General features: G+C 53.4%; 4 protein-coding genes across 10 annotated transcripts; 1 reads left to right on the top strand and 3 right to left on the bottom strand.

The window, feature by feature from the left end:
* Window positions 1-4,043: 4,043 nt before the first annotated feature.
* Window positions 4,044-9,314, bottom strand: LOC118929943 (brain-specific serine protease 4-like). The gene is made up of 7 exons (XM_036920591.2): window positions 9,256-9,314; window positions 8,536-9,044; window positions 7,977-8,003; window positions 7,542-7,713; window positions 7,026-7,303; window positions 5,792-5,949; window positions 4,044-5,178 (listed from the first exon to the last, which is right to left on the bottom strand). Exons 1-7 carry the CDS (start codon window positions 9,312-9,314, stop codon window positions 4,936-4,938), a joined length of 1,446 nt encoding a protein of 481 aa, XP_036776486.2. The 3' UTR covers window positions 4,044-4,935.
* A 21,534-nt stretch (window positions 9,315-30,848) lies between these two features.
* PRSS27 (serine protease 27) lies at window positions 30,849-37,876 on the top strand. 2 transcript variants are annotated; one of them, XM_036920589.2, is made up of 6 exons: window positions 30,861-31,625; window positions 34,700-34,726; window positions 35,206-35,368; window positions 36,327-36,598; window positions 36,945-37,114; window positions 37,457-37,876. In XM_036920589.2, the coding sequence occupies exons 1-6, from the start codon at window positions 31,580-31,582 to the stop codon at window positions 37,745-37,747; spliced, it is 969 nt and encodes a 322-aa protein (XP_036776484.1). In that variant the 5' UTR covers window positions 30,861-31,579; the 3' UTR covers window positions 37,748-37,876. The 2 variants fall into 2 exon arrangements, with proteins under 2 accessions (XP_036776485.2, XP_036776484.1); XM_036920590.2 differs by lacking the exon at window positions 36,945-37,114 and having other exon boundaries at window positions 30,849-31,625.
* A 4,291-nt stretch (window positions 37,877-42,167) lies between these two features.
* KCTD5 (potassium channel tetramerization domain containing 5) lies at window positions 42,168-64,425 on the bottom strand. The gene is made up of 6 exons (XM_036920587.2): window positions 64,096-64,425; window positions 53,954-54,062; window positions 52,620-52,711; window positions 51,028-51,123; window positions 49,422-49,547; window positions 42,168-43,822 (listed from the first exon to the last, which is right to left on the bottom strand). The coding sequence occupies exons 1-6, from the start codon at window positions 64,345-64,347 to the stop codon at window positions 43,793-43,795; spliced, it is 705 nt and encodes a 234-aa protein (XP_036776482.1). The 5' UTR covers window positions 64,348-64,425; the 3' UTR covers window positions 42,168-43,792.
* A 221-nt stretch (window positions 64,426-64,646) lies between these two features.
* On the bottom strand, window positions 64,647-130,750 carry PDPK1 (3-phosphoinositide dependent protein kinase 1). 6 transcript variants are annotated; one of them, XR_008992301.1, is made up of 15 exons: window positions 117,184-117,695; window positions 106,117-106,383; window positions 100,811-100,853; window positions 100,411-100,548; window positions 95,426-95,570; window positions 94,744-94,841; window positions 87,321-87,396; window positions 84,059-84,127; window positions 83,773-83,869; window positions 82,672-82,845; window positions 79,121-79,338; window positions 71,486-71,543; window positions 70,488-70,640; window positions 66,753-70,126; window positions 64,647-66,699 (listed from the first exon to the last, which is right to left on the bottom strand). XR_008992301.1 is itself a non-coding variant. In XM_057487645.1 (15 exons), exons 3-15 carry the CDS (start codon window positions 106,324-106,326, stop codon window positions 70,010-70,012), a joined length of 1,596 nt encoding a protein of 531 aa, XP_057343628.1. In that variant the 5' UTR covers window positions 106,327-106,383; window positions 123,834-123,983; window positions 130,575-130,710; the 3' UTR covers window positions 64,647-70,009. The 6 variants fall into 6 exon arrangements, 5 of the variants coding, with proteins under 5 accessions (XP_057343628.1, XP_036776479.1, XP_036776478.1 ...); XM_057487645.1 differs by lacking the exon at window positions 117,184-117,695 and adding exons at window positions 123,834-123,983; window positions 130,575-130,710 and having other exon boundaries at window positions 64,647-70,126; XM_036920584.2 differs by lacking the exon at window positions 117,184-117,695 and adding an exon at window positions 130,575-130,750 and having other exon boundaries at window positions 64,647-70,126.
* Window positions 130,751-141,015: the final 10,265 nt, after the last annotated feature.

Below are 141,015 nucleotides of genomic sequence, written 5' to 3'. Positions count from 1 at the left end.
TTCTTTATTGTTGCTCGGAAGGTCGGGAGGAAGTGAGTGAGAAGAAGCAACAGCCCGAGAGAGCCGGTAAGAGGAAGAATGAGAGGAGAGAGAGCATCGCTTTCCTGCTTGTGCCTTATATAAAGGAAGCTGGCCTATGGTGATCAAGATCATGCGTGACCTTTAAGCTGATTGGTAGCATGCCTTCTGCATGAGTTGAGCACGAGCGCGGAAGCACGGGGCCAGCCTATAGGAGCAACTTCCTTATGCTAATGCCACCAAACCAGGAAGGGTGGCGCCCAGGAAGCGGGCACCATCTTAGGGCGTTGGTCAGCTACAGTGGAAGGGCGGTGTTCAGCCATAGTGGGACTCGGCCTCGGCCGTTAAGCCGGCCCCTACAAAGGGACACATGGGGGACGTGGGGGACAACCAAAATCCCTGCTTTTGACTGTGGTGGTGGGCACATGGACTATAAATTTGTTAAGAGGCATCATCATGTGCCCTTAGAATGGGTGCCATTTATTGCGTGTAAATTATACTTCAACAAATCTGACTTTAAAATTACTTGTGGGATGACTCCCAATGTTTTTAAACGCTTCTCAGTCTGTATTCTGAGCTTGTTGCTAACCAGTCGCAAACAATTGACCCCAGTCTGGCTCCTGCATGGGTCGAGGACCTTGGGCTCACCCCACTCAGGTGATGAGCGCCTGGCCCTGGCGATGGCCTGGGCTGAGTTGCTGGATCCCTGTGGCAGGTGGCAAGGTAGGTGACATTTCCTGCTGGCTAAGGGTGCGGGCTCTGTCCTAGCTGATCTTGTTTTGGATCCTGGCTCCCACTCCACGGCTGTGACCTTGTGTGAGTCACTTCCCTCTCTGCCCCGCTGACCCTTGTGTGCTGGTACATTTGTGGCCTGCCTGAAGGTGATGCAGATCAGTCTGGGGGGAGAAGCTGCATGTCAGGTGAGGCCTGAGTGAGGGCGCGGCAGGTCCAGGACTGGTCAGGCAGCGCTGCTCTGCCTCCCCGGGTCCTCAGCGCAGCTCCCGGGCTGTGACCTTCAAACCTCCATCGGGGCTTGTTTTCATGTGTCACCTCCAAGCCTCCTGCACTGCAGATCCCGCCAGAAGGTGGGCCTGGAAGTCACAGGTCACAGGGCCCCAAGCAAGAGTAAGGCCGACCATACAAACAGCCAGCTGTGTGGGACCCAGAAGTACTTGACGGAGACTCACCCAGGGTTCCCTGGGTCCAGTCTGTGTAGGCTGGCCTGTGGGTGCGGACGCCGGGCCTGTTTGGCTGAGCGCAGCCTGACCCCCTGGCTTAAGACCCTGACCCAGGCCCAGGATGTTGACAGGGCGCGGGCCAGCAGGGGCCCCCACCCTGTCACCACGAGGAGAGGGAGGGAGGGAACCGCGGGCAAGGACTCCTCCGTCCCTCTGCCTGGGTGCATCCTCTGCTGAGGCCACGGGGGTTGAGCAAGTCCCTGAGTTGTGGGCTGTGGGGGACAGAGCCGGGTCACTGTGAACCTGTCCACAGGTGGAAGGTGGCTGAAAGTTGCCGCCACCCGCTGGGGTCTTTCCTGCTTCCACACACAGGCACAGGGCGTGCCCCCTGGGTGAGGTACTTCTGGTGAGGCTGGCTGTCCTCGAGGCGTCCTGCTGTTTGAGCTAGTTGGCACATTAATCGTAGGTGGCTGATAGTCCTGCGGGCCTAAATTACTCTGAATTCTCCTTTGAACCACTTATAGCGTCTTGTAGTTCCCTCATTCATTAATAAATGAAATAAAAACATCAACACATGTTTATTTTATATCTGCGTGAGTCACAATTTTAGGGTTTTAAAAAATCACGCTTCAACAATTTATATATAGAATTATCTGGGAAATGTGAACACTAATTCTATTTGCTACCAGTGAATTATTGTCTGTTTTCTTCAATGTTATAATGGTATTGCAGGTCATTTTTAATGCCCCTATCTTTTGGAACTATACACTGAAAAGTTAAAATGAAAAAAAAAAATTTTTTGTCTTAAAAAATCAAGAGTGGAAATAGGCTCTGAGTCACCCAGTTAGGGTTAGCTATAAATCAGTGTACATCAAAATGCCAGACGTCTGTTTTGTAACTGGAATGAGATATGAGTCACCTGCAGGCTGATTCTGGGCTCCTCTAGGTTCGTGGGTGGAGATGTGTGTCACTGGATAACCCTGCTTATTATCTGGGGAGGAATCGTGTGAGGAGCCCCTCTTGGTTGTGCTAAAATTAGGCTAGTGGGCACCATTGTCTGGGAAAAGAGGAGAGAGGGCCTTTTGTTTGTGGGGCTAAACTTCTAGAGACCCTGGAATATGCAAATCTAAGCCACTGGAAGAGTTAATTTGCACAGGGCCAAGGATTCAGTCTGTCATTCTGACTTTAAGGGGTCCCCAGGGGAATGGGGTCCCCCAGGGAATGGCCTCAGTTCCAGGCATATGGATTAAACCCAGTCCCTCTTGGCTCACAGCAGACGGCAGACCAGGCCCCACACAGCAGGTGCAGCGCAGCACTAAATTCGGACGACGTCACCATACGTGGGAAACGTGAAGCAACTGAAAGGACTCAGCGCAAAATTACCAACAGGAGAAAACAGAAGAAATGGGAGAAAACTAAATGGTAGGTGAAGCATAAAATGGCTGAATTAATACAGTTAGGAGACCAGTCATGAAAGTTGAATTTAGGGAGGCTTGAATTTAGAAAAACTGTTAGAATTTTTCTGATGAATTGGGAGGGTCCCAACTGGGTCCTTCAGCAGAAAGTAACCCTAAAGCCCCAAAGGCGATTCTCCCTGCGTGATCTGGCTCAGCACCAAGGGTTGCTGAGGCTGGACGCCCCTTTCCACATGGCCTCTCAGGCTCTCTGCTCTGGGAAATGATGTCGGGGCCTAGGGGTGTGACCTTCAAGACCTGCCACCTTCGACCCCACATGTAGGTCACCGGGGTCAGGCAGCCATGAGCACCAGGGGGACGGGGTCAGTGGACAGTGGGGACCCATATTCATCAGCATCCTGACCCAAGACCATTTAAGTCTTGACCTTAACCTTGATCTAAGCAATGGGACTGAATTGAAGGAATCATGGGATGTTTTTAGTTCTCATACGACAGTCCCTGTGGATGAGTAAACTCCCAGCATTCTTGGATAATTTCTGGAGAGTCAGACACTCTCAGAGGAGAGCACACTTCTGCTAATGAGAGATATGGTGCTTCAGCGATTAACTGGAAAACCAAGGAGACTCCACAGTGTCCACCAGACCCATGAAATAGCTCTTACTCATGCCATTAACTCCCCAAACATATGCTAACACCTGCTGTTGCGCCAGACTTTTCTGGACACTGACTATACCAAGGTTGATAAGCTAAATGTCTGCCCCTAATAAACTCAAAATAGCTCTTGGGGAAGACAGTCAAGTAAACAGATGGTAATAACAATATGACAAATGCAGGGGCACAGGATTACCTTCTACCTGTGTGTGTTTGGGAGGAACAATAAACAAGGAACAAGTGAAACATATTGCACATTAAATAGTAATAAATGCCCTGGAAAAGCAGACGGTGAGGAAAGAAGCACGCAAACAAGGAGGGAGGGGAGACTGCTTCTGTGAACAGGGTGGCTGCTGATGACATTTGAGCAGGGGCCTGTAGGAAGCGAGGGAGCCGGCCAGGCGGCAGCGCAGGGTAGAGAGAGGACACTGCTAGCGCAGAGGCCCCGAGGCAGGAGCCTGTTGGGGCGCAGAGCCACAGGGCGGAGAGGGGGCGGGCCACAAAGGTGACATCCTTCCCTTGAGGAAACCGGGACCCAGGGAGGGTTTGAACAGAGGAGTGAAGGTATGCGACAGGCTTCCAGAGAACCGGGCGGCGGCTGCACTGAGAACAGACAGCAGGGACAATAGCAGAACCAGGGAGCCCCTGGGCATCCAGGGTAAAGAGGGGCTGGTGTGGTAAGAGGAGGTCAGATTCGCACATATTTTGAAGACAGGCTAGAACCAAAAGGATTTTTGGAAGGCTTGAATTTAGAGAAAGAGAGGGAGCGAGGAGGCAAGGTGGGCTCCATGTTTTCGTGTTGTTGTTTCTAGTGAGTTACTGGTAATAGCTACGGTTCGCACAAAGGAAAATTCACTGTTTTTGGTGCAGAGTCTCAGGAGTTTTGGTAAATATATCCAGTCATGGAATCACCACCACAGTCAAGATCGAGAGCTAGTTCCATTCTACAAAAAAACATCCCTGGCAACACCTGACACTCCCTGGGGATCCTCTGGAGGCCCGACCCTCTGGCGGGCAGGCGTGAGATCCGAGCTTTCATGACTTGAATAATGCACATGTGATCTGATTGTACTGATTTAATCTGGCTTATTGCTTCCGTGATAACAAAATGAGTTTTCTCTAAATCCAGAACTATTCTAAAAATGAGGGTTTGAAGCAGGTATATCCGTTAGGAATACATTTAGCTGCACGGAAAAGAGGCTCCAACCACAGCCCAGTTTTGGAGACCCAGCAGGCAGGTCGGGAGCCTGGACGGGCCCTACAGCCCCCGCCCCATCTTTCACCAGAAAGAGCGGGGTTCCCAGGCGCTGAGCCTCCTGGTGGGAGGGGGGAACTGAAGGGAAGTGCAAAGGCCAGAGGTCAAGGAGACAGGATACCTGGGTCCCCGGACAGGCCACATCTAAACTCACACCCACCTGCCCTCATTTTAACCTCAAGTGGACCCCTGCTTCCTGGAAAAAAACAGGAACTGTAGAATTTTAAATTTACTGAAATTAGAGGAACAAGTAAGACATTTGGGCGGGGTTACAAATAACTACAAATCCTAACCTATGCAGACAGAACTTGCTCCCGGCCCGGGGTGGAGCCTGAGCCCCCAGAGGTAGATGTCTTCTTTACAGCCAGGAAAGCACGTGGCGGCGGCGGCGGCGCCGCGGCCGCCCGGCCTCCGGGTCCTAACGCCGGCGCTGCCGGGCGGTCCCCGGAACCCGTCCCGGGCGCGCTGTGGGCCCGCTGCCCTGCGAGTGCCCGCGGAGCTGCACCCCTGGCACGATCCTCTGCACCCAGGAGCGGTGGGCGGCCAGGCTGATGTAGACGCCGGGCCGGTTGCGCTCTGCACAGCCGTCGCCCCAGCTGATGATGCCAGCCAGCAGCCAAGTGCCCCCCACTTGGCACATCAGGGGGCCCCCGGAGTCGCCCTGCGGAGAGGAGGACTGGTTAGAGACCCGCGTGGCCCAGGGCAGCCAAGCCCAGGACCCTAGGCAGCGGGTGGCAGACGGTTCCTTTCGCCGGGAGAGGGGGACATTTCTCAGTCCCGGAGGCCTTGCTGCCTAACTCCACCAGGGCCAGGAGGGCAGGGAAGGCTGGGAAGGACATGCCTCCCAGGTTCCCTCTGGAGAGAAGCACTTTGTGGGAGACCTTCTCCCTCCCAGCCCATCGGTGTGGAGAATTGTTACTTGTTTTACAGAAAAGGAAACCGGAGCCCAGAAAAACAAAATGGCTTGCTTAGGTGGCCATGTGAGCAGCGGAGTAGGAATTGCCACCAGGGCCTGAAAACGTCCCAGCCTGGGTGCTGACCATGGCACCATCCTGCCACCCCCTCAGGAGGTGCCAGCTCCCGAGGGGGGATCTGGCCCACCTGAGATGTTCAGTACACCTTTGATGGGTGAACAAATAGGTGAATGGCCAAGCCAGGCTGAGGCTGCGCTCCGTAGACATCTGGGGTCTTCCAGGTCACAGCTAACCGGGAGGGGCCCAGCAAGCAGAGATGAGCTCAGTGGAACAGGCCTGGGGAGAGGGTACGGTGCTCACCAGACAGGCATCTCGTTCCCCCTCCACGTAGCCAGCACACAGCATGTCCTCGGTGATGACTCCCTGCCCGGCTCCCTGCCAGTACAGGCGGCCGCAGAGTTCCGAGTCGATGATGGGAACCTTCAGCTTCTGTAGGGTCTGCGGTTGGGGCAGGGGCACTGGGAGCAGGGTGAGGAGAGTCAGGCTTGGGAAAGAACCTACTAGTTGCCTCTCCAGTTCCCTCCATTCCCCTCAGTTGCATTTCCGAAAGGCTAATGGATCAACTCTGTCAGGCTCTCTAAAAATGCCTGCAGAAAGCCCAAATTCCAGGCTCCACTCTGGACCTACTGAATCTGCACATGAGCAGCCTGAGATCTTTAACAGAGTCTCTGATGCCCACACAATGGTCAGAACCATGGTCCAGCCTCATCCCATCCTGGGCTTTACCCAGCATAGGGATGCTACGGAGTAAGTGCTCAATAAATGACCACTCAGTGTGGAATGCATCAGGATTTGAGGAAGCCCCCACAGCCCAGAGGATCTGCAGACCCTCCCCAGAGCATAATTCCAGCTCTCACAGGAGCCCTAAGGATGGATGTGGGGAGGCCACCTGTAGTGTTGGAATCAGCGGGGTCCCCAGACACCTGAACTTGGTGTAATCTCCCTGAATTCTTTTGGAAACTGGTTAAAGTCCCATTTTTCTTACACCCTTTACTTAGTCCCTTTTCTTTTGTCTTTTCTTAGTCCCTCCTGCTTGCTCTTCTCCCTCTCTCTGTTCTGCTTCTCTACCTCTTACTTTATCTAATCTTCTTTGTGTTTCTCAATTTTTCCAAACCTCCAGACTTAGTCTGACAATTTTATTTTACGATTATGGAGACTATATCCTCTTGAGGACTTGGTTGCAATTATAGAATGCTGCCGCCAGGGGGTGCCTGATTCCCACTTTGGAGTCTGGGTTGTTTCCATGTTCACTGGATTTGGCTGGACCCCACATCTGTCCTTTCAACTATCCCTAGATTGCTTAAAAGCTTCGTTGCTCTGGCTGTTGCCTCAGAACCTGGCCAAAAATGCCTTTAAACCATAAATTATCCAAAGTTGTCCACCTCGGTTTTGACTTCTAGAATTGCAGCCCATTTTTGTCTCTGCTGTGCTGTGCCTCTGGCCTCTACCCTTTGCTGTCATGGCACCTGCGTCTGAATGTCCACTACCCTCTGTCCCCATCCAGCCCCAACCACCTGGTGGGAAGAAGCCGCACCTCCATCTCGGACACTCCCCCAGCCTGCAATCCAGCAGTCGGTGCTCCGAGGCAGGTGGACGGAGGAATCAGGCAGGCAGACCGGCAGGATGCGCTCAGAGAACTGGACGGAGTGCTCGAGGCGCACCAGGGCGATGTCTGCACGGGAGCCCCCTCTCCAGGAGTACACAGGGTGGGGCTGCACCCAGGCGACACCCACTGTCTGGGACCTCTGGCCAGGGTTCCCCAGTTGCCAGGCCCCCAGCAGCACAGAGAACTGGGAAGGCTTGTTCAGGTTGCTGGAAGAAAGGGGGAGCGTTGGAGTCAGCCAGGGACCTCTGGGTGGCCAGGAGGGCCTGGGAGGCAGTGTGTGGGCACGGGCACCTATATGAAGGCCCCTGGAAAACAGAAGAGGCTCCTGGGAGGAAGCAGGGTCTCTCCTGAGGGGACCGAAGCCTGGAAGCCAGGGCTGTGAAGGGAGCCCAGGATCGGGGCAGGACGCCTGGGAATCAAGGGGCGCAGACGGGCCCTGCCTACCCTTTGAAGCAGTGGGCAGCGGTGACCGCCCAGCGGCTGGTCAGCAGGGAGCCTGCACAGTGGTGGGTCCCGTTCCTCTGGATGCTCACCACCCAGGGCCACTCGGCGTCGGCGCTGTCCTCACCACCCACGACCCGGCTCAGACGCTGGGGCTTCCCGCAGGCTGGGGGCGCTGGCAGAGGACGGTCCCAGTCTCTGTCATCCGCCCAGCACCATCCTCGCCCCTTCCAGCTTCCCCCCACCTCCCTCCGGGGTTCTGACCCGCGCACCTCCTGGCCCGCCCTGCACACACCCGCCCTCACCGGGCCTCCCCGATCCCGGTCTGGGCCCCTCCTCCAGGCCCCTCTGCCCGCCTTCCGCTCCAGCGCCTCCCACAGACGGACTCACAGACACTGTCCTCCCCTCACCGCCCCATACAGGGCGGCTCCTACTCACCAGGTGTCTTGGCAGCATCCAGGGTGGCTGAGGGCAGGAGAGGGCAAGGGTCAGCCCGTGGGGAGGGGCCCCTACCCCAGGGCCCAGCGGCCCAAGAGCTCATCCCCTTGGGCCCTGCTGGGTCCAGGCAGGGCAGACAGAACCCCAGCCTCCAGCCTGGGGCTGAGGGTCTAGTCCTGAGCCCCTCTCTCGCTGAGGGGAGGAGTGGGGAGCACACACCTGACCCTCAGGCTTTCCTCCAGACCCAAGTCAATGGCCTGACACCCCTGTCCCCGCCGGGCCACAGGAGCAACACCGAGGGGCGACGGGGGGGAGGGAGCAGGCAGAAGATGAGTGATAATAACAGGGGAGCCGAGGATGCCAGCCTCTGTGTGCCAGGCCCGCGCTTGAGCCTGCCCGCAGTGCCTCACGGACCCTCACAGCTGCGGGGAACTGAGGCAGTGCAGAGAGCAGGCGGTATGTGGGGGTCACCAAGGGAAAGGAGCTGACAGGGAAAGGTGCAGGAGGAGGGGGACCCTGGAGGGGCAGAGGAGGGAGGGCAGCAGGTCCCCAGACTCACCTGGAGCCGCTAGAAGCAGCAGGGAAGTGAGGATTCTGAACCCGCTCCCACCCAGGGCTGGGGGCATCCTGGAAGCCACCGAGGCGTGGGGCGGGCGGCGGGAGTGTGCACGCCTGCTGCAGCCGCCCCCGGGTTTTATCCCAGCAGGTGGAATGCCGTCGGAGCAGTCCCCTGAGTGAGTGGCTCGGGCCCCGCCCCCTGGACTGTCAGTCACGGGAGTGGGTGGGGCTGTGGGGAGGAAATGCGCCGTAACGGGGACTGGGGGCTCTAGCTGAGATCCCCACCTGCGACCTGGGTCAGTGGAGCCAGAACTCTGACGCTGGGGCTCAGGACCCAGGCTCCGGGTGCGGGCCCGGCCCCAGCGATCCAACCCTGGCCTTGACACTGACTTGGGGGGCGGGCAGAGTGAGGTCCCCACAGCTTGAAAAGATGGGGCTCTGGGTGGGGAAGTGAAGGTGATCAGACCCCAAAGCCTGGGTCTGCACTGGCCGAAGGCTGAGGTCTGGGGTCTTGGGGTGGCGCCAGGGACCTAGGGAGGTGGGCTGGCAAGGGGGCTGCCCAGAGGCTTAGCAGAAGCCTCCTCCTCCAGGGTCCCCGGATGCCGTGCCTCGGCGGGAGACCTGGCCCAGCCCAGGCTCTGGGCACCGTTAGCCCACTTCCCAGAGAGCTGCGAATGAGACCCCCAGTGGCCGCTCATTTGCATGACAGCTCACCCCTCACCTGGACATCCCTGCAGCCCAGGTGGGGCTGACAGGTGGGGAGGACGCCAGGTGCCCCATGGCTGTTGACTGACCAGCTGCCTGGGATGGGCTGGGGTGTCCAGTCCCACACCCACCCCTGCCTTGCACTCCTGGGACACCTCACACATGCACCCCCCTGGGATCAAAGGCCTCTGGGCTGTGCTTAGGAGGCTGGGTGGGGGCCAGACCCACCCCTTCACATCCAGGGTGCTCCCCCAGAAACCTGCCCCTCAGCCCCGCGCTGGCGACAGCCCCACCCCAAGCAGGGACAGGCCCCTCCCTCCCCTTGTTCTTACCCACATTCCTTCTGCAGCTGGGAAACTGAGGCCCCCTAGGGAGGCTAGTGATGTGCCCAGGGTCCCCAGATGGTGAGAGGCAGAGACCAGATGGGAACCCCAGTTCTGGAAAGGGGCCACTGGACTGGACTCGGGACAGCCAGAGGGATTCAGTCCAGTGGGCGGCAGTAACCCCTGGGGTCAGAGGAGCTGTGTGGGTGGGGCGGGGAGCCCAGCGCAGGCTGCTCAGGGGAGAACGACCCCGGCGCGTCCTGCAGGGCAAGTGGAGCTGGCCCTGCAGAGGGTGGGCGTGGGGCCCAGCAGAGGGGGGACCGGGCATGGGCTAGGGAGAGGACTGAGGGCCCGTGAGCCTCTGGCTGGGCCGCCCCAGGCGGGTCCCCGTGCCCGGCCCCTGGGCAGACAGCCACCACCGCCGCACAGCTTGGCCAACGCGTTCTGCCCCCAGAGCCAGCCCTGGGGTGGACTCAGTCCTGCCACCTCCTCAGGCTGTTGGGGTCCCCTGGGATTGTCAGCCCCCCGGAGGATTATGGCTGTGTTCCTGGCCCCTACTTCCTGGGAAGGTGGGGAGCACCTGGGGTTAAACTGCAGGCCAGACCCACCCCTTCACATCCAGGTGAGCCCCTGCCCATCCCCCGCAAAGACAAGCCCAGCACAGGGATTCAGGAGCCCTGAACAGCCCCTAGTAATTATGTGTCCCAGGACCAGAGGGGGGAAACACCCTGGCGGAGAGGCCAAGGTGAGGGGCAGTTTCTATGGGGCCCCAGCAGCAGAAATGCCAGCCACTAGGTGGGGGAAAGCGCCCCTCAACTCACCTGCTCATCATCCTGGGTCTGCCTGTGCACCCACAGTCACGCCCCTCCCTCATGACCCCCGATATCGCGTTCGCTCCTTGTGGCGGTGACGACAGCGATACGTACACAGACCTGGTTCACTTCAGTTCTTTATTGTTGCTCGGAAGGTCGGGAGAAAGTGAGTGAGAAGAAGCAACAGCCGGAGGGAGCAAGTGAGAGTAAGAATGAGAGGAGAGAGAGAGCTTCTCTTTCCTGCTTGTGCCTTATATAAAGGAAGCTGGCCTATGGTGATCAAGATCATGCGTGACCTTTCGGCTGACTGTTAGCATGCCTTCTGCATGAGTTGAGCACGAGCGCGGAAGCACGGGGCCAGCCTATAGGAGCAACTTCCTTATGCTAATGCCACCAAACCAGGAAGGGTGGCGCCCAGGAAGCGGGCACCATCTTAGGGCATTGGTCAGCTACAGTGGAAGGGCGGTGTTCAGCCATAGTGGGACTCGGCCTCGGCCGTAGGCCGGCCCCTACACCCCGACCTCCTCCCTTCCTGAGTCCAAGTTGGTTGGCCTCCCGGCTCACTCAGTAAGCCCTTACTGGGCACCTGCTGTGTGCCAGGCACCAGGACACAAGGATGAATTGGACACAGGTCCTCTCCTCAGGCAGCAGAATCTCCCTGGGAGTGGGAGGCAGATGGGTACCAAGGACAGTGAGGTGTCAGGTGCTGTGCAGGTAGGAGTGGGGTGGCAGGGAGAGTCAGGCAAAGAGGGGTGGTGGGCACAGACCCTGGAGAGCCACCCTGAAGTTGTGTGCTGTGACTTGAGTGTATGGAGGCTCCCTGTGGATGCTCGGAACCTAGGCCAGTGCGTGGTGCATGCTGGGTTTCAATGGATGGTTGTTGAATGAATAAACAAGTGTGGAAGAGGTGAGTCCAGAGGGTTCTGCTGGGGACCTACCACTCCAGGCTTCTGCCTCTCCAGTCCAGCTTTTCTTGCCTTTCATAAGACCTGGATCACTGCCCAGGTGACCCAAGGGACAGGCATGTGCCCCCAGATGCTGCTGTCCCATGATGGGGTGGCCAGGAAGAGGGCCCTAAGGAGAAGGGTCCGATAGGGACCAGAGGGAGTCCTGAGAAGCCAGTGATGACTTCCCAGCACAAGTTCTGGGCAAGGACAGCAGAGACTGACTCTCTAATTGCCAGGGAACAGAGACCCTGGCATGAGTCAACATTCATTCAACAAACGTATCTACTGAGCGCCCACTGAATGCTGGCCCCACACAGCATCCAGGTGGGCCCCTCCTCACCCGGGCATGAGGTGAGTGGGCTGCTTACCCTGCCACCCACCCTGCTGTGTCCCTGCAGGCCATCTCAGGGCCACTGACGCCTCCCAGCGAGGTGTGGATGAGGACAGAGCTGTGGGGGTATTGCCTGCACAGCTGGCGCCGACAATGCTCAAGCCAAGAAGTGACTCACCAAGCGCATTTCAGGCGCAGGCACCTGAGGCAGGCAGGTGGGAACAGAGGCAGCCGCTCGTTACCCAGCCACATCTCTGAGCAGCCGCTGTGAGCCAGGAGCTGCCCTGGGTACTGCAGAGACAGCTTCAGGCCTGAGGGTTCCTCGGCTGGAAATCTAGGGAGAGTAGGGTGTCCCTCTGACTCCCGAGAGAGGCCCTGATGAGGAGCTGCACGGGGCCTTGCCAGTGCGAGCTTGGTGGGCCCCTGCTCTCCCCTGTGCTTCAGGTGCCCTGGCCCTGGCTGGCAGGGGCCCGGTGTTGCTTTCTGCAAGGGGAGGCCGGTCTCTCTGAGCTGGGGAAGGCGAATCTTCCCCCGAGTGCAGCCTGGGTGTGAGCCACCCGCCCTGGGCCCGGCTCCTCTGTCCTGAGGTCACAGCTGCAAACCAAGCATGGGAACCAGCCCTCCAGTACATTTCATTAGACCTGCAGGGGTGTGTGTGTGTGTGTGTGTGTGTGTGTTTAAATTGAGCGAATCCACATTTTTAAAAACCCTGAATTTGACCAAAGCTGCTGTGAGCACACGAGGTACCCATCTGACCTGCTCCAATGGACATGTGCACTGCCCACAGCTGCCGGACTGACCCGTGGGTGAGGGGACAGACAGCACAAGGTCCATCCACCAAGGCACAGCCCTGCCCTGGCGAGGGCGTGGGGCATTCGGGCAGCTCCTGCCATGGGGGCATGGGGAGTGGGAGGTAGGGGCCCCTGAGGTCAGGCTCCTGGGGCGGAGCGAGCAGAGCGCCCCAAAGGAACGGGCTCAGCTTATCTGTGAAGAGGTTGGGCCAGCACCACCAGGCCTGTCCTGACGCCTGACGTGACAGGAGTGAGGGCTGTCCTGTCCGGGTGTGAAGGGCTGGTAGCCTCGCAGGGCTGAGTGCCGACTGGGCAACAGGCCGTGCCGTGCTCCTCTGCAGGCAAGGATTTCCGGGGCACTAATGGTTTCGAGGAACCTGGCCTGGCCGGCCCCGGGAGCACCAGAGGACACTGCTTACCGGCTGTCATTTCATCACTGGGGAAGTTCTTCCAGTCTAACCACACTCCCCAGCTATCCTGGGAACCTGGATGTCACTCGGGACTTCCTGCCTCTTGGAGACTTGAGTCAAATGGCCGCAACCCCATCCCAGGTTGCAGGCCCCACCCCAAGTTCCCGGCACCCCCCTCTCTGAGCCTCACATTTCCCTCTGCCTCTCCCCAGGCTGCTCACGGCCTGCCCTGCACAGCTGTGCCCTCCCCCCTTCCTCACCTGGTGTTTCAGGGTGCTCGGGGGCTCCGCTGAAGTCTCACACTGCACACGCACCAAATCCTTGCCCCGTCTGCCACTGCTGTGGCCCTGGGCTGTGGGGTCCAGGCGTTCCACACATGCACATCCCCCACCAAAATTTGAGGGAGTAAAATTTTCGGCTTCTTATAACAACATTGTCTGTGACCCTGACATTTCCTTCAGATGGAGTTGACGGTCCCCATCGTTGCCTAGTGTTCCTCTCTAGGGATGGATCCCCCTGCCCTGCCCCTTCCTGCACCCTGATTTCTAACTGCAGAGCCCCCACCCCTCACCCTGCTGTCTGAATATTTGATGCTTGGCCTTCTAGGGTCCAGGTGTTAATTGTGTGACTCCAAATACCTTTACTCTGGCTAAACTCTTCCGGGAACAGAGAGCGTTGTTAGCTCTTGTGTTCCTCTGAGACCAGGCATTTTCTTTAGCTGCGTATACACCTGCTCCTTCATCCCTTACTGGCCTCTTCTTTCTCTGTGGCACTTAGAGCAGTCTGTTAGGATTTTCCCACGACGCTTTCCTCCTTCAGAAAATGTGTCTGTATACTAGATTTCTTAGGGAAATTACATTTCCCCATTGACTCCTATTATTCTCATGGCAAAACACCCCATCGGCCTTGGACTGGGCATCTTCAGGGAAGGTGGTGGTCAGTCCTCCTACTGAGCTGTCATTGGCCTGTCCACTCTGGGGGCCAGAACCCCTCAGCTGACTCCTGGTCTGTACGCCGCTCCCTCTGGTCGGCGAGGCACCCTTTCTACTGCTGCCAAACACAACCCCCCAGACACGCACACACAAGAATTCTCTCCTTCCATCTGGCTAATTCAGGGATGACATGTGAGCTTGGAGCCCCTCTTGTTTTGTCTGTTTACCTTTAAAGTAATATGTTTTTTAAAGGGGTGTGTTGACTCAGGTTCCTGCTGGCTAGCAAGAACTGACTGTTTTTTCAGGAATTTTGCAAATGGTTGACATTACACTAGCCCCTTGCATGGTGGGACAGACAGTTCACACCACAGGAACTGCTACAAAACAGGACTTCTTCCCCAGAGAGCCCTCTGTGAAACACTAGCCAGCATGCCCCTCTGCGTCAGCCCCCGTGCCCCATGTGACCAGCATATCCTGCAGCCAGACCCCTCACAGGCAAGCACACTTCTCTCGCTGTCCCCGGGACTACACGCCCTGGAGAAAGCTGTCTGGAAGGGCAGTGCTTCCTCCGTGCGTGGGGAGCCTGGGCCCGAGAAGGCCGGCAGCACCTGGTGGGAGGGCAGAGCGGAGCAGGCCAGCGGGTGAGCCATGGCTGGGCCACACAGCTTCCAGCACCGCTGGTAATGCATCAGTGACTCACAGGCACAGCACAGAGGGCAGGACCTTGGAGGGGAGAGATCAGAAGTCACGGCCCAAGGAGAGGAAGCGACTGACTGCACAGGAGGAGCCGCGTCTGGGGCACAGGTGCAGAATGAGAGCCACGGAGCTGGGTCATGCCCGTCCTCCTGGCCCTGCCTTTGGGGTGCCTCCTGGGCAGTGACCACCCCACAGGGACCTGGCCAGCCACGTCACACAGGAAAGAGAAGCAGGGAGAAACCGGCTCCCGGCTCCCCCGCAGGGTGGAGACCCACCTCCAGCCACGTTCCTCCTGCCCCTCAGCTTCCAGGGCACAGTGACTGTGCAGACTGGCACAGGCTGGCACAGGCTGGCTCCTGCTGAGTCAGAGCGAGGGGCTTTTCCGGCCTGCACAGGCCTGGTGGAGATATGAGGCGCCCCACTGGCTGCGCTCTGGGGGCCGGGGACTTGGAGTCCCAGCAGGCATCCCAGAATAGGGAATGTTGAGATTCCCAAGTCTGGACACTCCCTCAGGCCCCTCCATCTCAGAAAATGGTACCACCTGCCCCCCAGAGGCTCAAACCAGAGGACAGAGTCACCCCTGATTCACCCTTTCCTTCCCACCCCACATCCAAAAAGCAAAAGCTCCTCCTGTACACACACAGCTTCCAACACCAGGCTTGTGGGATTTTCCACACCAAGCAGTTCTCCACTCTGCGCCCACCAGCTGGTGTCCCGTGTCCTCCCATCTGACTCGATTCAGCACTAGTGGGTTCATGCAGACCCCGCAGGTGAAGATCTCAGCCCCACAAGACTGTTCCCCCTAAGATGCCGATCCCAGGGTACCCACACCTCTGATGCCGCTACAGGTCAGGGTTCCCGGGACCCCCTCCTCTTGTCCGATGGTTTGCTACGAGGGCTCACAGAACACAGGAGAACGTTACTTACCTTTCCTGGTTTATTATGTGATAAAGGGTCCAGGTGAGCGGCCAGCTGAAGAGGACACAGAGCAAAGTCCTGAAGGCTCCTGGGTGCAGGAGCTTCTGTCCCTCGGAGTTTTGGGGAGCACACGCTCCCGCACGCAGATGTGCTCACCAACCTGGACGCCCTCCCAGCCCTTCCTTTGGGGATTGTTATGGGCTGTGATACAGTGAGTCATAAGAAGTACATATTTGGTCATTCATACCAACTACGTATTTCCCAGGTGTATTGGTCTCCATCCGCAGTTCCTGGAAACGCCGCTGTCTTATAGGTGGAAGGGGTGTTTGGCCATGTGCATGAGACTTTTGGGCCCCACCCAAGGTCGGGGGCTGGAGGCTGGGTCAGCCAATAATCTAGTCAATCGTGACTATGCAGTGAAGCCCTCGCGAAACCCCTGAGAAGAGCTTTTTGCTCTCAGTCTGCTGTGCTCCCTTGGATCCTGTTTCTCAGTCGGGGAGGGCTTCTGAGCCTGGGGAGCCAGACGCTGCCACGTGCCCCCGAGCCAGGCCCCAGGCTCCACGAGCACAGAAGCTCCTGTATTGGGGGCCTTGCCCTGTGTCTCTCTTCATCTGCCTGTTAACTTGTATCCTTTATTAAACTGGTGAACCTAAGTGTTTTCCTGAGTTCTGTGAGCCGCTCTAGCAAATCAATCAAACCTAAGGGGGAGGTCATGGGAATCTCCAGTCTGCAGCCGGTAGGTCAGAAGCACAGGAAACTGCCTGGAGCTTGCGACTAGCGACCGGCGCCTGGAGTTGGGGGCGGAGGGCAGTCTTGTGGGATGGAGCCCTTAGCCTGGGAATCCGGTGCTGTCTCCGGGCACACAGCGTCAGGGCTGAGTTGAGTTGTCCAACACCCTGCTGGTGCTCGAGAACTGCTTGGTGTTGTACATAGGAAGACCCCCTCCCACATACTTATGCACACTGGAATCGGGTCCGGGTACCCGAATGAAGTCATACTACTATTATATTACTGCTGGGTATAATATTGTGACTGTTGTACATGTATGTAGGGGAGAATATGCCATGGCATTTGGTGTCAGAAATGTTACAGGGACCCACCCCAGAGACACGTCGGACCAGCGGCTCAGTCTCCAGCCCCCATCCCCAGGGGACAAGTGGGGCTGGAAGTTTCGAGCTTCTGATCAGGGCCTGGGCTTTCCGGGGCCAGCCCCATCCAGGAGCCATCCCAAGCCCACCCAGAGCCACCGCATTAGAACAAAAGGCACTCCTGTCACCAGGAAATTCCAGGGGATTCAGGAGCAGGAACAGAGGCGGATCCATTTATTTGCAGTGTAAGGGCTGACATCAAGCTGTTCCTTGCCAAGGCATCCATTTCAAAGACTCCCACCTCTAATAAACACAGCTCGGCTGTGTGACGCAGCTACTAGCTCACAGCTCAGGAGCTGGGCCCCCTGCTCATGAGGGTCCCCCCTAGGAAGTCCTGGGTGGCCTGATAACCTACCGTGAGGACCCTACCGCCCCCTCCCTAACTCCCACTCATAGGTTTTAAATTTGCCAATAAACCCGTGAAACCCTAGCGTCCTGACTTGGCACCTCATAAAGGCAGAGCCCCCTGGGCTGTGCTCCCCGCTCCCTCTCCCAGGCCCGCTGGTGGCCCTAGTGCATGCCCCGTGCCCTCCAGGATTGTGAGTAATAAATCTGTGTGTTGCTGGGGTTTTCTGGCAAAGTTCCCTGATGGTCGTTGCTGAGGTGCATCTTGCAATCATAATAAGAACCACAAGGGCTAGTCCAGCCACATGTGTGGGGGACCTCGTCACAGGTAGGCGGGCCAGGGCCCCAGTCCGCCCTTAGCCAATGGCACTGCCAGTGGTGAGCTGAGCCGAACACATCTCTTGTTATCTCACACCAATCTGTCAGCAGGTCGCTTCCAGCCTGGAACAGCGGAGGGTCCTGGCTCTTCTTCCCACCTCCTCCAGCACCCGGACGCCAGCTCCCCTCCAGCTTCTCCCCCAGCAGCACCAGTGAGACCACGGCCCTTCCCAGGAGGTCCCAGCTCCTCTTCCCCTCCCTCCACGCACCGCACTGTCGCGCCTGCAGCCCCCTCGCCCTGCACCCCGATCCTGCCGGCCACCCTGGCCCCTGTTGCCCCTAAGCCCTGCTCGTCCCAGGGCCTTGGTACGACGTGCTGTTCTGTCTGCCTGGAGGGTCTTAGCCTCATCTTCAGAGCTGACAGCTTCTCTTAGGTCCTGGGTAGGCGATCCCCTCTGTTATTCTTTTCTTCAGCCCAGTATGGAAAAGTGTGGAAAAATCCCATCCCACAGCCTTTGGCTGTCTCTGATTAGGCTGTTTTACAACTCTGTAGAGATAAGTTAATTGACAGAAACTGATAGTAATGCAAATAATCCCTCCTGCTGGGAAGGCCCGCTGCATCCCACCAGGGCACCCGATGTCCCTGTGAGTGCCACAGCTTGGCCAGTTTGCGTCGGCCCGCACATCTCTTTCCACTCCCTTGTCTGACTATAAACGTGTTTGAACAAGTTGTAATATCCTACTGGCTCCCTCCTTCACTGATAAATTAAAACTTTTGAGATAATCTTAGGAAAGTCACAATTTTACCTTTCTGTGAAAATAATCCTTTAATGGCAGTTTGCACACTTCTCTCATTAAAGTTAGTATGTGTTTATTGGTTTATAAAAACTAGCCTAGTAAACTGTATGTTCTGTGAGGATAGAACATTTTTTGCTCCTTGGGAAAAATTGTGGAAGTCTTTGAAGCAGGCCAGGAAGATATACGGGTGTCCCTCCCGCGGCGGAAGCAGGGGCTGCCCCGCAGACCCCCTGGAGGGCCTGATTCTGTCAGGCTCTGTGCCTGTCTTCACCTGGGCTCTTCCTCAGGCACATTTTCTCCTCCATCTTGCAGAAAAGATGATTCCAAACATTACATTTTCTTGCTTTGGAGGATACTGACCAGTTCTGCAGCCATCAGCAAATTGATCTCAGCATTCCTGAGTCTTCATACATGTCTCTTCTTCACATTCTCTTTTAAACCAGTTTTAATATCTTGGTTTCTTCATGATTAATGAGTTAAAATGTTTGACACATGCCCATGTCACATTTTTCTGAAAGTCATAATTTTACCTTTTTAAAAATGACTATTTTTAAATGAAACCAACTTTAAAAAGCTGTTATATCCTAAGTGCTTGGCATGTAAGGTCCCAATTTTGTTGATTAATTAAATGCAACACCTTACAAATTTTTGCTTCATATAACAGACTACAGATTCCATTTTTCCCCCTTTTATATTATTGGACTCATATTACCCCATTATTTTAAACATAACATGCTTTGGTATCTTCCCATGTCACTAAACTCTCCACTGACAACACGATCATTGATGTTATATAATATTATATCGCGTGGTCCCCAGCTGTCGGGTGCCTGGGCCCGGGACTGCCCAGGGAAGCCTCAACAGATTGGAATCTGCCCCTCACCTGTGTCTGCCCTGCACAGGCTGTGCTGCCAACCTCCGCTTGTCCCACACCTGGCACCCCCATGCTCCCCTAAGCAAGGCAGATTTTCAGCCAGGAAGCTGTGATAGAGCCAAACTGAATGTCCACTGCAGGTTCATAAGTAGCCACTTCCCCAAGCCCCTGACTGCCCCTTCATGCCCAGCTGCCCGGCCCTCCCCTAAACTGCCTCACAATCTAGCAAGTAAAGAGTTAATGCCTCCACAAGGCAGCAAGCCTGTTATGATTGCTTTGTACTTATAAAGAACTGATTAAATACTTTTAATATTGCTCCTGCACTGGCCTGGGGGTGGGGGCAGGGCGCAGCGCCGGCACCGACCCGAACAAGTCCCGGGCTCCCTGAGCTCGGATAGCGTTAATATATCACCGTCATGTCTCCTGCTTTCTCCCAACTGGGTCAACCCTCAGTGTCCTTCCCAACTGGCGTCAGATGGGCACTGCTCTGTTTGTGTAGAGCAGCCCTCGCTGGTGAGGGCTGACGCCGCTCCAGCATCATCTGGACCTCAGTTCCAGCAACTGCGGGCTGCCCCCGTCAGCACCGGAGCTCCCGGCATCCTCCGTCCGCCCGAAGCACGGTCCTCCCGCTGTGCAGGAGGCAGTGAGCTCGGAGAGGGGAGGGAGCTGGTCCCGGTCCACTCGGCTGGAAAGTAGGAAGGCGGGGCAGTGCAAGCTCGGTAAGTGGGAGCCTCCGTGCCTTGGCGCCCCCCACCGGTCACCAGGCGTGGGCGTGGCCCCCTCCAAGGAGCCCCTGCAAAGGGCTGGCGCTGTAACTGTCTGCTTTGAGCTTCAGTCGGCTGGTGGGCACAGTTGTTTTGAAAACATGTAATAAACATCTATTCATTTCAGCTGGGCAGCTTCCTCTTCCTATTCGAGAGCAAGAATCACCCTCGGGACGCAGGCGCTCTCGTAAGCCCCGCTCGCCGCGGGCCGGAGCCGTGGCCTCTCGGGGCGCGCCCGGCACCCCGTCGGCCCGGGGGAGGGAAAGCGTCTGCACGGCCCTGGAGCCGAGAAGCGGGGCCCCCCCGCCCCCCGCCCCGGGTCCCCGCAGCCGCGTGAGGGCCACGAGACCCACTCCTCCCCCGGCCCGGAGCTTCCCAGCGCTTGGAAGCCCCGTTCAAGATGTGACTGTGACCCCCAGAAACGGGGCAGACATGGGCTGCTGGAACCGGCTTGCGCTGAGTCGCTCGAGCTCATGGTTAAATGTTCACAATTTTGCGAGCGGGATGTTAAATACGTTCATTACCTTTTAAAAGTCATTATTAAAAACTGAATGATACAAAGCTACGATAAGTAAATTACACCAAAAACAAGGGTGGCAAATACTCAAAATCCATCACTTCCTATTATTTAGCCGTATTTTACTGTTGTCTGTGTTCTTGGGATTTTTGTATCCATATACCTGTATGGTGGAAACACTGTTTAATGGTGCGCCACTGAGCATTTAATTTCCACCTTCACATTCAGAGACCTTGCTGGTAGCACGATCATGCTGGAGCCACGGTGGGGACATTCACACCATAGAAATCGGCAGACCCTGGAAAGCCCTCTCCCTTCCCTTCCCTGTGCCCCCTTCCCCAGCACACCGCTTGGGTCAGACAATGGCCACGATCGACAGACAAGGTAATAAGGACTGTGTCTTTTTTCGGCCGGCCCAGGAACATAATCAGTTGCCTTTTCATTAAGGTCCTGCACAGGTCCTGACTATGGTGCTCAGAGAATGTTTAAAGAAGGGGTCGGAGAAGAAATTATGTGCGAAACTGGTCTCTTGGTCAGTTTACTTAAGGTCAGCTTGCCTACCCCTGACCTTGACTGTGACTCTCAGTGGACCTTTTTCCAACTGTCCTAACAGCCTTCATTGGATAGCGTGCAAGGGCTTGAATGCCAACAGTAGTTTTCCTCCTGAAGGTCAGCCAGGGGAGGATTTTGAACCAGGGGTGTGAACCTTACAAATAAACTGTCAGTTATTTTGCCAGCAAAAATGGTTTATTTTTTTTTGCTGCAGAAGCAGAAGTCTTCCCTCCTCCTACTGGTGGTAAAGTAGCCAAAATGGTTTGAGTTGTAAGGCGTCTGTCTCTCCCGCCTGTGGGGGCTGCTGCCGACCCCGGGAGCGATGGGCCGGGCGCTCCCCCTGCAGGCCCCCTGGGGCCCTGTCCGCGGGGCTTCCCTCCCCATTTTCACAGTGGTAAAATGCAAACTGCTTCAGGCCTGTTATCAGGACAGGCTGAGGAGAGGGTCGGCCCGTTCATTCAGAACTTTGCTCAGCACTCACTGTGTGTGCTCCCTGGGGAGGAATGGGGCCGCTCAGAGGAGTGAACCGCAATCCATGGCCCCAGGGAGTTAACCTTATGGGGCCTAATATAGTAAACAATTAGTATAAATGTGCTGGAAATAGCCGGTCAATGTGCCAAAGGGTGACTCATTCTTTCTGGAAGAGGCCAGGAAGCCTTGTCCCAGCCCAGCCAGGTGGGGCTTGTAGGTAGAGGGAAGCTGTCAAAAGAAGGAAGAAGGGGCACGATCTCCGGAGGAAAGGTTCCAGGCAAAGGCCTGGGTTTGTCAAGGGCCAGTCGGTGAGATTGGGCTGCAGCGGAAGGGCTAAGGGAAGAGCCCATAGGAGGCAGACACGGAAAAGGGCTGGTGTTCCCCCTGCTGGGGCCGGGCAGGAACGGTCAGCTGTGGGGACAAAGGGCGAGTGCAGGTGGTGGGCTCAGGATGTCCTCTGCTACTCCCAGAGATTGAGCCCCACGTCCGCCGTGCAGCCGCACAGCGTCTCAGCTCCATCTCTTACCTTCCTTCTGGGATCCAGCCGGAAAGGAATACTGATTCCCGGGTGAGACGGAAGGCTCCTGCCTCCATACCTGGTCCTTGCTGCTTTCACGCCAAAGCTTTCTTCAGATACATGTGTTCATTCTCTCTCTTTAGCTGATGTCTTGACTCAAACTCAGGTCCCCGAGATTCCTTTTTCAAACTAGTCGATAGGACAAATTAAAATAAAGCCTTTGAGCAGCTTTTGCATTTAAATTTTTTAATCTTTATGATGTTTGCAGTTTGTTTCTGTATCCCAGGCTTATAAACACATTCTATATTCTATGTTATAGTATTATAAAATTATTATTATAGTTTTGGTTTTAAAAGCATTTTTAAAATTCATTCACGTACATCTGTTAGGGTTTGATCAGAGAAGCAGAACCCCCATGAGTGATAAGGAATAAGGAATTAATTGTAGAGATTAAATTGTATGTGGTTGTGGGAGCAAGGCGGGGAGTCTATGGAAGCCTGGTCCCCTCTTCATCTACAACTGCTTAAGTCAAGAGCAGCCAGAATGGCTGAGAATCAGGGAGAACATTACGTATGAAGCAAGAGAGAATGAGGACAGGCTGGAAGTACGTCTGTCTCTCTCTGCCTCCACACTTGATACCACAGGAGACTCGCAGAAGGAGCTGGTGCCCATCGCCTTGAAGCTGCACATGTGCCTGAGGCTCAGGCCACTGAGCAGCTGAGGGAAGAGGCTTGGGGGAGTTTGAGGAGCCAGGGACCTGCCGCCGGCCAAAAGGGCCAGCAGGTCAGTGCCCGCGTGGCTCAGCCGGCGGGGACTCACCCTTCATCGACCCTGAGGGCTTCGTGGCTGCTGCCTCCTCCTGACCACGCACAGATTTCTCTTCAAGCCGGCTGCCCTATCCTAGCGTGGGAGAACATGTTCCGGGGAACACGAGTCCAGCTTACCAGATATATATGATGTATATGGGGGAGGGGGTGGACTTCCATCAAAATCTGTCCCAAGAGATAAGGTCACTATATAATGACAAAGGGATCAATGCATCAAGAAAAGATAACAATCGTACACAGATGTGTATCCAATACTGTAACCTAACTATATAAAGCAAATATTAACACAACTGAAGGGATAAATAGATTAAATAGACAGAGACACAATTATATTAGGGAACTTCAATATCCTACTTGCAATAACGGATAGGTCATCCAGACAGAAAATCAATAAGGACACAGTGGGCTTGGATAACAATATAGACTAACTGGACCTAGGAGACACATACAGAACATTACCTTCAAAAGCAGCAGAGTACACATTCTTTTCAATGCACATGGACAATTCTCCAGCACAGATTATATGTTAGGTCACAAAATAAGTCTCAGTTTAATAAGAGTGAAATCATATTAAATGTATCTTCTCTGACCACAATATTATGAAGCTATAAATCAATAATAGGAATGAAATATATAAATTGGAAACTAAACAATATACTCCTGAACAACAATAACCAATGGGTCAAAGAAGAAATCAAGAGGGAAATCAAAAACTATCTTGAGACACACAAAAATGGAAATACAACACACCAAAACTTACGGGATGCAGCCAAAAGAGCTCCAAGAGGAAAGTTGAGAGTGACAAACACCTACATTAAGAAAAAGTAAAGATCTCAAATAAATGACCTAACTTTACATGTCAAGGAATTAGAAAAAGAAAGAAGAAAAGCCTGAAGTTAGCAGAAGGAAGGAAATAAAGATGAATGTACATAAATGTTGAGTCACTATGTCGTTACACACTTGAAGTTAATATAATATTGTATGCCAACTATACTTCAACTAAAAAAAAGCAAATGAAACAGAGACTAGAAAGACAACAGAAAAAATCAACAAAACAAAGTTTTTTTTAAAAGATAAAATGAACAAACCTTTATCTATAACTAACCAAGAAAAAAAAAGAAGAGGAGTCAAATAAAATTATAATATATGAGGGGACATTACACAGAAAGTAGATCAATGATCGCCTCGGGACGGGCACGGAGGTGGGGATTGACTGTCAGTGAGTAAGAGGGAATCTGTCGGGAGGCTGAAAAATGCTCGGAAACGGATTCATGTTCATGGTTGTGCCACATAGAAAAATTCATTGCATTATTCACTTATGATGACTGAATTTATAATACGTAAAACACCTCAATAAAGCTGATAAAAAATTTAAATGTATTTAAGAAAAGGAGAAGATATTACAACCAATACTACAGAAATACAAAGAATCATAAAGAGACTACTATGCACAACTAAATGCCAACAAATTGTATAAGCTGGAAGAAATGGATAAATTCCTAGAAACATGTAGCCTATCAAGACTGAATCATGAGTAAATAGAAAGTCTGAATGGACTAATAATGAGTAAGGAGACTGGAGCAGTAACCTCAAAATAAAAAACCTCCCAACAAAGAACCTGCCATGATCAGAAGGCATCACACGAGAATTCTACTAAGTGCTTAAAGAATTAACCCCAGTTCTTCTAAAACTCTTCCAAAAAATTGAAGAGGAAGAAACACTTCCAAACTCATTTTACAAGGTCAGTAAATTTGATACACCACTTTAACAGAATTAAGGATAAGAATTATATGATCATTGCAACAGATGCAGAAAAAGCAGAAATCACAAAATTCAACATTTTTTCATGACAAAAACTCTCAACAAATTAGGTATAGAAGGAGTGTACCTCAACATAATAAAGGCCATATATAACAAGCCCACAGCTAACTTAGTTAACAGTGAAAAGCTGAACACTGTACCTCTAAGATCAGGAGCAGGGTAAGGGTGCCCATTACCAGCACTTCTATTCAGTGTAGTGCTGGAAGTCCTAGCTAGACCAATTAGGCAGGAAAAGAAATAAAAGGCATACAAATAATAAAGGAAAAAATTAAATTCTCTCTGTAGAGGACATAATCTTATATAGAAAAAACCCTAGAAACTACACCCACACACACACACCCACACACACACACACACACACAAAACCTGTTAGAACTGAAAAATGAATTCAGGAAATTTTCAGGATACAAAATCAACATACAATCAAATGAAATTGGTTGTCTTTCAAAAAACTAACAATGAATTCTTCAAAAAAGAAATTAAGAAAACATTCCCACTTACAATAGCATCAAAAAGAATAAAATACTTAGAAATAAATTTAACCAAGAAGGTGGAAGGCTATACATTGAAAACTGTAAGACATTATGAAAGAAACTGAAAAATACACAATAAATGGAAAGATACCCCATGTTCATGGATTAGAAGAGCTAATATTGTTAAAACGTCCACACTGTACAAAGTGAATGACATATAGAATGCCATCCCTACCAAAATTCCAATGGCATTTTTCACAGAAATAGAAAAAAAAATCCTAAAATTCAAACAAAACCAGAAAAGACACCAAATACCAAAGCAATCTTGAGAAAGAAGAGCAAAGCTGAAGGCACCACACTACCTGGTTTCAAACTATATCACAAAGCTATAGTAATCAGAACAGTATAGCACTGGGGGTAAAAACAGACACATAGATCAATGGAATAGAGTAGAGAGTCCAGAAATAAACCCACACATGCACAGTCAACTAGTCTTTGACAAGGGTGCCAAGAATACACGATGGGGAAAGCATAGTTTCCTCATCAAATGGTGCTGGGAAAACTAGAGATCCACCCGCAAAAGAATGAAACTGGACTCTTATCTTCACTATACACACAAAAAATATCTTGAAATGGATTAAAACTTACATGTAAGACCTAAAACCATAAAACTTTTAGATGAAAAGATACGGAAAAATCTCCTTGACATTGGGCTTGGCAGTAAGTTTTTGTATTTGACACCAAGTGAACAGGCAACAAAAGCAAAAATAAACAAATGGGGCTGCGTCAGCCTGAAAAGCTTCTGCACAGCAATGGAAACACAGCATTACAACAAAATGAAAAGGCAACCCACGGAATGGGAAAAAATATTTACAAACCATATATGTAATAAAGGGATAAAATCCAAAACATATAAGGAATTCACACAACAGCAAAAAAATTAAAAATTTGAAAAAATAAAGATTTCTTATGGGCAAAGGAACCGAACAGACATTTTCCCAAAGAAGACATGCAATGCCCAACAGGTATATGAGAAGGTACCCAACATCACTAATCATCAGGGAGATGCAAACCAAAGCCACAGTGAGATCCCACCCCCCACCCCCCTTAGGAGGTTAATACCAAGAAGACAAAAGCTAACAGGTGTTGTTGAGCTATGGGGAAAAGTGAGGTCCTGTACAGTGCTGGTAGGAATGTAAATTGGTACGGACATTATGGAAAACATTATAGAGGTTCCTCAAAAAATTACGAACAGAACTACCATATGATCCAGCCCTTCTGGGTATATCCCCAAAGAAAAACAAATCAGCGTCTCAAAGAGATAACTACACTCTCGTGTTCACTGCTGTATTACTCACAATAGTCAAGATACAGAAACAACCTAATTGTCCATCGATGGATGAATGGGTCAAATAAAAAGGTGGTATAGATATATAATGGAATATTATCCAGCGATTAAAAAGAAGGAAATTCTGCCATTTGGGACAACGTGGATGAACTGGAAGACATTATGCTAAGTGAACTAAGCCAGACACAGAAAAACAAATACTGTATGATCTCACTGACATGTGGATTATAAAATACTTGATCTCATAGAAGAAGAAAGTGGAGTGGTGGTTGCCAGAGGCTGGGGGTGGGGAAATGGGGTCAAAGGATACAAACTTCTGGTTATAAGATGAATACATTCTAGAGATCTAAGGTACAGCATGGTAACTATAGTTAATAATACTGTATTGTACACTTGAAATTTGTTAAGAGACTAGATCATAAGTGTTCTCACCACACACAAAAAACACATGGTAACTACAGGAGGTGATGGATGTGTTAATTAACTTGATAGCGGTGATCATTTCACAATGTATACTTATGTCAAGTCATCATGTTGTACACCTTAAACATACACAATTTTTATTTGCCCATGGTACCTCATAACATTTGGATGAATAAGGTAATGAAGTGGGTGAACAAGTGAATACGAGAGAAAGAGAAGGGAGACACAAGCTACATGGCAAAGGTGAACCTATCTTGCACGTTTTGTGAGTTAAACTGATCGGTGGAGAGGTGAGTCTGGTCATTCTGTCCCTGAGTATGTCTCCTAGAATTTATCAAAGAAAACAATTTCCTTTGGTTCTGGATTCTGAGGGACTCCGAGAGGAATATGGTCGAAGCATAGGTGACGGCTGCACCGGGTGATGTCTACCTTGTCCTTCCATCAGCGCCTTCCCAGTTCCCCCAGGCGTGTGCCATTTCCCTCATTAGAATTTCTCAACAAACCCCCACCACACACACCCAAAAACAAACTCCTGAAGTACCACATTGGACCGTGAGGCTTTGGTCTTTCCTTCGACAAGGTGTGATTAGCTGAATGCCAGTTCAGAATAATGGGTCCGCGGCAATAGTCAAGCCCTGAAGTATCAAACAGCGGAGAAGAGCAGAACGGTCTCAGAACAGCCACAAGTATTGTGGGAATAGGTGGAACGTATTCTGTACTCAGTTTTTCAGCCAATCCAGTTTCTAACTAGGAGAATCAATGTCAGGGATAAGATCAGCCAACTTAAATCTATCAAGTGGTTTTTAAAAATGATGGACTGTCGACTGTCTATCTCGTATTTGGGTCAGAAGCAGATATAAATTACAGGTACATAGATTTAAAACAATTTTTAGCAAGGCTGGAAATCTTATAAAAACCAGCAAAATTCAGAGTGTTGGGCATATTCTGAGAAGTGAATGCATCAAGCTCCTAATAAGACATCTGTTACCGAGAGCTTGGTTTAAAAACACTGGATGCTCTAATGGCAAAGGTAAGAAGTGGAAAATATTTTCAGTCTACTTAAAGTGAATAGTGTACCAATTCCATGTAAAATGTACAAAATTCACTATTATTTACCTCATGCCGTTCTTTAAACAATAGTTTTCATATGTATTGCATCTACATATGTTGTAGACCCCACAATACAGTTTTGTTTCAAACGCTCATGTATTTTGAAGAAATAAAGAGGAAAAAACCAGCATTTTATATTTGCCTATATATTTCCATTTCATTTCATTTCCTTCCCAGTGTCCTCATTCCTTTAGAGAGTCTGCAGTCTTACCCAGGACCATTTACTTTCAGCCTGAGACCTTCCTTCATCTTCTCTGGTAGTACAAGCCTACTGACAGTAAATTCTCTCAATTATCATTTATCTGAAATTGTCTATTTCTGCCAATTCTTGAAGAATATTTTCATGGGATATAGAATTATGGGTTGAGAGGTATTATCATCATATCATTGTTTCAGGACTTAAAAATGTTCCATCAGAGAAAATGTGGGATTCACATATAAATCAAGTATAAAAATCAAACGAATAATCATATCTGACTTGATTGTTTATAGTTCATGATACGTGATCAAAACCGAAAGTTTCTGTGCTATGACTGCCCTTGCACTGTTCACCATGTAAGAACTTGTTCGTTATGCTTCAGAAGATTGGAGACTGTTGAGAATTAGGCTTGGGGTTGATTAATGATTGTGCATTGAGTCCCCTGTACAGATTTTTATTGTTGTTAACAACCATTTGAACAATAAATATGAGAGGTACCCTCTCAAAAAAAAAAAAATGTTCCATCAACTTCTGGCCTCCATTATTCCTGACGAGAAGTCGGCACACTGAGCTTGAGCCAAAAGGAACAGCTCTTTATATCCCCAACTTCCTGCAGATAAGAAACAGGTTGGCAGGGAGAGTGACTCAATGACAGACATGGACAACTTCTTATGGAAAAGGACAGATGATTCAGAAGGCAGGGCCAGAGCGCCAGAGGGTGGAGCTAGGAGTCAAGAAGAACCACTCCCGGAGACTCCCAACAACACACACACTCCCTGCTTCCAGGGCCAGGGCAGCAGCAGTGAACGCCTCCCTGGTCGCAGAAATGCTGTGCGTGGGGTTGTCTACTGTGGTTCGTCTGCCCCTGGCCATTGTACGTTGGGTGGGCAGGGTGAACTCTTTACTTCACAGCTCTTCAGGTTGAGAGGAACCACACCCAAAAAGCCTCATCTGCACCTGAATCTGATTTAGTTGATAAGATCCTGGACCTCCAGTTTGGCTGATGCCATAATGAGATGAGACTTTGAGGGTACCTGCCAAGCCTTGTAGTGTATTGTTTGTCTCCTTTCTTAATTTTTCCCCTGAAGTTAATAATTGTGTTGTTGTTAATTTCTTTTGTATCTACCCACACTTTCCAATTCTCCACAGGGTCAGTCCCATTAGGGAATATGTCAGTTCCTTTTCATTCTGCGGCTGCGTCCCTCCTAGAGATCCATTTCCATTCTTTCTGGGACATCCTGCCGGCTGTCATCCTTGCCGTCCTGTTTGCCTTTTTCCTGGTCTGGGTTCCCTGTCCTGGGTCTACATCTTGTTTTGGAGCACATCCTTCAGTGGTTTCATCAGACTGAAAGGACAGCGTAATGGCAGAAGGCACGACGGCAACGTCAGCATTCCTGTCCTTTCCGTCACGGTGTTCCTTCCAGTGAGGGCCGACCGCCTTCTCTGCTCGGGGCATAGCTGTTATTCTGGATCCTCCCTCTACGAGCATCCATTTCCCTTTACTGCTCTTCTGTGTTTGATCTGTTTTCTATAGCCTACATTTTCTACTTTCTTGGTTTATTTCATCTTTAAAAGGAGAACATCTTTGCTCCAATGGCTTCACAAGAATGGTGTGTGAGGAGTACATTTTTTTAGACCTCCCATGTCTGAAAATGTGTTTATTTCACTCTCACAACTTTACTGTGTGGTGGTTATTGCTTCTTACCAGTCAGCGTCTTTCCCTCCTCCTCTCCTCTGCCAGCTCCTGAGTCCTGTGGGTACCTGGTGTCCATGTGTCCGGCCTGGGCCCACAACAGGGCCAGGAGCCAAGCTGGGCCAGTCAGTGTCCTTCCCTGGGATCCTTCACCCTGGGTGCTGCCTTTCCTTGGGGAAGAGACTCCAGCTGGCAGCCATCTTCCCTGCCAGGGGGCCACCTTGGGGACCGCAGAGGGCAGCCACCACCCGAGGGAGGCCGAGTGTCCTGGGGGTGAGAAGCATGGCTGTCAGCCGCACCCCGGGTCCTGTGGCTCTTTCTTTAACTGTAGCATCTCAGGAGGACCCCACGAGCTGGGTCCCGCCAACCAGGGCATCCGTTATGTTCCATGGGCCTCAGGTGGCTCCCTTTCACCTGCCTTTGGAACAAAGCCAGGCGACTGCAGACCCACTCCAGGCTGGTCGCCGCTGAACCTCTGGGAACCCCGTTCCTTTGGGATGTTGCCATTGTTCTGAATGGTAAAAAAATTTTGTAGTTGTTACACTGCATGAGCATTTTCCATATTTACCCAATCTCCATGAAAGTATCATTTTTATTAATTCTATTCAGAGGAAGTTTTGTTTACCATCACTCAAACAGTTCTTGTTTTGGCAAATGTCAATAACCCGGTCAAGAACCTTAATGCTTTTTCTGTATTTAGGATTTTCCTTTTAGAACAGATTCCCATCGGTGAAATCTCTGAGTCGAGGCTGAAGCCACAAACTGACACGCCGGTTCACGAAGGGGTTGTGCCCACCGGCGGGCACCCTTCCCGCCGCCCCGAGCACCCCGCGGCCGCCTCACCGCGTCCCCCTCCCGGGGGCCCGGCATCTCCTGGCCCAGGCTTCGATTTGCATTTATTTAATGCAAATAACGCTCAGCATTTCTCAGTACGCCTATCAGCCGACTTGGTTTCCGTTTCGAAACACTTTGCCCAGCTTAGAAGCCATTGTTTCTAAATCATGTCTGGCCGGTGCTGCCCAGCGTGAGCGGAGGGGTTCCGGTCGCCTCCGCGCGCCGCAGCGCCGGGCCCGCGGGCAGCGGACGTGCCCCCCGCGCCCGGCGCGCCGCTGCAGGAGGAGCGGCGCGGGAAGGGGGCGTAGCCCGCCCGCCGGCCCCGAGCGCGGGGGGGTGAGGGAGGGGGACCCAGGCCGCCGCCCCCGCGCCCGCGGCTCTGACGTCAGCCCCGTGCCCCAAATAATTTCCTTCCGAGCCGCTTCCGCCCCGCCCGCCCGGCCGCCCCGGCCGCGGGTTCCCGGAGGCCCCGCCCGCGGCCCGGGGAGGAGGGCGCGGGGTCGGGGCCGCCTGGCACCCGTCGCTTTTGGGTCGGGGCTTCCGGGACCAGCTCTGGGAGGGGCGCCGGTGAGGAGCGCCGGGGCTGGGGACCCCGTGTCCCACAGTGTCTCCTGCCGGGCTCCGTGGGCACCGGTGACCTGGGCTGCTCCGTGCCCGCGCCCCCAGCCGTGTAAGGCCCAGGCCTGTTTGTTTCGTTCCCTGACGCCCGGCACAGAGTCAGTGCTCAGTAAATACGGTGGATGAAAGAATGAATGACCAGAGCGGGGAGGGTCTCCCGGCAGGGCAGGCTGCAGTCGGGGGACCTGGGGGCAGCTGGGGGCTGCCTGTGCACACAGCGGAGGGCCGAACCCCAGGCCGCAAGCACCCAGATGGGGCAGGTGGACGCTGGCCCCAAGACCCCAGTGTGTCAGGGTTAGGGGTCTGGCCCGTCAGGTTCAGGGCCGGGTCATGGAGGAGCTGGGGTTCTGGGGCACCTCCTTCCTGCCGAGAAGACCTGGACAGGCCGGGCCGACAGGTCTAGTGGCATAGCCAAGCGGACACTCACCTCCAGCATAAAACCCCACTTCATGGAGCTCTGCACCACGCGCTGCTCTCGGACGTCCTGGCTCTGATGCCCCCCTGCCCAGCGCCTCAGTCAGGCTGAGACCATGAGGCGGCTGCCGGCCCTGGCCCTGCTCCTGCTGCTGCGGTTTGGTGAGTTGCAGGAAGTGGGTCCCCTGCCTCCCCAAAGGGTTTCCCCTGCCCTGCCTGGAGCTCCAGCTAAGCCCCCCACCCCCTGGCCAGGCCTGGAGCTGCAGCACATGCCTCCCCTCCCAGCCCAGTGGTCGAGCCTCCCGGGCAGCCTCCCGGGCACACAGAAGTTCCAGATCTGCCACCTGGGCGAAGTGGAGAACGCAGGATGGGGGTGTGGGTGCAGGCCCAAGAGGGTCCCTCAGGCAGTGACAGGCCAGGGGCTTCTCCTACCTGTCATTTCAGCCCCTTGTGGGCCAAGCTCTGGGCTTGTGCTTCTCATCTCTGCCCACCCACATGTCCCAGATGAAGACACAGGGCCAAGTGGGTGCAGGGTCTCAAACTTGGGGCCACTGGGCTCCAAACCCCTGGAGGCCAGTAGCTGGGCCCATGGAGGGGTGACTGAGCTACCACGAGCTTGGGAGCCCTGGAGGCTGGTAGGGGCTCAGCAGGGCGCTGGGGGTGTAGGCTCCTGATTCCACCAGAGTCGGGGATGGGGAGGGATGGGCCCTCTGCCAGCTGGGGGTCAGGGTGCCAGCCAGGAGGCCCCACCTGCCAGGTGCCTCCCCATGGGGTGGGCTGCTCTCTGCCGGGGAAACCCTCCCACATTCCTGGGCTAGCCCGGCCAGCCTGGCCACCATCTCACTTCCCTGTCCTCAAGTCACCTCCCAGGGATTGGCCAGGTCACCCCGGGCTACACCTCCACCTGGGCTCCAGGTTTCCCACCAGGGGTCAGGGCGTACTAGGGCGGCCCCTCGGTGGGCAGGCGCCATCCCCCTGGGGTCTCCCCAGGCCTCACTGCTGGCCCTCCCACCGCTGGCTCCCTGGCACAAGGACTGGTGTTCCCTGGGGGGGGGGGGCGCCCGTCTTGGCTGGGGGTGAGGGCCAAGGTTACTCCCCACGGGTTGAGTAATCAAGGTCATTGCCAAAGTGGATGTGGCTGCCTGCATCGGCTCACAAACAGCTGTGGCCAGAGACCTGGACCTCTCAAGGCCATCTCCCCTCCCCCCCAGCCCCGGGCCCTTGGGCTGTTCCCTCCTGGAGCCTTAGGCCTTGCCCGACCCACCAGCCAAGCCCCCATCATGCGCCCAGATGACGGGCCTGACACCCCTGCCGGCTCCCCCAGCTCCCAGTAGGACCCCACTCTGCAGAGCCCAGGTCTTCACGTCACCCCTTCCTGGTCAGCCCTGCCCCACAGCTGCCCTCCTTCTGTCCCTCTCTCAATCCCTGGGCTCAGGCCCCCTGGATGTGGGCTCTGCCTGGACTGAGCCCCTGGGCCCATAGACGACATGAGATGACATGACTACCTCCAGGGTGAGGTGGACAGGGCGGGTGGGAGGCTGGAGAGCTCAGGAGAGGGGACCAGGCTTCCCAGACGAACAGTGAGAACAAGGAGGGCTTCCTGGAGGAGGCAGCATTCCAGTTAGGCTTTGATAAGGATTAGGACCCATAGATTTGGGTTTGTTTTAGATGGGGAGGAGTAACGCTCAGGCCAGGAGGCCCTGCCTGAATGAGCAGCAGGCACATCAGGCTGGGGTGGGGGGTAAGGAGGCCTGCAAAGCCTTGGCGGTGGCGGAGGGTGGGGGGAGGGAGGGGGGAGGGAGGGCATCCACTGGTCGCCCACTTGATCCTGGGGTGGACCACGGGTCCATCTGCATGCACAGGAAGGGGGCATGGCTGTGGGGAGAAGCAGGATGAGGCTCTGGAAAGTTCCTGTAGGGCGAGAAGGAACCTGCAGGTACATTAGGGCTGGTGAGGCCGGGGCAAGTCAGGCACCCTGGGCAGGCAGCACCATCGGGCCTTCGGGGAGCAGCAGGTCAGTGCTGTCCGTCCAGTTAAGTTGCATCGTACTAAGGTGAGGGGTGCAAGGAACAGGCCTCCCTGTTCACAAATCAGTGAGTGAACACTGTGGCCTGGGCTGACACCACCCCGGACCCCACACTTCAGCTTGGCACCCCCACTCTGAGGAGCGGCCAGTTCTGCTCGGGGTTCTTAGCCCCAGGGCCCAGCCCCTCCTCTTGCCCTATGCACAGCCCCCCACTGTTCCATTGGCCAACTCCACCCTCAGCACTGGGGGGCGCCCCCTCAGACTGGGAGCCTGGCAGGAGGGTGATCCCGTGAAAATCCCAGGGTCCTCAGGCACCCCAGAGATGCAGAGCTCCGCTCAACAGCCTCCTGGCCCCGAGGCCCCCATGGCCCCTCACCTACAAGAGACTGGCCACCCCTTCTGGTCAAAGGATGAACTTGGACAACAGCTGATGCTCCATGCTCAGGCCCCAAAAGGGGTTGGGGGAGGGAAAATGCGAGGGCTGTTGCGGGGAGGGGCTGCCCTGGGCCCCCACCCCAGCTCCAAGCAGCTCCGAGCAGCTGGGCAGGCTCTCAGTAGGCAGGTGTCCCCGGAGCACTGCTGCCCTGGCTGGGGACTGTCATTCCGGCTGGGGTCCCAAAGCTGGTGAGCAGACTGAGCAGGTCCTGTGCCTTGTCCAGAGTCCTGGGGGGGAACCCCAGCGCTGCCCACCCCACCCCCTGCCTGTCCCTCACCGGGATCTTGGGCTCCAGCTGCAGAGATGTTAGAATGCCTGGCGGTGGGGTCAGTTCCTGGCAGCCTGGAGTCTTGGGAAGCCTGACCCGTGGGGGCTGCTGTCTGGGGACCTGAGAGACCTGTGGGCTGGGCTGCAGCCTGGGGATTGGAGGTGGACTGGGTGGGCTGGTGGTGGAAGGAGACCTGCCCACTCTGGAGCAGGCTGTGGGAAGGCCCCAGGCCTCTGAAATGCAGGGGCAGCTCCCAGGCGGGAGAGGGAGCCGTGACGGGGCCCCTCGCTGGCGTCTCCCACTGGCTCCTCATGTGGCAAGGGGTTTGTGCCCTCTTGCAGGTGAGCTCTGGCCCACAGGCCTGTCCTGCCAGGCCCCTAGACCACTGTGAGTCCTCAGGAAGAGGGCATGAGGCAGGAGGGGCTGCCCTGACCAGCAGTGGTTGTGGGGAGCAGACTGGCTTTCAGTGAGGCTGGCCAATCACCTCCTTTTTTCCTCACTTCCAGGGGCTCAGGGGGACGAGGCATCAAGTGGTAAGCATCACAGCCCTTGGGCTGGGGGCAGGAGTAGGTTTGAGAGCTGCAAGAGGCTCACACACGTGGGATGAGTAGGCAGGGCACAGGGACCCCAAAGTGAGGCGACGCAGTGGCTTGGGGTCTGGTACGTGGTGCAGACACAGCAAGGGGGCCACTGAGGCATGAAGCTTGGAGAGGGGCAGGTGTAACTGTGACAGGCCCACTCGGGGCCACCCACCCCACGTGGGACTCTCCCAATGGCCCCTGTCCTCCCAGGAGTCCTGTTTGTCAGGCCCTGGGTTAAGACCTTTATATGTGTCACCGTTTTACAGGTGGGCACAAGGCCTCTGGGGACACGGTGAGGCACAGGCCTCCAACCTGTCTGAGGTCCCCAAGCAGGTCAGGGACAGGAAGTGGAAGCCGGAGCGTGGGGTTAGGGCTGGGGATCAGACGGCACAGGGCCGACCTCACTGAGCACCGCCTGCCGTGTCCCCCAGTCTGCGGGCGCCCAAGGATGCTGAGCCGGATGGTGGGCGGGCAGGATGCCTTGGAGGGCGAATGGCCGTGGCAGGTCAGCATCCAGCACAACGGGAGCCACATCTGTGGCGGCAGCCTGATCACGGAGCGGTGGGTCCTCAGCGCGGCGCACTGCTTTTCCAAGTGAGTCGGCCAAGCCCCGAGTCCTTCCCACCCAGGCCGTGCCGCCTGGGCCCCTCCCCGCTTGGGACAGACCCGGCAGACAGAGCCTGACGCCTGCCAGGTTCCAGCACCGTGGACAGCGCTGAGCCCCGGGGGCGGGGGCGCTCAGCCGGACCACCCACCCCTTGGAGGTCTGGGGGTCCCGACCAGCCGGCCCAGCCAGAGGGCCCGTCAGGGCCACCACGGGGCCACCTTCCAGCTGCAACCGCTCCTTCCCGAAGCCCAGACGGGAGGGTCCACTCCAGGGCCCGTCTTGCCGGGGAGGCACCTTGCCGGGCCTGGGGCGTGCTGGCAGGCCCCCCCAACACCTCGGTCCAGGACGCCCCTTCGCAGCATGGTCTCTGGTTACAGCAGAGTGTCCCCCCGCCCCGCCTCAGCCTGGGGTCACCTGTGCCGTCCTGTGCCTGGCCCAGACCGTCAGGACTTCCCAAACATCTCAGCTCTTGACTTGCCAAAGCTCTTGCAATTCTTTTAAAACCTCACATCTGAAATTCAGAAGTGGGGCGCAGGGAGCAGGGCGCTTGCCCAAAGCTCACGGGCGGGGCCGACCCTCAGCCGCAGCCCCGTGGCTGGCCATCTCCTTCCACCCTCACAGCAAACCCTTCAGGTAGGGACCACCCCCATCCCCGCTTTACAGATGAGGAAAGTGAGTCACAGAGAACTTGCTGGGTGGCTGTCCTGAGGTCACTGGGCTGGCCAGGGCCGGAGCTGGGAATCGAAGCTGCCTCAGCTTCTGCACCCTTTACCACCTCACCTTGCCATCTGGCGATCACTTCTGAAGATCAAGTGTAGAGAGACAGGGCCAGGAGGGGAAGGTCGGGCGGACAAGCAACCCCAACTCCGTTTCCTTCTCACTGAACCCGACGGTCCCCTGAAGCCCGGGACCGCCTCACGCCGGCTCTCTGCTCCTCCCCATCAGCTCCTCTGCAACATCCCTGTACCGGGTCCTGCTCGGGGTGAGGCAGCTGGAGAGGCCGGGGCCGCATGCTGTGTATGCCCGGGTGAAGCGGGTGGAGAGCAACCCCCTGTACCAGGGCGTGGCCTCCAGTGCCGACGTGGCCCTGGTGGAGCTGGAGGCGCCCGTGAAGTTCACCAACTACATCCTCCCTGTGTGCGTGCCTGACCCCTCGGTCATCTTTGAGACGGGCATGAACTGCTGGGTCACAGGCTGGGGCAGCCCCAGTGAGCAAGGTAAGGGGGCAGGGCCAGGAGAGAATGGGGGGCATGCCTAGAGCAGGTCCCGGCAGCTTGAGGGCCGGTCTGCTGACCCTGGTACACATCAGCTCTACTCAGCGGGCGGAGCGTGTGGGGTAGAGGGGCGGCGGACTCAGGAGGGAGCCAGGAGGCGCAGAGGGGTGGACGGGAGAGCCCAGCCGGCAGAGCAGGAGGAGGGGCGCAGGGATCCTGTCCCGCAAAGGCCTGAGCCACAGGCCTAACCCAAGCAGGGCAGTGGGGGACAGAGACGGGGCTCTCAGAACCCAGGGCCACGGGGTCCTTGTAAGACTGCCGAGCCGCCAGCTGTCTCATGGCTGCCCAGACCGCCTGCCCAACCCGCGGACCCTGCAGAAGCTCTCTGTGCCCATCATCGACACGCCCAAGTGCAACCTGCTCTACGGCAAAGACAGCGAGTCCGGCTTCCAGCCGAAAACCATCAAGGCTGACATGCTGTGCGCCGGCTTCGCCGAGGGCAAGAAGGATGCCTGCAAGGTAGGGGCTGGGTGGCGCGGGGTGGCCAGAGGCTGAGGCGCAGACGGGCACGAGGCCCCAGTGAGTGGGTGGGCTCACGGCCCAGGCCGGAGCTGTGCACTGAGCCGGGAAAGCAGACCCTGGATCCTACCAGGGGGCCGGTCAGTGGGTCTGCGGTGGGGCCCAGGAAACTGCATTTTCAAATCACCCCTCAGGGGCATCGGGGCAGGTGGTCTGGGGATGCTAGAGAAATGGGCACATGGGGCCGGTGGGGGGGTCCTGGGCATGAGGGGAAGACAGGTGCGGCCTGCACGGCAGCTCCTCCATCGCTGGGCTCTGACGGTGCCTCTGCTTTCCCCACAGGGCGACTCGGGGGGCCCACTGGTGTGCCTCGTGGGCCAGTCATGGCTGCAGGCTGGGGTGATCAGCTGGGGCGAGGGCTGCGCCCGCCGGAACCGCCCAGGGGTCTACATTCGGGTCACTGCCCACCACAACTGGATCCACAGGGTCATCCCGGAGCTGCAGTTCCAGGCCAGGTCGGGTGGCCAGAGGCGGGACCCCTGGGGCCAGCAGCCCCTCAGTGGGAGCTCTGCGCCCTGCCTGGCGGCCCACGCAGTCCTCCTGGCGCTGATGGCCCTGCTCCCCCTCCTCTGAGCCCCAGCCCACCCCCCATTCCCCGGTGCAAACTTGTAAATAGCTCTCCGATGCTCCCTTTCTCTCAGAGGCCAAGATATTTTTATTTATGTTTATCCTTCAATAAAAAGCTGACTTGAGTGCCAGCCACTGGGTGTGGACCCTGGCAGGAAGGGTCTGCGGAGGAGCTGTGCGCCAGGGCTGAGGCCCCCAGTGGGGAGGGGGCTAGGCACGCACACCTGAGGCTGCGGCCGCGGGAGTGCCGGCCCTGTCTGTGTGACGTGTGTCCGGGGACTGCCCCCAGGGCCTCGCTCCCACCTGCCTCGGTGTCCTTGCCCAGAAGGTCCTCACTAAGACTGTCACCGAGAGGTGCCCCGGGGGCAACAGACACTGGCAGAAAGAGCAGGGGCCCAGGAGGGTCCTGGCAGTGGGCTCTGTGGGGCTTAGGGGGTCGCAGCCCCCATGGCCCACGTCTGAGTCCCCCGACTTCTCTAAGTAAGGTCAGCACCCGGGCAGGGAGGCAGAGACTGCTCCTACTGCCTCGGGGCCCTGTGGCTCTGTCCCCTGAGTCCCTGGTGACCCCTCGCTCCTCCTCCACTCACCCCCCCCTGGCCTCAGTTTCCCCACTGGTCCACAGCTGCAGGGCCTGGAGCAGGGTCCCTGGAGACGTATGGCAAGTTGCTGCCCCTCAGAGCCTGTTTCTCCCCTTTAAGCTGGGATGGCACCCCCACCTGCCTCTCAAGGGTGACCAGGTGGGCAGTGGACTCCCCAGAGCAGGCAGCAGGGAGAGGCAGCAACGGGGGCCTCCCTCTGGGCTAGAGTCCGCCCGCCTCCCTCCTAGACTCCACACCCCTCACAGCAGCCTGGCGACAGGTCCGAACCTCAGGGATGGAGGGGCCAGTGTGGCCCCATCGAGCCCGCACACTGCATCGCAGCGAGGAGCTGTGACAGGTGTCACACAGAGGCAGCCAGGCCCAGGCCACGGGCCCCCCGAGACAGGCTGAGGCTCTGGTGGCTCCCTGGGCCAGCACCCCTTCCCTCCTTCCCCAAAGCTTGGGGTTCAGGCCATACTTGCTGGCATCTTCAATGGTTTGTGCCGGTCCCCAAGAACTCAGGAGTGAGCTGAATCCAGTACGGAGAGCCTTCGCTGGGCCTCTGTGCCCCCCAGACCCCCAATTCCAGGCCGGCTGGCCCCACCCTCACAGTGACCCCACGCAATCCCACCGGGAACCACCCCTCCTTCCCAGCCCGCTCTCTCCTGGCCTGTCACTGCCACAAACAAGCACCAACGGGCCTCTGGAGCCCAGGCCCCCAGGCAGCTTAGCCTTGCCACGCCTGCCTGCCACGGCCTGAGGGTGCGGCGCCATGGAGTCGGCTGTGGTCCGGCCTGGCCTGAGTGTGTCCACAGCAGGCCTCTTCTGCGGCCAGGTGGTCAGCAACGCCCACTGGCCAGCTCCTGGGCTTGCCTGCCACGCTCACAACCCTGACCTGGACAAGGCCCACAGGAGGACAGGGCTGAATCTCCTGCTGCTCTGCACACAAGCACACCCGTGCACACACACTAGCACACAGCACATGCACACGGAGCCACACACACAAGCCCACTCACTCATGTGCACCCATGCACACATCACGCACAAGGGTACAGCTCACTAGCCCAGTGTAGGAAGAAGGCAGGGCTGGGTATTTACGGAATGTATCAGTCACCACTTAGCAAGCACCTGCTGCACGCTGGCCCTGGGGGCAGCAGGGAACAAACACTAAGTCCCCTTGAGGCAGGAAGGCAGTTGGGGGGTGGGGGGTGGGAGTATCTGGGCTGACTGCTGAGCCCCTTTCCAGAGCAGAGACGGGGCAGCAGGTGCACTGAGGCCCAGGCAGGGGCCTGGGGGGTACGACTGAGCTGCGGGTGACCTGGGGACATGAAAAGCCTGAGGCCTGCCATGGTTGGGGGTTAAAGGAGGACAGGTGGTCTCTGAGGGTGGCCCCTCTGCCGCCTCCGTGGTGGGAGGCCAGGATGAAGCCCGACTCTGGGAGACAGACCGGCACCTGGCTCCCCTTGGAGGAACTCTCATCCCATCTCTGCTTCCTGGGTGCCCAGGGGTCCCCAATCACCCCCATCCTCCTGCCTCTGCTATAGGGCAGGGGTCTAGTCAGGGTCCTCGGGGCTAGTGGGAGGAGGGGCAGACACAGGGCAGCCTAGCCCCCCAGTGACACCCCACAGCCAGGCTGGGAGGGGGAGTCTGGGGTTCCAGTGTGGCTGCTGCATGGCTGCAGGCTGTGGGGATGATGTCAGGGCAGCCGCCCAGCCCCAGACCTCCTCAGACATGGGCGCCCCCGACAACCCCAGACGCAGGGCAGGTGCTCAGCAAGAGAGGGAGGGAAATGCCCCACCAGGGCCCAGGGGTTTAAAAGGTAAATGTACCTCACGCCACTCACAGTGCCCAGGAAGCGCAGTGTGTGAAGGCTGAGATGCCCCAGCTGTCACAGGGCCCTGCCCACTGGGCAGGAACACAGTTCACACACAACTCTGTACTCTGCCACCAGCCGCGCCACAGAGCCACTTACCACGAGATATGTGACAGCACCACGGCCTCACCAGCTGCAGGAAGGACACTTCAAGGAGCAGGTTGGCACAGATCCAGAGACTGCTGGCTTACAGTTTCCCTGTCCCGTGGAGCCTGTGCCCTGAGGCCTGTGGGGTGGTGTCCAGGAGCCCCTCTGGGGGGTCAGCCCGGGATGGTGGACAACGGGCCAGCAGCTTGGTGGGGGCCAGAGGGGAGTGGGCTCAGCCCAGGGCAGGAGCCCACAACGAAAGGCCCACCTTGAAGCAGTGGCCTGCAGGTGAAGCCAGAGGGAGATGGGGCTGGCATGCCTGCTGGGGGCCACACCAAGCCCAGGAATCCACACTGGTGTGCACACCCACATAAGCATGATCAGCCCGTGGGAGCCCTATGAAAGGGCACTGCTGGGCCAGGACCCCAGACCCAGTTTGGCCTCAAGGACCCAGCGTCAGCCATGGCCCTGAGGTCACAGAACTGGCTCTGCACCCTGACCTGAGCCCCAGGCCCTGAAGCATCTGTGCAGGGCTGGGGATCTGAGGGCAGAGGCGCCTGGCCTGATGCTGCAGGTACTCAGAAGGCCAGGCAGGTATGAAGAAAGAGGAGGCAGAGGGGGTGCAGCTCAAAGCCCCCAAAGCCACAGGCCCCAGCCTCCTCACGGGGCTGTGCATCAGGGTGTCTCAGAGAAGCACAGCCCAGCCCCAAGGGGCTCACGGACGCCACCCCACAGGCCTCAGGGCACAGGCTCCACGGGACAGGGAAACAGTCACACTGCAGGGTCAGCCCGGGACGGTGGACAACGGGCCAGCAGTTCGGGGGGGATGAAGGTGCCTGGGCACCTGTTGGATGGACACAAGTAAACGCAGGCTGGGGGGCGAGGTGACAAGGGCGGTGCCCGTCCCCGACGGTGCCCCGGAAGGTTCCAGGGCCAGGCTCTGCAGGAAGCCAAGCAGCTGCACAGTGCGAGTGCCCACCTCCCTCCTCGGCTCTGGCTTCCCAGAGCTACCCCGAGGGCCGAGCCCCTCTCCCCAGTCTGCTCCCACAGCAGGCAGGTGATGCCTGGAGCACGAAAGCCAAATGCCACAGCTCCTTCCCTGCCCAGTGCAAAAGCCCTTGGCTCGGCAACTGCACTGGATGGCTGCCCCCTGTTCAGTGCTTGGCTGGGAAGGGAGACAAGCCCAGGGCTTTGGCAGGGACACCCTAGCCTCTCCCAACACCCACCTGGCAGAGGGGCCTGGGGCACACCAGGGAGCTAGAAGACACCAAGGTTAGTCTGTTCTGGAGGCCAGCTCCTTGGAGGAGAATTTGGGGTACCACCCCACAAGCCCCAATCTGTGCACCGAGTGCCTGAGACGAGCCCCTCAGGAAAGGCAGTCCCACGTCCCAACCTGGGCAGGCAGGGTGGCCCCCACAGGGCCCTACTGCCCGTGGGAACAGGACAGATAAGGCCAGGAGGCTGGGCAGCATCTGGAGTCAAAGACATCCCGGCCGCCGCAGGGAGCCAGAGCTCTCCAGGAACCCGGGCCGGGCCTTCCCTGGGCCCCGGAGGGCGTTCCGGAGCCTTCCAAGAGCAGCCGCCAGGGGGAGCCAGAGCTGGGGGGGACGGCGAAGCGCGTGCTCTGGGCCAGGGTTAGAGACAGACACGCAGACGCTAACTCAGCAAGGCTTCAGGGCTTTAAGGCACTTGAAGGACCTCCTTTGTCCCCAGGGATGAGCCGGATGCCCGCAAGAGGGAGGTGGGGCCGGGGGTGGGCTGCTCCAACCTGTCAGACCCCAGGCTGCTGCGGACAGACAGGCAGACAGCCCAGGGCCACCCTGAGCCCAGGGGAGCGGGCTCTGCAGCAGTGGCTTTTCCATGCATTTCAAGACACCAACAATTGTTCTGCTCATTCATAAATACACAATTTTATTTGCTATTTTCAGGGGAAACTTAGGCATTAAACTGTAAGATGATAAAATACGGATACCTAAAAAAGTATAAAAGTATAAATATCCCCTTAGAATAAGTTTTAGTGAATTAAGTCTTAATATCTTTAAATTAAAAAACCACAAGCCTATCTATTATGTCAAGGTCACAAATCAAACCACGCTAAGTGGCCAGGATCGCCCTGCAGGCACACCCCACGGCCTCCCAGGCTCTGCGGGAGAACCGACACCAGGGGCAGGACATGCCCTCAGAGACTTTGCTATCAACCGCTGAAGCCAAACATTCAACAACATACAACAGACCTTACAAAAAGGAGGTTAAGTCCCAGGTGCTGGAGAACTTGGTTAATCCGGTTATTGGCAAAGGAGAAGAGGGATCAGGCAAGAAGCCTCTGGAAGCATCTGAAACTGGATGTGTCGGAGCGTCTGCCAGGCATGTCAGCAGCCCTGGTGGTCAGTGAGCAGGGCTTCCCCGGGGAGCCGGTGGTCAGGGAGCAGAGAGCCGCTCCTCTGAACCAGGATCCCAGACTGAACATCCTCGCGACCAGCTGAGGAAGGTCTGTTCTTGAGGTGCACAGCGGGTTTTAGAGGAATCTGGAGCTCCCGTGTCACGTCAGGCGGGCAGAGCCCATGCAGGCTGTGTGGAAGGCTAAACGTCCCAGAAACATCAGAGAGGGCTGCATAGTTAGACAGGAAAAACAGGAGAGCTGGCAAGGGAGAGATTTGTGATGCGCTGTAAACATCCAATGTTCAGTGTGACGCGGAGCGTCAGCCCCAGAAGCCAGGCGGACAGGCCTCCCCCGACCTCCATCCCAGGCGAGACAAAGGCACTGACGAGGGGCAGTGCCCCAGGAGGGCGGGGAGCTGCAGCGCCCTTTAAATGACTGAGGGGCCAATCCAGAACACAGGAACACTGTCAGGCAATTCTAAAGAGGAAGAACACCGGGCAGTCTATCCACACTGGGGAAGAAGGGACACAGGCCTCACCCGGGAAATACAAACGGAGAAGCCTCAACGGCTCCAGGCTGGGTCGGGCCAGGGGGCCGGTTCTGAGGACAGAGGCCGGGTAAGTAGCCAACACGTGGAGGCCGCTTCCATCACGAGCCGCCCACCGAGACTGGAGGAACTGCGAATCACGCCTGGGAGGCAGAGCAGACTCCCTGACCAGGGCCAGGGCCAGGGGGGGCGCATGCGTGATCAGCAGGCACCCAGAGCCGGGGGCCACGGCACAGCGGCCACCTCCTACCCGTGGGGCCCAGGCCCCACTGCGGACTTGTAAGGAGCACCAAGAACACTGTCCTTCAGATGATCTTCGGTGATTACGGGTCAGTCAGAAGCAGCCCGGAGGCCAGTGCTGGGCTCAAAGGCAGCAAGCGGAACCCACGGGGACGTCCCCGGCCAGCACGCCTCAGACAGCTGGTCCCGTCTCTCACCGCCCGCCTCAGAGGCAGAAAGGATTCACACCCACATCCCCAGAGAAATTGTCAAAAGCAGATTTCTTCTCATGGCCAAGCTCCCTCGGCACGGCGCTTGCTGCATCTTGGGGAAGGGAAAAATGCTTCCGCTGCCAACACCATGCTCCTCACATCCTTGAACCTCGTTCTTGCAAAATCTGCAAACACCAAATGCGGAGAGTGAGGCCTCGGACAGAGAGGCGGCCTGCAGCCACCTGCCCTGATCCAGGGGGCAGAGCCAGGCCCCGAGCAAAGGGCCCCGGGCTCAGGCCTGAGGGGGGGCCTCACAGCAGGCTGGGGGCCAAGAGCAGGTGGCAGCCCTGCCCAGCTGGCAGGCGTGGAGACCTTCACTGCAGGGAGTGGCTTGCAGCCTCCAGGCCCTACCAGAGGGGCGGGCCCCTCTATCTCTCCCCGCCCTCCATCCCAGCCTGACATCAAACACTGCCCTCCGGCCACTGCAGCAGGCATGGCCTGAGGGGGGCGGTTCTATGACAAGGTCCCTGGGGCCCCCCAGCACGTTCCTGATAGTTGCAACTGCTCCCATCCCACAGCTGCCAGAGCCCACCTGGGTATACCTGCCCACCGACATCCCCCGCCATAGAAAGATGTACACAACTGGGGCCCCAGAGTCTCAGCACCCCTCAGGCCAACCAGCCCCTCTTTCTTCTTTCACACACTGTGTTCAGTCTCACAACCTGGAAGCCTGGGCCCCCGGGGCCACCCCATCACCCCTCCTGCCAACATGCCCTGCACACTGCCAGGCTGGGCACAGCACATGGGCCTCCCTGTGAACCTGTGACAAGCCCAACCTGCCTGACTACAGTCAGATGGGGCTTTCTGGAACACATGGCTGACCCCTGCACCCCCTGGCCACTAGGCCCTGCTGTGCCCCACTGTTCTTCAGCATCACGGCCAGACCAGTTCCCTCAGCCCTGGTGGGATCATCTGTGCATCCCACCCACCCTGAATTGAGTTGGGAATTCCTCAAGGCCCAGAGCCACCTGTGTTGGATCTGTGCATGGCCAACACATGCCAGGTGGAGGGCTGGGACCACCCCGTGGCCTAGGGGGTTTCAGAGCTGGCCTATCTCACTGTCTGGATATGTGGCGTGTGGCTGAGACCAGGTCACCAGGACAGAACTGCCCTACCCAGCCAAGCCCGAGCTGTAGGATGGCCTCCCCTGTGGCCAGATGGGCAGTGCAAGTGCTAGTTTCCCAAAGGCACCTTCTGCTTGAATATCTGAGCAGAGATGCGGCTCTGAGGACGCCGTGTTTCTGAGCCGGGTGCAGCACAGAGACATGCCCTGGAGGAGCCCGCCCTGCTCGCGCCAAGCCCAGGCCCAGCCGGATGCTCCGGCCAGAGAGGCTCTGTGCACAGCAGGCAGACTTCTCAGGCTCACAGCAAATGCCTGCTGGCCCTGACCCTCGGCTCACCAGCCAGGACGGCTGTTCCGAGCAGTGCGGCCATGGGCTTAGGGCAGCCAGCCACTCCCATTCACCAACGGCTTATTCCTCATGACTCAGGAGAGGTCCAAGTTCTTGGGGGTCGCTCCAGCCAGTCCCAATGCCCCCCAGTCTCCCCAGCTGCCCATAAAGTGCACTGAGGAGGTGACTCAGGGACAGTAGGTCCCTGCCAGCCCTTGCAACTCCTTCCTGCCCCTAAGGCACTAGTCCCAGTGCCAGGGCCTGCTGTTTGCAGGAAAAGCTAGGGCCAGGGGCCCCGTGAGGCACAGAGCTGCCCCTCACTTTGTGGAGGCCCAGAAGAGGGAAGAAGGTGTGTTTGCAGGACTGGGCAGCAGGAACTGACTGGGCCCATGCAACTGGAATATGGCCCAGGGACAAGGTGACAACATGGGGAGCCACCCCACAGGGCTGGAGCCCCAACAACTATCTCCTAACAAGGACAGAAGACCCTCCCTGGACCTGAGATGGTCACGGCCCCGTCTGCCATGAACAGAGCTCTGGCCTGGGCCACCTCCTTCAGGGGAGACCTGAGCCTGACCACAGGGAATGGGCAGGCAGGTAACACGAGCACCACCCACGGCGGGCCCAGGCCACTTGACCAGCAGCACCAGGCCCGCCTTCAGCCCAGACCTGAGCCAGGGCCCGCCAGGCAGCTCCTGCCAACAGATGCAGTCAGTAACTGGTATGTGAGTGGAAAGAAGCCTGGCCCCTCCCAGAGGTCAGCCCGGCCTCAGCATTGGTGCGCAGAGCCCAGCTGGGTTCCTGCATGGCACCTCCAGGCCAGGCCTGCGCTGGAAGCTGCCTCCTGCCCACGTGGCCCTGGGCCCCAGGGTGAGGCTGCTCCTACCCGAATGGGGCCACAGGGGTGGACTGCAGGCCAGACTCCAGCGACCTTTGGCAGCAAGAGGAAAGCATGACATCTCAAAGAATTTTTAGGTTGCAATGACTCTATTTTGCATATGCTGGGTTAACAGCACTAGCATAAATTTCACGTCTCTTTTTACTTCCTTCAAGTGGCCACTACAACATTTAAAATGACAGATGAGAATTGTGCTGCATGCCCCCACCGACAGACTGTCTAGACCAGCACTTGGCAAACTTTTTCTTAAAGGGCCACGTAGTAAATATTTTAGGATTTGTGGATTAAGAGGCAAAACGGAGGATGTTATATACTTACATAATCACCAGGAAAGCAGCCACTACAAACAGAAGAGCTTCTGAGTCTGTGAGCCTCAGCCCAGACCTCTCACAGCTGTACAGACGCCCTTCCCAAGATTCTCTCTGGGAGAGGCTGAGGGCCCCCAACCTGCAGGGCGTGACCCACATGGGGGACCCCCGGGTGGTGCCTGGCTCACCCTCACGCCTATAGCCAGACTTCTCTGGGCCTAGACTCCCACATGCAGGACAAGGGGGCAGAGCAGGTGGTCCTGCTCCCGGACGGTGCGGCAAGAAGGGGGTGGGAGATGGCAGGGCCTTGGGGAGCAGCTGGGGGCCAGGGGGCGTTCGCAAGCCTCCTGTCACCGCCAACGGGAGGGCCTGTCAGACTCCCCTCCTGAGGCACAGGGAGCAGAGGCACTGTGGCCCTGAGCCGGCAGCCCAGACACAGGACAGAAGGCTGTAGGCTGCTGGTCCCAGGAGGCACAGGCTACGTGCTTGCCTGCTGACCTCCATGGCAGTGAGACCCCACTGAGGCCTGGCCCAGGGGTCCTAGGCACCCCATCCAAGTCTCAATCCACCGACACGAACATCCTAAAGGAGACAGACAGACAGACAGACAGTCCTGCCCCAGACAGGTCGGCTCCACTACAGAGCTACACAGTCAGCACCTGGCGTGGAAGGCTGTCAACTACAGGCATGGAACAGTTGCAGCAGAGGGGCTGGGGCGGGGCGGTAACGTACGTGGCCTGCCTCAAGGGCGCAGGGCTCGCCATGACATTTACACTCGATCTGAGCCATTCCCATCGTGACCTGCCTCCTCCTCGTCACTCTGGCTCGGCATGTGGCGGGCGGCAAGGAGGAAGAGAGAGTACGGTCAGCGCAGGGCGAGATGGGGCAGTGCGGAGGGAAGCCCACCCAGGCAGAGTGAGTGCAGTGCTCGGGGAGCCCCACTGTGGGTGGAGGCGAGGCCACAGACCAGTCTGGCCTCGGAGCCCACAGCCCCGGTCACAGCCTGGGGGGAGTGCAGGGCCGTGTCCCCCTGGCTGCCACATCCCTGGGCTCGGCGCGTCCCTTCCGTAGTGCAGAGTGGACCTGAACTTTGGCTAAGCAGAGGTCTGGCCTTTGCCCTCTGTTCCAGGGAGGCAGAGACTGCTAGACAGCACCGGACAGTCAACAACACAACGGGGACTGGGGGGCAGAGCCATTGACCAGGCATGGGGGCGATGTGGCACGAGCTGTCACCGTCAGTGGTCCTGGCAGTATGATCGGGGGCCTGAAGGGGCTGGAGGTGAGAGAACACCACAGGGGCCCTGCCTCCTGCACCTGTCCCTGGAGGGCCTGACCCCTCCCTCCCCAAACGTCCTGTAATAAACCACTAAGTGTGAGCTTAATACCAGTGGGCAAGGCCTGAGAGTTCCGGCAAATCAGGGTGCAGAGCCCAGATGAGGGCGCAGAGCCCAGCGATCAGGAATGCAGAGCATGGTTTGGGAGGCCCCCACCGAGGTGCCCCACTGGCAGCCGCACCCTCTTGCCACTTCTACCTGGAGCCTGGGTGCTGGCCCACTAGGGCACAGCCAGGGGCTGAGCTGCTGCGGGGCACCCGGGAGCAGGCCCAGGGGTGACACTCTCTGCCATCAGGGCGTGGGTGACGCGCCCATTAGGGCGCACACGGTCTCCCCCGTTGAGCCCCACCGTGACCACCTCCAGGGGGCCCCTGCTGTTGCCCCCACAGAGAAGCCACCGGGGCCACCATTCTTCAGAGCCAGGCATTTTTGGAGAAAATAGGGCCACTTTTCAGTGGCAAATGAATTCAGGGTCACGCCTGGGCGCCCTCACAGCATCTGAAGTTGCCTGAGGGAGCTGCCGTGAGAAGGTGTGAACTTCTCAAGTTAAAAAATAAGAGCCTCTGAAAACAAACAGCAGAGAACCGTGCGATCCCAGAGCCTGGGAAGCAGGACACATATCCCGCCACGCTGTCCCGCCCACATGGCAGCGCAGCCTGCAGGCCACCATGCTCCCTGACCACCACGCAGCTGTGGAGACACAGGACCCCCAGGCCGGGGGAAAGAGCCACCGCCCGTCCCCAGGCCCGCGCCTGAACGAAGACCCTGAAAGGCGGCCTCGCGGCTCAGAGCCTGGGGAAGCCCCAGAAGCCCCGGCTCCCCGTCACCAGTAAACACCCTTCTGCTCCGGCCCTTCCTGGCGCTCCTTCAAAACACCCTCAGGCGAGCGACACCCCGAGCCTCCAGCAGGCCCCGGGGGGCCCAGGGCTCACAGGCGGGCCACCGGAGCCCCGCCCTGCCCCCGACTGGCTGCGCAGCCAGCCACCCCCCTCGCTCCCAGCTCCAGGGCCCTGCCAGGTGGAGCCGGCCCAGGCCAGCACCGGGCTCTGGAAGCAGAGCTACATCTGGAGTCCCCGGCCTCAGGAACAAGCCCAGAGGACAATCTGTCGCCACTGGGCAAGGCCAGCCATTGCTCCCTGCCACGGGGACACGGCTGCACCTGCCTTCCTGGGGAGAAGAGCCATTCGCCCAACAGGGAGCTGGAGCCGGTTCACACAGGGCCGGCATCAGCCGGGCGGAGACGACACTCCAAGGAGCCTGAAAATCACAGCAGTTGCAGGATTTGCTCCTTTGCAAACCAAACACTCCTCCCAAGACCAGGACCCACTCAGGGCACCCCGCCTCCAACCTTGACAGTCCCAGGTCCTCAGGGAAACAGCCCAGAGGCGCCACCTGAAGGACAACCTGCCGGCAGATCTGGAGGGTGGCACTTTCAGGAGCAGCCTGCCCGTGAGGTTTGGGGGCTCCCGGGGGTGCCTGTGTCCCCCAGCTCCTAGCCTCACTACCAATACCCTGTGGGGTGCACGTGCCCTCTGTTCCAGGCTCAGCTCCTGACATGTCAGGCAAGAATTATGGGCCAACAGACAAGAAGCACCACGTGGGCGAGCCACCAGGGGGCCTGTGTGTCCAGGAGCGCCATCACAAGGGACAGTGAGAAATTATAAAGCCTCGGGGGAGAAACCCAGCCCCGGAGAGACGTGTTCTGCCTGCACAGGTCCCCTCTGCTGGCACGCGGCCAGCATGCAGGGGCCGCCACGCACCAGCCTGCCGTCCGCCTGCCTGTGGCCACCCACCTTGGCCTTCTCGCTGGGCTCACTGGTTGTGCCATACGGGGAGTTGTGCAGCTCCTTGGACACCACGCAGAGGAACTCGGCCTGGTCTTCGCTCCCATAGTTGTAGGAAGAGCCAATGCTGACCAGCTGGGAGGAGAGAAGGCCAGTAAGACATGGGCAGAGTGGCACATGCCCAGCTCAGGATCAGCCCATTGCCAGGAGGGACGTGCTGACCTGGGAGAGGCCACGGCAGAGACAGCCGACACATGGGGGGACGGACAGGTTTCAGGTGAGGGGCCTCAGCACACACGCCCCCACATGAGCACACCACAGCCAGACAGGCCTCTGCCAGGGCATTCGGCTCTCTCAGGGCTCCGGGCTGGGCCCGCAGAGACCCTGGCCGACCCTGGGGCGAGGGGAGCCCGGCAGCGAGGCGGGCTGTGGAGGGGGCCTATCAGGTGGCCACAGAAGGAAGCGGGGCGCTCAGCACCTGGGCCGCACCTTCACACGGCCCAGAGCACCTCGAGGGCGAGCTCCCAGATACTCTGTTCTCCCTTCAGCCGCCAGTCCCTCGCAGGTGAAGCCAGGCCTGACTCTACGTCCCCGGGCTTCCTGAGGGGTACACGACGCCTCTGGTGGGAGGGAAGGTGGGCGGAGGATGCGAGGGTCGGGCCACCTGAACTCAGAGGTGGTGGACGCTGGAAAGCCGCGGCCTCCACGTGGCTGCCTGTCTGTGTGGAACAATCCCACAGGCCTCCAGGTCACTACCTGGGCCACACAGGGCTGAGGGCCGACTGGCCTGCTCCAGCCTACCCCAGAGCCAAGAGCTTATATCTCTCAAATGCAAAATTAAAAAAAAAAAAATAGTGAAATTGTGCTATCAGTGGCATGATAGAAAACCGCCTGTAAGGCCCCTGCTCTTTGGCCCTCCCTAAGGGTGACTCGTGCATCTGAGAGGGGTACCTGGGGCCAGGGAGAGCTGGTACCATGCCCCCCAAATGCTGGTGACCAATCCAGTCAGGGCAGGGCGCAGGCTGCTGCCAGGATGCCAGTGACAGTGACCCACATTTCCCAGTTGTGCCCAGGATGCACCGGGGCCCCCAGACAGCAGCGAGCGTGGCGGGAGGGGAGGAGGGCAGGCAGCTCTCACTAGCACCCTGACACATCAGCCACAGTGGCTGGGGTGAGGGCTGGGCCAGAACAAGGCACGAACAGGGCTGGAGGGGCAGTGCCTCGGGAAAGGAATCTGGGCCGTCCGCACAGCCGGGGTGGAGGTGGGAGGGGCTGGGGCAGGATGTGCTCGGGATGCCCACCCTGCACACAGTGATGCCAGACAGAGCACAGAGACAGACCCCCCAAAAGGACGGGCTAGAGTAAGAAGGGCAGGTACAGGGAGAAGGCTGGTGAGGACGTGGGGCAGGAGGGGGCGCCCTCCCCATGCCCCCCAAATGCCAGTGATCAATCTAGTCAGGGCAGGGCGCAGGCTGCTGCCAGGATGCCAGTGACAGTGACCCACGTTTCCTAGGACGGACCACAGGCCACCTAGTGCCTCATTACCATCCCTGGGGCCCCAGGGACCCCAGCCAGGCCTTTGTAATTAAAAGCCAGCCAGCCCAGGGGGCCTCACCTGCTCAAACTTCCAGCCGTCAGACATGGTGGACACCATCTGCGTGAGCTCTTCCTCCTGACACTGAAGCACCCGGTACACGTGCTTCACCGGCACCTGCACGGACAGGACACAGGTGAGCCGGCCGCTCACCCACCCCGCCCCCAGCTGGCAACCTGCCCCACGTGCCCGTCCTCGGGACAGCCAGACAGGGATGGCTAGAGGGCGACGCCTCCCTTCACCTGTTGGGCTTGGGTTGTGATGCCCGGAACAGCTGCCACTTGCGGCTTCCTCGTCCTGTCCAAAAATGTTCTATTTCTAAACCCCCAGGGAGTCATGTTCCTGGGATGCCATGAGCACCTGTTGCAGTTTCTCTTCCCAGGGAACCCCACAAGGATCGAGTCGAACCAGCTGGGGAGGCCCAGGCCCCAGGAAAGGCTTATGCATGCGCGCGGCAGCTCGGCCTGGAGCCCTCGCTTGGGCCGAAGCAGCCCCCCAACCACTAAGGTAGCTCCTGGACTGCGAGAGGCGGCCCTCATGGCACATCCTGGGGCTCGGAGCACCTTGGGGAGCCACAGAGAGGCCAGCCCTCAGGGGCTGCTGCATGGTGGCCATGGCACGGCGTACAGGGCAGGTGGGAGTCACAAGGGGCCGTTCTCTGCTATAAAGGTGGGGACTTGTGCCAGGGACACACCAGTGACAGGCTCACCCCCAGCCCAGGGCAGCCTTGAGGGAGGGTCTCCGTCTCCACTGTGTACACGGGACACTGAGGCGGAGTTGCAGGGCTGGCCCGGGTCACAGGGGTCACACGTGGGGTGGCTGAATAGACGGGGGCGAGGCAAAGTGGCCAGAGATGGCCCGGGAGCTGTGGACACGTCTCTGGCCCACTCCCTGCCCAGGGCTTCCAGCAGGAGGGAGGGGGCCGTGCGGGTGGATGGTCCAGCCTCCCGAGGGGCCAGGCCACCAGCAAGCCCAGCAGCTCCTGCCCGGAGTGCTCATGCCAGCGGGCAAGCCCATCAGAGGTCAGGAAGTGTCTGCGCACGTGGAGACCCTCAGGTAACGGCGGCCATTCTGAGGAGATGCCCGTGGGAGGCACCCACCTGCAGGAGCTGAACCACTGGGCAAGGGCCTGCCACTCTGCCAGCAAGTGCCAGGCTGGCATGGGACAGACTGATGACTCAGACCTCCTGGCGCCTCCCTTCACAGCATATGCGGGACACAGCCCACTTCAAACATTGGCCTAACGGGTGGGCTCCAGAACCCCCAGCCATGGCCAAGTGCGGGCGGGTCCCACGTGGCTATCTGCACTGCGGGGCTCACGGGCGGCACAGAGCCCTGGCCGCACCCTTCTTTCCCAGTAGGAGCCCAGTCCATATCGCCCCTGCGCTGGCCTGCAGGACCCCACCTCCACTGCCCCACTGCCCCCCGAGCTCCATCAGCCCTGCCCCAGCCCTCCGATCAGGCCACACACTGCCCGCCACAGCCCTGGGCACCTGCTGTGCCCTGCCTGCGATGCCCTCCCCAAGACACTCATGCCCGCCCCCATCACAGGCCTCCCATTCTCCCCCTCCCTGGACTTCCCTTCCCAGCCAGTGCCGGTCCCCCGGTCTCACCTGTGATGTCCTGCTGTCCCGTTCTCTGATCTTGTCCTTTACAAGTCTTATCAGTGAGGTGATATTGTAAAACTCCGCTTCCTCCAACACTCCTAGGTCAGAGAAAAAAGACGTTCGCCCGATCAAAGAATAAATGTTTGGCCTCTGCCCAGCCATGAGCCCACAGGCACGACCTGGATGGCGCCTGGCCCGTCCTAACGTCCCAGCAGACCGTACGGGTGCCCTGGGCTCCCCCGGCAGGGGCAGACGGGACGAGGTGGAGACGTACAGTGTCACCGAGCACGCTCCCGGCATGCCTTGCTGCAGGTGCCCTGCAGGGGGTTCACACGCTCTCCACACCTGCCCGAGCTCCGAAGCTCAGGGTTCTTCCCCCCCTAGCCTGTGAGCCACCTGCCTCCCTGCATGTGAGGCCCAGGCTAGGCCAGGCAGCCTCCTGAAGGTCTCTGAGTCACATAGTGCCTCAGCTTCCCTATTCAACTGGAAGACTAGCTGGTGGCTCCTTGACACAGGACTCTTGCCAGTTTAGGAACCCCTTCCTTCTCAAAAACTGCCATTTGAAAGGTACCAAGTTTAGGGACTATAAACCTCTAGGAAATTCCAGGAACAAATTGGAAGGGCTCTGCTTCATGGATTGCTCATGGGCTCCAGAAGGCTCAGGGCTTTCAACCTGAAGCTGATGGACGGTGTGGCCCAGCACGGGTGGGCACGGCAAGACCCCCATCAGAGCAGGAGGGCCAGAGCCCACCCTGAGACCAGGCCTCAGACGTGCAGTCTCGGGCCTGAGGCCCACACACACCGCCTGCTTGCTGGGGCCATAGTGGGAATGTTGCACAGCATTTGGGAGCAGACAGCTCGAGGTGATGGCAGCTATGAGGCTGGCCCGGCTGGTTCGCCTGTAACACATGGGCCTGTGGGCTGTTCCAGCCAAAGCAGCCATGAGGACGTAGTCCCCCTGGAGGAGCCCGCCTGCCCACAGCAGCATCACCAGCCAGTACTAGGAGGGAGGGAGCACAGATCTGCCTACAGCTGGGTGTGGGGGGACACCCTGCAGCCAGGGACCACAGCCCCCAGGACCTTCTGCCACACAGTCCTGACGGGCCAGCCCAGCTCCGATGAAAAGGGAAGAGGTGGCGGCACTGAGCAGCCCCTGCCTGACACTAGAGGTGGCTGCTGCACAGGGCGGGCCTGCAAGGAAACTGGGGAGTAAGCAAGGGGATGCCTGAGGCCCCAGCCTGGCTGCAGCATGCAGGGCCTGTCCCCCGAAGGGTGACCGGGCTCACAGGACCTGTCTGAAGTGGCCAGTCCACACTCCACGGGCTCTGCCCCCAACTCACCTTCCTCTGCAAGGTCTTTGTTAATGACCAGCTTCCCGTGTCTCAGGTAGTTCAGCACAGGCCCAAAATAAGTGGGGTCTCTGTCGATTAAATAGGCACCTGTTTCATCCTACAAACAACGAACACCAATGTGAGTCCCAGATGGGAAAGCAGCAGCCCCCACAGCTCACGCACGACGGGCTGTGCCTCAAGGGGCTTCAGAGGCAGGTGGGCTGTGTGTGTCCCGTCAGCCCCCTGCAGATGACCGCCCAGTGCTGCCATCTCGAAGCCAGCCACATGCCTCCTGCCAGCTGCAGTCCTGAGCCCGGGTCTCCAGCATTTCAGGTCTCAGCCAGGTCTAAGTTCTGCTCTGTGTCAAGATAACCTCCTTTCATTAGGAGGTCTCTTTCCTCACGGCTCCAAAAATCCGAGGTGAGGCCTTCCTATCCCAGAGTGGAGGCCTTGGCCATTGGAGAGGGAGGCTGGTTGGCAGAAAGGGTCAGGGCTCCCTGTGCTGCAGGCCACCAATCAGTCGGAGAGCAGGCGTGGCCTCCCCGACCAAGAAGTGGCTCCAAGCTCTTGGGAGGCCCTCAGTGGGAGCAGCAGGCCAGCTAAGGCCCGAGAACAGGGTCAGGCCTCCCTGCAGGGGCAGACGGCATGGTGGCAATCCCTGAATGACGCTCAGACGTGGTGTGCTGGGGCGCCAGACCCAGGGACACAGGGAGGCCAGAAGCAGCTCAGCCAAAAGTATTACGACGAGTCTGGACCCTATTTCTCACTTGTGAGCATCAAATCCTGGAAGCTGTGTGGTCAAGCCTGGTGGTTCCAAGAGTGTGCCCTAAGCCCACCACCACAAAGCAGTACAGCCTGCTCTTCACACACCAAATCTGCAAGGGCGCAGGACTGGAGCCGCGCGGCCAGAGGGCCTCTGCGCCATCTCTCCCGTAGGCCCCAGGTACCAGCCCAGCTTCTGCCTCACAGGCCACCCTGCCCCAAGGGATGTCCCCCAGGGCAGTGTCCCAGCCGCACACGGCCCTCCAGCGTCATCCTGGTGCCCCGCCCCAGCCACCTGAGGTCGCTCTAGAGGACACTGCACAGGCCCCTGCCTCCAGCCCTCTGGCCCTGCCGCTCTCCAAGCAAGGCCAGCCCCTCGGAGGTGGTCCTGCAGTCTTCCAACTTGGGGGAGTGGCACCACTGCCTGCAAAGGGGCCAAGGACTGGAAGGGACGGTCCTGCCACAACACGGACCTGAGGGGCTCTTCGGCGCACCCACCCTCGTGAATGAAGGCCCAGCGTGTGGCATTTGTTCGTCACCAAGCTCAGGAATTACTCATCGGCTCCTGGCCATGGACAGAGAGCCGGCAGGGGGTCAAGAAGGGAAGGTGAGATGGGGATGGGGCCCCTTCCACCCTGAGGGCACCCGGGCTGCTGGCCTGAGTGGGGTCACTGTGGGCTCAAGGCCATTCCCCCAGCAAGCTGGGCATCAAGACTGGCACCAGGACTCATGGAAAAGGATATTTCCTGAGCACCAGCAGGACGCTGGGCAACACGAGACACACAGAGGTGACCCAGGCCTGTTAAAGCCTGGAGGGATGGGGGAGGGCAGGTGACCCAGCAAGTGACAGAAACTGCAGAAGGCTGAGGGCAGGGGGCAGCCACCCAGGGAACGTGCCCGGGGAGGTAGGACAGGGCAGCAGAGAGCTGGCGTTGGCCTCGCAGTGTGAGGCTTGCCTGGAGACGGGCAGGGACCGGGAGGCACGTGCGGGCCCCTCGCCTCGTGCACTGCTGAGTAGGCAGGGCTTTTTCACAAAACGTCCCCCTGCCGACGCAATGAAGAACCACTGCCCTGGGTCTGGCCTCAGCTCAGGGCACGCCACACATGCGCCGGGCACTGGCAGTGGGCTTCTCAAGGCCGGGTGCACACTCCTTGGGTACCTGAAGTGGGACCCAGAAACCTCGAGGGGGCCATCCTGGGTACTCTGTCAAATGCACCGATTAGGAAGCTCTGGCCAGGAGCACCTCTGGAGAGGCCCCAACTGCGCAGAGCTGGGCACCCTTCCATCCTTGGGGACACACATCAGTCCTTTGAGGCACTCCAGAACCGACACCTGCTGCCCGGGCTGGCCTCCACCAGGACCGGCAAAGAGAGAACAGGCTTCCCACGGGGAGCACTGTCACACCATTTTCCCACGTGGTGCGACTCTGAGCTCCGGGCCTATCCAGACGGCAGCACGTTCTGAGGGCAGGATGCTCTACCCCAGCCCTCCTGCCAGGCGCATCCCAGACCAGGATCTAGAACTACAGGTTCACCACGGGGACCAGAGATGCTGAAGAGAGTGTGGCCTGGATGGCAGGCTGCACCCCCAGCAATCTGATGCTCAGATGTGCCATCTCTGCTGGTGACACGCCAGCCTGTCCAGCCTTCTGATGAGTGGCACTTAAAGAAATTCCAAAGTGGCCTCTTCTATAGAGCCACTCAGGGCTGTCCGGCATGGTCTCTTCTCGGACTCGTTTTGATCAGGCAGACTGCATTAAGAAACGAGGCCGCAAGACTGGGGTGAAGACAGGCCAGGCAGCCTATGGGAGCATGGCTCTTGTCCTGGGCTCATGAGAAGTGCTGGGGGCCCCACGTCAAGACCCCCACATGCCACCTGGCTTCATCTTGGGCCATGGCCAGATGGCCGCAGCCTGACTCTCATCGGCACGCACACAGGAGCTTTGCAGGGACCACCGAATGCCTGAGCATGAGCAGCATGCACCGGAGCATGCGAGGGCTGGCTGGGGGCAGGTGGTCCTCATGGCACTGCTGGTGGTGTGGACACGGGCCTTGGCCCCTCATTGCTTGTGTTGGTCGTGTGGCCCTGGGGCCAACATCCTAAGGCAGAAAAATACAGAACACAGAACACCAGAAAACAAAAAAAAAATGGTACTGAATTCAGAATACAAGTCTTAGGCTCACTTATGCAAAAGCAGAGGGTCATCTCAGTGACGTCCACACTAACAACTGGGGAGCTCACCCCAGTTATCCCACCTGCCAGTCCACAGTGGCCCCAAGACCGGATGTGCACAGTGGGAAGGTTGCACGGACATGGCATCAAGGAACTGGACCGAGTCACCAAGACCAGCCAGGGGGCGAGACACGTGGGCCTCCTCTCCTCCCGCTGTCCTCGCCTCAAGTTACGTAAGAGCACGTGCTGTATTTATACAGCAGCAAGGTACGGGGTGCTTTTTTTGGGTAAAAGAGCCAGAATTAAGACTGCTTTCTCCACAGATCATTTCCCTCTCTTGACCTTCCCCACTTCCCGCTGAATTAGCATCTGACCTACTTGTGAAGTACTGGCTTTAAAAATATGCACCTACCCAAAGGCATGGAAAGGGGAAGTTGGACTTGCTTTGGACTGTTTCCAGAGCACCGAATCCCCCAGGCAGCCCGTCTGCATGGAGAGCAGGGCAGCTCATTGACGCCCAGGTTGACTGCACCCCGCTCCAGGTGAGCCCGATGTCCAAGACTGAGCTGGGGTCTCCAGTGGAGTCTGAACCCTGCACCCTCAAGCCTGTGCCGTGTCCAGGGGCACCGCAGCCAGTCATCTCTGAGAGGACGTGGTGGGCAAAGGCAGGGCTGAGCCCACATTCATGCTCCCCGGGAGAGCCCTGGCCTGCACCCCGGCACGGAGGGTGGCAGATGAGGAAATCCTGGCTCCAAAGTGCTCCATGAGCCTCGCCCTGTCCACTCCTCTGGCGCCCACGTGGCTGCTTGGGAAGTAACGTCCTGGAAGGGCCTAAAATACAGCTGCTGAGACCTTAGCTCGCCCAGCTCACTGTGCCCGGAAGCAAAACCCGGTCCTTAAGTTAAAGGCACATAGAATGCACTGCCCAGCAAAGCACCGTGGAGAAAGTGGGGGCCACTGGTCCCTCGGGGCCAGCCACGCCCTTGATAACAAACGCGTGGTCTTGGGAGTGGCAGTAAGGAAGGAGGGTTGAGGATGGGGGGCTCTGTAACTGGAAAGTAATCTGTGGACCTGTCTCACCCCGGCCCCTTTACAGAGCTTTCAACCACCTCCACCATTCCCACGGCACCAGGAAGGGGACCTCAGTGACAGCGGTGGTGTGAGGCGATGCACAGCCACCACAGGCTTGGAATTAAGAGGGCTGAGTGTCCCAAGCTCAGTTTGAGAGAAATTTCCTGCTGGATTTCCCCACTGAAATCTAAATGCAAAAGCATAGAATTTTCTGTGTATAGTTATTTGCAATCAACCTAATTAGAAAGACTTAGTTTTATTCTGAAATTATCCATTTTTAGTGCCTCTATTTCAAATTCACACATATAATCTTCACCTCTACCCTCTTCTCTGTTTTGTTTACAGTTTGTTAAATTCTTGACCTGAAAGAGGCCTTAGACTCACTAATTACAAATGAGGAAACTGAGGCAGAGACCAGCGAGGAGGCACCTGGGTGTGCAGAGCAGGCCCAGCCCTGCTACATGTGTGCAGAAGCACCACTGCTTCCAACTGAGCTGCCCCTAAGCGGGACCCCGCTGGGGCCTTGTGCAGCAAGATGGGAAACCCCAGGCACACACTTGAGGAGTAAAGGAAGGAGGCAGCCTCTGGGGTTTTTGGCCCTTGTGCTGCGCCTGGCACCTCCACTGGAAACAAACCCCCACACCTTGAACAGCACCCAGCTGGCAGGATCCCGACCCCAGGTGTCCCCGACAGATGGCTTTCAATGTGGACTAGAGACAGACTCCAGGATGACACGCATGACTCAAGTGGGGCTCACGGAGAAGCAGAGAGGAGTGGACTTGTGAGAGGATCACGTGTGGGCTCCCGGGCCTTCTCTTGGAGCGAGAAACCCACCCATGGGGGTCCCACCAAGGTCCATGCACAAGCGCAAGTGGCTCGCAGGGACCGTTCTGCTGGGCAGGACCGGGGTCCACTTAGAACAGGTGCTGCACCAACGGTGCACAGACAGAGGCAGGGCCGGGTCACTCTGGGGCAAGGGGAGCATCACAGGCACTATGCCACAGGTGGACCTGCCATCCCGAGTGCCACCTGTTCAGGTCACAGCTGCTATGAACATGTGTGTCACAAGATAAGGGGACCTCCATCTGCCGGGGCTACTCAGCGGCTTCCCTCCCTAGAGACACCCCGGCTACAGAACACCTGTCCCTAAATCCCCTACAGATGTCACATGGCATGTGTTTAACATAAAACTGTTGGCCTCGAAAAATCAACTGGAGATGGAAGCAGGTGGGAACCATGACTGCCCTGGGCGGAGGCGCCACATGGGAACCGCTGGGTCCAGGGCCTCTTCACGCCTGGAGTGTCCTGCCCCCGGGGCATCACTGCTCAGGGCCGGCGGGCAGGACACGGCAGCCAGGACACCAGCCAGGGGTGCCCGCCCAGCGCACCCGAGCTCCCCCAGCAGCCACCACCACGCTGGCTCCGAGGTGGCCTCTGCTCTCCTCCCACTCTCGGCCCTGACGGCAGACGCGGCGCAGATCCACCCCTTCTCCCCCCTGGGGCCGAAGGGCAGGCCCACAGCTGCTCCGCCCCCTCACCCACCTGCCTGCCTCTCCCTCCCGCGGTTCAGCAACCCTGCCTTGGCCTGGCTATCAGCTATCGGCTGCTGCTGCGAGGCGAGGCCCAGCTCATGGCCCCCAGAGCCACTGCCGCCAAGCCCAACCCTGCAGACCGGGCGGGGACCCCGAAAGCCTCACTGCCAAGGAAACCAGGCCCGCAGGACGCAGACCCAGGGAGGCCCTACCACTCACACGCGCGAGGATGGTCCTGGAACCCAGGGGCTGTGCTTCCCGTGAAGACACCGAGTTTCCCGCAGAAGTCGGTGGCTGGCCGGCAAGCTGTGGCCTCCCCCCGCGGCACAGGCTCCAGGGCCCAACCACTGCCCTCTGGGCCGGCCAAGCAGCTGGAGCCGCCCGCGGGCACCGCGAGGTTTGAGTAAGAGACAAACAGTACAAAAACAAATTCTGAAGGGGAGGAACATCTTTCTTGGTACATCTTTCTAAAACCAAAATACTAAAGTGAAATAAAGATACGAAGGGCTGCTGTATTTACTGCAGCGCCCAGCATCAGGCTGGGTGGGGGCGGTCACATCCCCCCCTCGCCCCCACCCCCTGGGGCAGAGGCCCAGAGAGGTGCACTGACTTAGCCCCAGGCACACAGCCCATTCAATTGCGGGTGAAGGCAGGGTCAGGACAGAGTCCCAAGTCTAACTCTGCCACCACAGAAAACACCCGATGCCTCCCAACACCCACATCACCCCAACTCCAGACCAGAACACTCCAGGCACTCTGCGGTCTCAGGAGAGCGGCCCGATCTGGGCCTGGTGAGGGCACCAGTGCGAGAAAGGGCCTGCTGGCGCCCTGGCCAGGCAGACCCCTCCCTCGGCGCCAAGCAGAGCCAGCTCCATTCAGAACTTTTACAGACGGCCGGCCTGTGCCTGCTGACCTGGGCAGGAGCCAGCGCGCATGCCCGCGCACCGCTCAGGCAGCCACACGCCCTGTACCTGTGCGCCGGCAGGCCTCTCTGTCCCACAGAACGCTAGTCGCACCGTCACACAGGTGGGCCAGTTTTCTGAGTGCTGGCCCAAACCAAAGCCAGCCACTGTCGGCTGGAGTAGAGCAGCTGAAGGCTGCATGTGTAGCTGCCAGAGGAGGAACTGCTGTGCAGCTGAGAACCATGTCCTCCGGCCGCCCTCAGATGGCTGGCGGCCTGGAGCCCACACACTGGAGACAAGCCCTAGCCCGGGGCGCTGCCGGGTGGGCTGGCTCAGGCCCGGAAGCGAGTAGGCGCCCCTGAGAACCCCAGCATTCACTGAGAGCACCCACTGTCCTGGGGGGCAGGGCGGGTCACCTCCAGCCAGCGAGGGGCCCAAGCATCTGCTCAGATCCCCAGGTAACCACGTGGTCAGAGCCAAGAACATGGTGGGAGCCACACCCTCAAACTAAGGGTGGAATGAAGCGCGCCAGAGTCTCAGGGCACCCACTCAGGGCCTCGGGCAGGCGACCTGGGATGCTCGTCGGCGTTCGGGAGTTTAGTCTTTTCGCCTCTGAGTTACACAGAACATAATCTGCTGCTTCCACTCAAGCAGTCCCACTTCTCCTGCCCAGTGGCTTGGAAGACTGCACTTCCACCTGCACCCCCCTCACCTAGACCTGCCTGCAGAATTCCTTCCACGAGCCTTCCAATCCCGAGACACCTGCCAACACCCAGCACACCGCAGAGGGCACGGGCGGGCAAAGAGCTGCAAGAACGAGCCGTCAGAAGCCCCAGGACAGCCCGACCCCTCAATGACCCGTCTGGTGCCAGGGCATCTGCATCTTGAATCCTGTCAAAGGACAAATGCTCATGAAACCCCAAGTTCTCCCCAGGCCTGGCTCAGCTGTAGCGACTGAGCTCCCCTCAAATCCTGTTTAATCTGAGGGGTTTCCAACCACTGAAGAGTAGTGTTTCCTGTTCCCCTGTAACTCCTAAAGCATCACGACAACTCTAACCTGTTTCCAGCAACTGGCTGATGAGCCGGTGCCACGGAGTACAGAGACATGACCCAAGTGAATCACACGTCAGGTATTCACAAAGCACTTCCGGGAAGTACTGCACCTGGCCTGCCCCTAAGGGAACATGGGAGAGAAAAATGACCCAGGCAGCCATCGAGCAGATGCTTAATTAATGACCCAGACAACAATGCTGCCCAAGGAAGCCCCAGGGGCAAGCGAGCAAGATTCACACCTGGCTGCCCATGAAGAGTACCTCACAGCAGCCACAGGCCGAGTCAGACCTTGAGAGAAGAGAGTGAGGTTTGAAGGTTCAGGGCATGGTGGGCAGTGGGTCTTAGGCTCACCAGGCCCACCAAGCTCAGTCCTGAGACAGGGAACATGGACATGGGGGAAGGGGGACCAGTCGTAGCCCAACTCCCCACCGTCCTTAACAACCTGTTTGTCGACTTCCTAAAAAGCACTCCTCCAGAAAATATCCTATAATGCCACCTCTCCCACACGGCTTCACGGACCAAGCGCCCCACCAGACATTTCTGCATTTAATAGCAAGCTCCAGGGGCTCTCCCAGTGAAGTCCAAACCCATCAGGTGCCTGAAAGGTTCTGGGTCTTTAATTTCTTAGAACTCCTCCCCCTTAAATCTCCCCACCCCAACCCCTATTCAAGCAGCCTTTTCTGTCGGCCATAAACTTGCTCCATAAACACTAGTCAAATGCAGAGGGAAACCTTTCAGCAGGCAGGGGCTTATGTCCAGCATCAAGAATGTCTGCCAGGTATGCTTCTATTAATCTTAACTATGAAGTCAGGACTTGGAGAGTTTTACGCGTGAATCAACATCCTGTTCCCTGTCCATCATGTAATTACTGGTGCCCCACGGCTTCAAACACCCCTCCTCTCCACCTTCACCTCAGCTTCCTCGCTCAGGATCTAGTTATCCAGGAAGGCATCTCCAGGACGTTCTTTCGTCAGTCTCTGAGGAGACTATCTTAAACGTTTTCTCATGTGAGGTATAACACCACTATCGTGGCTAATGTGAGTTAGCATTACTCTTTCTGGCAAATCCACATTATCTGTGACTAAAACTAATGCTTATTTACTGTCAACTGTTTAATGAGGCAGAACCTGTATCTACTGCATTACCTTCATGTTCTAAATTCTGGTTTACGATTTGAACATCAAATATGGACGATAATTTTAAAAAGGAACTACAACACAGATACATTCTGATAGATTAATTACCCTCCCCCAAAGGACTCCTATTACAGGAAAACATTTTTTAAGTAGTCTTGAGACAGAAAAGGGCTGAATCGGCCGACCTAACTGCAACCTGTAATCGGCTCTGAATTGTTTTAGTGCTGAATAGACAGCCACTGCCTCAAAACCCAATAGACAAGTGCAATTTAAAATCTGATTCAATACACAAAACAGGAAAAGTCAAGCAGAAATGCAAGCAAATGGCCAGTAAACACACTGCTGAAAGAAAGAAAACAGTGAAAGATACACCCACTCTATAAAAGGACTATCACAGCTAACAAAAGCCTATTTCTATTCTGGAGCAGACTGTTATTTTCCGGGAGGTCAGTTCTGTAGGAGTAGAGCATTTCATCAAATGGGCAATGGAAACACCTCGGGGTTGAGAGGAGGTCAGGAGCACTGGCATCTTGAAACCGGATTTCTACCTAGGACGGGTGGTTTCGTGGTAACTCATAAGTTCTCATTTCCTCATCTTAAGGTCATGCCACACTGAGGATGATCCCTGTCAGGCTTCTTTAACTTCCAGAGGGATCTGAATCTTTCTTGGAAGTCGTGCCTGGAAAATGTTGGCTGCCAACGCACAAACCCGAGTCCAATTATGTAGGTTCAACTGAAAGACCCAGGAAAGTTAGAATAAGACTTGTGGACTGCCTCGGATAAATACAGATAACAACAATATTCTTCCAACAGACCATTTTCTGAGTTTCAATCCCATACAGCTCAGCTCCCAAGATACTCTTCCTCACAAGTCTTGTAAAGGTAATGAAATAGTTTTTATTACCATCTGCTCAAGAGAATGAGCATTTAATGTGATGAAACACCAAGTGCAAACCAACCTGGAAATTTTTCTCCTTTTGAGAAGGCAGTTGGAAAACTAGGTTAATAAGCAGATGTAAAAAAAATTTCCTACCTGGCCTTTCCCTGACACCCCTAAGCCACCCATTAATATGATAAACATTCCCCTTGAAGAATCAAACCTTCTAAGAGTGCTGGGCAGGTGGATGGAGCGCCAACTCTAAATGCAAGTCACTGAGAAAGCCAGGCCACCCGTGTCTATCCTCCACCCCCACGCCAACGGTAAGTCAAACGTCTGGAACGTGAGAAGATGAAGTACGCCAGGGTTCTCCGATTCCAGGGCCAGTTAAGTACACTGGACGGAGGTGCTCACACGCCGGGGACAAAAGAATCTAGGGAGGAAAAGAAATTAGATCCAAAGCAAAGTCCGGGTCTGGGAAACCTCCTCCCCCGACAAGCAGAGAGGGTGAGAGACGCCCCAGGGTGGAGTGGCTGGGTACCCTCAAGGGAAGTGGGCGCCAGGGCGCATCCGCTCCTTCCCCGGCCCGGAACGGGAGTCGGCGGCGCAGCCCGGACCCTCCCGGCTGGCCCGCTCGGCCCTCACCTTGTCCGAGTCCAGGTCGGGGTCGGCCTGGCACAAACGGTACAGGAAGGATTTCGGGTCCCGGCACAGCGTCTGCCGGGTGGTGAGGAAGTAGGTGCCGCCGACGTTGAGCCGGACCCACTTGGACACGCTGCCAGGGCGCTGGGCCAGAGCGCCGGGAGCCGCGCTGCAGCGGCGGCACAGGCCGCCCCCCAGCCCCGCCCCGAGGACGTCTGGAGCCGGCGGCAGCAGCTCGCAGTGATTCTCCGCCATGATCCCAGCAAGCCCCAGCACAGCTTCCCTCCACCGGAAGCGTCCGGCCTTTAATACCGTCCTCCGACACCTGTACCGCCCACGGATCCGCCCTCGTAAGGCGCCCACCTTGGCGTCACGAGGGAGGCGGAAGTTCCGGTCCAGAAAAGCGGCCGGCCGTGCTCCCTTCCGGCCGGAGCCGGACCGAGTGGCGCGCGGTGCAGACGCCCAGTTCCCCGACTAACTCAGGTCGTGCCCGCGAGCCCGCCCGCGCTCGCCGCGCGCCCCCGGCCAAAGGAAGAGCTCTGCCAGCGAGCGTCTACACTCTACATGCTTTTTTTATTACAAGACTAACCGAGCATAACGTGGAAAATTCATCATCTGGTAACTACATCTAAAGCACAAATATTTGAAAAAAAGAAGATTCATTAAATTATATGATTAAATCATCGACCAAATAGAAAATTTATATAATAAAGCCAGAAAAAAAGTTGTAAAATATAGTTTACAATAATTATTCACATTCAAGGCTGTACATCAATACATACAACAGTGTGGCCCCGAGCATGAATTCAATCCAAATAATTCATATATTAGATTTTAAATAACACAGACTGAACTAGAGGCCAACAATAACCTTATATAAGAATAAAAATACAAAAGTGTATATCCTATTATCATTGCATTATTTGTTTTCATAAGTTTTTTAATTTTTGTTTTGCCTGTACATCACAGTTACAGCTACAGACCAGGTAGAGATTACACGTTCTGACTGCCACCAACCTGAAAGACAGCTAACACACTGTTGATTCATCCTATTTCATGTTGTTAAGGAACAGCTACAGCAGCTCTAAATATTGCAAACTTTAATTTTGTCAACCTCCAAACAAATAAGATCGTGATAGGGGCTTTTCAACAGCTAAATGACCCCTATTCATAGTCATTCAGCCAGATGGGTTACAGTGGATCACACAGCTAAAAAAGGTTTGCCTTTTGTAAAAAGGTTCCTGTACATTAAGTTTGGTGCTTCTTCATATTGAAGAAATGAGTTATGGGGAAAATTCAGGTATATACATGGGTTCATCCAGTTGCCCACCACAGCTGTCTGAGCTACAGGGAAAACTGCTCTTTGCTGGAACAGCCTCCTCTTCAGACCAGATCTCCTCAGGCAGGCTGATTTATAACCCTGCAACCTTGGGCCAGCAGCCTGCACCCCTCAGAGGCTTCTGGGAGTGACTCCTGCCCTGATTTAACTAAGGCACTTGCCATGCAGGCTGCCTAAGAGACAAGGGCCACACCCATTTGAGTCATCATCAGTTCATGTTAGGTTTGGACATGAAAAGAAACAATATGGAAAAACGTGTATGGCAACATCTCCAAGAATACTACCTTCCCCGTGCTCAGAGCAGCTGCGGCCTCTGCAACTGGGCAGTGAGTGCCCTCCATCTGTAGGCCTGCCAGGAGAGAGGGGGCTCGGGGGTCAGAGCAGGGCAGGAGACCTAATTCTGCACAATTCAGCTGTAATCTCTGTCAAAGTGGCATTGAGCATGATGACACCTAGAAAAATCTGTCATGCACAGTGCCCCTCAGAATGAACAAACATCAAAGTGAAGTGGAAAAATTAAGAATGAAACTAAATTTGGATGGTCTCAACTTGAAGACAAGCAGGCAACCTGCAACACTGGGCAAGGAGAGGGGAGACTTCCTCAAATCTCTACCAGCCAGGACAGTGCATTCTACAATGAAAAAGCCTGGCTGTCGTGCTCTACTGAACCACTGAGGTCCGTGGACCGAGTCCCTCCATTTGAAGAGCGTGGAGATAAATACAAATACAATTCTGTAAAACCCAATTGTCTATGTGGTTTCTTTCTCAAGTAGAGCCTTTGCTCTTTCACTGATTCCAAATGGCTCAGTGTACTTTCTGAGTCTATAAGCTTAATTATAAATCATCCACTAAGCATGTGGCAAGGTCAGTTCAACACTTTTTATCTCTGCTGACTGCACAGATGCAAATTCAGTACCATTGTGGACACAAAGTACAAGATTCTGAAAATATCACCAAGCACTTGAAAGCCATAGCAGCAGGGATGGGAAGGTAACTAACATGCAAACATAACCAGGTTCATTCAATGAAAATAAGGAAATTGGCTTTTGTTAAAATATCTGAAAAACGGACTGCAGTAATGACGTCATTTTAGCATTTAAAAAAAAGCGGTCTTATTCAAACACTCTTTGGAACACACAGCTCACCAGAAATTGATTTGTTCAGAATCTGTAGGACACGACTAGGGAGGTTCTGTTCTCAGAACTCTGAGCATTTAAGCATCAGATCAAGACAGGAAGAGGGACCCGATACCACCTTTAAAATGAACTCTGTGTCTACGGCCATACCACCCAGAACGTGCCTGATCTCGTCTAAAATGAACTCTGTGACTCAAAAATACCACTTCCAGGAATTGGGTGTTGGGGGGGGGTAGGGCAGGAAATCAATCAAAAACCAGATTTATAAGGCCATTCCTAACAGCATTATTTAAATAGTGAAAAATCAGAAACCATCTAAACGTTATGCAACAGGGAAATTGTCAAATTATGATGGAATCTATAACCATTAAATTCTACAATCATAAAAACAATGCTTTTGAATCACTGTTCAAGACATGGGGAAATGCTTAAATTATAAAGTGAAAAGGGCTGGATGCAAAATAGTGTATGTGTGTGTTCCCAGTATAATCAAAAAAGCAAACTAACGTGAGCATGGGAGGACATAGGCCACACACCAAAATGGCCACAAGTGGTCTCCTCTGGGCAGCGAGCCTACAGTGGATCTTCAGAAAACAACTGTTTTAAGAAGTCACAGATCACCTGGAACCCCCTGTGCTGACACCCTGCCCTGAGGCCATCTCCTGCAATTCCTTCAGGTCTGGGCCGCCAAACCAGAGTGGCCCAAAGGCTGGAGCAGGCGTGGGTCCCACCAGCTTCGGCATGACCACAAGAGCCACCTTTCCCAAAGCAAGTCAGCAACAAGCCTCCTGAGAGTCGAGGTTAAGAATGCCAGCACGCTGTAGGGCCACTTGGGGGGTGGGCTTTGTGCTCCACACAGGGATGTCCACTGCCCGCCAAACACTGACTTCCTGCTCTGGTCCACAGAAAGAGGGAAGGAAACAACCCCACCCAAACCCAGCTCCTTCCCGTCCCAGGGGGCCCTCTGACCTGGGGGGCCACGGGGCCTTTGGCTGTCCTCGCCACACTGATCTTGATGTGGTACTTATGCCTGCCCTTGCTCTCCCTCCATAAAACACCGGCTCCTGGATCTAGCAGACCACAGGGCACTTTCCTTCAGGACAAATCCACACTTACATTTCTATGTAGGTACACAGACCAACACCCACATCCCCATCCCAGAATGTCAAGGCACCTGCAGGCCTGGACGAGGGCTCTAAGGATGAGCAGGATAAAACTAAAGTCAACATGGGTAAGTACAGGTAAGAATATGTGTGGGCCTAAAAAAAATGGGGAAAGAGGACACTGAGTGAGCTGAGAAGGTGGCCTAAGGACTCCACGGTCACAGGCTCAGGCCAGGTAGCACTTTAGCTCTGCCAGCTCATCTTAGCTCAGCCGTGAACCCCTTATTCTCTGGTTTCAGAGGTTAAGATGGAGCTTGACGGTTAAGCCCAGGAGGTAGCGGCGCCATCTATCCAGAGGGAAGAATGCAACGGAAGATTCTTTCCCCCGAGCAGCCCTGCTGGGTGCTGCACTTGTTTCTGCACTTGTTTCTCGTTAGAGACACTCAGGGTGCTGCTGGATGCCGGGGGGTGGCGTAGGGGAGACACACACCTGTGGAGGCAAGCCCATAACGGGATCCTGAAAAAGGGCTCTGTGGGCCACCCTTTTAGAAAAGCAGATGAGCGCAGGCACATCTTTCAATAGCACACAGGGAAGAGGGAGCTTGACACGTGGCCACAAGCCCAGGACAGCGCTCTGCTCCGAGGTGCCCTGAGGGCGGGCACACCGACACCGCAGCACCGCGACACAGACGCACACACACACGCACACCTGCTCTCGTGCTGCTCTCAGAGCCGCGGAACCAGCAGTGAACCTGGCCACGGCCCACCACCTCTGCTCCCATTCAAACCTGCTGCTGCCAAGCAGGGTGACTCCCCCACACACACATGTTCTTTTCCAGTTTGAGAGCCACTCTTATCACTAAAACAATTGGACAAAGACATCCTTCCTCTTAATTTGGATCACTGGTCACACAAGGTGACAGTGGCTCATTCCAGGTAGGAGGGGGCAGGGAGTAGTTAGCCAGGGGAAGTCTCGGTGGGAGCCCATTGCTGGTGTCTTGGTGAAAGTCTAAAGGAAACAGGGACAGAGACCTGCCTGTGAGCAGCCCGCTCCTCTTCCACCTGGGACAACCTTGTAGGGTAAGGACAGGCAGGACCTTGGCAGGCCTACAGGAGAGCAGCAAAGAAAAGCAGAGGCTGGGCGTGGCCTGGGCCACCTGTGTGGACAGCAACGCTGCTAGACCAAAGGAGGCCTGAAGCTGGGGGAAGCATGGTGCTGGTGCACCTCAGGCAAGGGGAGTAGTTTTTTCCAGGAAAAGGCCGCTCAGTGGGGACCACATGACCTGGCAGCGGGAGCAGCCTCTTAGATTTTCACTGGAGAGTTGTAAAGATACTGAATGAGGCCATGAGGGCATCCCAGTAAACCACGGAAGGGCACGGTGCCACCTGCGTTTGTGTACTGCCCCCTGCCAACAGTGCCACCAGGAGGCTCTCAGTCCCTCCGTCACCAACTGGGGAGGCCTGCATGTGCCATGGGTCACACACGCTCCAGGAGGGAGCCTAAGAGCTCACTCCTTCATGTGGAGGCCACCAGGCCCAGTCAGCCCTGCTGCACCGGGGAGCCAGCTGGGCCCCACCTGGACAGTGCTCCCCCAGGCTTGGGCTTGGTTTCTGGCCCTGGAGGGCAGCACTGCTCAGAGGGGTGGTAAACCCAGTGCTGTGCTGGTACCCTTCGACTTCAGAGGCTCGGTACTTCCCCGACAGTCTGCCCTACTCCTTACCACCTGGAGCCCGCCTGGCAGACACACAGCTAGGAACACAGAAACCTAACGAGGTGGCAAGCAGGGGGCCCTCAAGAGCTCAGGGGGCAGGCCGTAAACTAGGGACAAAGAAAAGGAGCACATGGACAAAAGCCCATACCTTCCCACCCTGTGGAGACAGGAGGCCACGCCTGACCAGAGTTCTGCACAGCTCTGGTGAAGAATTCCATGATCACCTCAGGGCAGAAAAAGCCCAGAGACATGACCCAAGCCCTTGGCCCCAACAGGACCACAGGCGACTAGGTTGCACGGTGGAGAGCTGGTGATGCAGTCTGTCCACTAGGCCAGGTGGGAGTGAGGTGGCCGTGCACAGCACTGGGTCCCATGGCAAGGAGGGCGTGGCAACACCTTCAAAGAGCACAGAGAGCAAGCAAAGCGACCCTGAATTCCTTTTCGTTATCGGTTTTGTTCTTTGTGTGGTTGGGTGTTTTTTTCTTCTTTTCTTTAAATAAAAAAGCTGCAAGGTTCCGCCGTCTGCATCCCCCTTGAGATGGATGGCAGGTGGTCTGGAAGCGTCCCGGTGGCCACGAGCCACACTGGGGCACGTGTCCTGGCAGCTAGTACAGTGGCCACGGTGTGTCACTGCACGGCAGCCCCCGGGGGGCTCTGGTATCTGTGCCTCCACACTTCCTGGATCTTTTTGCACCACTTGTGAGCATTCCCGCTCGGGTCCATCAGGTAATACGTCCTGTTTGGCTGCAGAGACAGAAACCGTTTAATGTTCTCGAGGGAGGCCCATTAAGAAGAGCACCTCAACCTGAGGGCGAGAGGTCATGAGGAGGTCACCAACCTCCTGCTGCCACTGCAGGTGCCTTCCAGGCGCACCTGGACTTTCCCCTTCCGCAGAGATTAATCTGCACTGATGACCGGCAGACCCCCGGGTCATCCCCAAACTGAAAAACAAGGACCGAGCTGTGAACATGGGGCCCCCAGGACATGGGAAAGAGGGAGGCGACTGCCCCGACCCAGCTGCTCCCTCAGCCACAGCACCCAGAGGCGCTGGGCTGAGGAAAAAAGGCCTCCGACTGTGAAGGAGGAGCCACAGAGACAAACTTACCGTGTGGACAAAGAAGGTTTTAAAATTCTTAGCCTCTGGTCGGAGTTCTTGAGACCATGGGATTTCACCTTTCAGGACTTTGTTGACAGGATCCACATAATATAAATGCGGCCCTTCTGTCAGCAGTAACTGTCGGCGTCGAGCAAATAAACCCTGAGGCAGAAAAAAAAGACCCTGCTTGTCAAGGCTCAGAAATGGGTGCTGATGACACCCACTGCTGCCTCAGGGACTGGGCCTTCAGAGCAGCTCAGGGCACAGGGGCCACCACCAGCTACCTGTCTCACTTGGACAAGACAGCAGGTGCACCCCCTCCCCGAGGTGAACCCAGCCTTGGGACAGTGAGAAACAGGAAGCATTTCCTGCCTGTCTTTCCTTGGTGAGCTGGATGCCAGCGCCCCTTCTGGGCATCTCTGCTTGGACACAGAGTAGTTGCACCCAAGGCCAGCCACTACTCGGGCCCTCTGCTCCACACTGAGGCACGAGGCTCTGCATTGGCTGGTCACACCTTACCCACCTTCCAGAAGGTCTCACCCACTGAGGACATGGCAGGGTGGGGGAGGCTGCCCATGGCTAGATGGAGGCCAGGGGTGTCAGCAGATGGAAAACATCAGCAAAGTCTGGTTTTTCTGGACACAACTAATGCATTAAAACATAAACAGTTTTTGAAACCAATTCCAATGAAGCAATAGACGACTTGCAGGGATAGCACACAGAGCTTCCCTGACCCAGTAGCAACCTCGACATGGGCAAGCCCCCTGGCAAGGGGCAGTCAGACCCCAGCTGCCCAGTCAGACAAGAGGGTTACTGCCGTTCTACCATAGCCCCCCTGCGGTTTCAAACAGCCTTCTCCCTGAGCGGCTGAGGTCGTCCTTAGCTACTGAATCTAAATGTGACAGCTAAAAGGGGGCAGAGACGCAAGACACTTTGTGCGACCACAGCCACAGGCGCCTGGAGGAAGACACGGACACGTGTGTGCAAACAGCTGGAATCAGACTTACCTTTCGCTTATCTACTGGACCCATTTTTAGTATTAAATTATTTTCTACAAACTGGTGCCTATAAAAAGAAGAGACCAAGAATGAGACACATGAGAGTCAGAGAGAAATTCTACAAACTCCTCCCTTCCAAACAGACTTCCTGATGGCATCCTTGACTTCGGCATTAATCAGGTCTCTCCCATCACAGACCCAAGCTCACTTCAGTAACATGAGAAACCTCCAAACCTCAGTCAGCATGTGAGGACCCTCTGCCGTACAGAATTGTCAATCTGTATGTGGACTGCAGTTTAGAGACACCAGAAACACTGCCCACTGTCGCCTCTTGCTCGGCAACATTCACCCAACAGAGGAGCGATACAGGGGAGATGGTGCTGCTGACCTGGGCCCGTAGCTAAACTGGGGCAAGATGCAGATCCCACTGAGTGGGTGGGGGCCACTGGACTGCTGCTCTAAGTTACCTCCCCAAGCCAGGACCCCCGATTCAGGGCACAGAAACCACTGAGCAGCTTAGAATCACAAGCCCCTAAGACTGAAGCTGGACTTACTTTAAGAACATCTTGCCTGGAGTTTCTACCATAGTTAATAAAGGACTTTTATTCAAAAATGGCAAGAATTTTTTTTTGGTATCATTAATATACAATTACATAAGCAACATTGTGGTTACTAGATTCCCCCCATTATCAAGTCCCCACCACATGCCCCATTACAGTCACTGTCCGTCAGTGTAGTAAGATGCTACGGAGTCACTACTTGTCTTCTCTGTGCTGTACTGCCTTCCCCGTGCCACCCCCCACTACATTATGTGTGCTAATTGTAATCCCCCTTATTCCCCTTCTCCCTACTTTCCACCACTCCCTCTCCCAGTCCCTCTCCCTTTGGTAACTGTTAGTCCATTCTTGGGTTCTGTGGTTCTGCTGCTGTTTTGTTCCTTCAGTTTTTGCTTTGTTCTTATACTCCACAGATGAGTGAAATCATTTGGTACTTGTTTTCTCCACCTGGCTTATTTCACTGAGCATAATACCCTCCAGCTCCATCCATGTTGTTGTGAATGGTAGGATCTGTTTTCTTCTTATGGCTGAATAATATTCCATTGTGGATATGTACCACATCTTCTTATCCATTCATCTACTGATGGACACTTAGGTTGCTTCCATACCTTGGCTATTGTAAATAGTGCTGCGATAAACATAGGGGTGCACATGTCTTTTTGAATCTGAGAAGTTGTTTTCTTTGGGCAAATTCCTAGGAGTGGAATTCCCGGGTCAAATGGTATTTCTATTTTGAGCTTTTTGAGGAACCTCCATATTGCCTTCCACAATGGTTGAACTAGTTACATTCCCACCAGCAGTGTAGGAGGGTTCCCCTTTCTCCTCATCCTTGCCAGCATTTGTTGTTCCTTGTCTTTTCAATGTTGGCCATCCTAACTGGTGTGAGGTGATATCTCATTGTGGTTTTAATTTGTATTTCCCTGATAATTAGTGATGTGGAGCATCTTTTTATGTGCCTGTTAGCCATCTGAATTTCTTCTTTGGAAGGCTGTTCATATCCTCTGCCCATATTTTAATAGGGTTCTTTGCTTTTTGGGTGTTGAGGTGTGTGAGTTCTTTATATATTTTGGATGTTAACCCCTTGTTAGATATGTCATTTACAAATATATTCTCCCACAAAAAATGGCAGGCATTTCAAAGAGAAAGTTTCAAATACAGATTTTGATTTAATACACATTATTAGCAATTATATTTAACTTTGATTCACAGGAGTTTAAAAGAGGATATTGTAATGTCTGTAGGTTGTCTCCGGTTAAAACTAACAAATTACTGGTTTAGGTTCTGTGTGATTTTATTTAAATTCCTTATTTGAAATTCTATTACGAAAACACAATGTTTTATATTTGTAAGAGACACAGGACCTTCGTCACCTCAAACAGACGATCTCCCCACGAAAGCGTCTGAGTTTATCTGTCCCCCCACCCCGCCCCTCGCAGGACCCAGAGCACGTGCAGCACAGCTGGCCAGGCTGAGGAACCACGTTCTCCCGCCAAGTTGAACCGGCCCCAGGGTCTGTCCAGCCTGACCTAACCGGACCAACACCCACTCCACACAGCCCACTAGGCTTGCCCCAAGTAAACTGAGGCAGCATCATGTGGATTGTGAAAGCAACTGAGAAGAATTTTAATAGAAAGAGTTGTGACCTGCATGAGGAAAAGTGTAACACTTCCCTCTCAGAAGTATTTAAAACCAAACAAAAGCAAGACTCAAAACAAAGAGGAAAATATCAAGAAGCTTTTTGAAAAGGACATATAATGAGGATCCATCTGCTGTAGCACAGAAATATGTGGATAAAACAACGGAGCCCAGCAAAAAGGTTCTTTTAACCTACAGGCCCTACTGCATAGGAACTTAATGTGTCATAAAGAATCACACATTATTAGTACGGGGAAGACTTTAAATTATATGAAGGTCGGGGATTTGAAGATCCAGCCTGGTAAAAGATCTCAACCCCAAGCCCTTCAGTTGGCAGGACTGCTGGGGCACCAAGCTGCTGGCACCAGGTTGCCACGGTAGCCTGGCAGACAAGCAAGGAGAGCAGGCCTTACGGCATCTTTGCAGCGTCCAGATGGATTAAAACAAAACACAGTTTAAAATATTCAAACAAAAGAACTAAAGGAAAAAGTGGGGAATTGGTCAAGCCTAGGTGGGAGGGGTCACTTTCTAAGCTGAAAACAGAACAAGTCACCAAATTCAGAGTAACAGACACGTCTCACATGACAGACATGTGAGAATAGAAGACCCTCCAGCCACAGAATAACCCACCAGTACCAAGGAACAGGCTGGAAAAGGGTTCCCGCAAAAACGACTCAAAGGGAGTCAGCACGGATACTCCACAGAGCCCATACAAAGTGGCATAAAAGGCTGAAAACCTCAACAGAAAACCGAGCAAAGGCTACAAACTAGAAATCCCCAGAAGACAAAGTAAGTGGTCCCCAACATACAGAACTGAAATCAAGCCCTGCTCTTCACAGGTGCTGAGGCAAACTGGTGTGCAGGTGCGCCACGTGGGGGCAGAGGCGTTCTTGCTAGGCACCAGTGGCCCTGAAATCAAGACTGGCTGGAACAGCAGCTTGGAAATAATCTGCTGAGAAGCAATCCCATTTCCAAAAATCTATGCTAAGGAAGTAAGAAAAATGAAGACAAGGGCACAAATGCTCAAGGCAGTGTTGTGGGTACGAGTGAACTGAAGCCTGGTGATGGCTCAGCACCACAGGAAGCAGCAAGCCCTTCCTCAGCCCTGCAGAGGCCCCCAACCTATGGGCACACACCCAGAGCACCCTGCCCGGCCTCTCCCTGCCCCTCTGAGGAGAAGCAAAGTTACTGGAGTCCCAGAGGGTGAAAAGCCAAAGCTGGCTCCTGAGTGGAGCTGGTGGCTGGGGTGAAAGGAATGAGAGAGGCAGGATGCAAAGGGGTGGCCAGAGAGGGACAGAGCTCCACTATTACCATAAGCCCTACATTGCCCACTGTCCCAAAGGAACCCCCCACCCCCACCACACACCTTTTTCTCTCTGGCAGGTGGTAGATGCCAGGTGCAGATTCAGAGCTGAATCCAGACCCAGGTCAGAGACATTCCTAACTCCCAGCGTGCGGTCGGGACAGGACGGGGCCTTCGCAGGCCTCGCTGTCACACATAGCCTTCTGGCTCCCTGGCCCAGCGGCATTCGCCCTCGCTTCCATGCAGGTGGTGGAGCAGGGCTGAGGGTCCCGACTTGCCCACAGTCATTTCCCAAGGGCGACACTATGACACTCCTGCTTCCTGTCCCCAAAGCCAGGGCTCTCTCCTCCTCACCTTTCCTCAGCCACCCAGACCTCAAGGAGACCATTTTCAAGGATGCAGGCCTGAGGCCACCAGCAAGCATGACCACTTCAGGGCGCAGCCATCCCTGGGAGAGCCCCGATGCAGCTCCTCCGACAGCCACAGGAGGGCCCTCCACACTTGGCGCCTGTGCTGCTGACGGGGACCCAGTGGTCACAGAGGTCTGCTCCAAATGGCCCACTCCCAACCTTCAGGTCCTGGGGTCCCTGTACAATGCTAAGGTTTACGGACGAACCCAAAGTAGCTTTCTTTTATTTGGGTTCTAGCCATCAATACCTATAATGAAAAATTAAAACTGAGATGTTTTCAAATATTTGATTCATTAAAAATAATAAACTCATTACATAATAATAAAAATAACGTTTTTATTTAAAAAATAACCTGTGTCCAAAACAAAGATAATTAACAAGAACCATAAAACTGCTGTGCATTTTGCAAGTCTCTTTAGTATCTGGCCCCAGACACAGAAGCCAGATTGCCCTCTGCCTCTGCCGAGCACATCTGCTGTGACATGTTGTCCAGGCTTAAGTATGGAGAATTCAGCCTCATTCAGGTAAGTAGCTGGAAAAGGGAGGAGTATTTTAATAGCCTTTTCAGGTATCTGTGGGCATTGCTTCTCTGAAGCAAAACTCGGCAAATAAAGCTTCTTAAATAGTTGCGATGTGGAATCTGAATCCCCGGCGCTGACGTTTTCACACTCTGTGGCTTCAAACCCACTGACCACTTGCACTCTGAATAGGTCTTCCACCCTTACATGATTCTATAGGGCCACACACAGGTCACTGGGGAAACAGTGGTCCTCTCAGTTATGGAGACCTTCCACATGTTGACAAGTTTCATTCTATATTAACAAATCAATTCATTAATATCACCCGCCATCTCTTGAAAAATGTCTGTAAGTATGGGGAAGGTGTCAAGCTCACAGTGATGGATATAGTTTCCCAAAATTCTAATACTTACTTGAAGTGATTGTGTCACTGATAACAAATATTGGCAGTTCTCCTTGGAAGTGGCAGGCTCATTCTGCTCATTTCCCTAAAAAGTGTCAACCAAACAGCCAAGTCTAGATAGCCTTGGGTCACCCATCAGGCATGGCTGTGAAAATGGCTCACCATGGAAGAGCACAGTCACCTCTTCCCACACAAACCATCACACAGCGCTTCTCTCGAGGTGCCGTCATCCTTGGGCTGGGAGAAGAACCTTCTGTGCCTTGCCATCTCTGTATACAGAATGCTAATATCTCATGCTTTTCATAACTACTTGTGAGACTGGCTTTTCTCTCCTGATTCCTTGTGAGCATGTGGCCGTGAAGAAGTCAGGTCTTCTGGCCCCACTTGGTATGGCGGCCTGGACTCATGAGCTGGTGCTGACGGTATTGGGTGGTAACTGCTTCCGCAGCACCGTGCACATGCCAATACACTTGTTCCAGAACCATGAGCATCAAAAGGTAGGTGACATCGCCAGTGCAGTGCCATCTGTGCCAGCCCCCTACTGCTTAGGTCACAGAGCATCTTACCTAGTGGGAAGATGGGGTTGGCACCAGATGAACCAAAGCATGTCCTAAAAGCCAAGGCAAGGCTTGCTTCTGTCCTATTTTTGTTTAACATTCGCAGTTCCCGCCAGTCTTTCTGGAGTGGATTCCTCCCGTCCACCAGTCAGGGAACTCTCTTCTTTTCAGGGTCTTCAGACATGATTGGTGTAGTTTGAGAAGGCAGGTTTTCTCCCTCTTTAAGTCAGTGACTTAAACACGACAAACGTAAATGTTCTTTTAGAATAAATACATCATGGAGCCTAAGTCACAGTTCCAGATAAAATTTAGATAAACTTTTAGGAGGTCTTTAAATATTATTGCAGAGCAAGTCAACAAGGGTGTACTTCCTGCTGCATTTCCGTGCAGGTATGAGGAAAACTTGAGGATTTCAAACAGTATTTACTGGATGACAGGTAGTTTCAGTAGCTACAGCATATATAACTGGAGATGTGTGTTAAGAGCCCAGCAGAAACACTGAGAATTTATTAATCCCTAAAAATGTGCATATTTATACTGTAAACCTACTTCTTTAGAAGACTGAATAAAAAAACACATTTCATTAGTGGTCAAAGCAGGCCATCTCCTATAGCAGTGCGTCCCCACACTGTACGTCCGCAGAGAGTCAGAGCAAGGAAGGCAAATGCCGCCTGGTGTCATCACAACACTACCAGTGCGGTCTGTGGGCCACACACTGAGAACCACTGTGCTGAAGCGCTGAGTGCCTCCTGGACCGCTTGCTGGCCAGGTAAGGGCTGCCTCGAGCTCTCTGCAGGCACCAGCCTCCAATGGGCCTGAATCGGGAGGACAGGGAAGAGCACCTGGACAGCCGGGAACACAGGCGGGCAGGCAGGCAAGAGGCTGCCTGTGCGGCTGCCAGCAGCTCTGTCCTGCCCAGCAGCAGTTTGCAGGACCTGGGCCACTCGGGCCTGTGTCAACACCCTGGGCAGGGGCATGCGGGGCCGCAGCGGAGTCACCCATGTTCCTGCAACAGAGCTCTGCTCCCAGCCAGGCCAATGGGGAGGACTCCGGAGGCCCTTCTTAGGGATGCCAGTGCAGACCTGCTTGGAGCAGGTGGCCCAACTGTTCTGTTCAGAGTCCCCTCTGTCCTCCTAAGTACCACCACTTGAGGAATCGTAAGCCCCAAAGTGTAGACTACTGCGGCTGGCCAACACCCACTGGCTCCCTCTACCTAGAGACAACAATCTAATGGTACAGAATCCAAGTCTCACCCAGGTGCTCTGCTTCCCGAGCCCATCCACTCCTCACCCGCCGTCCCCCACACAGCCCCGCCTACGGCCCCTGGGTTCTCCCTCTTGCCTAGCCAGGCCCCGGTCCCTGCCCTGCTTTCTCCTTCCATCCCCACACACCCTACCGCAACATACCTTCCCAAAGGATGCTGTCCACCCCCACCTGGCCTGGGGCCCCACTCTACCCGTGTGAAAGGCGAAACCGTACAAATGTGTGAAGACTGTCAGAGTCGAGAGGCTCTTTTCCAAATGACCGAGATGGAAAACAACAAAAGCATGGGCAGGTTTGGCTGAAAGAATTTGCAACTTCCATACAAAAACATGTACTGACTGAAGAAATAAACTGAAGAAACCTGTTTGCAAAATACATAGGAGAAATATTGTTCATGTCTGTGGCTCCTGAAAGTCAATTTTAAGAAGATGCAAAACATACAAGAAGAAAAACAGCCAAAGGACACAAAGAACCTTGAAAAATAAATATAGATGGCCAATGAACAGAGATGTAGGCCTTGATGCAAACATATGTGTACATTCACACGAGCCATTTTCAGAGCATCAGATTGCTTAAAGGCAAGCGAGAGCCCTGGGAGACGCCACCCGCACTGTGCTTGCCGAGCGCCACCTTCTCTAACGGGGGCACCCTCACTCCACCACCGCCCTAGGATTCTCCTTGAAAGGAAATATTCAGACAAGTGGGAAAGCTGTGTGCAAAGAATGATTTCCAACAGCAGAAACTCTCCTCCCACTAGAGGGCAGTGGTCACGTAAACTCATGGCAAACCCACATGTGAACACGTGTGCGGGGCCTGCCAAGCCCCAAGGCTAGAACCTGAGGGTTCTGGAGAGAGTGTGGGAGGCGGGAGGGGTGCACAGTCTGGACAGGTAGTGGGGACAAGAAGCCGGGGCCTAGCAATCCCTCAGTTTACCACGTTCTCACGCGTTTCACTCTGCATTTCTAAATGGAGCGCTGCTTATGCCTGTAAATTCTTACCAGGGGTTTCCATTGGCCTGCTTCTCCAATAATAACCTCTTCTCATCCTCAGAAAACTGTAAGTCCAGTTCAAAAGAATTAGTGTCCAGGTCGTGGATGTACTGCTCGATGTTGCTGCCTGCCCTCTGGGGCGGCCCCGCGTCCGTGGCAGACAGGGAGTGCGAGGACGATGAGGACGACACCTGCATGCAGCCAAACTGGCTCAGGAGATTGTCATACTGCAGAGGAGAGGGGAAAGTGAGAGCAGCACCTCAGCTTCCCTTTGGGGCCAAGGACACGGCACGCTCTAACCTACTTCACACCCAGCATCCCTGGAGGGCAGGGGGCACAGCATGACCTCTGCCTCTCCTCTACTACTCGGCTGGGCGCTGGACCGAGACAGGGCTGGATGTGCCCAGGTTTGGGCCCCTTCTGATGGGAAAGTGAGAAGGTGCTTGTCCCTGAGAGGGGCTGACACTCGGTCTTCCTCTCCAGGAAGGGAAGGCCTAGGACCTGAGGCCTGCTCACTTCTGCAAGCCCCTGTGCTGCCCCAAACTAGAGGAGGGGTCAGTTGGGACCCCCACTGGGAAGAGGAGGGCTGGGGTACCCATGGCCCCAGAAGACCCGCCCACCAGGTGCAGAGGCTCAGGTGCCTCCCTCCTCTGGCTCTCCTAGATGGCTTACCTCTGTGGACTTATGTTTCTGAGTCAGTGGTTACTACATATTCCAACTTGATCATGTTCAATTTTTAAAAACACATTCCTTTAAATTTTAGCAAAGATTAAGCTTGACTGATTAACAGACTAGTCGCCTCCTACTTGGAAGAAAGCTACAAACCAGCAGTGACACCAAAAATGGAATCTTTCCCCATGTGCGCTCATAGTCCCGGGGCCACTGACCAGACCACAAAGCAGCCAGCAAAGACCTGGGACAGAGAGGTCACCCTGGGCAGCCTGCCCCCCACAGCCACAGGCCCATACCTGAGCCCCACCGAGGTGAGGAAAAAGGTGCCACCCAGAATGGCCGGGACCACAGTACAACATACTCGTCCAAGTCCCCAAGCTCAGAAGGGCCCTGGCTGACAGCCACAGGTCAGCCCCCTCGTGCAGACCCTGCAGCCTTCTCTCACACAGTGCTGGCAGCAGCCCCAGCCCTGCCTCACTGGCTGCCGCCTCCCGAGGGAGTGACCCAGGATACTCCCACAGCTCAGCCTCTGGACTCAGGCCTCGTTCTAGAGCATTCTCCACTCTGTCTGTGAGCACTCCCCTGGCCAAGGCTTCCACAAGCCCCCAGGTGTCTCAATGAGCCTGTGAAGCCAGTGGGACGGTGTTACCGTTATCCTCATTTCTGAAAAGGGGAAACTGAGGCTCAGAACTGGCCCAAGTTCAGCTGGTCAAATTCAGAAGTGGTCCTCTGTGGCTTTCCAACATGGCAGGTCCCACTGGGGGCCTGCCCGTCACAGGGGTTCCTCCTCACTCCCCCCGTGGAGGCTGCTCTCTCCTTCTCCCAGTGGCACCCAGCAGGCCTGCAGCACAAACTCAGGCGGGTGCACTGGGCTGTGGAGGGGAGCTCCCTGGCACAGCAAGCAAACAGCCAGCTGTGCTGGTCCAGAGCTGAGCCTCTCTCCAGCAAGCGCCATCCCAGCACTGCTCATGAGGACTCCGACTGCATGTATCACCATCAGCCATAGGAAGGGGACTGGGCACCCGGAAGAGAGTCAAGGGCCTGTTCTCTTCATCCCCCGGATGCACATTTCCCAGCTCCTTGCCCTCAGAGGGAAGCCCCTTTCCTGCCAAAAAGGACACTGGACTCTCCTGGGGATTCTAAGATGAGACTGTCCCTGCCCTGGTTCAGTGTTGACACTGGCAGGAAGGGAGCGCCTCCAAAGGCAGGGCTCCTCTGTATGTGACCCCTTTCCAGGTCAGAGTCTTTTCCAAGGCTCGCCAAGCTGCCCAAATGTTAAGTCTGGTGAAGGAGCTTGGCCTGAAAACTTCACAAGGCTTTCAGACCACAGCTTTTAAAGCTGAGGGATGAACCATCGAACAAAAAGTAAGCTGTCAACGCATGGAGCCAGCTTTAGGCTGGTAACACATGCATACTGAGAAGCTGGGTTCTCAAGCAGCGAATGTGATCAGACAGCAGCCAGAGACTGCTGCATGTGTTACAAGACAGTGCACGTGCAAGGACGCACACACACACACAGGCACGTGAAGTCGAGCTCCCAAGCACTGAGATCTGAGACAGCCAGGGTACATGTGGCTCCTTCAGAGCTTGGCCAGCAGAGCCCGCTGTACCCCTGGGCACCCCTGCCAAGGGCCCTGGAAGACCCCAAACTATTCCCACTGGCCGTGTCTTGGGAAAGGCATCAGGGCCGACGATCTGGCCAGCATCTAGGGCCGGGGGAAGGAGTCCCGGGACTCAGTCTTCCACAGCCTGTGCGCACGGAGGCTGCGATGGCCCAAAGCCACCAGGGGACTGAGCAGGTCAGTGGTGAGCACAGATGGCTCTCCACGTCTGGCTCCTTTCAAGTTTGTACACAAAATATATTTTAGGACCAAAGAAAGGGGGCTGTGTTGTTTAAAACAGTGGGTAGGAGACATAGGGAATTCTTGGTCTTCAAAAGGTGATAACAGTAATTTTAACTTAGCTTTGGATGACTTTCAGAATGTAGATGCCCCCAGTCAACTGAAGCAGTGCTCTATACACAGTAACTACTTAGAACAAGCCACAACAACGGAAATCAAACCAGAAAACCGTACTTCCAATGACAATGGAACACTTGAATCATATTCAAATAAGGGGCGGCAGAGGGGATGAGGAGGTGATGACTGGAGGTGGGGGATGGGTGCACAGGAGCCCACTGGGCTCCTCTGTCTACTTCTGCATGTTTCACATCTTCCAGAAGAGAAGTTTAAGGAACAAAGTGTACTAAGACCCTATGCTTGAGGTCAAGCTGGTGACTGCAGCTTCCCAGACGCAAGGTGCTATGCCCCCTGGTCCTGGGCCATAGCCCCGCCTTGCCCAGCCATGAAAAACTGAGTGACCAGTGTCCATCCTCAATGTCATGTCTCCAGAAAGCTCAAAGCAGCAGCACCCTGGGCTCCTTTTGGCAAAATCAGAAGCATTCCAGAATGTCTTTAGATATACCACCGCAACAGCACCAGCTAAAAGCAGAAGATGGAAGCCTGCCAGGAGCCTCTGCCCCAGGGAGCCCGAGCAGAAAGGCAGAGGGTGCTGCTCCCACAGGCTCCGGCTCCTCCACCCAACATCTGGCTCTGGTTCCATCCCTTTGGGTCGAAATTAACTAGAGGAATGAGAAAAGGGGGCACACCCACTCTAGAGCCTCCCAGCCGGCCATCTGCCCCCCAGTCCCAAAGACTCAAACTCAGGGCTGCAAAGCGTTTGACCACCGAACACACCGAACGTGGGCTCCCCCTTCAGCCACTCACTCTGTGAATGGGAGCCCCATGGCCTGTGGGCACCAGCTCCCCGTGCATAGACAGCCCCTCGTGCCCAGTGTGCTGAGCAGGGCTCATCCTTGTATATGTTGCCCTGACAAGGAGCCGGCTTACATTTCCATAGCAGTCTTCGTCATCTTCCGACATGGCTGGTAAGTAGGCGGTGAGCTTGGGCGGCGTCTGATGGCGCAGGTCCTCCCATGTGATGGACTCGAAGAATGGGTGGGCCTTCAGAGGGGCATACCCTTCCATTTCTTCACAGCCCAAACGTTTTGTGGCATCTAAAACCTGGAAGAAAAGTCAAGGCAAGTCAGTGTCAGAGCTTAAAGTAATCTGATGAGAAAATGCCTTCTGAGTGGTTCACTTCTCTGTCTCCTGGGACTGGAGGGGCACTGACCCTGGTGGCAGGCAGGGGCGCGAGTCACCCTCCTGGATGGCATTCTCATCCCTCAAGCTTCTGCCCCTTCCTTCCCCCAAGTGAAATGAACCACAATCTCAAAACAAATGAACAGCAGCAGCAAGTATTCTTTTAAGATACACAGTTAAAACTCCTACAAGAAAAAACTGAACTTACTGGCTTGAATGCCAAAGAGAAAGAAGACTTCGTCTGGACGTAATTGTCAAAGGCAGGAGTAGCAAGCCCTGATCTCAGAGGACCCCACGGCCGTCTCCCCGAGGATCCAGACACACAGAAGATCAGGGGCCTTCCGTAACAGAGGGGACAGACAGGAAGAAGCATCACCCCGCTCCCCCAAGATCGAGTTAAGGGAAGGTCTAGAGCCAAGAGCACACAGAGGCAGGACGCTGAGTTTCTAGAACCTTTCCTGGGTAAATCTGCTCACCTCTGCTATACTCCCTGGGCTCATCTTTAAAGCCTTCATGGAGCTGACTCTGATGACACACAGATGTCACCAAACATTCACAGTGTCTGCCGCTGTGATACACCCAGCTGCTTCCAGCATCAGGGGACTTAAATGCTGTGTATGCTGGTGAGCAAATGCAAAATGACGCAGGGGTTTCCTGTTACTAAGGTCAAGAATAGGGCATGTGGAAATTGAAAAGGGCTTATAATGAGATGAGACAGGAGATACAAATCTATCCACAATCACTATCAGCCCAGAGACACCCTTTTATGAAACACAGGCAACTCCAAGAAAGGCCCTTTTAGGTTGTGCCTACCGGATCACCTTACCAGAGGGAAGGAAAAATATTTACCAGAAGTTTTTCCACAAGGTCTCTTGCCTTAGGGAAGAATTTTTCAGGGAAGTCATATTCCAGCTTAATAATCTTCTGAAATATAAGATATTCATTCCTGTAAAATAAGAAAAACCATCATTCCAGGCAGGGTCACACAACCTCCCCAGGACAGAGCTGTGGGACCATGGTCTCCCTCCCCCCACAGAGCCGCTCGCCTTGTCCTCCAAAGAATTGTCATAGAAGCCCCCTGCCTGGGCCCAGTGACTGGGCTGCTATGACGGGCTTGGAGGCGGGGGTGCCTTACCCGGCTCGGAACGGCGGCAGGCCTGCCACAAGCTGGTAGACTATGCATCCAAGGGCCCAGAGGTCTGAACTTTAAAGGAGGGAAACAAGGGTTCATGACATTTGTGAAATTTCATTGATAAGCACAGTAATTTCCGCTCACAAAGCAAGCTTTCTTTTTCCCTCCATGGACTTGCTGTGCAAAGCGCTGGCCTCCTTCATAAACATGGTAAGTATACGGTTTAAAAGAAACACACTGCAGTTCAAAATCTCCCTGAGTCCTCTCCAGAACCAGCTGGCGGGGAGCTGGGGGTGCTCCCCTCACCCCTGATGTCACCTCTGCGTCCCAGCCTGCTCGCTTTCACTCACTCTCCCCGAGAGCCACCTCAGAGCCGCCATGGCTCTGCAGATGCCACTCCTTAGTCTGGTGCTCTGTCCCCAGCTCAGCCCCATGAGGCCTCAAGATGCAACTGCTCCCTGCCAGCCACCTTGGCCCTCAATGCATCCAGGGCCCCTGGGTTGCTGGACACAGTTTCTGCAAGGGGCCACAAGTGGGCATGCTAGAAGACGAAAATGTGGGGTAGGGTGGCGACAAGGGGCCAGGTGCCGAGCAGGGGCTGAGGGTGAAGGCTGCGCCCCCACACCCGTCTTCCTACCACAGCCTGAAGTAGACGAGGCACATGATGTGGGTTAACAACCAACAGGTCAGAAAACTGGTCAGGACATGAAAATGAGTGAAGAGCATTTAGAAATGAACCTACATCCTCCTCAATAACTACCGTTTAGTCTCACTAAAATGGGGGCCACACGAGGCCAGAGAGAAGGGCCGGGGCCTCGGCCAGGACTGCTTCCACCGCTCTTATGGGTCGCCTCCGGGAGCGGCATGCCAGCAGGGCCAGCTTTTGAGCTAAGTTTTCACCCCTGTGAATTTCCTGAATGTTTTACCATCAGTAGGAATCTTACCATTCAAAACATTTTCTAATTTGATAAATGGTAAAGGGAAGCCAGTGTAACATTTGTGCAAAGCTGTATAGAAAGGATTTTTTTAAGTGCTCATTTAGACCAGGTCATTCCACATGAAATCCAAGCAGAGAAGCGTGAGGCAGCCCTGGTGCCACAGGGCGGACACCGCCGTCCCCACCAGGCACGTGGGAGCACCCCCATTCCCACAGCACGGGATGTGCAGCACACAGCAGGCACACCAGGCTGTGTAAAAAAAAAAAAAGAACACCACCCCAATACCCAGCAGTAAAGGCAGAGTGCAGAGAACTACATAAATGCACATGCTGGAGACCACATGCTGCTGAAGATGCCTGCAAATGATCTGAGTGACATGGGAAGAGCTCATTATGTAATTGCAAAGAGCAGGTTCAGAACTGGCTATTCAGTAGGATTCCAGTAATATAAAAAAATACATAAACACGTATAAAACACGTGGCAAAAAGTAACTGGAAAGACAGGCTGAATCATTATCTGTGATGGTAAGTGGGCTGGAAAACTGAGTGGTTTTTGTTCTTTTGGTCTCCATATTCCCTAAGAATTCTTTACAATTAGCTACGTATCACTTTTAGAAGCAGGACAAAAATCCTTAACTGTTCCTGAATCAATAGTCCAGGATGGAAACCTCAGCAGCACAAGAAGATGAATAGTTATGTGCCCCTCACACCCGCGCCTCCAGCCCAGCTAGCCCCTCTCCCACTCCCTGCTGCATCTTCCATGCATGGATAGGTGGACTTGGGGAGCCCCTCCCCTCCCTTTTCACACAAGGTGGCGACCCTGTGTCCTCCTTAGCCGGTCCAGTAGGGCCCGGAGGCCCCCCTCATCGGTGCTAAGAGCTGCCCCATCCTACAAGGAGACCCCAAAGCCAGGAAAAGCTAGTTCTCGGGCAACAGGGACATATACTCTGAGGATCTGGCCAACCGCATGCACCACCAGAGGGTTTCTCAGCCTGGCATTGAGAACGCCCAAGACCCCTCACCCCCACTGGGGGCATCTCTGCCCTGCAAGGCACTGGGCAGCATCCGGGCCTCCACCCACTAGACGCCAACAGCACTGCTGCCACCCCTGCCAACCTGTGACCTCAAAACTGTGTCAGGACATGTCCCTGGGGGCAGAATTGTCCCAGCTGGGAAGTCCTGACTTAAACGATGTCTGGCCCACAGTAAGAGCTCAAAATCTATTGACTGAATAGTTGAAAAACAAGGAGCCCAAAGACCATTAAGACACCTGAGTTTAACTTTTTAGGGCATCCTTCCACCCATCATTTCAGCCCCATGTCTCCCCTGACTGAAGGGATTTGTAAAAGCCATCAGGCCCAGAAGCCCAGAGCCACTGTCCCCAGAGCCACCTGCTGCACCACCACAGACAGTTGCCCCATCACTCCAGGAGGCAGCCCTGTGCAGCCCAGCAGCACAGGCCCTGACCATGCGGCCCTGGCAACTTCAGGGAGGGCACCAGGGGGCTGAGCGTCTGGCCTGTCCAGGGCAGGAAGAATCCATGAACAACTCAACCTCAGAAGCTGCTGCAATCTGGAACCATTTTCCGAAGTCTGAAACCCCAAAGCTGCTGCCACCTCCCCATCTTCTACCTGCCTCATGCCCACCCAGAACAGCCAGCCTCCCCACGCACCACGATGTCTCTCCTGGCCACTGGCACCCACCTGCCTTTCTTCCCCTGCCCTGCTGCCAACCCTTCTCCTCACTCCACACTTCTGTGCTTGTGAGCACTTCAGCTCCTGGGTCCTCTGACCTGTTCCTGCGCTTCTAACTCCCAAGCGGGGACCCCGCCAAGGCCTTTGACCCTGTGGCTACCACCAGGCCTGTGCCGGGTCTAAGCACTGGCCAGGGCTGGCTGAGCTGGCAGGGTGCTTGCTGGGACACTGGCTCCATCCCCTCCCACACACGCTGCCATCAGGGGCCTCTTCCTGCGCCCCAAAGAGCCCATTAACACTATACAGTTGGCCTGCGGCTGCTATCAGCAACCACCAGGTGCTGGAGCCAGGGGCAGCACCAAGGGTCCTGGGGCTCCAGGACACAGCAGGTGACACAGACCTGTCGGCCACCCTCTCCCCACTGAGCAGCTGTTCCTAAGGGAACAAGAGCCAGTCTCCAAGCGTAAAGCAGCCACTGCCCCGGGAGGGACACTGTGATAGTAGGGGGCACATGCGACCAGAGGAAAGCTCTGCTTAAGGCCGTGAAAGGCACTCTCCTAACTAGAACCTCACATGAAAACGTACTAACTCCTGTAGAGAGAAGAGGATTATGGATCAGAGGAAAGCAGGTTACCTTTTACAGGCCGATTTCTCTGTGAGCAGCTCTGGAGAAACATACTGGGCTGTTCCTACAAACGAGTTGGCCCTGGCTGATGAGAAGAGGCAAAAGGGAAGAGGTCACACTGAGACACCAAGTGCTTACAATAGGGAGCGCTGTGGTCACCGATCCCTGATCAGGGTGCTACGGTTCACATGGGTGTCAACTGGAGCTTTCTGTCAGCACAGTACTGTCCCCCCGAATCCAGACCATACACTTCTGAGAGCCTGCCTTGCCCAGGGCCCTCCCCATGCACCCCCTTCCTGGACCCTCTCCTCCAAGGGCTGGCTCAAAGGTCACCTGCTTAGTGACACCTACCCTGACCACCAGGGCAGCCCTACCGCTCGTCTACCTGGCGCCTCTCACCAACACCTGGAGGCACACTCACCCACAGCCCTGTCAGCATCCTGAGGACAGGGGTCTTGTCTGTTAAGTTCACTGTTGCACCTGTGGTGCCTGAAACAGCCCCGGATGTCTCCAGGGGCTCCACAGAGAAGCCCTGGGCAGTCTGATGGGACAGTGCTCCCACAGGTGGAGCACCCGCCCTCCAGAGACAGCTCAGCTCTGGGAAGCCCCGGAGGAGGGAAGCTGCAGAAGGGGCGTGGCTGAAGTCCTTCCGTCTTTCCTTCTCAAACCCGACCCCGGCTACCAGGTGGGGGGAGGCGCACTTCTCTTCCTGCGCTGACTGAGAGCTCTGTACTTATGTTGGCTTGGACCTGCCTCAAACAAACTGACAGGTTACAGCTACTGGGGTAAAATGCGACAGGCCCATGTTCACAGTTCACAGCTATGAATAACACAATAATGAATTAAAATGCAAGGGAGCCTAGGACCCACGGCCACACACTTAGGCGTCTGTTCTGGCAACGGCAGCCAGGCCATCCCAGCTCACCAGCCCCGTGCTGCCCTAAGGCCGCAGGGCTCCCCGTGGGGGAGGTCCCCTAACTGCTCTCCAGAGGCCTCCAAGGAGATGCCCTGGAAGAGAACACCTGCAAGACATGAGGCCAGTGTGCTGGCTCTTCCCCATCTGTGCCTGGGTGGGTCTCCGCTCCTCTCTGCCCCAGGCGATGCTGGATTCTGCAGCCCCAGAGCCAGCAGGAGCCCTCAAAGGGGGGCAAGAGAGATGGGTATTACCCCTCTCGTCCTGCCAGGCCACAGCCCTGTCCCACCACAGCAGGCCCCCCAGGCAGCGGCCCTACCCCCTGGCTCCCAGCGGAGGGGCCTGCAGTCCTGCCGCCTGCAGGTTTCAGCCCCGTTGCTCCTCTGGCCCTCTCTGTAACGGGGCCCCTTGGTTAAGTTATTTTCCTGTGAAGACTCTGCGACCACATGTGTGCCCTGCCAGGACCCTGCCTGATACTGCCAAGTACACTGAGGCGATTCATGAGAAGAAAACAACAAACTAAGAGCCAAAACCAAATAAAACTATTCGACCATGTGATGAATCAAAGAGATGCTCAAGAGAACATGATAGCCTAACGAATCAGCAAAGGTACAAAAGAAGGCAAATACAGTGTTGGCAAGGATTTGAGAAGGCAGACGCTCACAGTGCTGCTGGTGGGCAGATGAAATGGTGTAATTTTATGGGAGCAGTTTTTCCAATAAGCATCAAAGCCACAGAGAACAGGCTTGCCCTCTGACCCTGCAATTCCATTTCCAGCACCCAATCCCCATGGGCAATCGGTGCTATGACACAGACGACCTGGGCCGGCGGGGGGCCTCACCACCTCCTCAGGGTTACTGTCTTCACAGTAATATGCGTTGCTTCTGGGGGGCTCTGGCTTTTCAATGATATTACTAACACGAAGTATCTGCACATGAAAACACCTGACCATCGACATTTGTTGCCTGCCTTTATAATTGAAGATGTTCCATTTCACTGAAACGTTAATGAGAAAAAGAAAATGTTTCCCCTCCCGCTTCATGGATGGCGGCCTTTCTATCTGTGGCCACAGGATGAGAGCCCTGGAGGGGGCTTTACAAAAGCATAGGATGTAATCGAGTGACCTCCACCCCTCCCCCCGCACCTCAGAGATAAGCCCAAGGTCAGACTTCTCCAGCTACTGGAAAACCAGCACAGCATCCACCACTGACCAGCACTGCCCTCACTGTGCCCCGGCCCGCTCAGCAGTAGGCCACAGAGCTGGGGCCTGGGCTGGCTGTAGTCTCCAACCTCAAAGTGATTCCAAGAGGCTGCCCAGCACCCTGAGCCATGGCCCACTCTGGTCACCACAAACGAGTTAAGTCAGATGCTAAAGCCCTGGTGGGGAAGGAGGGACAGAGGACACCCACATTTTCTTCAAAGCAGAAAGTACAGACTGCTAGTGGACGCTCTAAACCCACAGGTGAAGCACAGCATACACACAACACAAAATGTGCTCACCTCTTGGGCAGGAGGTGAGCAAACTGAATACCCCAACATATAAAAAGGAGTACATGCGGCATGCCCAAGTGTGGTCAATCCCAGGGACACAAGGGAGCGTCACTGCCCAAAATCAATCAGTGTGTGCCACTGATCATTAGAATAAAGGACAAAAACCACATGATCATCTCAATAAACACAGAAAAAGCACCCGACAAAAATTCAATGCCCCTTCGTGATAAAAACACTCAACAAGCTGGGAACAGAAGGAAACTTCCTGCACCTGCTCAAGGCATCCATGAAAACCCACAGCGTGCGTGTAAGCCAGTGGAGGACCAGCAGCTCCTCCCCCAAGATCAGGAACAAGATGAGGACATCCGTTCCCACCATTTCTGTTCAACACTGTCCCGAGTCCCAGCAGGGCCACTAGGCAAGAAAATGGGATAAAGGGAAATGGGCATCCAGGTGGGAAAGGAAGAAATGAAACTGTCTCTTAATTCCACAGGACGTGCTCTCGTGTGTAGGAAGTCCTGAGGAATCCACTAAAAACTATTACAATTAATAAAGTCCAACTAGGTTTACAAGACACAAAATCAATATATGAAAATCGACTGTTATTTCTATACATTTGTAATGAACAATCTTGAGAATAAAACTAAGAAAACAATTCCATCTACAATAGCCTCAAAAATAAAATAAAATAAAATAAAATACTGGGAATAAAACTTAACAAGCGCAAAGCTCATGCACTGAAAACTATAGAAAAAATTTTAAAGCAATTTAAAAAGGTCTATAAGTAGACATCCTATGTCAAAAGATCAGAACACTTTAGGATGGTGAAACTCCCCAAACTGATCTATATGTTTGACACAATCCCTATGCAAATCCCAACTGGCTTTGACTGAGCAGTGTTTTCCAGGTTCACCCATGTTGTAGCATCAGGACTTAATTCCTTTTTAAGGCTGAACAACATCCCAAGGCGCTGACAGACACCACGTTGTTTGTCCATTCATCAGCTGATGGATGCCTGAGTTGTTTCCACTTTTTGGCTATTACGGATAAAGCTGCCACGGGTGCAGGTGCACAGCTTTTCACGTGAGCACACTCTCAGGCCTCTTGGATATATACGTAGAAGTAGAACCGCTGAGTGATGAGGTAACTATGCTTAACCTTCTGAGGAGCTGCCAAACTGTTTTGCAAAGCCACTGTGCCACTTGACATTCCCACCTGCAGAGCATGCACGTGCTAATTCCCCACATCCTTACCAACACTTGTTTTACGTCTTTTTGATCATAGCCATGCTAGTGGGAGTGAAGGGGCATCTCTGTGGTTTTGATTCACATTTCCCTAATGAAACTGAGCACCTTTCTTGATTACTGGCCATTTATTTACCTTGTTTGGAGAAATGTCTACTCAGACCCTTTGCCCATTTATTAGCGGATTTTTGTTTATTTTTGGTTATTATGAGTTTTTTGCATATTCTGGACACAATTCCCTCATCAGAAATATAATTTGAAAATATTTTTTCCTATTCAGTGGGTTGCCGTTTCGCTTTCTGAATGGTTCCAGAACAAACTAGTTTTTAAACTTGACATAGTCTAATTTATCTGTTTTCTTTCTGTTGCTTTGTGCTTTTAGTCTTCTGAGAAACCACTGCCTCACCCATGGTCATGAGGGACACTTCTACGCTTTTTTTTCAGGTTACAGTTTCAGCCCCTACCTTCAGATCCAAGCTAATTCTGGTATATGGTAGGATGTGGAGTAATGATGTTCTTGACGAACTGGCCATCAGTGGAGGACGCTGCCGAAGCAAGTCATGGTTTCCCAAAGTGGCAAACACAGGGGAAAGAAACAAGCATTTATCCCATTTTTCCTCCATAATTGATACCACCCATCAACCAAATAGTTGTTGAGGGGAAACATCTTTAAAGAATAATTCCAGCTCATGAATGAAAGAATTAGACTGTGACCCTTCAGCATTCTCTGATGAGTTAATGGACCTAGGCCATGATGGCTACAAAGGACCACGGAGATGACTGGGTGCTACGAGCTTCCTACTGAAACGCACCCCACCTCCACCTCCAGCCTTTAGTGGGAGAGGTTTGCACTTGAATGTGATCGAGTGGCCAGGTCCACCTCACAATTTACAGGGTGCACTGATGAGAAAGGAACACATTATATGACTCCACAGAGATGCAATCAGCAAATCCCAAGAAGCTCCAAGACAAATGACCTGGTTTCTTCAACAGACCAGAGGGAAAAAATAAAGATGAAAGGGAAAACATAGATTAAAAGAAATTTAAGAGGCAAATTAGCTAAGCTTAATGTGGGAACGTTATTTGAATCTTGATTCAAGTAAACCACCACCAAAAAATTATGACAACTGGAAATTTAACAGTTGAGTTATGGACATAGGTTTCCAGACACAACCCCCAACTCTGAGCCTCTGGGGCACCCTGAAACCCCTAAGCCTCTTGCAAAGAAGGCAAAGGTCAAGGACAGGGCCACAGATGAGGGGCCTACTCTATGTTAGCTGCCCTTACCCAGATATGTCTGTGTGACACTTGTCCAAGGTTAGAAGTCTCAAGTCCTCTATGCCAGAAAATTCTCATCAATCCCACATGTGCCCAGAGACATAGGGACCACTCTGAGCGGACAGGCGAGAGAGAGAGATGTGGGGCTCCCCCACTTCTGGGGGCAACCAGCTGGGACAGAGGCCCATGGAGGCAGATGACCTGCTCCTGCTAAAAGGGAACAAAATGCACTCATTGCACAGCTCTGAAGCCCAGGCCTCACTGCTAACAACACTTCCCTTCTGGAACTGTTAAGGTTATTTGGGGGAACCATCACTGCACTAATGCAGGAGTAAATTCAAGGATTCTGAACTACGTCAAACAGAAAATGAGAGTAAGTCACTAAAATCACTCACTCACATAATTATACGTTTTTCCCTTTTCCTCTAAGCCCTCTAAGAAGGCGGGTGGGTGGGAGAGAACTCATCTAAGCATACAAGCAATTCTCCCTTGTGCACAATGTAAAGACTTTTAGCCTCCTGCTTCCAGAAAGAAAGGAGAGCAGGTTTATTTCACTATTTCACCCAAGATTTGAATTCTTACATTTTTTAATGACTACAGGACAACAGGAGTAGCCTGTACCGAGTATCAGATTTGAAAGGGAACTTACAGGAAGGAAAAAGAGCAGTGCAGGCCTCAAGGTGACTGACTCCCAAGGCTGAATTGGGGCCCCCACAGCAGCCGGTGGCTTGTGTCAGGGGAACCGTGAGATGACAAGGGGCCTGAGAAGAACATTTGGGGACATGGCAGTTCCTGTTTGGTTCGCCTGCCACAGACAATGCTTAAGTTATGGGCTATAACACATCCTAAAAACAAGGTTACAGCCAATAAAATGTAACATGCAATAGCAATAAGTCAATCAGATCATCAGTTCTGGGTATCTCCCAAGCATTAGAGACAGGGCTTTGTGCATCTCTAGGCGAGCAGGCCACCCATCCTCAGATGCCCCCAGGGGAAGGAGAGAAATGGAGCTTCAAAAGGCAGGCAATGGGCACCAGGACTTGTTGAGAAATAAGAGCATCTTCCTGGATTGCCCATTTGTTTCAGCCCAAAAGGCTGGTCCTCTGGGGTTCTCACAAATCCCCACTTCCCAGCTGCTGTGATGGTGACCCAACACGTGTTCACAGAGGAAAGCACTGGCAGAATCTCCACAAGAACCCTCAGTGTGAAAACAAGGGCTAGAAAATGCCTGAAAAGGAAAGGGGGTCCCAGGGAGGCCAGCAAGGCCCCTCCCGCAGCACTGACATGCCCCTGCGCTGAAGGAGCTGCCACCAGACAGGCTCCCGGCTAAGCCAGAGGGCTTTTCTGAAGAGCCAAGCTCCTGCCCCCACCGTGCTGGGCCCGGGTCCCGTGGCACGAGAGTCGCTGTCACCAAGTGGATGCTTCCTTCCAAATCCTTCCCCCGAACAAAGCCTGTACTCACACCCAGCACACCTGCTCCCCTACACTCTCACCGGGGTCCTTCTCTTGTGGGTACCCACAAGCAAGAGGTGTGCACACTGCACGGAGGCCCTGAGGCAGCCTCCTGGGTCAGGGCGGCTCTGATGGTCACACTTGTCCCAAGACCCAAAGTTCCCTTCCAAGGTCACTTAATACTCACACAGTGAGCAATCTTCAGCTTCCCCAAAACCTCACAATAAAGGACTATATTGTCTCTACCACAACACCCAAAAACAATTTTCTGAAGTTAAATTGCTATTCTTTATGCCCCCAGAGTTTATAAGTATGATTTCCATTCAATGAACACCTGAAGGGCAGCAAGCTGTCCCCCGAGATGCCCCCTGGCCAGCTAAGACACCCAGGACGCTGTCAACAACTCCTCCTCAGGTGATGGAGCTCACAACACAGAAGCAAGCACTAGGAGTCACCCTAAAGGACAGCAATCGGGAAGGTTTGCCATCGTAAATGCGCACTCAATGGGCAGGTAAGAACCAGCCCTGACCCGGTCTGCGATTTGCTGAGCCACTACAGTCAGCACGCCTGGGCCACCACTGGCTGCTGTGCACAGGAGATGGGAACAGAGAGAGACAGACAGTGGGATGGATACAGGGACAGCATCAACAGGAAGAGCTGGCACTGACTCCACTGGGCCCCCACACCTGGCCTGGGAGACCAGGAGCAAGGTGGCACCCCGCATCTCCAGGGAGGCAGCTGGGGGATGGAGCCCCAGTGGGCACTTCCAGGTGCTCAGGAGGACCTGTGACAACACACAGGGCAGCTGGCCACCCACCCAGCCCCCTGGACTCGAGGCAGTGGCCTAGCTACAGGTGGCCTAGGGGGTCCCGTCCACCCACTAGACCAGGCACATGCTGTGTGGGCCTTCCCGTGAAAGCTCCACACATTTTATAGACCCCACATAGCACACGCTCTTGTCCTGAGTAATGCATTCATGCAACCCAGCATATTTCTGAGAAGCTGTTCTGGGCTGAAGCCCTGCATTGAGATCTGCTGGAAATGGAACACACACCTTGTTTGCTCTCTGGGGACAGTACTTTTGCTGTTCCAAAATCTGTGATCTGGATGTGCATGTCTTCGTTTAACAAAATGTTTTCTGGTTTGAGGTCCCTGTGAAAGTAGATTTTTCACATTTGAGATGAAATATTTAAAACAATAACATTATTACATCTAAACTTTGCTGAAAACAAAGTGAACTGATTAATACTCTTAATCTTCACAAACCAAGAATGTGAGTCTAACATGTTCACACTGAATAAATGGCAACAGCACACAACAGGGAAATTCACACCACACCACTTCATAGCTGATCTGTCATTTTACAAACTTTTTATTGAACAATAAACTATCATTTTTAACCCATAAACTAAAGAGCTTTTAAACCTACTGTAGTCATGATTTCACAACACACATAAATCAACCATCACACTGTCCCCTTAAACTTAGTATTTCTCAACAAAACTGAGAAAAAGTGCTTAAAATGGTAAATTTTATATTACATGTATTTTACCACAACTTTTAAAGATCAGTAAGAAAGAAAAGCTTACTTGAACACCTGCAGTTTGACTTCACTAAAAAGTCAAAGAAAATGAGAGCAGAAATAAGCAAACACAGAAGCTACAGGTGACAAAATAAAAGCAGAGCCAACACAGCCAAGAGAAGTGCACAGACCAGCGTGGGCCCCAGCCTGGTACCTGTGAATGATGCCCTTGCCGTGCAGGTACTCCAGTGCAGACACCATCTCAGCCGTGTAAAAGCGGGTGCAAGTCTCATCAAATGAGCCAATTTTGCGAATGTATTTAAGCAGTTCTCCATTTTTGGCATAGCTAAGGCCAAAATCTAAATATCGCTCAGTTAAGGAAGAGTATACAAGTCATTTTTTCAAACTAAGCTTAACACCCCAATGGGAATATTTTTAATTAATGAAAACTGAAGGAACCTGTGGCTTGAGGCAGCTGCCCCTCTTGGAGTCAGGCCCTGCATGGTCAGAGTCCCTAGCCCCAGCTCCAGGGCCCCAGCATGCGTTTCTCGCGAATACAATGACTCACACCTCCGCTCGCCTGACTGCCCCTTCTGGGTCCCACCAGCCCTGGGCTCAGTGAAAGGGAAGATGCCACAGATAGTGGTCAGCTGCCCTAGTGCCCCTCTGCAAGGCTAAAACAGGGAAGTAGTCTACTAGGGTACAGCCTCCCACTTGCACCACACCAGGTACACATTTCCTGCACACGTGTTCCACACGCTATACTGAGTCAATTCATGAAAGGTTTCTCAAATCAGTGCTCTTTTCTACGTATGAAGTGACAAGTTTTATAAGACAGCTATGCCATTTTATGACCTTCTTGATTCAGTCTATTTACTGGGCACCCATTTCAAGAAGCCACCACTGCAGAGTGATTTCATTTCTGTTCTTTCTTTCCAAAAAGGATTAAAGGCCATAACAATAATGGGATCCCATATAACTGCCGCCTCCTGAAAACACAGAACATCTGGGCCTAGAATGGAAATCTACAGGCACTCTGCTGCTCCCTGGCAGCCAAGGACATGGTGACCCAAGTGCTCACCCACCCCAGCACCTGGCTTGTATGCCACAGCTCTATGTCCCCCACCACGGAAGCAGCCTGAACCTCCAGCAGTGAGGACAGGCCTGGGTGGGGGAGGGACCAGTTCCTTCCAACTAGGAACCTGAAGCAAAACACACACTTCCTTTGAGGGAAAGCAAGGATCTGTCCCCTCCGTGGGGAGGACTGGTTCCTGTGATGCCCCTGCCAGCAGTGTGAAGATTCATTCTCTGACCCCCAGCAGGGGCTGGGCAGGCGGCCCCTCAGGACCAGCACAGGGACCTCAGCATAGTGCCAGAGCCACAGCCACAGGCACAGCACCTCTTCTGGCCTCATGGTCTGCCCCGTATCTGACTACTCCCTGAGTCCCTGGTCCCTGAGTGAGGAAACACTTCTAGTTCTCTGTTCGGCTGGGGCACTAAGGTGACTGATGGGTTTGGAACGTGCCAGATGTTGAGGATCACAGCTCCAAGGCTGGGCTCTGTCTGACCTCATGTTCCTCCCGAGAGGTACGTTCAGACCTCACCGATCTGCCACATCCTAGAGCACATCAGCCTCCCTTGGCACAGCCAGCACCCTAGGGCAGCGAGCAGGTGGCTCTTCTCGCGCAGGCCGGAGTCCGCGGCAGAGGAGCGCAGGTCAGGCCCGCAGCACAGCTGAGCCTGCAGAGCCCAATGCCTGCACTCTGCAGGGGAGCCTCGCCCAGAAAGCTAACAGCTGACTCCAGGTCGCAAAGCCATGGAGGCACAGGACTGCAGCCCAGCCTCCAGACCCAGTGCACTGCTCCTGTCCCCACGCTGGGAGAGGACAGAGGATGAGCAGGTGCAGGGTGGCAGAAGAACACAGACTAGCAGAGCAACAGCCTCTGAAGCCCTGCAGCCTTCATCCCCACTGGATGGAAGGCGCCCCGCTGCCCGGCTCCCAGTGCTGCACCGTGGGAGGGAAGGCTGGCACTCCGTAGCTTCTCCGAGCTCGGCTCCCCTCTCCTAGGCACAGAGACTGAGTCTGGTTGAGCTGAACCTCCAGAGGGCGAAGAGGCTGCCAGCACCCAGGAAGCTGCATGGATATTCCTGCCTTTAGGCTGTGGTGGGGGTGTCCCCAGCTCTGCCTCCCCTGACCTAAGATTGGGTTTCCCCTGCGGCTGCTGTAGGACCTACTCCCCTCCCTGACGGGTGTACTGCAGCTCAGTGGAGGCTGGCGCCCGCACTGGAGTTTTTCTTCAAGCAGTGTTTCCTTTATCTCCCAGAAAAAGGCCCAGAGGACTTGAATGAGGCAGAAGCCCTCAGGTCTCACTCCTGTCAGAAGCAAGTGAGCCTCAGCAACCTTTGTGGACTTCGGAATTTACCTTAAAGACTGAGAGCAACAGAAACCATTGGACGAAAACTTACAGTCTCTTCTGCCTGCATAACTCTGGCCAAACCCACCTGACATTAGACAGCAGGCTCATTCACCCAGACTCTGAGCTGTCTGATCCCACTGCCTGTGGTCTTGAGAGATGAAGTATGTGCAATCTGTCAGAGCCTCACAACCAAGACCCCCTGTCCTTACAGGAAGTCCAGGCCTGGGCCTCCAGAAAACCTGGCAGCCAGAGACCCTATGAGCTCAAGGAGGAGTACAGTCAGAGGAGTTTCAGAGAGTTTCAGAGAGCTCAAGGAATGAGGGCTCCTGGAGGCTTCAGAACAGCCACGAAGAGGCCTTCCTCCAACACTGATGGCTGGCACAGGAGCAGAGACAGCAGAGAGATGGGGAAGAGGTGACAAACATCCTGTAACACCTGGAACAAACCTACAAGGAACCCCCCACCCCATTCCCTTAGCTACCAGCCCACCCTACTGCTCCCCTACACAGCAAAACCCTGGGCAAGAACCCATTCTGCATGCTGGCTGCACCCCCCCCCGCCTCTCTCTTTTGAACTCTCCTCCCACCTGCCAACTGCCACTGCCAACAACTTGGACAGGGCCCAGTCCTCAGCTCAGGCCTGGGCCCCATGCACTTGACCACCTGGCAGCACCTGGCCAGGCTGCCAGCACCCTCCACGAGCAAGTGTGTGGTCTTGCGGCCCAGGCCTCTGTCCTCTCCACTCACTGGCAGCACCGACCCAGGCCTCAGAGGGCCCCTCCTGCAAGCGTGGGGACCCCAGCTCCCCAGCTATGTGCCTCTGTGGCCGCCAGTCTGCCAACCCCTCTCCAATCGGATCTGCACGCTGCCGACTCTGTGGCGCTCTGGGCAGCCACCCGGCAGGCACCAAACACCAATGCCGTGTCCCCCAAGCCTGGCCTCTCCCCTAGTCTCTTCCCACTCAACTGCAGCACCCTGTGGGCCCAGGCCCCAAGGCCCCACACCCAGGAACCACCTTGATGCCATTCTCCCTCACCTAGTTCACTCACAAGAACCCTCACTTGCAGCAGCCAGACTCAGAGCAAAGAGCCGGCCTGGTCAAAACCCTCCCATGCTCCCTGCCTCACTTAGAAGAAAGTTCAACATTCTTGCCAGGCGTCTAAGGCTCCAGCCATATGGCCCCTGCCCCACTCACGTGTGCTCCTGCCCCTCTCCCTCCGTCCAGGTGTCTGGCTGGCACTGTCCCTCACGGCACTGAGCTCACACAGCAGCCCGCTCCAACACTCCCTCACTGGCGCCCGTCCCTTGGTCGGCTCTGCAGGTCCTGATCGTTGGTGTGCACCTAACGCCTCCACAGACACAGCTGCATGGGGACAGCCCTTTCACCTCAGTCACCAGCACATTCCCATTACCTGGCACTCACAGGACTTCTCAAGAAATCAAAGAACAAATTGAGCTGACAGATGAAAGAGCCAGAAAATGGTATTACAAAGGGAAGAAGATAGAGCAAAGTTTTAACCAGAAAAATCTACGGATGAAGAGGAGAGACAGGGAGGGGAGGGAGAGCTTGAGGAAGTGGGAGGATCTGGCCCCTCCCAGGCGGGACGGGGAAGCCAAGCCTCACACAGGACCACAGACCAGCTCTGCAGGTGGTGGGGTGAGGGGAGGGGGCTCCAGAGACCTGAAGACAGGAGGAAAAGGACAGAGGCAGAGACTAAGGCCTAAACCTGGACCAGCCCTGAGACGACTCCATCTGAAAGCCCAACCTCTCAGTCGGCCCAGCAGGAGCCAAGAACATCTAGGAACAAGGGCAGAGGCACCAGGCAGACAGGAGCTGAGCTAGCCTTGGTTTGGAAGGACTGCAGGAGGCTGGGGGTGAGGAGAAACTGGCTGGCCTGGCCGAGTAACGGGCAGGCCCACAGATAAATGGGATGACACAATCGTGTGGCCCATCCTGACAGCCCCACTGTCCCGCCTCAATGAGCCCTAGGCAAAAGTAAAAGAGAAAAGAGAGCGCTGCAGGGTCGGAGGAGAAGTCAGGGAGCATGAGAGGCCCTCGAATCAAGCAACCAGGGTCTGCTGGAGCAGCAGCTGGAGGAGCATTCAACACAGCCCTGGAGAGCCAGAGGCACTGGGGGATCAGAGATACCCATAGGCAGAGATTGCAGACTCGGGTGATGCCATGAGAAGGGCAGGAGGGAGGCCAGAGGGCCCAGGAGAGGACAGTACCCTGGGTACAGGGAGAAAGGGTTTGGGCTCCTGTGGGTCCCTCCATGGACTTCTCACCTGGGGCCTAAGCATGGTAAAGATGCTCCTTCCAACAGGACCCTGCATCCAGGCCAAAGAGGGCGAGAGGGACCTGCCTTCCAGGAGCCCCAGACACTCAAGGTCATTACTCCTCTCTCACTTCCCTGCTCTGAGTGCAGGACTGGACACCTGATAGATACTCCAGAGATAAGAGTTAGAGGATAAGGGAATGCCTCTGAAAAATGTTTAGCAACCATGGGGTTAAAATCATAACAATCCTTCAGATACGATGCTTATCAATAAAAAAACCTCAAAACCATTTGTGATCTCCCTTGATGTTCTACGACTACTTCAGTGAATATCAACTCCAGAGGTTCCCAAAACAAAGTCAGGTGAATTCATCTCTATTTAGATATGCCTCCACGTTCCTTTCCAGGAAAGGGGCAACTTGTGAAAACAAATAACGGGGTCGTGATTCCAAAATGATAAGCGGTCAGTAGTGTGATTTCAGAAGGCTTTGACTGTTCAAAGGATACACAGCTTTTCATCATCCTGAAACGTGAAGTAAAGTTTAACAAAGAAGGGGTGATCCAGGCGCGACATCACGTCTCTTTCTCTGGTTACATATGGGACCTTGTTCTCTTTGATAATGTGACGTTTCTCTAGAATTTTAACTTAAGGTAAGAGAGAAGCAAGTTACTACATTTGGAAATGGCAAGAAAAATACTAAAGGTAATTTATAAAGGTTAACTGGTATAAATTAAAGTTTTTCATTAAACACACCCACTGGTTAATTATGGTCTCTAAGACCAACAGCGTCCTATCCCTTGAAATCAGCACAGAAACCTCCAGGCGTCAGGCAGCCAAGTGGCGGCAAGCCCACAAGTACACTATCCCTGCATCCCAGACACACAGCTTGCTGCAGTTAGTACTTACTAGCATATTCCCTTGAGGTTGCCAGTTCTCGGGCCAGGACAACCTGGTTTGGGAAGAGAAGGGGGAAAGAGAAGAGAAAAAACATCCACTGTGACCAGGGCATTGAGTCTCACAGGTCCCCATGAACCAACCACACAAGTGGTGCCCTGCCCCCACCATGACTTTAGGGTTAATACCTGAAATCACATTAACATATTCTGGTCCTGTGCTAACAAGTATCGCTGCATGTCAATGACTGAGTTAATGTGTTCTAACAGTTAACAGCAAACACACGTATCTCTTGGCTGTTTTCAGAAGGTTCTTGGTCAGCTGCCAAGTTGCCATGGTGAAGCACACACATTCAGGAATATCCTGGGCTGGTGCAATGGTCACGCACAGAAGGAAGATGCAGCAAATAATACCTACACAAGTGGACCCTTGGAATTTCTTCAAAAACCAGTTTCTAGAATATGTCCTCAGTATGTGCTAATTACAAAAGCTGCCCTGAATTTGGACTTTACAAACACAGCCACCCCTTGTTTACTGTGCTTTGCTTAACTACACTTTGCAGACACTGCGCTTTTTACAAACTGAAGGTGTGCCAACCTTGTGTGGAGCAAGTCTATAGGCAACATTTTTCCAAAATCATCTGCTCACTTCATGTCTCTGTGTCACCTTTGGTAATTCTCAAATACTTCAAACTTCTTCATCACTATTATATTTGTTAAGGTGTCTGTGATCAGTGATCTTTGATGTTATAATAATTATTTGGGAGCACCGTGAACCACGCCCATATAAGACAGCAAGCTAACCAGTAAATATGTGTTCTGCTTCACTGACCAGCCTCCTCCAGTCTCTCTCCCTCTCCTTGGGCCTCCCTATTCCCTGAGACACAACACTGAAATCAGGACAGTCAATAACCCTACAAAGGCCTCTAAGTGTCCTTCACCAAATGAGTCGTGCATCTCTTGCCCTAAATCAAAAGCTAGAGATGACCGAGCTTGGTGCGGACAGTGCGCCGCAAGCGGAGACAGGATGCTCGCCCCACTGAGCCGAGCAAAGTTCTTGAAGGAGATGAAACTGCTGCTCCCGGGAACACACGGATGATGAGAGAACAAAACAGCCGCGTTGCTGACGTGGAGGAAGCATGAGTGGTCTGGACAGAAGATCAAACCAGCCACAACAGTCCTTAAGCCAACGCCTGACCCCGAGCAAGGGCCTGACTCTCTTCAATTCCACGAAGGCTGAGAGGTGAGGAAGCTGCAGAAGGAAGCCTGACGCCAGCAGAGGTTGGCTCCTGAGGTTTAAGGAAAGAAGCCGTCTCCGTGACAGAGGAGCCAAGGTGAACAGCAGGTGCTGATGGAGAGGCTGCAGCTCAGATCACTAACGAAGGTGCCGAGCTCAACGACAGTCTCCGTGTAGACGAAAGCAGCCCTCTACTGGAAGAGGCCATCTAGGACTTTCACAGCTGCAGAGGAGGCGTCAATGCCTGGCTTCAAAGCCTCCAAGGACAGGCTGACTCCCTCGTGAGCGGCTAAGGCAGCTGGTGAATGCTCACTGACCATTCTGAAGATCCCAGGGCCCTTGATAATTATGCTCGGTCCGCTCTGCCTGTGCTCTATAGATGGAACAACAAAGCCTGGATGGCAGCACATCTGGTTACAGCGTGGTTCACTGAGTATTTTAAGCCACTGTTGAGACCGACTGCTCAGGACAGAGGACTGCTCACTGACAGTGCACCCGGTCACGCAGGAGCTCTGATGGAGACCAGCAGTGAGAGTCATGCTGTTTCCATGCTTGCAGCCCGTGGATCCAGGGGTCATTCTGACTCTGAAGTCTAATTATTGACAAATTACATTTCGTAAGACTCTAGCTGCCACAGACAGTGATTCCCCTCATGGTCTGGGCAAAGTAAACTGGAACCTTCTGGGAAGGATTCACCATGCCAGGTGCCACTAAGAACACTTGGTTCATGGGAAGAGGTCGAATACAACACTGACGGGAGTTGGCAAGCAGTGGATTCCGACCCTCATGGGTGACTTTGAGGGGTTCAGGCCCTCAGGGGACGTCACTGCAGATGGGGTGGCAGGAGCAGGGGACCTAGAGGTGGAGCCAGAGGCTGCAGCTGACTTGCTGCCTCTGGCGCTGACACCAAGGGGCGAGGGGCTGCTGCTTATGGATGTGCAAAGGGAGTGCTTTCTGGAGACGGAGCGGCTCCTGGTGAGGACGCCGACAAGACCTGAATGGCAGCACAGCACTCAGAACATCACCTAAACGCGGCTGATAAAGCAGCGGCAGGGTCTGAGACGACTGACTCCAGCTCTGAAAGAAGCTCTCTGGACGGTGAAATGCTATCAAACATCAGCACAGCTCCAGAGAAATCGCTCCTGAAGAGAGTCGATTGATGCATGAAACGTCCCTGTTGTCTTACTTGAAGAAACTGCCACAGCCACCCCAGCCTGCAGTCACCACCGCCCTGATCAGTCAGCAGCCATCAACACGAAGGCAAAACTCTCCACCAGCTAAAAGGTCACGACTTGCCTAAAGCTCAGGTGATGGGGAACATTTATAATAATGCAGTGTTTTTAATTAAGGTACATACATTGTTTTTTCAGACATAATGCTATTGCACATTTAAAGACTACCGTCTAGTGTAAACTTAACTTTCATATGTTCTGGGAAACCAAAAAATTCCTGTGACTCACTGTACTATGATACTCACTTAATGGTGGTGCTCTGGAACCAAACCCAGTGTCTCCAGATGGGCCTGTGACTGTTAATTTCACTTGATGCCACTGAGGTATCATCAGCACTGTCCCAGCCATCGAGGGCACACGAAAGTAAACCACAGCTCAGAGAGTGCTGCCTCCCTCACAGGATGCAGTCACGCTCCTACTGTGCCTTCTCTGCAGCACACTCAAGTCCTGTGTTCAAAACCCACTTTGGAGACAGAGTGCCAATGGGGTATTGCACAACACAGGAAAGGCCTTTCTACACAAGCAAATGCTGGGCACACCTGAGCACCAATTTGCAAACATACGATAGCCAGCTGAGTGGCATGGGGGTGTCCCCACCACTGCCGGCTGGTGCAAGCATCTCCCCTAAGTCACCTTCCAAAGGGAGGGACAGCCAGAGGACCAGAGAGCAGATGAAATCCTGCCTGACCCCTGGGAAATCCCCAGGCCTCAGGAGGCCTCTGACCCACGGTTGGGGGTTACCTTCCATCATGGAATTCTCCAGACCCCTCAGGAGTGACCCTAGAGGAGCACGCTGTGAAGCACCCGCAGGTACTAGGAGCAAGGCTACCCTCCACGTACTCAAGTGGACAGCTCTGTGAGCCTTCCAGAGGGGCGCAAGCCCAGGCAGTGAGGGGAGTGAGCTAGGGAAGGACTCCCCTTTTTAGGTTATGTATTTATGCGATATTAAATTTCTTCACAGGAACACATACTAGCTACCTAAGTAGAAAAAAGGAGGAAAAAGTTGTTAGGGAGTACTAACATTAGTGGGATCCTTCCTGAAGGAGGCATGTATATATTCTGCCTGCTGTGGGAATTCAGCAGTTCGTGTGCTGGCTTCCTCAGGTGTGCATCCCTCCACATCACTCAGGCTGATGGCAGGGCTGCCCCAGGTGTCATGATCTTCCTCAGGGAGCCAGACGGCAGCAGGCCAGGTCTCCCAGCTCTCCAGCACTACGCTCTGCCAAGGGACGATCCTGCCCAGCCTGGGAACAGCCACTTGTCCCCCACTCCTCCCCTGGACTAATTTTAAGAGGTCTCTATTTCAGGAGTGGTGAGGACCTAAGGGTGGCACATAAAATTCATGAGCCTGGGCTGCAGGATCCCAAACCCCACCAGGAAGGCGCCTCCAGCTCATGGGGCTGCTTTGCCCAGGCACCTCCTAGCACAGGGGTTCCACAGGCACAGGGGTGACATGAAGTATAGGGGGAACTTTACAACATCAGAAGTATGTCACCCAGAAGATATGGTGTCTACTTTTACCCACCATGGAAACCCAAGAACATGGGAGAAATTCACAAATACATCTTCACCTTCTAGTCAAGATAAATGTCCAGTGAAGTACGCTGGGAGAGGTGAGAACTCCTCTTCGACTGGACTCTAAGTAACCCTGCCAGCTCATTTCAAAAGATTTCTTTTTTCTGAAAGGATCTGTGAGTACAGAACCACTGGGGCTATCCTCAGAGTTGACGGTTTTTACATGAGAGCATAACTTTTTCATAATTTAAACGAAAACTGCCAATAAAAAAATCTAAAGGTGTCAAGGGAGCAAACATTCTCATTAGTTAAAATGACTAGGGGCACGCGGGTGAGCTTTATTTCATGTTCCTCTGCATGTTCTGAAATCTTTCACAGATGTCAGAAGAGAAAAGGGAAACAAATTTCCCAGAAGGTTCCTTCACAAAGGCCAGCCAAGAAAGACCTCCCGGCGTGAGGAGCCTGCAAGGCCACCTGGAGAATCTGCGGTGCACACTGGCCCAGGGCGGAGCACACAGAGGCGGAAGTCCATCTTTCTGTGATAGCGCAGATTTGGACTGGGCACCCCGGCCGGAAGGCAGGTCCTCGGCCGCCCCTGTGCCTGCAGCCAAACTCTGGCCCCGCCGCGGCCACATGGGGCTTCCGCCTCAGCAAAGCAGCTGCTCTGACCCTTCATTTCCTTGCTTTAAGAGGGAAAATATCACAAGACAGGTAAAATGTGATCAGAAGAACAGCAGTTACCCTCAGTGTGACCTGACAGTGCTGTGATAATATTTGTTTATGAAACTGAGGACCCTACCATCTGGGGGCCAGCAGGTCTTGGGTGCAACTCTAGCAAATGTTGAGGGTGTGCTGTTTTATTAACTTCTAAGAAGTAACAGAGAGGAAAAAAATAGAAAAAATAAAAAATAACAGAAAAACAATAATGTTGTTAAATATTTCCCTAAAACTGAAGAGATACTAATACCAATACTAACTCTCAACCTAAGGTACAGAAAAGCTTCCCAGTGCCTTGCTAATGGGATACGACAGCCAGGAATTTAACTTGCTGATGCCTGGTTAGAATAAAGATCAACTGCATTTTTTTAAATTTAAAAATGAGATCAAGAGACACCTTTTAAAGCTTTCATCCAGAAGATCATGGCTTAGATATTTTAACCACGTGATCTGCTTGGTGGTAACCAGCCCCAACTTGCCCTCATAATGGGAGGAACGAGGGGCCTGAGACCCTCCTCTAGGGAAGACCACCACCCTGGTGTCTGGGTCTCCAGCTCCAAGCCCTGAGCAAAGTCAGCCTTCCCAAGGAAAGCACGTACAACAGCGGCATGTACTCACTGTTGAGAAAGAGCCTTCACCAAGAATTTTCCCAAATTTGAAGTCTTCAGGCCGTTTCTTCCGAGGCTGTGGTGGAGGCTGTGTGGTGTGCTGCCGGGAGTTGGTGCTCGGACGGGCCTCGGCCGTGGTGCTGTCCATGGTGGAGCCCTGCCTGCTGCCACCGCTGGGGATGCCGGGGGCCGGGCCGGACTCTGTCTGGGTCCTCACCATGGATGGGGATGGGCAGGCACATAACACCACGCTGGACTGAATAGGAACGGTGTCATACTGGCGACACAGGAAAAAGAGGTAAGATTCAAAGTAGCTTACTCTCCTAACTGTTCGTCAACTAGTGTTGACCTTGTTGAAACACAAACACCAAGCACATGGCAGGCCGTCTGACATTCTGCCTCACAGCTCAGGCAGCTGCCTCCTCTCATCCCAGCCCACCCTGTCCTCCATGCCCACCACCCCACTGACCATCACTCATCTGCCCTCCCCTCTTCCCTCAGCACTGCGTGGTTCTCCAACACCCCCCTACCGTGGCCAGTTGGTCTTCCCATCACTGCCCGGCCGCCTGAACACCACGTGTGCCAACCCCTGTCCACAGAGGAAACCAGTCCAAACCCTGTAATCATGATGTCTCCTGGCCCAGAAGCCCTCCCTTGCTTACCTACCACCACCTGACATAAAGCTGGACTCACAGAGGTATTCAGTGAAAGCCTGAAAGAAGAGACTGGCTTGAGAGTACATCCCCCTCCTAAAGAGAACTTTCACCTGGCAGTTCTGGGACACAGGCATATACCTTCATGGAAGGAAGAGTCCAAGAACTGCTGACTACACATAAAAGTTACAGCTGTTTAAAAACATGCTTCTCAAAACAGATAGTAGTGGAATGATTGGTTAGCAATTTGGAAAATAACTGATTTTGAACCAAACTGCTCACTACACACCGAAGTTACTTCCAAACCAACTAAGAGCTATAGGTTTTTAGTTATTTATACAAATTAAAAAATTTAACAAATCTAAAAATTATTCAATACAATCATATTAAAATCCCAGCCAGCTTCTTTGCAGAAACCAATATGCTAAGCTTAAAATTCATATGGAAATTGAAGAGATACAGAATAGCCAAACAATCCCAGGAAAAAGGACCAAACTGAAAGACTCACACTACTTGATTTCAAAACTTACTACAAAGCTGCTGTAATCAAAACAATTCGGTACTAGAGACAGACGCAGAGATGCTTGGAACAGAGTCCAGAAATAAACCCTCAAATGTATGGCCAACTGGTTTTTTACAAGAATGCCAAGACTCTTCAACAGGGAAGAACAGTCTTTCAACAGATGTTGCTGGGACAACTGGAAATCCACATGCAAAAGAATCAATCAACTCAGATGCCTTTCCCACATCACATACAAAATTTAATTCAAACAGATCACAGATATATGTACATGTAAGAACTAAAACTATAAACCTCTTAAAAGGAAAATAGGAGTAAATCTTCATGACTTTGGCAATGGTTTCTTAGATATGAAACCAAAAGCACAAGCAACCAAAGGGGGGGGAATATTAAAGTGACTTCATCAAAATTTAAAACTTGTGCTTCAAAGGTACTGCCATCAAGAAGTGAAGAGACAACCTATAGAATGGGTGCCAAATCATGTATCTGACATTCATTGTATCCAGTTCAGATGAAAGAACTCATTCAGATCCATAAATCATCAAGACCTTTAAGGAAGACATGGACAAAGGATACAGGCACTAAAGACCTAAGCAACCAAGAGATGGAAATGTACATAGTGTTCAAAGTGGTTGAAGCCCCCAGAAAGAGCACTGTTCACTTTTAATTACAGGGGAGGCTGAGGGGTGAACAAATAGGTAAGAGTGATAACCAAACCCGCTTACAGCAGGCAGACGCCAAAGGCCCAAAAGGCTCTGATGAAAACAGCGCCACCACCCACTGCGGCTGGTGCCCTAAACCCATGTTGCTGTTAGAACGTTTTTGGAAAGCAATCCGAATCTGTCAACAACCCAACAACAGGACAGTTGTCAATGAGACACACAGAAACACTGCAGAGAAGTGGGTAGAAATACAGTTAGGAACTTAGGTGGGCATTAGAAAAAGACTGACAGTGTCCGAGTTCAATCAGAAACACATAAACTTGTACCCACAACCACTCAAAAAAAATCTCTTTTCCAGCTCTGTCCCTGAATTGTTCGAGCAGTAATTTCATTAGCCTACCAACCACCAGATTGTGAACTCAGGGCAACCAGATTTGTTTCTAACAGTACCCCCCATTAAAAGAACCCAGGAGAACAGAAAAAATACAATCAATATGGTCCTAATCCTTTGCTATGTCTGAAAAGGAGGTGGCCTTTACAACTGTCTCTGGTAGGAGGAAAAGGCAAGGAAGCTGGCCTGGAAAAACCATCAATAAATACAGCTAATCAGAAGAGGCTGAAACTGGGAAAAATCATGAGCCTGTAGTGATACACACAGGTTATAAAGTTACCTAATTGTAACATAAAAGCAGGTTGAATACAAGTGAACACTTAATTGTATACAGCTGAATAACTAAGGGAGTATGGCCATACAGAAATCTGTTTCTTGCACTGTATATGTCTGTTCATAAAGGATAGACAAACTTTCTCCCTCCATTTGAATAGAGAAGGGATACACAGAACTACAAATAAGCTGAAGTCCTGCAGAAAGTGCACTAAGAATAGGAAAGACAGGTGGGCATTCAGGAACCAGCCATTGCAGCAGGTGACAGCTCAGCCACCACGAGAAGAGCTAACAGAGACACTCATCTTGAGATGCACAAAAAATCTAGACAGAATATCCTGTGACGCAAACATGATGAGGCTGGAGGTGGGAAGGAAGGCAGCAGATGGCAAGAACAGGCAAGAGCCTGGACGGTCCATGCAATGCCATTTACACCTTGGTCGCACTTGTGGGCCAGCCCCAGGAAGGCTGGCTCAGGGAGGACGCCCCAGAAGACCCAGCACATCCCAGCCCGCAGCCAGCGGGCCTTCATCACCTGCAGGGCTGCACTTGCCACTGCCCCATGAAGGGAGGTTTCTTTTCACTGTAACTCCAGGCAAGGTACATAAGCATGAAGGAATTAGCCAAGCACACAATATCAATGAAATATGAGAATCGACTACTTGACTTTATAAAAAATATCTAAGAGAACCTGATTTTTTAAACGTGACACACAGTGCAAATGTGACCAGTGGTGTCGGCCCTCTAGCTGGGCTGGGAGTCCAAAGACCACCATTTGTTCATGGAGAACTGCTGTCTTCTTGAGTACTCTGTGGCTTGGAAGTAAGCCAAGTGTGCCACAGACATTTCATAAACACTCCATCTCATGAGAGGCACCTAGGGTTGGACCAAGTTCTGGGGTTTAATCAGCACCTTAATTATTTTTCCCTAAAAATAAGGCATACAATCATAACACAATTATAATCAAATTCAGTAACCTCTCTTGAAGAGCGGCAGGAACTTTCTATCCTCAGGCAGTGGTGAGTGAGGAGAGGTCACAGTCGCCAGGCTGAGGCCCATCAAGAACAGTGAAAGGCCTGGATTGGCCTCACCAGAGACCCAGAGTGCACTGCGCGCCTCACGGGCTCCAGGACATGGCCAGGCCAAGTGCGGACCCTCAGGCCCTGGACTGAGGGGCTGCAGGACTGTGTGACCTGTAGGGACACACAGGAGGGAAGTGGAAGGAGCCAGCACTTCAAACAGCGCAGTCCAGGGCACTACAGCACTGTCATGAACTGAACTGGACAAGGGCAGTGTCACTGGCCCCCGCCCCAGTGGGGTGGGGGGGGTCACCACCAGCATTGGCCATGCTCTGCCCCACCCACTATGTAAACCAGGTCAGCACAGGCCTGTTTAGGCCCGCCCAAGTTCACCCATACACCCAGCCTCCTAAAAAGCAAGGAGACGATGGAAGAGACACATGGGGCAGTAGCAAACGTTGCCTTTAATTCAAAACTGACAAATGACCTGAGGAGTAAATTCCCAAACATTGTAATTTAAGTAACAAAATGTGATGAGGTTATTCATGGACATGGAAGAATGTAACTGTACATCAACATGCTCCAGGCCCAGTGGCCATCCCAGCAAAGGCACAGGCCTATCGGTCCCATGGAGGTTGGGGCGCAGCAGGGGACAGCCCATTGCTTCTCCACAGTGGGCACAACTGCAGCTCGGCGAGGTGCTACAAGCGACACCGAAGAGCAATGAGGGGTTTCTCACAGGGTCAGCCCTGATGGCTGAGGAGGCACAGCATCGGTGGCCACAGGAAGCAAGGGGCACTGAAGAACTGAGCGTTAACAACCTCCATTACACCGGCGAGCCAACACAGGCCAGGCGTGCCTAACACGCAAGGAGGGCTCAGGCACACTTACCAAGAGCAGTCTTAGCTCCAACTTGCCGACTGCCCAACGAACAGCGTCCAGCCCATGGACAGCAGCCCAAAGACAATGAGGAATGTCTGATGAGATTCTCACTTACAACGTGAACTCCTAAGAGCTTTCTTTAATAAAGTGGTTTCTATGGTTATGAAAAAGGTCTCCAGAGCAGGTCCTCAAGGGAGAGTACTGTCCTTGAGAAAATTTGGGTTTGCACCCGACCTGGGCTAGGCCAACCCTGCAGAGGCCAACCAGGCAGGCAGCCCTCAGCACGCACCTCTGCCCATTCCTGGGCCCCACAGAAGGCTGCCAGCCAAACGATGAGGTAGGCTCTCTTGCCAGAGCTGGACCTGGCCTGCAGATCCTGTGACCCCAAGCAGCACCCGGCCTGGTACTGCCGAGGGATGAAGTGGGTTACTGAGCTGGATAGAACCTGCAGGCTTCCCCTCTGTCATCTGTCCACAAGTGAGGATGGGAAGCCCCATGCAAAATGCCCAGGGGACAGGCGACACCATGAACATGGAGGCCTGTGCACAGAAAGACCGTGCGTGGGGTGTGGAGCACTGGTGCTGCCTGGGGGGTGGCAGGGAGGGAGCCAGGTTGCAGGTAGAAACAGCCACAGAAATGGCACTACAGAGCAACCATTCTCCCTGCAGGATTTCAGCCTCCGATGAGCTGCTTCGTGTCAGCACATTGGGATGTGAAGGATTTTAAGGCTGATGTTGCAGCAGCCCAGCCCAGCCCAGACAACGCCTGGTCAGCCCCAATGGCCTATCTAAGCCCCTTTCCCAAGCAGCGCGCATAACCCATCCAGGAGCAGTGAGCATGAATATGGTAGGCAGCTTGGTCCATGGCTGCCCTGGGTGGAGGGTTACGTCTGGGGAGCTGCCTGGGCCACACTGAGGCATAGCTTATTTGGAGGGAGCCCACCACCATGAGTTCCCAGTGTTAGGAAGTTTGGGGCCCCACACACATATTCTATTTTGCTGGTTCTCAACTGGGGTGATTCTGCCCCAAGGGGACACTTGCCAATGCCTGGAGACATGTTTGGTTATCCTAACTGGAGGAGGGAGAAAGTGTCAGTGGCCTCTAGTGGGTAGGGGCAGGGAGATGCTGTCAATGTCATACTGGACAACAAAGAATGCGCAAGCCCAAGCACCCACAGCTCCCAGCTAAGAAGTCCTGTCTATCCTTGTAGAGTCAATCCCCACCCCAACCAAATGTTCAGTGGCACCCCTCAATGCACTCCTGTGGGCAGCACAGCCCTACAGTCACCCCCTAGAAAAGGAGGGAAAAAGAACTACAAGCTCAGGAAGCTGGGGTCCCGGGAAGGGATGCACCCAGTTCAGAAAAGGTTATATAACAAAATCCTAATGCTGGGTTTGGGAAACAACACATTCATGATCCAAACAGTATAAAATGGAAGTAATGATAAGGCTTCACAGCAAGATTCCCACCCTGGCATGTGCCTATACTGAGAAACACCAGACTGGAGCAGAAAGCGGCGCACCCCCAGTGTGCTTTCGGCCCTCCAGGGCCTAATGGAGTGCAGGGGGAATGGGCACACCCCAACAAGCTGAGGTGACACCCAACTCCCTCAGCACCCAGTCCCACACCAACAACCAAGAGGGTAAGCATGCCCAACTGGCAAAGATGCCCAAATCGAATGGCACAACCCCTGCTCACAGGAGAGCATCCGGCCGCTCCTCCGACAGCAGCTGCAGGGGCGGCCCCAGGAACCCCGCAGGGGGCAAGCCCTGGCTTTCTTCTTCAGTTTTTGCTGGACTCCGAGCTCTGCTGGCCACACACAGGTTTTGGATGGAACTCAGCTTGATAATGTTACTTTCAGATGCCAACCTTTGACGTTTCACTCACTGTCAGATTATATCCAATAATTTCTGTGATTTAAGAATTTTCTTTTTTTTTAACTAACAAAGCAAACTCAAAGCAGGTATGAAAACACAGCTAGGAGCCTGCTTTGATCGCTGTGAAGAACACTCCGTTTCTTCCACAGTAAAGCAAATTACTGCAGAGTACCGGCCAGATCATCAGCCAGAAAACTGGCATGAGAAGCGGCTGAGCGCAGGGACCTGCAGCCTCCCAGGCTGTGGGGAATCACATCTCCCGGAAGGAGCAGCCCGGGCAGCAGGGAACAGGGCATGAAGACTTAGGACAATCCTGTGCATATGTTCTTACTGTGCCCTGTGAGTGGTCTACCACTGCAATCTTAAGAAACACTGCTCTCTATGCTTCACAGAGATAAAGGTTTTAGCCTAGGCTTTTCCCACCTGTAAACATTAATGCACCTGATGCTAACTCTCCCCTGTACAAGCTGCCTGGCAAGTTCACGCAGCCCAAAAGCACAATTCCAAGGAGAGGTTTGAAGGTGTTAATAAGCCTCTCCTTAAAGGGACACACACACAACCTTAGTGTAAATTAACATAAACTCATCAGCTGTCTTACTTGCTTGGCATCTGGCTCCAATAGCACGTTCTGGACAGGTGCAGAACGCTCTGGAGCCTGAGCTCAGGCATGCCAGCTTTGTGCCTGCCCTTTCCACCTCAATTCCCAGGACTCCACTGCTGCCGTGCCCCAGCGCCATCCTCCACTTCGCTCAGCAGGCACAAGGTGTTGGTACACAGCTCAGCACACCCGCAATGCTGCTGCCGCACCTACAGTTCTAGAAAGTAAGGAGAGCTTGCAGACCCTTAACCCTCCAAGCACAGGCCCTGGATGACTGTAAGTACATCTTCCTCTCTGAAGCCAGTTTCTGTTACTTCACAGAAGTATGTGTGCACATTTGCTCATTAGTTTCCTGAGGACATAATTATGTCATTAACCCAGCTGCTCAGTGAGCGTGGCCACCATGCAAGCACGGGTCCTGGAACATGGCCGTAACACAGACAGGCAGACATGGCCCCCATTCCTAGGAGGCTACATCCTAACAGGGCACTGGGTCCAACTTCATTTACAGAACTAGCCAGTTAAAGCTGTGGGGGGCCATGGCAAAGATGGACGCATGCTGGGGGTACAGAGCAGCCTTCTGTACTGTGTACCCTGGGCCCGGAGCACAGGGCTGGCGTAGTGCTCTCAGGTAGAGGTCAGAGGGCTGCAGCACTGGTCTTGGGGAAGGCAATGACAGGGAGGGAAAGTCGCACAGAGAAAGCAAACCATAGTAATAGCTAATCACGCATCATACATTTTAAGTTTCACTTTACCCTAATGTTTCAAACTACAGCAACCTGCATGAGTCAGAAAGAAAACCCAGACATTCTGAAATCAACATCCAAGTGAAGTGTAGAAAGAACTTTGGGTTTTTGAAATAGCAATAACAAATGATGTAATACAGACACACACCCCTGCCTTTCCATCACATGCTTTATGCGAAACAGGGCTTCCCCAAGTGCCTCACAGCAGCATCAATGATTCAAGGCAAATGCAGTGCCCTTAAGACCATACTGCTTTATCTACTTCATCAACAAATATCCACTGAGCACCTATGTGCCACATACTGTTCCAGACACTGGAGATAAGAGAACACACCCTCAAGAAACCCATTTCTGCATGGTGGATGGAGCCCCCCTAAAAATAAAAAACAGGTTAAGATTTACAGTGTGTCAGGAAGTGATAATTACTGTGAGAAAAACACAGCAGTGAAAGAAGACAAGATGCAGGTGGTGCAAACTTAAATGAGCAGACAGGCCCTTACTGGGCAGGTGGCATCTGAGCAAAGATCAGAGGAGGCAGGGAAAGGTCTAAGGACACCAGGAGAGCCTTCCTGGCAAAGGACAGGCCAGTACAAAGCCCCCGAGGCAGGGAAAGATCTAGATTAGGGACTGTCCAGCTTGGCCCGCAGCACTGGTCATCTCCAGAGAGAACCCGAATGCCCCAGAAACACCCCTCCTGGGGTCACTTCTGGCACTTTCAAGCCACAAGGGGAGTAGCCTGGGAAATGGGTCTGCCAATATGGGGCCCTGGAACCTCCTGGACTGGTGTCTGATGGCAGCCTAACCACAGCTATACTGTCCCACACCAGCCCAGGCTCCAAGATGCTGGCCACAAGACCACTGCCACAGTGATGTCCCCTCCACTCCAGCGTCACAGGTGTGATGACACAGGGGCCTATTGCACTCAACCTTCCTCCTCCATGGAATTTCACAATTTCCTTCCTGCACTGGCCACAGCACGCCAGCCAAGCCCCTCAGTGCAAGACCAGCTCTCAGGGACCCTCCCTGATGGAGAGATGCTTGTAAGGTCAGCTCGGTGCTATGCTCTCTTCCCACAGCACAGCTCCTGGCCTGGCTATATTTTAATGAATCATTTTACTTCTGCAGTTAAAGAAAATGATGGCTGCAATACTGCCTTTCAAGGCTTTAATTGTGAAGTGAAAAGACTATGAAAAAAGCCCTCTTCCAGTGTGAAAAGTCCAAATGTTTATTTGTGCTATAGCTGTTATTCTAAAGGGCTTTTTTTTTTTTTTTAACACTTTGAGTGGAAATGAAGTTGCATATATAGCACTGTGAGACCATCTGCCATGATCTGGGGGACACTGACAGGAGGCCCCACTGGGTGGGGGTCTTGTCAGGCTCTGGAGGTAGCCCTTCCAGCCCCCCAGCCCTGAGCCCTGGGGAGATAGCACAGCCTAGGTGACCCAGGACCTGCAGGTGAGTCATTCCTTCCCGACACAGTCCAACCAGCTTGCCACCCACGTATGGTAAGTAAATACTTTTGGTTACTCAATAGCTTCTGAAATTCAAATCTCTGGAAAAATTTAAAGCAGCAAAACCCTAAATGTGATGGCCCACCATCCCTGTCCTCCCTAATAAAATGGAGCTGGTCACAAGAGAAGTTCTCAAGAACACGGCCCCCTGCTGGGTCCCACAGGCACGTGTCACTACAAGGGTTAGGACAGCAGGCCTCTCCTACAGACATGTGCTTGGGCCCTGAACCCAAAGCCTGCCTACATCAGTATCACTCCTCTGCCCCACCACCCCAGAAGTCCCCGACAGGCCTTGCACCAGCCTCTGTCCCTCCCCCTGCCCCCCCTGCCCCCCTTCCTGGCACCAGCCCTGCCCCGGAAGTGCTGCACCCCCTCCCATTCTGTCAGAATGAGCTCCTGCAATGGTCCACTGCTGGGAGGCACGGGAAGTACAGACTGCATGGTGGCAGCACAGCTCTCCAGAGAACAGGGCAGGGCAGCTCTTCTCACTTGGACTCAGAATGAGTGCCTTTGACACCCAGGACCTTTGGAGCCTCTGAAAAGTGGGTCTCACTGTGTGCCCACAACTCTACTCAACGTAAATCTTGTCCTAATCTGCTAGCCTGTCCTGGAGAATCAGAGCAGGAGTGCCACCTGCTGCGCCAGCCCCCACCCCGCCCCTGCCACCCCCACATCCCCACCCCAGGTGGCTACACGGGGTTCAGCTTAGGACCAAACCACCCCTTTGCAAGAGTGCCTCAGACAGGAAGAAAAGCCCAAGTTTTAAACTAACTTCCACATGAATTTGTTAAAAGAGAGTCCACCTGTAAACTGGGAATTTTCTGTAGACTCAGTTTGTTTCATAAAATTTGTATATAAGAATTTCAGAGTTTCAACTTCTTTAACTTTTTGAATATTAAGTTTAGCAATCTCCTCTTAGAAGTAGAAACTCTCAAGGGAAAATTAATTTGAGATGGAATTACATTTTCATATCCACCTGTGGGTAAAATTGTAACATTTCCAGTATATTTTTCCTGGCTTTAGTACATTTGCATATATCAACAGGCGCTCATGGGTGGAGAGAAGTTCATCTCCATATCAATGGGTAATTACCTGGGCGACGGAGGCCTTATCAGTACCTGAGAGATGATGGGGAGGGTCGGTTTTGCTTCTGTCCGAGTAGGAAAGAGGGAAGGGCCGGGACTGCAGTTTGTAAGGAATAAACGGGTTTTAAACGTTCTGTCTCCCTTTGACTGATTTTGGTTTTTAGGATATTTTGCCCTGGGATATCCTTTCCCCGGACTTACACCACCAAAAACATACCAAGGCTCAGTTTAACTAAGTAATACACTGCTCAGCCTCTAAGAGACTTTAGGAAAATGTCAGCATCAAAACACCCAGCATCCAACATTCAAAACTGCTAAATGTAACGGACATTTGATTGACAAGTAGGTAAAAACTGCAAAAAAACTGGGGCAAAGGAAAACAAATGACCTAGAGATTTCTCCCCACTTCCCACCAAGTCTCACACACAGACACTTCACCTCTCCCAAAGCTGTGGACAAAGCTTCATTAACCCTTAGGAGACTAATTACCAGGTAGATGGAAGCTTACTTTGAAAATACAGAGCCATATATTTTTAAAGCACACCTCCCAGTCTTTAATCACCCAGTGGCAGGACAGCACTGCACTGGGCAGACAAGGAAGTGGGGAGGGAGACAGGGTCAGGAGCCACTGCAGTGTCTGGGGCACAAGCCACTGCCAGCAGCCTGGGCAGCTTCCAGGGCCTCCTGCAGCTACACAGGGAGGGGCCCAGGATAAGAGAAGCTTGCTTTCTTCTCCAGAATGGTTCAGAGGGGTAGTGTGGATGGGAGGCGCATGGTTTCTCCTCCTCTGTTTTAAAGTGTAGTTTACAACACCTTACAATGAAAAGTGATTTATCCACTCATTCTACTAAGATACTCACTGAGCAACGAGCAGGAGCCCAGTCCTCCCAGGGTCTAGGGACCAGAAGAAAAGAGGTTGGTGCATGGGTCATCACCAGGAGGCAGAGGACTTGAATTTGGGGGAAGAGGGCTGACTGATGTTCCTCAGATCTCTCTGGATCTTTCTTTATCTGGCTCTATATCTTCATCTCTTCAGGAAGGATAAAAGGCAAATTAAGCAAGGCTTTCACATGAAGGATTGGCTCGGGAGTTTGAAGCTAGACTTGGGGCTGGTGTCATGAGAAACAGTCTTTTCATCCTCAGCAAGAGGCCTGACAATCTGCACGGGGATCAAGGATTCAAAGCTGGGGGCCTATGTATCTCAGCAATCCCCACTAGGTTCTTTACACACGTCTTGGCTCTTAAATATTTTTGAAATCCCAGCTCCGCTCTTCACCAGCCATCTGACCTTGAAGTTATGTCACCTCCCAGTGGCTCAGACTCTTCACCTCCCGGCTAGGGATAAGGAGCACAGCCGGCCCAGGCTTGCTCTGAGCACTCAAGCCCACAGGGGAGTGCCCTACAATCACTTTCATGATTAAATAACAAAAAAACAAAGTTTTCCCAGCCAAGGGTCCTCAGATCACAACAAGCTCTTCAAGGTCAAAATGAAGCCCATCCCCCTTCCAAATGGTGTTTGTTTATCTGTGAGTAACACTAAATTAAACATATAGTGTATCAGAGGCCCAATTCTACCTCTGAGGCAGTAAAAACATATAGGAAGGCTGAGCTCCCTAACACACAGGAGTGGAAATGAGACTGAAATCAGAGCTTCTATGATCAAGATGCCATCCAGCAGCTTAAGGTTCTAGCCAGCAGAAAGAGAAAGGAGCCCAAACTCAAAAAGTGAAGCTGCCTTTCAATGCTGCCTGGGAGGTGTGTGTGCCCTGGGCTCTGACCTGCACGGGGACAGGTACAGTCACACATCACACAGCGGGAATACCCGCTGGCCCCTGCATAAACGGGACATGGGAGGCTGCCCCACATCAGACCAGCTCCTCCCCAAAGAGACACTGCTCTCGGGGTGGCTGTGCTCACTGGCAAAGATCATTTTGGTAAGAACCCCCTCCTCACCCCAAGCAACCCCGCAAAGCTAGGCCCCACAGCCACTGCTGCCTCCCCCACTCCCTGACTGCCACCGTGAAGAACAACTCCAGTAGAGTAGCAAAATCAAGGACCCAAGTTGTAGGTGGGTAACTTAGCTGATCCCATGGGTAATCATGGGAAGAGGTTGGTAACATCGTCTCACCCCCTGGGCTGCTGGATGCCCACAACAGATAGGAGCACTAACGCACTTTGATAACTGGGCAGAGCTCAGAGGGCAGACCAGGCGTGGCAACTGCCTACGATGACAAGGGGATTCTTGCACTGGATGCCTACCTGCATGTGCTCCTAACAGACCGTGCCACGTGCTCTGCCCACACTGGCCTTTGATCACGGGCAAATAGGGAGCTGGCCCACCTGAGACAAATGGTCACTAATGCTCTCGTGCAGCACAGCACTCAACAAAATGTAGCTTGTCCTAACCAGTGTGGCATCACACTTGGGAACTAAAGGTCCAGGTGGCTGGCTGGCTGGATTTAAACAAAGCCCAGAGTAAGACTTTCTACTGTTCCATCGAATAGGGTGGAGAAAGGAAAGGAAGGGAGGGAGAAGCATTCAGTGGGATATCCCCAAGGACGGCCACTTATTCTGTCCCCCTTCTTTCCTCCACTCCCTTGCAGTTCTGAGGCAGGAGAGGCAGGCAAGGCAGGCAGAGGAACACAGGTCAGGGCTGTTTGCTGCCTGAAGCCTAGTCCTCAGGCTTCACAGATCACAGGTGTCAGTAAGCACTATGTCCCTTCACTTTACCAAGCTGCCCTGTCAACATTTAACTTCGTACGTATGTGACAAACATACTGTGAAGCGCTGAAATACAAGATTCTTTCGCATGGACACCGAAGCTCTTACTGCCTGCACTTTGGACCTACCTAAAGCCATACTTCACACACCATTAACTGGGTTAATGTGAGCATCAAGGTGGGCCCGGAAGGTAGGCAGGAAGAGCACCATCAGGAAGGCAACTCAGAGGGCTTCTAAGAACCTAGCGAAACCCCACATTTAACAAGGATGGTGGGCATACGTGAGTTTATGTTCATTCTTTAAAGTTTCCATACAATTATATACACCCCATATAGATATAACTTGAACACTACTGCTTAAATTTAATGAAATGTCTTTTTTCTCTACTTCTAGAAATAATAGTGCTTCTGCCACTCACTCTTCTGTATATGTTTCATATATTATCACGGTTAGTCCCCACCACAACTCTGAGGGGTGAGGACCATTGGCCCTTCTTCCAGGTGGGGACACTGAGGCACAGAGCAGTCCTTGTCCACAGTCACATGCCCAGCAGTGAAGCCATATTCAGACGCGAAGCTCTCAGCCCTTCCCAGTCAGCACAGGCCGCCGGGGACCGGTACTCCACCTCAGCCAGGGGATGAGGATGTGGGGCCCTGACCCGCAGGGCCTGCCCGGGAGGCATTCAGTGATCACTCTCACAACACGACCTAGACTTGTGCCCCTCTGACCTGGCAATTTCTCTACACAGAATCCAGGGGAAACAGTCAGAAGTTCAGACTGATGTATATTACAAAAACAATCATTAAGAAACAACCCTTAACAACTGGAAACAGCCTGCGCATTCCAGGACAATGGTTACTATTGCTTACCCGCCAGGGAGGTGGGGCAGTGAAGAAAGCCAACTGTGTTCAGTGAAAACAGCAGCAGGGAAGACTGCTCAGGTACACAATAGGGTCCTGATTTGGTTAAAAAAAAAAAAGCAGAAAGGAAACAAGGACAACCTCTGGGTGAAGGAAAGACAGATCTTCCCGTTGGCTCCCTTTTAACTATTAACCTTGACAGCCGCGAAGGCCAAAGTCCGACCTGGATGGGGTTAAGCAGCAGCACGGGAGCCCAGCAGGTGGTGGCCTCTGAGCACCTTATCAACGGCCTGCCCCCAACCGGGGCCTGACTTCTCCATGGGACCCACTCTTAAGCTCTCTGGTTTCACCAGCTTATTCACTCAAAAGGGACTCAATGTATTTGCTAGTGAGCAGACGGATGAACTAGTACCTTGTACATACAGATCCTACGTGTGGGGCAGAGATAGTTCACACCCGCGGAGGCCCAGCGTGGAAATCCTGTTACTGATTTTCAAGCCCTTCATCATGGAGCTGTATCAGAAAAACAGCAGCACTTCAAAGATAATTAATCCAATCCATATAATTAAGATTCCATCTCACAGCCAAATAACCTTGGATAAATCTAGAATGAATATGCATTAAAAGTTTTACTCAGAAAAATCTATGAGTCAGAAAACAGTATCAACAGGTTTTTGCCTTCTGTCTTACTAAAATTAATAATTTAACATATTAAAGTTGACAACTAAGAAAAACTGAGTTTCTAAAGTCACATCAATCATATGCCACTTAAATACAAAGCTTTCCTTGGGAATTAAATTCATTCAGCAAACATTCCTCCAGCCCCATCTAGCTTGGGAACTAGATCAACAGCAGGTCATCTCATGATTATTTGAGGCCAGCAGGTGCTGAGCTGTTTCCCCTCCTTGCAACCCTGGAACCTCCTCTTTTCCACTCTCCAGCTTCTGACTCTGGCTTCTTACAGGAAACCTGCCTCAGCCACCAAGACCAAAAGGTCAAAAGCTAAAATAAAACCTAGAGCACATGAGCACTTCCAAAGAAATCAGAGCCTTTTTCTGGGTTCCAGCTCTACCAACCCCTCCACTGCAGCCCCCCTCCGCCTCCCTGGACCTCCCTGATGGGCTAGGGACCCTCAGTGCTCCCCGCCATCTGACTGGGCAGCCCACCCCTTCACCTCCCCTCACTGACACCCTCTTCCTCCACATCCCCGTGTCCTCAGCCCCGTGTGGACCGCACTGCACTCCCTACTTGCCGGCCCAAGGCTTGTGTACCCTGAGCAAACAGCACCTCCCCCTGCAAGTTACAAGATCCTTGAGAGCAGCAAAGGGACCTGTGGGAACTTCCCACAGCTCCTTAAAATGCACTGGATTTTGTTTACCTCCCATCAGTGTTTCCCACACATAAACATATCACCACAATGATATGGTAACTGTTCCAGTAAACCTAACAATTATAAGGAAAATGCCGAATTAATGTGGTCAAACTCTTGTTTTTTAATCCTCAGAAGCTTCTCCCTCCTTGAAATAGGAAAAAACAGAACAAAAACAAACCCCCAGAATGTCCCCAGCCATATGAATAAATGTCATCTGGCAGAAACACCCCTCCAGCAGAGTAAACTTATCTGGTTTGCAATGGCAGAAAGAGAGCCAGCTTATTTTTCTCAGAGAATGCCTATCCTGACACCTGAACAGGCACTATAAACACATGTTCTCCCTTGCTGGACACCCTATCTGCAGAGGTTGAATAAATAGTTCCTTATTGGGAACAACAGTGCTGCTGAGACACAGAAGAAACTCTGCCCCAATGTAGGGCCACCTTCCCCAGCAGAGCCTCACCACATCAGTAGCATGCAGAGGAAGAGCTATTTTGTCTGGCACAACGTTCATCCACACCTCCACCAATCACCAGTTTAGGGACAGTTACCAGACACAAAGGAACGAGGAGGAAGGAAAGAAGGGCAGGCAGGCAGGCCAGTCTCTACTGCACCTTCTCCTGGCCAACTCCAAGCACCTGACACATACCGTCAGGCGCCAGAGTCCCGGGGTGGACCCTCGACGCCCCGAGGTCCACCTGCCTGTTGCCACGAGCTGCCACCACCATTCTCTTAAAGTCCTTTGCCCTAAGACCCGTGCCCTGGTCTTTCTTCCTACCAATTCCTACCTGCCTAACTGCCTTGTTTTTGCTGTGTTTGGCTATGTGGAATGGAGATTGGAAAGGCTAATCTGGAGATGGGAGGGAAGACAAACCAAACTCATGATTTATCCTGAAATGCTTATCTTCTGAGTTCTGAGCTAGAAGAAACTCCAAACTCTGCTCTTGGTTCAATCTAAAAGCCCCAAAGTCACAGTCCACAGGTTGGTCTGTGACTCAAGACAAAGGTCTTTAAATAACAAACAACACTGTACCTCACTTGAAAGAAAAAAAGCCCGAGGAGAACCTGTCAAAGCTGACCACCACTTTCACAAATGCTAGTTACACAAACCTACTCTCCCACCTGCAAAGAGGGGACGGCTGGGACCTGAGCCAATTAGATCCCAAAGAGGCCTCCAAAGGCTCCAGGTGAATGTGGGCCTGCCCGGTTAGAATCCTGTTTTATCCATGAGTTTAGGCTCACTCTGCACCTGGAGACACTTCTGTCCTTGCAGTGACCCCAGAGTGTCCATGACTGCAGAAAGAGGCCAGAGCATACAGGCACCTGGACACCATGCCAGCTCTGACTGGGTTACATAAGTCAGAATCCCTCCAGATCCCAAGTGTCTTCATCTGGAAACTGGAAGCATGAAGGTCCCTTCCAAAATAAAATACTGTGGTCATCCTATGACACGCAAACAGCATGTACCAGAGAACAGAGATGGGCCACTGCCGGACTCCAGGCAGTAAGGACTACTCTTGTTTCACCTTGCCAGTGCCAAGCCACCTGGACATCAGGTACCTCTGAAAGGATGCACTAGGGGCACCCCACCTCTGTAAGGTTCTTCCTGAGCCCATAACTCTAGTCTCATCACCAAAAGTCATCAGACAAACCCAGACTAAGGGGCGGTCTACAAAATACCTGACTGGCACTCTTTAAAAAGCATCAAGGTCATGAAAAACAAGGAAGAACTAAAAAACTGTCCTAGACCAGAGGAGACCAAAGAGATGTGGTGACTAAATGCAGTGTGGTCCCCTGCAAGGGATCCTGGACAGTAAGAGAACACTGGGAGAAAACTGATGAAACACAGCTCTGCAGTTCAGTTACTAATGTGGTGCCAATGTTAATTTCTTAGTTTTGACAGATGTGACATTGTTGTGTACATTTAAACATTAGGGGTATTATGGGAACTCTGTGTTGTCTTTGTAATTTTTTATATATTTGAAGTTAGTCCAAAATCAACTTTATTTTAAAAATAAGTTCGTTTGGAGGCTTTTTTGACAGTTGCAAGCAAACTTCAATATCTGAAATCCTATGTCATTAAAAACTTGACTCAAAGCTCAACACTGACTTGAAAAACATAGAGCTACTGAAGGAAAATAATAAACACTTTAAAGGAAGGCGGGAAAACTAACTCAGACAAAGATTAGTATAAATTTCCCAATACCACCACCTTCTTTGTTTTGCATTGTCCAAAGTCTTCTGTGTTCGGAAGCAGAGCAGGTCTCCCTGGAAAGTACTAGCAAGCAGCTGGCCTGCCCTTCCTAGCATGAAAAAGGTGCTCCCTCCGCCTCCTTCCTCCCCACTTGGCCACTTCTCTGCTCCCCTGCCCTCTGGGCCACCCCTGCCAGGAAAGCCCCTGCTTGGGGCACCTGGGTCCCCGTTCTCCTGCCCTCCTCTGAGCAGCCCCACAAAGGCCCGCCACCCTTCCTGGCAGGGCCCTGCCCTCCCCTTCTGACACCCTTCAGCTGCTGCCCGGGGCCCCAGCTGGCCAGGCTCACAGCGGGTGGACACTCACTAAGATGCAGACATGGTCTTTTGGCCCAAGGATTCCTTCAGGTGATGAGCAAAGAGCTCTGTTCTTTTGATGCCTCTTCTCCTAATCGGACCAACAGTCCATCTTCACCCACTTCCACTCCAGACATACAAAACTTGGCGTCAGCAGCTTCTGGACAGAGGATTTTTCTCAGATTAAGGAAAGAAATGCATTTAGATTTTCAGGTTTTTATTCCTTTAGGAATGAGAATAAAATGCATTCACAAATAAAATCTATATTTAGATGCACATTTTTAAAGCAGTATATCTGATAATAGCCAGCTATGTACATACAATCAGTAGAAGACTATAATTTTGACCAATGGGGGAAAAAACATGAAAGAAAAATGCCAACTGCAGGAAGAAAAAGTAAGTTAACAATGGAAAATGAGGGTGGTAAATGCTGAGCCTCAAAGACCACACACTGTGGGAATAGTTTCTTTGCTCAGCCTCCTGTTCAGCCAACTGACAGGCCGCTGAGAGAGAAGAATGCAGAATGGCTAGGTGTTCACCCTCAAGGAAGGAAGCCAGTAAATATGACAAGACCCTGGAAAGGAGCAGCTTCCAAGCTTCTTGACCGCCTCCCCAGGGCCTGGCTGCTGTGGCTCTCCAGATCAGACCTTCCTGAGAGCATGGTGAGCAGACCAGCGTTGAGGCAATTCTCCCACCAGCACGGCCCCCATCACCTCCCAAAGCAGAAGTGCCCGCAACACTGCTTGAGGGCCTGTGTCTGCGCCGCTGGGTCTAGCATCCCATTTGTGCTGGCCTCCTCCTAGGCTGGTGGCTCTCTCCCGCACTGCACCCCTGGGGCAAGGAGGGCTGCTTAGATACTGCGCACTGGGGTCGCTCTCAGGACCGAGGAGGGTGGCACCTCACACACCCGGGGCCCTCACAGCTGCAGTGCTGTGGCCGCACCCACCCATGAAGCACATCCCCCCATGGGACAGGACACCCAAAAATTAGAGGAAAGGCAAGGCTGGGAAAAGCCCTCTGACCTTCCCCAAAGGTGGCAGCGGGGTGCTGAAGAGACCACAGAGAAGGGTGGCTGTTTCCCTGACAGTCCCTCCATCATCAGGGAAGAGCAGCTTGGCTGTGGTCAGAGAACTACTAGAGGGATCCTAGTCCTCAGCTGGGGGCCGCCAAGAAAAGTCCTCCCGATTGGACAGCTGCCTTGGAGTGGTGCCTCCCATGCAGGGTCCACATCGCCCACTCTGGCTCATCTTCAGGTTAGGTACTCAGGGTCTGGCTGCATGAGGACCACGGTCCACGGCAGGCCTCACCCACCACAGCGGCAGTGCCAACACGGAGAGCCTCAGCCCAGAACACTGTATGGGTGACACTAGCATTATGCAGACCGAGACCTAACCCAACATCTGATCACAAAAACTTCCCAGGAGGGCTACAGTATAAAAAAGGTACCAACAGTTTTGACATATAACCTTTCAAGGGTCAGACAGGTGATATAATACATACAGAAAAAAAGAGTTATACCCTTTTAAAATTACATTTCCTTAGATAATCAAGAAGTGAAACATGAGTCCATGTTTTTAATCCTCTGACTTCTTCCTAGTTTGAAAAGTTTTCACATTAGGCATTAAATAGGCAACGAACAATTGAGGATAAGACCCTCTACCCTGCAAATGTATGCAGCTCTGAATGCAGGGGAGTCAGAATACACATTCAGGACTCAGATATATTTTTGTTAATAAATAGCAAAGATGCTAAGACATGTGACACATGTCCTGCGACACATGCCACAGGAAGCCCAGGTATGAGAAGCATGAGGAGGAAGCGTGAAAGAGTAACAAGCCACCTAACGAGTCAAGGTCTAGAGAGGCAGGACATAAGGATGTGCACACCGGTCTAGAGAAATGGAGCCCTGGGCGTAAGTAACCCTGGCGCAGACCAAAGGTGAGAGTGAGAGACAAAGCTAACTGGTCAGAAAAGGCTACACAGCCACAGTGGGGGTTTCCTCTGGGAGGAATTTCTTCAGGCAACAAGGAAAGGTCTAAAGAGGGGATCCCAGCAGCCAAGAACACCCTGGACACTCTCCGCGGCTGTCAGGCCACAGGGCAGGGGTGTCTGACGAGGCACCCTCACCGCAGAGGAGCAAAGGTACAGGTCAGGGGAGGTGGGGGAAGTCACAGGAACAATGAAACCTGAGGAGCCCGCCAGCAAGTCCTACTTCCTCCCTCTCCAGGAAAGGGGGAACTAGGCAGAAAGTGTGTCAGTGTTCTGAGGCCCGCCGAGTGTGTGATGAGACCGCAGTGTGGCCATCCCCCGCCAGATGGGACTGCTGCCCTCCTGCAGGACAGCACCCACAGCCACCTATATAGCCCAGTCCAAACACTACCCTACGGGGCCCCAAAAGCAAGGTCATGAGGCACAACCTGCTCCCTCTGGGTGGGGCGTTCCTAGGTCCACTGCAGGCCCTGTACTCCCAATCACCCAGAAACAGGGAGGGGGAACAGAAAAGTTGCTTTCCCACAGGTTTCCACTGCAAGTCAAAGCACTTAAGGGAAATTTCAGTGAGACTTCAGGCTTCCCTATGAATCTTATCAGCCCTTCTGATAGTATCCACTCTACGGCTGTCACTTTGAGAAACAACTCCTGCTGCAGTAAAATTAATTCCAAAAGAGAAAAACAGGTTGGAGAACAAGACTTTAACAATGCATTCCTTGTAAAAGCTAAGCTTGTAGCCAGATGAATTCTGACTGAATTACCCAGAGACACACACGCAGTCTCTCAGCAGCCCTCTCCGACACGGGCAGACCTGCCACCAGCTCCACAATCATGCCCAAGGCACAGACCTTCAGCACAAACTGCCACAGCACCCAGACACACCTCCCAACTGTGCCTGTAAATATTTCAACTCCCTGCAGGCTGCAAACTGATCAGGGCATGCTATCCTGTCTGTGGGACAGATGGCCACTGAGCCATCACGAACTCCATGCCCACCGTCATGAGGTCCCTCAGCAGCACTCTAGGTGGAAACCACCCTTGTTTGTTCTTCTGTGGGCCATGTGCCCGGCCACCGGCTGCCCACGGCAGGCGGGTCCCTCCTTTTCACAGTTTGCAGTGCTGTCAGTTTCCACTTTTGTGGCCTGTGTCTAATCCAACTATTTAAACAGAAACCTGAATCAGTTGCGCTGATAAGGGATTTGAAGCCCACAAACATGAATCCTTTGAAATGAACTAGCTCTTTCAACACATTCAAAATGATGTGAAATTTCTTGGAAGTAAAAATTTCAGTTTAAATCAGGAAAAATTTATCAGCCGAAAGGATGACAATGGACTCTGTGCCAATGTAAACACACCAGCACCGAGCACTGAAAACGGACCCCCGGGAGCCATTGTCAGCCCAGCAGGCTTCTCTCCTCCGGGGCACCATCATCAGAAGGCATTCCCCATACTATTGAGGTAAGTGCCTGTTGATTCACTAGAGACTGGACACACAACTGGTTCTCAGTGTTCAAATGACTTACTCAAGGGTCCAGTACCATGTGAACCAGTGAAGAATGGGCCCCGTTACAGAACACTGTGCTACTGAACAGGCCTTAGCAATACAAGTCCAACACTCACAGCTGCACAGCAGCACTTCCTCCAATGACCTGTCCTTTGAACCTGCCTTCACCACAACTGCGCTCCACACCATGGCCAGCTGGCATCACAGGGCAGACACACATTGGCCCTGGCTCTCACACCTGCTCAGGGCATGTCCTGAGTACCAAGTGGCCCTCAGCAGAGGCTCCTTGCTCTAGTCACAGAAGTGAAGTATCATGGGACTCCATCAGTGTCCATTCTCACAGAAGATACTCCTTAGGAAGTGGCAAAGCATGGTGCCTGTGAAGACTCTCCACACACAATAGACTCCACAGCTACTGCTGACCTTACTCAGTGCCCTTCACTTCTGTGGTGTTTTCCAGTTCATCACATGCTTGCCCTGCATGCACTCAAACCTGGCATCGGGTGGTACAGATTGAAAAGAGGGATGCGCCCAGGACACTCCCCCAAACATGCTAGAGGCAGCCTAGAAGCCGAAATCTGCTTTGTAGAGCTACTAAAGACCTATTTTCAGGCCCCACATCTCTACAGGATACTGCTGTAATCCTTCTTATGAAACGTGCTGGAAAGTAGAGCAAACCTACACTTCCACCTCTGATTAGTATGGGGACCTCACCTTGCCAGCTCTGGATTCAGCTCAATAGCTGTGGGGCATCATGGGGCCAGAAATACATCACATTACACAAGGCCACCAAAGGAAGAGCTACTCAAAAGGGAGTGTGAAAATCAGAACCCACTTCTGTCCCCACCACCTTCTGCACAGATGCAACCACCCTTGTAAAAGATAGAGCCACCCTAGAGCATGCAGGGAGCCACCCTGCCTAAAGGCCCATGTACCTTTAACAAAATTGTTGCATGATGCTTTTTTCCAAGGGGAGGATTCCAAGCCTCACCCATTCAGAATATCAGCCCTCAAATAAGGATGAATCGGAGCCTCTTTCCAAACAGCTGCTTTCTAACAGCATGAGGCTGAAACAGGCTCCGGGGGTCACGGAGTTCAGCCATCTGCCCAGAGAAATAAGTATGCTTTCCTTCCGTGTGAAGTCCCTCCTGCCTCCAGCATGGCATGTGGGCAGAAGCCAGGGGAAGATGACCTTCCTCAGGCCAAGTGCTATGCTGAGCTGCCCAGTGAACCATTACATGAGGGACAGAGAGGCAACTGGCCTCTGCCACCACCTAGACACGGGTTCAAACCACTCTATTTACCATGCAGGTATGTAACTTCTCTGCACCTCAGTTTCCATATCTGTAACACAGCAGCGACACCTACCTCACAACACTGTTGACTGAAAGCCAACCAGCAAGGCGTGAGCTACCTGGCAAAGTGCCCGTCTCAAAGTAAGTGCCCGTCTCAAAGTAAGTGCTCAAAAAATGGCACTCACAGCCTCTGGCCCACCTTAGAATCAAACTAGTCTGGGCCATTTTCAGACTTCTCAACTGGTACTGCTCCCCCTGCTGACTGCAAACACTTAAAGAGGAAAATTAATTGGGACGGGGACCTCTCCTACAGTGTCACCTTAAAAATCTAGATGCAAACTCATTGGAGCAGTGCAAACCAGTATGTTCTCAGATAAGAAATCCAAGACTGAGGGCATCTCTCCCATTACTGATGAGAAACATGGCATATTCACACATAACATACATGTTGGGGACTCTAGCTGATGATGTAAACACAGAAGCCTAGTTCCTCTCACCTCCAGGTGAGGAGGTCTAACCTTTGTCCTTCAAGTCATTTTTTCCCTTTCTGGATTCCGGCGTTTTTGTACTAGAACTAGCAAGACTGTGAGAAAATATGCTCTTCTTCCTACGGACGCCATGGAAGTACACACCCTGCATTGCAACAGCATCACTGTACAAAAGTTCATTTTACAAACGTCCAGGTTATCGTCAGCCCCAGCCTCCACTGAGGTTCGCCAAGCAGCCCAGGCATCCCAGGTACAGCCACACATCTCAACCGTCAAAGACATCCCTTTGCCTTTCACCATTTTTCTCAACTGAACAGGTCCTCCTCCTCTTAGGCTCTGGATTGTCACCCATTTCAACGAAGCATTGTTCTTAACCTGAAATCCACGGGAAAGCTGCAGAAGGTTTCAAGAGCCTCAAGTAATTACAAAATTCGGTGTAGCTCTGCATTTTTCTCAGGAGAGTACTCATACCTTCCATCAGATTCGCCAATTCGCTCACGACCCCCCAGAAAGATTAAAAAAAAAAACAAAGCCGCTGTCACAAAGCTGTATGTCAGAAAATAGGGAGTCAGGTGCATTTTTGGAACTTCCTTTGTTTAAGAGATTTGCTTTTAGAACCAGATTTTGCAAACTGTCTAGATATGCTTCCATCATCCACTTCACATTTGCATACAAGATATAAATCCTTATACCATCTTACCAAGCCTCCAGAGTGTAACAGAGAGAAAATATAAAATCACTAGGGATACTTTTAGTAACATAGAAAATACAGAAACACTAGCCGTACTTTTAGCAAAACATTTAACCCAAGTGTTTTTCCTTTTCATCTCCCTCTAAAATCCTCCTCCCTGTCACGCTCACTTTCCCTTCGGTGGCAGGTTCCAGCCCGGCCTCCCGGGGGCTTCCCACAGTACTGATGCCTGGGCCGAAGCGGAGCCTCAAGCAGGAAAAGCACCCAAATACCGCCCCGCAGGGCCGGGAAAGGAGTGGACCAGACTCCATCCTAGCCGAGAATCGGAGGGCCCAGAGCATCAGGTGCTCTGATCAAGAACTCGCACCTTCCCGCTCCGCTGTGAGTAGGGACACGGGGACCCGTTCCAGGGGAAGACCCAGGGCGTCTCCTCCGCAGACGGAACGAAAGGTAACTCAGAAGCCACGGCTGCAGGCTGCGCCGAAAACAAACTTTCCCAGCACTTCCACCGCGACGGGCCGCTGACACCTCCTGGCCTCCCGCGCTCTCCGCGCATCTGTCAGCTCCCCTGCCCGGCCGGCGCCCGCCGGTCCGGGACCCGGGCTCCCCGCGGCGGCCGAACGTCGCCCACCAAGCCCGCACTCCGAGGCCAGGCCGCCTGGCCGCAGGTGAGGCGCCGCCCGGCCCTCGGGACACCGGGGCGCCCCGCCTCGCCGGGCCCCGGCAGTCGCCTCGCTCGGCGGACTGGCGGACCGGCGCGCCTGGGCGGCCTACGCACACTCACCAACTGGCTGGTGGTCCTGGCCATGGGCCCCGCGTCGGCGCGGGCGTCTTCCCCGCAGCGCTGCGCGGCTCACCGCCTCCTCAGCGTCCTCCTCCCCGCAGCGGAGCCCCAGCAATGGCCGCCCTCATCCTGCGCCCAAACCGTCGCCCACCGCCCCCGGCGCCGCCCCGCCCCCGCGCGACGCTGGGCGGGATTTCCGCCGCGCCCCGGGCCCATTGGCTGCACCCGCCGTCTCTCCGCTACCGCCCGGCCCGGCCCCGCCAGCGCTCCCGCGCCGCATTTCCGGGTTGGGGCCCGGCGGGCGGCCGCGGCCCGGCCCCGCCTAGAGGGACACCCCGCGCCAGCCAATCCCGGGGCCGCAGGGCGGGGCCAGGCGGGGGAGGGGCGAGCTGTCATCCCGGCTTCCAGGCTGGGAAACTGAGGCTTGCTGGGGCCAGACCGGCCAAGGTCACGCCCGAGGCGGAGGCGGGGCTGGGCTCCGACCCACGGCTCGGCCTCGAAAGCCGGGCTCTGCGTAATCACCGAAACACGCAACTTTACCAGTTACACAACTGAGAAGTGTTCTCGGAAAGCAAGTCGGGCTATAAAGTCATGTTTCTGAGGCAGAATACAGTATCTCTCATCACTGCTTATAGTCCCAGGGACACCTTCAGAACTTTCCTCTTTGTTTATTAACTTTTTTGCATGTTATTGTTGATGGTGATGTTATTGTTACTGACATGTTACACTTGGTGTTTTAATTGTAGTAAGATACACTTAAAATTTACCACCTTAACCATTTTAGTGTTCAATTCAGTGGCATTAAAGTACATCCACGTTGTGCTATGATGATGACGTTTTAAACATAATTAAATGAATCATCTTTCTTACCTGAAGGTTTTCGAATTTTTAAATAACTTTTTTTGGTTTCCAAAGGAAATACATGTTTATTTTTAAAAAATAACAATTTAGACAATATCAATAAGATAAGCCAATACATAATCCCAGTGGACAGAATTAATTGTTGAACAGCAGTAATAGCTTGCTAACAGTTACTCAGCACTTACTTCTAGTAGGGGATTCCCATGCCAAATCTCATTTACCCTCATCAAGTATCCCTGTTATTGCCCCACTTTTCAGGTGAGGAAGCTGAGGTATAGTGCAGTTCTGTAACCTGCCCTAGATCTTGTAGTGCCAGAACCAGGATCTGGATACCCACATGCCAGGGCCTGTGTTTTGACCATTAGACTATACAGCCTCTGTTTGTCCACCCTTCCAGTCCTCTGTACTCTTGTGTACCTTAAAAAACAATAAAAAGGCAAATGTAAATAAAATCGAGAAGAATAAAACAATAGAACCAATGAAAGCAAGAGCTGGTTTTTTTAGAAAATAAACAAAATAGATAAAGCCCTAGCTAGACTTATCAAGGAAAAAAGAGAGTCTACACACATAAAAGGAATCAGAAATGAGAAAGGAAAAATCACTATGGACACCACAGAAATACAAAGAATTATTAAGGAATTATATGAAAAATTATATGCTAATGAACTGGATAACCTAGAAGAAATGGACAATGTTCTAGAAAAATACAGCCTTCCAAGGCTGACCCAGAAAGAAATAGAAAATCTGAACAGACAATTACCAGCAACAAAATTGAACTGGTAATCAAAAAACTACCTAAGAACAAAACATCTGGACCAGGTGGCTTCACTGCTGAATTGTATCAAACATTTAGTGAAGACCTAATACCCATCCTCCTTAAACTTTTCCAAAAAGTAGAAGAAGAGGGAATACTTTCAAACGTATTCTATGGGGCCAGCATCACTCTAATACCAAAACCAGGCAAAGACACCACAAAAAAAGAAAATTATAGAACAATATCCCTGATGAACATAGGTGCAAAAATACTCAACAAAATATTAGCAAACTGAATTCAAAAATATATCAAAAAGATCATCCACCATGATAAAGCAGGATCTATTCCAGGGATTCAAGAATGGTACAATATTAGAAAATCCATCAACATCATAAACCACATCAACAAAAAGAATGACAAAAACCACATGATCATCTCCACAGACGCCGAAAAAGCATTTGACAAAATTCAACATCCATTTATGATAAAAACTCTCAACAAAATGGGTATAGAGGGGACATATCTCAACATACTAAAGGCCATATATGACAAACCCATAGCCAACATCAGACTTAACAGCAAGAAGCTGAAAGCCTTCCCTTTAAGATCAGGAACAAGACAGGGATGCCCCCTCTCCCCGCTTTTATTCAACATAGTTCCGGAGGTCCTCATCACAGCAATTAGACGACACAAAGAAATAAAGGGCATCCAGATTGGTAAGGAAGAAGTTAAACTGTCACTGTTTGCAGATGACATGATATTGTACATAGAAAACCCTAAAGAATCCCCTCCAAAACTACTAGATCTAATATCTGAATTCAGCAAAGTTGTGGGATACAAAATTAATACACAGAAATCTGTGGCATTCCTATACACTAATGATAAACTAGCAGAAAGATAAATCAGAAAAACAATTCCATTCACAATTGCATCAAAAAGAATAAAATAACTAGGAATAAATATAACCAAGGAAGCGAAAGACCTATACTCTGAAAACTACAAGACACTCATGAGAGAAATTAAAGAAGACACCAATAAATGGAAACACATCCTGTGCTCATGGATAGGAAGCAAGCATTAATATTGTTAAAATGGCCATCCTGCCTAAAGCAATCTACAGATTCAATGTAATTCCTATCAAAATACCAACAGCATTCTTCAATGAACTAGAGCAAATAGTTCTAAAATTCATATGGAACCACAAAAGACCCTGAATAGCCAAAGCAATCCTGAGAAGGAAGAATAAAGGAATAAAGCAAGGGGAATCTCACTTCCCAACTTCAAGCTCTACTACAAAGTCACAGTAATCAAGACAATTTGGTACTGGCACAAGAACAGAACAATAGACCAATGGAACAGACTAGACAGCCCAGATATAAACCCAACCATATACAGTCAATGAACATATGATAAAGGACCTATGGAAAACATACAATGGGGAAACTGGTGTTGGCAAAACTGGACAGCTACATGCAAGAGAATGAGACTGGATTATTGTTTAACCCCATACACAAAAGTAAACTCAAAATGGATCAAAGACCTGAATGTAAGTCATGAAATCATAAAACTCTTAGAAGACAATATAGGCAAAATCCTGAATATAAACATGAGCAACTTCTTCCTGAATGCATCTCCTAGAGCAAGGGAAACAAAAGCAAAAATGAACACATGGGACTACATCAAACTGAAAAGCTTCTGTACAGCAAAGGACACCATCAACAGAACAAAAAGGCATCCTACAGTATGGAGAATATATTTGTAAATGACATATCCAACAAGGGGTTAACATACAAAATGTATAAATAACCCACATGCCTCAACACCCAAAAAGCAAATAACCCAATTAAAAAATGGGCAGAGGCTATAAACAATTCTCCAAAGAAGAAATTCAGATGACCAACAGACATATGAAAAGATGCTCCACATCACTAATTATCAGGGAAATGCAAATATCACCTCACACCAGTAAGGATGGCCAGCATCAAAAAGACTAGGAACAACAAGTGCTGGCAAGGTTGTGGAGAAAGGGGAACCCTCCTACACTGCTGGTGGGAATGTAAGTTAGTTCAACCATCGTGGAAAGCAATATGGAGGTTCCTCAAAAAACTAAAAATAAAAATACCATTTGACCCGGGAATCCCACTCTTATGAATTTACCCAAAGAATACAAGTTCTCAGATTCAAAAAGACATACACCCCTATGTTTATACCCCTAAGTATATTTACAATAGCCAAGATATGGAAGCAACCTAACTGTCCATCACTAGATGAATGGATAAAGAAGAAGTGTTATATATACACAATGGAATACTATTCAGTCATAAGAAAGAAACAAATCCTACCATTTGCAACAACATGGATGGAGCTGGAAGGTATTATGCTCAGTGAAATAAGTCAGGCAGAGAAAGACAAGTACCAAATGATTTCCCTCATTTGTGGAGTATAAGAACAAAGCAAAAACTGAAGGAACAAAATAGCAGCAGATTCACAGACTCCAAGAAGGGACTAGCAGTTACCAAAGGGGAGTGGTGGGGAAGGGTGGGTGGGAAGGGAGGGAGAGGGAGATTGAGGGGTATTATGGTGTGGGGGTCACGGGGAAGACAGTGTAGCACAGAGAAGGCAAATAGTGAATCTGTGGCATCTTACTACACTGATGGACAGTGACTACAATGGCATATAGGTGGGGACTTGATAATATGGGTGAATGTAGTAACCACATTGTTTTTCATGTGAAACATTCATAAAAGTATATATCAATAATAAATGAATTTTTAAAAAGGCAAATGTAACCCCTTTCCCTAAAAGGGCTTATGCTGTTTTGATACTTTTTCACTTAACAGTGTTATCACCCTGTATCCTGTACAGCTCACCTAACATCTGACTACCATCTTCCTCAGTTGCAAGCACTGCAGAGAACTCCACTGAAGGAAGCCTATAGTTTATAGATCCATGTATTGAAAAAGTCCCTCCTGACACTGAAGTGGTTCCCAGACTCTTTTCTCATGAACAAGACCCTGCACTTAAATTCAGGTACACCCTGACTTATTTCTTTAGAATAAATCCTGAGCAGATGGAATTGCTGGGACAAAGTGCAGGTACCTTTGGCCAGGACTTTTAATACCTGCTGCAAATCTCCAACTGCCTACCCCACTCCAGGCACTCTCACCCTCAGTGGACACAAAGATGGGCACAGGGTAGATACCAGCCCTCACCACAGCCCCAAGCTACATCCGACATTTGGGAACTTGGGGAACATCATCCTACATCAATAACCCCTACTGTGTATTAAAAGCAGTGATTTCACCACATAACAGCTGCATGAGCAGTAGGTACTGTGATCACTTCCATTTTCACCTGAGGAAACTGAGGCTGCAGTGCCCTGCCTGCTCTCAGAGTCACTACGAGCTCAGTCACAGAGCACAGGACTCAAAACCAGCCCTGAACACTGCCGACGCCCTGCTTTGGGCCGCTGTACTCAACAGCCACCCCAAAACTCTTATTTTATATTTATTTTGGTCCTCACAAATAACTTTGCCTCAGAGAATGCTAACCACTTTATATGATTTATCTTAATTTTCATCACAAACTTATATGAGATACTCAACATTACCATTTTACATGTGAAGTAACAAGCCAGATTGTACACCTAATGAGACTATAAGTGCGTATTGCTATGGAATCTAAAAATATGTATCTCACAAGCACCCTTTCTCAGAAAGTTACTGAAGGATGTTCCCCATGAAAAGAAAGAAAGACAGGAGGTCCAGGACACAGAATGCACAGGAGGAGGATGTCGGCAAGTCCCAGGATTTGTCCACTCAACAAATATGGCCTGAGACTCCCCTCCATGCCAAGCTCTATGCCACGCATTAGCAATTCATTGGTGAACAAAACAAAAATCTCTGCCTTCACAGAACTCCAAATACCACCGGGAGGGCGGCTGGAGGGGGATAACAAGCACACTAAATAAGCAAATCTTACGAGATGTTACAAAGTAATACGTGCTGTGGAGAAGGAATTCAGATAAATGGGGACTCAGGAGGGCCCAGAGAGAAGGTGCAATTTTAAATGGATAATGAGAAATCCCAGGATAAGGACAGAGGGCACATCCCCAAGGGGAGCAGGCTTCAGAGAGCCCCAGAAAAACACTAAAAAGAGAGATTCTCCAATGAGAATAATCCACATAAAAAACTGGATTAAGAAGCTGACAGAGAGCAGAGGGAAGCTCCAGAAAAGCAGCCCTATCAGAAAGGAAGTAAAGTCACAGCCCCGTCGGCATCACGCTCATCTCTGCTCTGAGCGATAGTTACGGTTGGAGCACAGATGCACTGATTCAAGCGGTGATTATCACGCTCCACCTTGGCAGGACCAGAGAGGAAAGCTGGATCCTCACCTCTTTTAGCAGAAAGGCAATAAATGAGTACACGTGATGAGTCAAGGCATAAAGTACAAAGACATTATTTAGAAAGATGGACATAAATAACAGGAAGAACATTTAAATCAGTAGTAGGTGTGATGTGAGTAGGGAGACATGAGGCAGGGCTGCTGTTTTTCATTACAAGCCTTTTGGAACTATTTGGCTGCTTAAACATTGATGCAAATAGAATTTAATAATGTATCTTCTTCCTGGACATGCTAAGATCTTACTTGTGTATGTAAAGCTGTTCAAGGATGCCTGTGACAGTAGAGCTTTAATATGAAGCAAAAAGGAGAAAGAAGAAACAACTGAAATATTTATCAACAAGAGAATGGTAATGGTACATTCATCCTGGATAATTCTATGCAGCTACTGGAGGAAATGGCACAAAACTCTAACAGAGAAATGGGGGGAAGGCAAAGATTCTGCAAGTTGCAGAGAATATGAACTAGGGTGTTTTTTGTTTTTTTTTAAATTACAGGCTACTATACCGGATCATGGCCGTGTAGTTCTTGAATAATTCAGAGAAATGGAGGCAGGAAAGTCGAGGAAAAGGTGCAGGGTGAACAGCAGAGGCCGCTGGAGCGCAGGCGGAGCAGGGAGGTGCCAGCCAGCCTCAGGCGTGGTGAGGGTGGGAGGCTGGAGCCCCGGAGAGGCCGGGGGCAGGGAGGGGCAGCGAGAAGAGGGTCAAGGGCAGCTCTCAGTTCGCCCGTGGACTCCACGGCAATCAGCACACAAAGCCCAAGACAGGCCAGGCTGCTCCTCTCGCTGGGGAGGGGGGGAGCCCCCTCCTTGGGGCAGGTCTGGCTGCCCATCCCAGGACAGTGGGCAAGAGGGGAGATGAACTCACCTGGCCCAGCACAGCTCATTGGCACCCTGGCTGGAGGAAGGAGAGGGGCAGCTCCCGGCTCTTATCTGGCCCTTTCCTGACTAGAGCCTCTGTCCCCACAAAGGGGTGACCTAGGCCAGGGGTGTGACAGCTTGGCCTGGCATTGTGAGGTTACGCTCACCCAGCAAGGGGCAGGCGGGAGGGTGGCCATGACCCCCCCGGGGCAGTGGGAGGGTGGCTGGAAGGCTGCCTTAGGAACTCAGCCATGTGTATGCAGCTCTTGCTTACACTTGACCTGTGCTATTTCCTGTATGCCTCATTTCTATAATCATCATGGCACAAGGAAGGAACAGCGTTTCAAAGGCCACAGAACTTACCTAATGTCACACAGCTACTAGAGTACTAGTTTTTTAGCAATATGTAACAAATTATCCCAAAACCTGAGGAAAAAACAAACACTGTCTCCCCGTTCCTGTGTGTCAGGAACCCAGGAGCAGCTTGGCTGCTGGGGGGTTCTGGCTGCGTGTCCCTCAGAAGGTTGCAGTTGAGGTGTTGTTCAGGACCAAATCATGTAAAAGCTTGACTGGGGCTGCAGGAGCCTCATCCCAGGTGGCCCACCCAGCTACGGGTAGAGGTCTCAGTTTCTCACTACAGGGTGTCTCTGCAGGGCTGTCTGAGCATCTTCATGCCATGGCAGTTGGCTATCCCCAGAACAAATGATTTGAGAGACAGCATGCCCCAGATGGAAGCCGCAGTGACTCTTAAACCTAACCTCAGAGTGATAGGGCATGACTTCTGCCACATGCTGTTGGCCACACAGAACAACCTGGTACCACGTGGGAGGAACTGCATGAGGGTGTGACTCTCAGGAGGCAGGGACACTGCGGGCCATCTTCAGGGCTGGCCACCACAGCTGGTCGAGGGCAGAGCCAGGATTCCAATCCTGCTGGGAGGCAGAGAGACACAAGGTAAGAGAGGCAGGCCAGGCCCACACTTCAAGAGGTTGTGTGAGCCAGGGAAGAGCCCTACTGGGCAAAGGGGAGGCAGGAGAGCAGCCACACGCATCCAGGGAGGGAGAGACAAGGGTCTCTCAAAACTTAATGGCACAGTCTCCTGCCTCTGCCGGCTAAGTCCCTGGACACGATGCCTGAGGATCCCAAGATATGTTTGCCAGTGGCTACAAGTGGACAGATGAAAGATGCCAAAATAAACCAATGATTTCCCAGCCTAGGGAATTGTCTTCCTATATAAATCGTGCTATGTGAGAAAAAAAAAAACTTGACTGGAAGTCAGGAAATAAAGATGTATTGGCTCTTACCTCCCTGAACCTCGACTTCCCCAGCTGTAAAATGTGCTGACTCTAAAACAGGACAAAAATCCCCCAGACTGAAAGCATCCAGTGTTGGTAAGCGCGTAGGGAAATGAGTGCCTTCATACACAGGTGATAGGAATGTAGCATCTCCTTCAGGCCTGGGCAGTGGGAGCCCTGGCCAAGGCCCTTTGCTCTAGAAGGTATGGTAGGCAGAATAATGGCCCTCCAAAGATGTCCACATCCTAGTCACCCAACCCGCGAATATGTTGTCTTATATGGAAAGTGGCAATTAAAGTTGCTAATGGAATGACCTTAAAATAGGGAGATTATCCAGGAGCATCCAGGTAGGCTCAACATAATCATGAGGGTCCTTAGAAGACCGAAGAGAGTGACTCTTGGTAGAAGTAAAACACAGCTGTCCTTGGCTAACTTCACAGTCCAAGGAGGTCACAAGCCAAGGAATGGCAGGCACCACCTAAAAGCTGGAAAATGTAAAAAAAAAATAGGTTCCTCAAAGCCTCTAGGAAGAATCAAAGCTCTGCCACCACCCTGATTTCAGCCCAAGGTCTATTCCTGACTTTGACTCCCAGAACTGTAAAATAACAAATCTGTTCTTTTTAAGCCACTAATTTGTGGTAATTTGTTACAACACCAACCAAAAACTAGTAAGGAAGGCCCTTCTCTGGTTCTCTGGCCACACAGGGGAAGAAGAACCCACAAGGCCAGAAGGAGTACCGACGCAGGGCCCCTTCTGCCTTCTAGAGGCACTTGAGCAGCTGTGCCCCCAGGATTCCCTGTCCATCGCTCCGGGGTCTGTCCTCCCCAGGGCAGCTGCGTGGGGGAGGGGGGATATAAAACTGGTTCATGGTGGGATCTAGCTAATAAGTTATGGGAGATCCATCTTAGAGAACACTGCGCCCTTGTTAAAACAGACAGGTTCATGCGTCCCTACCTGGAATCTCTCCACTTTATTGTGCTCAACTGAAAAAACAGCAAATGGCAGAGCACTATGTTAGGTGCAACCCGTCTGTAAAGGTGACCGAGACCTAACTGTGCAAAAGGTACACAGGACCACGGTGGCAGGAAGCACACCAGGCTGTCAACGTGGGAAAGTTGGAGGCGGGCAAGGCTCAGAAGTCCGCGGTCCGGGGACCGAGGGGACGCTCCCAGAGCTGCCCAAGGACTCTGGGGTTGGGTACCCGGGGGGGGGGGGGCGTGAGGGGACTGAGGGGTATTATGTTTAGTACACATGGTGTGGGGGGTCACGGGGAGAACAGTGTAGCACAGAGAAGGCACATAGTGGATCTATGGCGTCTTGCTGCACTGATGGACAGTGACCACATTGGGGTGTGGGGGGGCACACACCACACAGGACAAGGCACGGAGATGCTGGAGCGTGCTAGGTCACCGCCCCGGGGACCCCATGCCATCTCAGCCAGTCACCACCCCCCACCAGTGACTCAGGAGCACTACCTGGCGTCGTCTCCCCCCATCACGTCCACGCCAACACTTCTGGCGGAACGGAAGGAACTGATGCTCACCCGACAAGGGTGGGGGCGAGAGCGGAGGAGGCGCCCAGGGGGTGAAGCTGCACCTTCCTCCAGCCTCCTGGGGTCACAGACCCCGCTGTACCCACCGGCCCCATCCTCGGCCTCCGGACCAGATCCGAACCGGGGAAGGTCCGAGCTGTGGCAAGGTCCGGAAAGGCAGAACGAGAGGAACCCGCACATCCCTACTCCCCCACGCCGAGGGCGGGGCGCGAAGGGGCGCAGAGGCGGGGCCGGGTAGGTTGGGGCGCAGCGAAGTCCGTAGCGCGCGGCGGCGCGGGGAGAGGCGCCGGGCCTCCTGCTCCCCCCGCCCGCCCAGCCCGGGTCGGTCCTTCACCGGGTTGGAGAGCTACGCGCGCCGCTCCTGGGGGCCGGGGCGCACCCCTCTGCTCGGCAATCCTGATTGGCCCCGGCAGAGTCCGCGCGGGGAGGAGCCCCCCCGCAGCCAGCGGGGGCGGCGCGGCAGAGCGGGCTGAAGTCCTTGCGAATGCCCCGCGCTTGTCAGGCGTGTCGACACCGTCTGCCCCCATCCCCGAGGCCGGCTGCTCCGGCCTGGATCACCCACATCCTCCGCACGAATTGCGTCCGGCCCCGAGCGCGGCCTACGAGGCGCGTCGTCCGGGTGAGTAGCCCAAGGAAGCTTCGGAAGGGAGCTCGCACCGCCAGGACTCAAACCCGTGCGCGTTCGGCGTTGCCCTGGCGCCTCCAGAGGGGACCCCGC

Source organism: Manis pentadactyla, chromosome 10 (assembly GCF_030020395.1).
Source record: "Manis pentadactyla isolate mManPen7 chromosome 10, mManPen7.hap1, whole genome shotgun sequence".
NCBI lineage: Eukaryota > Metazoa > Chordata > Mammalia > Pholidota > Manidae > Manis > Manis pentadactyla.
This window is presented reverse-complemented; position numbering and strand designations above follow the sequence as displayed.

Coding starts and splice junctions, on each gene's coding strand:
- KCTD5 (XM_036920587.2), bottom strand. CDS start 64,347: ATGGCGGAGAATCACTGCGAGCTGCTGCCGCCGGCTCCAGACGTCCTC. Junction 51,124..52,619: donor GGGACAGCAGGACATCACAG/GTGAGACCGGGG, acceptor CTGTCCGTGCAG/GTGCCGGTGAAGCACGTGTA. Junction 43,823..49,421: donor AGCCCAGCGAGAAGGCCAAG/GTGGGTGGCCAC, acceptor TGGTGTTTGCAG/ATTTTGCAAGAACGAGGTTC.
- LOC118929943 (XM_036920591.2), bottom strand. CDS start 9,314: ATGGGGCACCTGGCGTCCTCCCCACCTGTCAGCCCCACCTGGGCTGCA. Junction 8,004..8,535: donor GCTGCTTCTAGCGGCTCCAG/GTGAGTCTGGGG, acceptor TCCTGCCCTCAG/CCACCCTGGATGCTGCCAAG. Junction 7,714..7,976: donor GGATGCTGCCAAGACACCTG/GTGAGTAGGAGC, acceptor GTCCTCTGCCAG/CGCCCCCAGCCTGCGGGAAG.
- PDPK1 (XM_057487643.1), bottom strand. CDS start 117,255: ATGACCCATGCACCAACCTCTTTTCTTCTGGTCCCTAGACCCTGGGAG. Junction 95,571..100,410: donor TCAGGATGATGAAAAGCTGT/GTATCCTTTGAA, acceptor AGCGATATTTAG/ATTTTGGCCTTAGCTATGCC. Junction 70,641..71,485: donor GTCCAGTAGATAAGCGAAAG/GTAAGTCTGATT, acceptor TTTCTGCCTCAG/GGTTTATTTGCTCGACGCCG.
- PRSS27 (XM_036920589.2), top strand. CDS start 31,580: ATGAGGCGGCTGCCGGCCCTGGCCCTGCTCCTGCTGCTGCGGTTTG. Junction 34,727..35,205: donor GGGGGACGAGGCATCAAGTG/GTAAGCATCACA, acceptor CGTGTCCCCCAG/TCTGCGGGCGCCCAAGGATG. Junction 37,115..37,456: donor GCAAGAAGGATGCCTGCAAG/GTAGGGGCTGGG, acceptor CTTTCCCCACAG/GGCGACTCGGGGGGCCCACT.